At 37.5% G+C, this 144,179-nt stretch overlaps 2 long non-coding RNA genes across 2 annotated transcripts; one reads left to right on the forward strand and one right to left on the reverse strand.

The window, feature by feature from the left end:
• The first annotated feature begins 26,251 nt into the window (after window positions 1-26,251).
• Window positions 26,252-92,799, forward strand: LOC119873011. The gene is made up of 4 exons (XR_005362913.1): window positions 26,252-26,379; window positions 32,676-32,725; window positions 65,954-66,057; window positions 92,514-92,799. It is a non-coding gene; the product is annotated as an uncharacterized LOC119873011 (long non-coding RNA).
• On the reverse strand, window positions 35,898-52,844 carry LOC119873010. Its single transcript, XR_005362912.1, has 3 exons — window positions 52,426-52,844; window positions 39,851-39,885; window positions 35,898-35,920 (listed from the first exon to the last, which is right to left on the reverse strand). It is a non-coding gene; the product is annotated as an uncharacterized LOC119873010 (long non-coding RNA).
• Window positions 92,800-144,179: the final 51,380 nt, after the last annotated feature.

Consider the following 144,179-nt stretch of genomic DNA (forward strand, 5'->3'; position numbering starts at 1 on the left):
GCTCTAAGAATAAGTGGAAAATAAGAAGAGGACTAAAGGATAATTTTACTTTTGTGGGTTAAGATTTAGCACAAGCCTGTCCAATAGTGCTTACTGCAATGATGGAAAGGCTGTACATATGCATAGTTCAATATGGGAGCCGCTGACCGCATGTGGCTATTGAGCCCTTGAAACATGTTAGTGTGCCTGCAGAAGTAAATTTTACATTCTGTTTAATTTTTCTTAATTTAAATTTAAGTTTAATAGTCCTTGTAGCTGGTGGTTACTATATTAGACAGAAGGATTTATTTAATGCTTATTTAAAGCAGAATCTATAATACAAGATGGTACTCATTAACCTCAGGTATATACCATTGGTACATTGAAATTTTTTCACATTCTAGCAAAATTCAAGTTTTTTATTGAGTTACATTAAGGAGGTAGGAGAAAAAGGTTATGTTTATGGCTAATAGGGACTGAATGTAGAGGCCTAAATTTAAGCTCAAAACACCACAACTGATTATAATACTGGCTTTCCTATTCAATCTTTGATGTCAATCTTCAAAACACCACAACTGAAGTAATTTAGGGACCAGCCAGTTGCTCTGGAAAAGCAAGACTTTGGAGTATGTCAAGAACTATTTATCAGAATATCATAGTTTGGTTTAGCAAAGAAGTTCAGAGTGCTTTCCAGACAGCAAATTGAGTGAAATAAGTATTATTTATATTCACCTGGCATAATTTGTTATTAGACTTTTTTCCAATGGCAGTAAAAGAACTGGAGCAGTTAAACCATGTTCTCCAGGGTACTCGTACTACTGCCAAGAGCAGAAAACTTTCATCTTCCAAAGTCTCAATCAGCCAGTTTCTCATCTGCATCCCATAAATCATCAAGAAGGAGCAAGCTCATTATCTCAGCACTAGGGACAAAAGTCTTTTACATGACACTGAACTTCTGACTACTGCAAAACATGGCAGCTTGCCATCATATCTTTAACAGGTGTGTTGGCCCCTTTTACAGACTGGGCCCAAAGTTGGTGACTTTGGCCTGAAATTTCAATTGTGTTATGTATTGTGACTTGCATGGGCCAATGTCCAAAGCTAATTGGGTCTAGTGGTCTGTGGAGTTCTCAGATGTTTGTAGTTTTAATAGTTTTGGGGAAAGAGAAATGAATCTATCTCCCTCTGAAAACATCCTCCGTTTAGAGACTAGGAACTAGGGAAACTTCTCTACTTTACTCTGGGAAGATGTTTCAATACGTCTACTCCAAAGAGCTGGGTAGGAGCTCCCAAGTACAGGCTGTTGTGCTTTCTTATACCTCCACCCTGTAGTTCTCTTTATCTAATGGAACTAATTAGGTTCTGGAACCTTCCAAATTACAAAATATTTTATTCCTGTGTCATATAGACTTTCCTATGATTATTAGTAAGATAATTATTTTCTTAGGAAGGTCTCAACTTTTATCTCCCTTTCTAGGGACGGAAATACTAGGAGTATTACATGGAGGGTGCTCTAGAAATGGACATTCTTTTATTTCCTGATCAAGAAAAGATAATTTGGTAGGAATGAAAAAGGGTATACTCTATAACAGGTATGGCAAACCTTTCCAGTAACAGGTCAGATAATACATATGTGTGGCTTTTGAGCCATGTGATCTCTCATTACTATTCAAGTCAGTAGCAAAGGCAAAGACAATATGTAAAAGAATGAGTGTGGCTGCATTCCAATAAACTTTATTTATGGACACTGAAATTTGCATTTCATGTGATTTTCACTTGGGATGAAATTCTTCTTATTTTGATCCTTTCCAAATATTTAAAAATGTAAAAATCATGTTTCATTCACAGACTGTTAAGAAAACAACAAAACACAAGGTGGCAGACCAGATTTGGCCTGCTCTAGTCTGCTGACTCTTACTCTTTAAGATGCACACATAAGTAACTAGAGTGTAAATATTTCATAAAAATTACTATAGATATTGATGGATCCAGCCTTTTAGAGTTGTAAGACAATTTACATTTGCATTTTTATATGTAGAATTCAAAACCACAATTTATTTATAATGAACGTCTTTGTAAGAGTATTTTAAAAACAGTGAAAGACAAACAAAGCCTATTTTTGTGGCACAGTGGAAAGATAACTGATCAAAGTTTTGGGAGTCTAGGATTTTCCACTCACTTCTGACATTAAATAAGGACTTATTGCATTGGATTTGCTCTTCTCTAAAATGATTATAATACTGGCTTTCCTATTCTCCTAGGCTGTTGTGAAATCCAAATGAATTTGTGCTCCTAAAAATTCTTGGAAAAAAGATCAAGTGCTACATGTGTGTAGAGTAACTTGCCAGAAGTATCCCAAAGTTCTTGGGCTGGTACAGTATATAATTTCTCTCAGTAATTGTATGAGAAAAATATTTTCATATAAATGGATAGATATAGACGGATATTTTTGTGTTCATGCTGTGATGATCTAAAGAGAAAATTGATCTACCATGAATATTTTATCTTTTAGTAACACTAGCAATCTTGCCATATGTGAATCTTTTAAAACCATGCTACAAACTGCTGTTTCATTTAGAATATTAGATTTTCTCTGATTTATCCCAAACAAAAATGGACAAAGGAATGAAATATGCCTGCGTGCACTTTATGCATGGGAGGATATAGAAGACAGTGGGTTGAGGATTGGGTTGAATAAAGGCAAAGGCCTCCATATAAATGGTTCTTCCTAATATCAAAAGGTTACTAGTTGACAAATAGGAAAGACATCTTTTTAAAAAAATTTTGTATTTAAATTCAATTTAGTTAACATATAATGTATTATTAGTTTCAGAGGTAGAATTTAGTGATTCATCAGTTGCCTATAACACTCAGTGCTCATTCTATCAAGTGCCCTTCTTAATGCCCATCACTTAGTTACCCCATCCTTCCACCCTCCCTTCCCCTCCAGCAATCCTATTTGTTCCCTAGAGTTCAACTTCTCTTATAGTTTGTCTGCCTCTCTGACTTTGGAAAGACATCTTCTTTAGCCTTCTGCTGTTCAGAGAGATATTAGCAATTAATGATAGTGTGTGTGTATGTGTGTGTGTAAATGAAAGGACATATACAATATAGTACAATGGGGGAATAATTTCAAGGGTGAAAAATGTTCATCTTAAAATCATTCAGTTTGTTTAATTTTAGTTTAATCGATTTTGTGAAAGACTTTTTTTTTTGGCTGCCAAGAAATAATTCAATGAAAGACTAGAAAACATTATGAGAAGGGTAAATTTTTGTTTGTGTTTCTTAGAATATGAAATCACTTGTCGCCTAAATAGAGAGTCTTAATTAAAATAGATGAGAAACCAGGGAAGCGGAGGAGAAAGACATTTAAACATATTTTTCTTGTGTAAGATTTTTCATGTTTTCTTCATAAAAATTGAATTTCCCTTCTGGGCTTTGCAGTATAGTTTGTATAATTATTTTGGAGAAATGAGAAATATGAGAAGGAAAATGGAGTATTTTAGAACCAACCCCAAATAGATGCTACATCTGGCTGATTTCAGTTAACTCTCCAAGCACTACTATAATGGTGTAGATGTCACAAATTATGATGATGCAATGCTTTATATTTCCCATTTCTGACACTCGTTTTCACAGTGCTGGCATCTCTGGCCACTTGTTCTTACTCTTTCTGCTGTATGTATACTCACATTATCCTTATACTTTTTAAATTCTTTCATTTTTTTATATTATTATACTTGTGTTAATAACACACCTACCATTTTCTAATTTGGATGTATGTGTGTGATATCAGTAGTCATGCTCAAGAAATTTGACTTTGGATAAGACCAACCTAATGTTTCTCTGTAGTCTGTAGTCTAATAAAAAAGCCCTTAATAGTGGGTCAACACTAATGAAAGCTTTTCTCAGTAGGTATATATCACAGAGTGTTGGTACCGTTGTTGCTAGGTTCAAATTTACTTAGAGGAGACCATAACACACACACTGATATCAGATTCAAGATTTTCGAGTATAGAACTTGTAGGGACTATAAAACCTAATGATGCCAAATAAGAGTTCAGAAACCTCATCCACTCTACCATCTTGTTATGTCAGAAACCCCTGAAGGAACAATTAAATAGTACAAAAAGAGCATAATATCTTAAATCCCAAGTCCTTAGGCATTTTGAAAATTAGAACCAAAGTTAAGCTCAAGGAATTGGTGGTCAGTCTTGGATATTTTTGTAGATACTGGATTCAGTCTATTAAGATCAATGTAAATTGCCTGTGTCATGGAAAGGTGGTACTACCCAGGGGGTGTGAACTAAGCTCTGCAGTTAAACTTACCTGGTTTTAATCTTACTGTTTTCTGTACTAGCTGAGCAACATTGGGAAAATTACGATAGTCTCTGAACCTAAGCTTCTGCCTCTTTAAAATGGGGATAAAAATTGTATCTTTCTGAGAAAATCCAATGAAGTCAATCATATATTTATCTGATTGTACTTTATATTAGTACTTAATACAGATAAGGATTTATACAGTCCTGTACCAAAATAATCTCAATAAGTATCATTTTTTAGAAAGATTTTATTTATTTATTTGAGAGAGAGTGAGAGCCAGAGAGATCACAGAGGCAGAGGGAGAGGGAGAAGCAGATCATCCCTGAGCAGACAGCCTGATGTGGAGCTCAATCCCAGGACCCCAAGATCATGAACTGAGTGAGCCAAAGGCAGATACTTAACTGACTGAACCATCCAGGCACCCCTCAATAAATATCATTAAATATTTTAAAGATAGCATACAGTCTTTCTAGGAGAGTACAATATAAATAAATGAATTAATAGACAGATAAGAGTTATGTTTTCAAGAAGGTGATGGTCTTTCTGCAGACTGAAGCCCCAACCTCAGGAACAGTTTCAGGATCAGCAGACAAATGCATATCATTAAGGGTCCCAAGAATAGATGTGCTCAATTGGAAGTGTATTAAGGAGGAGTGAAAGATCACTGAGGAATAGAGCGTTCTAGGAAGGTTTCTTGAAGGTGGTATTTGCTCTGGGTCTTACAGAATTTAATAGACAGGTCAGAGACAGAGAGGACATTGAGGTAGGGCATTTTAGATGGAGAAAGTAGAAACCTTGCCTAATGTCTAACTGATGTGAAAAAGTCCCTGCTTTTAGACCATGATCCAGTAGCAGTCATGACAGGGCTTTTGAACAAGATGGTTAATCCAAAGATGGAAAAATTGGTTCCCTTTTAAGTATTATGTATCTAGAATCCAAATTCATGAGCCCTGAGTTTGAGAATAAGTTTGGCTATTGACTAGTTGTGTGACATTGAGCAAGATTCTTAACCCTTGTTGTTTCAACTTACCCACCTGTTAAGTGGGGGTAACAGTATCTCTTTCAGAGGAAAGTTTTAAAAGTTAAATTTGGTGTTATAAACGGAGATGCCTTGCTTAGCACTTTGTAAATAATTAAGTCCTCATTTAATGATACTCTTTCAAGTCTTTACTCATACCCCCAACCCCCTGCCCAGTCTCCTTGCTTAGGCACTGATTGCTTGAGGCAACCTATTTAGAAAGATTTAGGATTTACTTCATTTAGTCTTCAAAGATAATAGCCTTGGGGCACCTGGGTGGCTTAGTCAGTTAAGCTTCTGACTCTTGATTTTGGCTCAGGTCATGATCATCAGGCTCCATGCTCAGTGCGGAGTCTGCTTGAGATTCTCTCTCTCCTTTTCCCTATGCCCCTCCATGCTCACATATTCCCTTTCTCTTACCCTAAAAAAAAAAATAAAAATAATAATAAATAAATAAATTATTTTTTAAAAAAGATAATAGCCTATGTTTTTGGAAGGTTTTGGCATTTAGATACAGCCTCCAATTCATATCATCTTATACTTACAACACTTTTATAAAGTGGGCAGAAAATTCCAGAAAGGAGATCCTAGCGGAGTATATAGGGATTAGCTCCTTGAGGGAGGAGTCTAGACACCTTCACTTCTAGTGAAGGTATCTAGAAAGACATAGGCCTTTCTCACTTTAGCCCTGAGGGAATTTGACTAATAGCCTTCTTTCTTTCTTTCTTTCTTTCTTTCTTTCTTTCTTTCTTTCTTTCTTTCTTTCTTTCTTTCTTTTCTTTCTTCTTTCTTTCTTTTTCTTTTCTCTTTCTTTCTTTCTTTCTTTCTTTCTTTCTTTCTTTCTTTCTTTCTTTCTTTCTTTCTTTCTTTCTCTCTTCTTTTCTTTCTTTTTTTTCTTAGAGGCGAGAAGGGGCAGAAAGAGAGGGACAGAGGCTCCATGTCCAGCACAGAGCCCAACATGGGGCTCAATCTCATGACCCTGAGATCATGACCTGAGCCAAAATCAAGAGTCAGAAGCTTACCTAACTGAGCCTCCCAGGAGCTCCTTTTTTAGCTTTTTGTATGCTGAAGGGTTCAAAGATGGGGTGTAAAGGATAACTGCTTTGGGAGGTACTTATTTTATTCCTTAATCAGACTTTTTAAACTTTAGTCCCTTTTGGCTGCAGCTACGTGAAGGTTTACTTAGAAGAATTCGTAAAACTTTAAAATATATATCTTATAAACCTAAAGAATCTGTACTAGAAAAGTGCATGCAGAGATACACCTCATATATAACCAGGGCTCATCTCATTCTCTTTGGGCTGGCGTTTCAGTGAATGGGCCAAGGGGAATACACATTTGGTAGGTGTTGCACCCTTGGGAAGACCAGAAGGCATCTGATATAACCAAAGAGAGCAGCATACCTATGCTGGGTTGAGCCTTCAGGGCTGGCAGTGTCCTTGGAGATTGCCTTGTGCCTCCATGCTGATCAGTTCATTTTCTTCCCAGGGTGGGCCTTGACAAGTCATTTGTTCACAGAAGACACCTCCAGAGCTAACCTTCAGCATTTGCAACAGAGGATCCATTCTCTGAAGGAAATACATGCAGAATCTATCTATGCTTATTATAGAGGAAATGTTCTGTGCTGAGAGGACAAGGAACAGTTCTTTCTCCTTTTTGCTCTCATGCACGCAAACTCAGAGCCAGCCCCACCCCACGCTCCCTGTTGTTTCTCGGGGGGCATGCAGAGTTGTTTACTTTATTACATTATTTATATTTTCAGATTGTTCTTGGGATTAATTGCTATTGAAGCCCAGATTTAATTAGCATAAACTTTAGTAACAGCTTAATATAAATTAAATTACAAGCCATTTCTCTTTGAGAAATATTAGGATTTATTAGTGGTCCCCCCAAAACCAATTAGTTTGAACGGATACATTTCAGCATTAAGGGATAGAGGCAGCTTTGTGTGCTATTGTTTGTAATTATATCGAACAAATTTCCTCCCTCCCCTCTCCTTTTTTTGTGTCTATTCTGGTGATTAGCCTGGGTAGGAGAGCCCTGTCTTTTTGCCCAAGGCCTTAGGAAAGCAATAATGGTCATCAAGAGAGAAATTGGCTCCACTGAGAGACAGAGGAGGGGAGGGAAGGGAAACCTGTGAATAAGGAAACCATTAGGTCACAATTCAGGACTCAAAAAAAAAAAAATGTTGATGTAAAGAGAAATGAGCATTTTAAATCCGAGAAGTATGAAACGACTTTCTCATAAATCTCTAAATGGCTAAAGGAAACCGTAGTTAAGTTATTCCTGTTTGTGCTGTGGGCTAGGAAAAAGACAGTGCATGCTCTGTGCTGTTGCCAAATTAATCTTCTAGAAGGAGAGCGTGATCATGTCATTCCCTTGCTCAAGAAGGGACAGTTATGGGAATGGGCCTTGGAGTCAGACAAGTGTGAGTCCCAGTTTTGCCAGTTGTCCATTTGACCTTGGGTAACCCAAGGACAACTGTTGTTTCAGTTCTTCCATATGTAAAAGGAATAATGATAAAGCCTTCCTCACAAGGTTTTTGTAAGGACCTTATGAACTAATGTTGGTGAGACTTCAGCACTGTGGCACATAATGAAATCAATCAGTGTTTGTTGTTATTAATAGAGAAGGTGCATTTTTCTCGGCATGGGACATAGGGTCTTTCATCATCCTGTGTCTACCTGTCTTTAAGCAGGTCTTACCCAACTTCAGAACTGCCAGTGGCTAGGAGAGTCCCTAGAAAATGCAGATACAGTCCTCCTTATGATAAGATGAGGTTTGTAATTTTAAGTCCAGGTGTTTGTAAATCCACAGTGTTTTAAGAAGCTTGCAGAGAGGCCACCAGTTTGGCCTTGAGTTTTCCCGTATGTAAAATGGAGGAGTTGGATGAGATGATTCACCAGTAGGGCTCTCTCCAACCTAAAAATGTTATGATTTTATTTACTCTATTTTAACTTCATTGTTGTCATGTTTCCATGATGCCAAACATCACCCACATCAAGATTGGAATATGAGCCAAAACAGTGATATTTTCAAATACCAGATGTATTGTATTGTATCGAAAGAGTATTTTTTCTGTTTTCCACAGGGTGCCTGACACTGGACTATTCTTTCCTGTGAATTTGACAAGGGGATGATGACCAAAATGAAGCAGATGGTTGGGGGATTTAAAAGAGGTAGTTAATCCTTACATATTTTTACATTATATACCTTTTTGAATACTCCTTCCAAGAAAGTAGGAAAGGCAGATTTCCAGCTTTTATCAATCGTCATCAGTGGAGCTACCCTTTCCTCATGGAAGACCTTGGAGAGAGTGTTGACACCAGGATCACACTCCCTCTTAAATGAGAGGTGGGTCATTAGTCATGTAGGTGATAGCTTCACAAAATTGCGGGAAGTATTCATTTCCAAATCTGTAGCTGATCTCATCTCTAGAGGTGTGCTGATGAATCAGATGAGGCGAGCGTTTTCTGGAACCTAGAGTAAATAACTAATGTTGAGTAAATTGCCTAAATTACTAAATGGGACACTGAATTCCTTGAAGAATTGAATTCACCTCATGTGAATGAGTGAGCAATTTCTTTCAGCAGGTAATTTATTTAACAGTAAGCTCAGCCAGCATATGGTAATACAGGTCAAATCCTATTGTAGGAAAAGAATTTGCATTTTAAACGTCTTTCCCATTTCTAAGCCAGTGGCATGATTCGCACATCTGAGTGCCTAAAACCAGTAAACAAGTGCTTTGGTCACTGCTCCTACGTGGATGAAACAGCCTTAGTTCCCACGTAATTCTTTCATTCTTTTGGTAGAAGTATTGAATGAATTATTTTAGAAAGTCTTTTTTGTGTGATTCAATGTGATCTTTAATTCAAACTAAAGAGTGAGAAAGCCAACAGATACAAAATATGGATTATAGAATGAATTTAAAGAAATTGAAGTAAGGCGGCTTTATTTTTTTACATTTTGTGAGCTGGTATATTTGAAACCTTAACTGATGCCTCTCACCCTGATATTCTTTGTTGCTCCAGCCCTTCACGCAATTTGAGCTTTACTCAGAAGATATAATACAAGTAACACCTATTTTTATAGTACTTACTATATGCCAGACTGTGCTCTGAGTACTTTAAATTTATTAGTCCATGTAATCATTACAAAAGCCTCAATGTTAGCCTCATCCCTATTTTGCAGTTGTAGTACCTATAGAAGGCACAGAGACATTAAGCCATTTGCCCAAGGTCACACAGCTCGTGAGACCCAAGCAGCCTAACTCTAGCAGTTAACCTTGTACCATGTTTGTCAAGCTTGAGCATTCATCAGAATCACCCAGAGGACTCCTTGAGTTACAGATTGCTGGGAGCCACTCCCAGAAGTTCTGAGTCAGTAAATCAGGGGGAGAGTCTGAACATGCATATTCTAACAAATTCCTGGGTGGTGATGATGCTACTGGTCTGAAGGGCACATTTCAAGACCACTGCACCATCCCTCTCTCTAATGCCCATAGGCCAGAGAAAGGTTGTTAGGGCAGAAACACAGTCAAGGCTTTTCCATTTTGAAAGTTCAGATGGTTAGGCCACTGAGGGTGTAGGAAACATGTGATCATATTTATCTGGCTCTTTTGGGTTATGAGACTAGAAAACCTTCCCAGGATAGACAGGATGGAGGAAAGCATAGGTGTTGGTGGGTTCTTGAACCTGTTATTTCTGGGCTCTTCTCTTAGCAGGGATGGGAGGAAGGTGGGGAATAGAAACCCCAGAAAGGTTGGTAGATCAGAAGGCAGAGAAAGCCTATGTCTGTTGCCAGCTGAATCCTGTGGAAGCTGCAATCTTGGTGCCCCATTGCTCAGCATGTTGGGGAAGCTGAAGTGACTACATCCAATGTCTTGGTATACAGGTTTGAGAGCTAGAGACAGGAACAAGAGTCAGAAACATAAATCATACTCAAGAGGCAGGGAAATCATAGCTTTGAGCATTTAGGAAGACTCAGCTATGGCTTGCAGAAAGCCTCTGACATGATGAGACCGTGGGGTTGAAACGAGGTTGACCAGCAGTGATCTGTACTGATGGACAACCAAACACCACAGAGGGACAAGGATGTCTCCTGGGTGCTGAGTGGGCAGATAGCTGCAGAGAGGACCAGACGTCCACCCTCTGCCACCTCTACTACTTTATAGAAATCAGATATATCTCCCAAACCTCAGAGGCATCCTTGGAAAAAAGAGGTAGGGGGGGCTCTGGTGTTTTAGAGCTCAGCCTTTCTTTCCTTGGGAAGCAAGGATTACATTGGAGTAGTATCAACCCAGACCAACAAGGTAGTGAGAGGCTATACGCACTCCAGATAGTGTCCATCTTGACTTTGGTAAAGCAGTGGCTTGAGACCTCTGTGGAAAGCCTATATTTTGAAAGAATATAGGAACCCCCAATCTTTCAAGCCCCAGAGGGCTAGGCATTAGCTAGGCATTAGCATCTACGAGCTACAGTTTTCTTACCTATAAAATGGAAATACCTACCTCTCTGACGGAGTAGTTTGATTTTTATATAACACCAAACATATCACACTTGACATGTAGCTGTTACTATGTTGCTTCTATATTCCGAAGATATCAAGAATAATATGTTTGGCATAAAGTGAAAGGTAATCATGCTTAGAAGCAAGCATATAAATTATAAGGCAAAAAGTGAAGGTTGACATGAAAACTACTTTCAGTTAAATAGAAAATTCTTGATTGTTTCAAAAACATGAGCATTCCAATTTTACTTGTTATCTAGGATGTAGACATGAAGTTTTTTGACTATAGATATTTTACAGTCTGTTTTTATGGAAGGTGTGTATCACAATGTGTGGCCCATTATCCTTCTCTTTCTAAGTCATGGAACTCCTGATTTATTAATGTAGAAATATACTCAACCAAAAATCTGTATTTCTCAGACTCCTTTACAGGTAGGTGTGTCCATATGTTTAAGTTTTGGCCAATGAGATGTGAATTGAAGAGTTTTATAGTATTTCTGGACTGTTCCTCAAAAAAGCAGGTTATGGGAGTTTCAGCTAAGTACACAGGTTAGAGGGAACACAGTGCACACAAGACTTGCCTCACATCTGACACCAACTACAAGTTCAGGGGCTTCCCAAAACACCTTCCTGGTCTGGTAGTTCACTATAAGGATTCACAAAACTGACACAGTAAAGCTGCTGTATTTACATTTACTGTTCACTACAGGGGAAGGAGACAGATTGAAATTAGCCAAGGAGGGAGATGCAAGAAGACAGAATCTAGCAATGAGCCAACTGCAGAACTTTCTGTTGTTGGCCCCCCATGGAGTTATGGATGGCATAAACTCCTCCTGGTCATGATGTGTGACAAGATGACAAACACACGGAGTCTTTTCAGCCAGGAAAGCTCACCCAAGCCTTGGTGTCCAGAGTTTTTAGTGGGGTTCCATCACATACTGATCATTGGCTGGCCTGAAGTCTCCAGTCCCTCCAAGAGATTGGGCTCCTACCTATAGTCTCCACTTCCTCTGGTGGTTGGAATGTATACTGTGTAGGGCCCATCACAAGTCACACTATTAGGCTGTCCAATGGTCAAATCCCATGGCGCAAACAGTTCTATCATGTGGAGAATTTCAGGGACCAAGAAATCACCTCTCAGTAGCTGAGGGCAAAGACCGAGTCTCTTTTTTTTTGGTAAGGTTAATTCTCCACTACACAGAAGGTCAGGGCTTTCTGTCCCTCTTCCTTCCTCCTGCTGGCCAGAACACCCATTTAATGGATGGAGCTCTCTATCATTGGGAGGAACACACCACATTTTAGAGTTGCTGGCCTGGTGTCTGAGGAGGAATCTAGACCTCAGACAACTTCATGTGCCAAAGTCACCCATAGCGGGGCCTGCTTAGCTCTAAATTCTTTTATACAATTGAGAAATAAAAATTTTTTTTTTTTTTTTTTTGAGAAATAAAAATTGATCTGATTGAAGCCATTTATTTTTACTTTTCTCCCCACTCACAATCATTAAATATAATCCTAACCAAAACTGCATATTCTTGACTCTCCAATTTAGAAAAATAATGCCTACTCTTTTGCTTTAAAAATGTCCGTATTTGAGAAAAAAAAATCTCACTAATTGTCAGGGAAATATGATTCCAATTTCCAGTCCTCAAAATATAGATTCTTGAAGTATTTAAATTGCATTTAGAAAGACATTTCCTTATGAAGGCAGAAGTTCTCTCCATGTTCAGTGTTTGAGTGGTTTCAAACTTTCATCAAAGTAGTCAATGTTCATTTTTACTGAGAATACATTTGAATGCTTCAGGCAGTCTTAGTTCTGGCAATTTTTACTTTCATATCAAGAATAACACTTCCTGAAGTCTTATTCATTATCTACTTATATCATGGTGGCTCCTCTTTCCTTCTCACTTTTTTGTAAGGGGAACATTTCAGTGGCAGGTGGCAATCATTTTCTCTATAGTCACCTTTTGGTGTGCTTGTACATGCTGTCCCCATCTAACCATGCCTCCCCCCCACCCCTCCGCCATCAGTCATAAAAGAGTTATAATAGCTGTAATTCTCTTGCAATCAGTCAATTGCTGCAGTTAACAAATGGTTTATTAGAGTGTTAACCTCCATTAGCTGAGAGGCTAGGTCATTAACTGCCTCTGATAACCATTTCTCAAGGTTTATGACTTAAATAATCACTGAAATAATGACTTTCATTCTTTTATCTGGATTAAAACAAAGTTTCATAAGAACTTAGAATTTAGGGATAAAATGAGCAATATTTGTTAAGAAATATCTGCAGACTTTTATCTCCCATTTTGTTTTAGGACCTGGTGTTTGTATTAGAACCTCTAAGCAAAGATGAGATACAGACTCTGTAGCTGTCAGGCACCAAAGAACCCTTCTCAATGACAATGTGTATTTGTCTTCTGGGAACTGGAGTGTGTAGGTAAATTACATGTTCTCCTTTTACCTTCTAATTTCTTGTCCTGGAAATTCCAACAGTTTTGACATCAACTATGTAGTCTCAGTAATTTTAACATAAACCGTGTAGCCTTTTGTGACTATTCACTGTGAAGCAGTGGTGCACTACCTACACTTAGCTTTCTGTAGGAAGAAGGAAACTCAGAGTGAAGGGAGCTGTTAGTGCTAATCTCTATTTGGCATTTCTAGTGATTCAGGATGACAGGTCATGACATGAAAAGGACAATGAGATTCACAGGCTTGATCGTGCCACACCAGTGCTCACAAACCTCACCAGTTATCAATCGCTGAGGAATGAAGGTAGAGAAGGTGGAAGGTTTGGGGTGCAAACTCATAGAGTGTCAGTTTTCCTATTTCTAAGGCAAAAATGGCAGTGTGAATATTTTCATTTCTAGATATTCTGAAGATGAAATGAAATAATGCTTGTGAAGCATTTATGAATGGGATGAGAGATTAAAGTGCCTCCTTCTATTTTCATATTGCTCATATGCCTAGAAATGAATGTTTTAGACCACCGAAATGAGTATTTTCTCATTACATCCTCTCATTCAATGATTTAGGTACTTTCAACTCTGCAAAACTAATAAAACATTTCTTACTTATAACATGGGCCATAACCAGTCTTATATTGATTAACTTGGCTCTTGTGCAAAAGAAATTATTTATCAAAGGAGGAACATGAACCATTTCTTATTCATCCCTGTAGCTACTCTGCCTGGCACCATGACTATCTCACAATAAGTTTTAAACAAATATTTGTTACATTTCTTAAATTTACCTAGCCAAAATTAATCTCTCTTTTTGTGATCCTTCAATGATGGTATCTTCATGGAGGACATTTTTTTTTCTTTTATAGTCTGTCTTCTATCTGTTTTTTACACTTTGCGTACTCTGCTCACTTGTAGGCTTAGTTGGAGCACCGTCTGTCTGTTTCTCTTTATATCCATTATAATGCCTAATACTATAACTTGCCTATCGTGTGTCATTTCCCAGAGGGTTTTCCATTGAAAACATAATAGAGTGTTGTATTAGTATCCCATTGTTATTGGAACAAGTTACCACAAACTTAGTGGCTTAAAACACTCCGAACTCATTATCTCACAGTTCTGGAAGTTTGAGGTGAAAAATTAGTCTTACTGTGCTAAATAAGGTCAAGATATCAGGAGGACTGGTTCCTTCAGAGGCTCTAAGAGAGGATCTATTGCTTATCTTTTTCAGCTTCTAGAGTCTCTCTTATGCCTTGGCTTGTGATTTCTTCCCACACCTTCAAAGCCAGCAGCATAGCATTTTCAAATCTCTCTTTGCTTCCATGGTAACATTACCTCTCTCTGTTTCTGACTCTCCTGCCTCCCTCAGGGACACTTGTGATTAATTTGGCGGTGCTCCCGCCCCCAATAATCCTGGATTATCTCTTCATCTCAAAATCTGTAATTTAACCACATCTGCAAAGTCCCTTTTGCCAATTAGGTAACATATTCCCCAATTCTGGGAATTAGGATCTGGACTCCTTTGGAGTGCCATTATTCTGTCCATCATGGATATTAATAGGTAATAAGAAGGAATCAAGGAGTTTCATAGTCAGATAAATCTGGGAAACATTTGGTATCAATAGCACTGGACATGTGACTCTTAAAGAAGGATTTTTCTGAGCCTTTATTTCCAAAGGAATTACTTTTTTGGTAATGGATATCTTTTTTTCCTCAGAGTGTTTAATAGACTAGTATATATGGTGAAGTCATGGTGGAAGTAGAAAAGAAATCTGGAAGCTTTGGCTACTATCTATTACTTATAGATGCACATAAAATGAATATTAAAATTTCTAGAAGGACCAGTGTTTTAGACATTGGCTGTGTCTGATTCATCAAACTTTAATTTATTCTTTATTAGTTTCCTCACCAAATTGTCCTTATCCAAAAAAGGATGATTTCTTCCAGTTTCAGCTTTGACATGTACAGAACTTAGAAGTTGTTACCACCATCTTTTCAACAAGAAAGGCCTGGACAAAGTGAAAAATCATCCACTTTGCTTGGACACATCAGAGAACTGAGGTTACAGGGCAAAACATCACCCTGAAATCTGTAGAGACAGGTGCATACAGAAAGATACAGCCACGGAGATCTGCTTACCCTGGAGCAGGAGCTACTGGAACTATAAACCGGTAGGAACATTTAGTGGTAATTTCAACAAATTGCTGCAGGCTGAGTGTGGACTAGCTTGAAAGTGAGAAATCCTAAAACCTGGCTTTGTGAAAGATTCTCTTGTGACTTTGGCAGAGAGAGGAGAAAGGTAACCATTGTTAAATATTCCCTAAGACTCTTCCATGACATAGGTATTTTCTCCAGGGGAAAGGACTTTGCCAGGGTGCAATTTTTATCCTAACAGGAGGAAAAGAAATTCTCTCTATTCCCTTGAACTCTCTTCATCCTTCCTGTCTCACCTAAAGTGGGTAACAATAAATATAATTGCTAGGGGGTAGGGTTTCAATGAAATAAATTCGGAATGCTTCAGCTAGGGAAGGGAACAGAAGCAAAAAGCTATACACACCTCTGGAGGAGGGACAGAGGCATTTGTGAAGGCCCCAGCCTGAGCCACAGGCCTGCTAAAAGATGTAGACATAATTTAAACATTATAGAGTGATTCCCTCCCACGTACCCTACCTAACACCACACCAAAAGTCTCCATGTCTCAACAGTGGATTGTAGCTGAACTATATATGATGATACCTCAAAGCCAAGAGGGAGACAAAAACAAGGACATTGGAGGGATTTGAAGTCTCCGGTTCTTTCAGTTAGGGCAAGCATTTAACACAGGCCATCTCCTAGCCAGCTTAGCACAAATCCTCACACTAATAGCCTGGTTAAACCCTCAGTTCCTGTTACCGATACTCCATGACCAGTATGCAACAAAAACTACAGGTTTTGTGAAAAGTCAAGAAAAATTCAAAGTCTGAAGAGAAAACAATCATTACAACCAGATTCTGATGTGCCACAGATGCTGGAATTATCAGACAAGGAATTTAAAATAATGATGATTAAAATGTTAAGGGCTTTAATGGAAAAAGTAAACAGTATGCAAAAACACATGGACAATGTGAAAACCATAAGAGCCAAAAGAAAATTCTGCAAATAAAAAATACAGTAACAGAAGTGAAGAATGTCTTCGGTGGCCTCATCAGTAGACTTGACACAGCTGAGGGTAAAAGTCAGTAAAGCTGAAGATAGGTCAATAGGAAGATCCCAACTTGAAATACAAAGAGAAAAACAAAAGAATGAACCTTGTTATGTCTTGTGTTTTTGATTTTAGCTATTCTGACAGGTGTAAAGTGACATTTTTTTGGTGTGTGTCTCCCTGATGATTAGTAATGTTGAGCATCTTTTCATGTGTCTGTTTGCCATCTGTCTGTCTTCTTTGGAAAAATGTCTATTCGAGTTCTCTGTTTTTAAATCATATTATTTATGGGGTTTTTGTGTGTGTTTAAGTTGTATAAGTTCTTTATATGTTTTGGATATTAACCCTTTATCAGGTATATCATTTGCAAGTGATATACATTTGCAATGTATAGAATTTCCCATTCAGAAATGTATAGAGTTGTTGAATTACTTTATTATACATCTGAAACTGATATAACATTGTATATTAATTTTACCTCAATTGAAAAAATGAAAAAAACCTGTAAGATAATGTCAAAAGGTGTAACATATACATAGTTGGAATACTGGAAGAAGAGACAAGAGAAAACAGAACAGAAATATTTGAAATGATAATAGTAGAGAATTCTCCAAAGTTAATGCCAGGCACCATCCACAAATCCAAGAAGCTCAGAGAATACCAAGCAAAATAAACACCCCAAGCCTCACAACTCAGTGTATCATATTCAAACCACACAATAAATAAATAAATAAATAAATAAATAAATAAATAAATAAATAAAAAGATGAAGAGAAAAACTTCAAGGAAGCCAGAGAGATAAAATTGCCTTGCCTATAGAGAAAAAAGGATAAAAATTATAGCAGACTTCTTATCAGAAACCATGCAGGGAAGAAACAGTGCAGTGAAATCTTTAAAGGGTTGAAAGAAAAACTCTTACCAAGCTAGAATATTATATTCAACAATGTTACTCTTCATGAGTGAAAGAGAAATACTTTCACAAACAAACAAACAAACAAATTAGAGACTTCCTTACCAGCTGACCTGCTCTGCAAGAAATGTTTTAAAAAGTTCTGCAAGCAGGAGAAAAAAATGATACAGGTTAAATACTTGAATCTGCATAAAGAAAGGAAGAGAGAGCAAGAATAAATAAAAGTAAAATATATATTTTTTACTTTTCTTATTCTTAATCTAAAAGTAATAGCTTGTTTATTTTATTTTTTAAAAATGATTTTATTCATTTATTTGAGAGAGAGGGAGCAATCAGGGTGAGGGAAGAGGGAGGAGCAGACTCCATGCTAAGCAGGGAGCCCTATGTGGGACTCCATTTTAGGAGCCTGGGATCATGACCTGAGCTGAAGGCAGACGCTTAACTAAATGAGCCACCGAGGCACCTGATAATGGTTTGTTTATAACAATAACAGAGCAACATATTGGTTGATTATAGCATAGGGATCATCAAAATTAATGACAGCAATGTCAGAAAGGGCGGGAGAGAGAAATTAGAGGATACTCTCCTATGAGATATCCATGCTGCATGTGAAACAGTATGGTGTTATGTGAAAGCTGTCTTAGATTATTTTAAAATGTGTATCATAAGCTCTAGGGTAGCCACCAAAACATTTTAAAAAGAAGTATAAATGATATGTTAAGAAAGAAGCTATAATGGAATTCTAGAAAATGCTAAGTTAAAAATTAATAACCAGAAAAAGGGGGAAAAAGGAATCAAGGAACAGATGCAACAAATAGAAGACAGTTACAAAAATGGCAGATATTAATCCAACTATATACATCAAAGCTATTTATTTATTTATTTATTTACTTACTTATTTATTTATTTATTTATTGGATGAGCACAAGCAGGGGCAGGGAGACAATCCCAAGCTGGCTCAATCTCACAATGCTGAGATCATGATCTGAGCAGAAACTGAGTCAGACACTTAACTGACTGAGTCACCCTGGGGCACCTCCATCATTCCTTTAAATGTGGATGGCTTAATGTACCAGTTAAAGGACTGAGATTCCCAGAGTGAATAAAAAGACAAGACCAAAGTACATGCTGTCTCTGAAAAACATACTTTAATTATTAAAATTCAGGTAAGTAAAAAACAAAGAGATGAAGGAAGATGCTATGCATATGCAAATGAAAAAAATGATTATTTTAATCTTTGGAATCAAGAAATCTGGTTATGAATTACAAGTTCTATCTCTGAATGATCACAGACAAGTTATTTAACCTCTCTGTGTCTCAATTATAAAATGCAGACAAAAACATCTGTTAAGATTATTCTTAGGTGCATGATTAATGCATACAGCATTCCTAGTACGATATTGGATTTATAAGAGTTGCATAGAGTAACACTTATTTTTCCTCTGTCGTCTCATATGTTCCTTTCTTGGTCTTCATCTTTCTATTTTGTAGAATTTCTGTGTTCCTCTCCTATTATTGTTTTTAAGATTATTATTTCCACATAATACATTATATCCTTCTATCCTGGGCATGACACTATTATATATAGTGGTGATTTGATGAAATCTAACATTTAGACATAGAATTGGCAATAATTAGGAAATGATTGTGGCCATCAATAACAAATTGGGCAGATGAGTTCAAACAATTCTGCAGAGTTAACTTTTTCCTTCCCTGGATGAAAAAAAAGAGAAAGAAGTATTTGGGGAGAGTGCGTAGCTAGAAGAGGCTCTGCACTGAGATCAGTGATTGGCATAGTGTAGGAATTGTGCCTGTCAATGTGATCTGAGAATAGACGGGAAAACTATCCCTTAAAAATTAATGATAAGGATAAAGAGGAATGATACAGTCCTCCAATGAAGTCTGAAGAAAATGGGTGGAAATTATCTCCTAGTGGCCAACGGTAAAGTAAATAAATTGCTTTTTTTCACACTTATGGCTTGGAAAATAAAATTCAAATCCTCAAACTCCCAGTTGCCAAAATGAATAACAATAATTATAGGAAGCTTGCTACATAATGGTCATTTTAATTACCATGTTTTCGCTTCTGTGATATAATTAGTTGTTTCTTATTTTTTATTTTTTTTTGAAAAATTTGAAGGAGAGATTTTCCAGCTGGCTTTAGGTCTTGTGTATTCTAATGAGTATGATTATACATTCCCAGCAACAATGTTCAGAATCCAAGGAAGTAAGGAGGATTAGACCCTGAACATCTTGTATCTCAAGAGTATCCGATGACAAGTTTGCTAAAGCCAGTTCCACAGGACTTTTTCAGTGATTGAGCCAGTGGAGGACAAAATAAACTCCGATCTCCTTTTGTCATTGGCAGAGATGACTGGCCGTGCTGAAAGTTGTGCTCTCCCGGGTGAGTGTTCCACTTTCTCCCCTCTGGTCCAGGTTAAACTCTAATATTGAATTCAATGACACTCTAAGCAGTTATTGAACAGAAGGCTATAGAATCCTCCACCAAGATTACCCATCCTTCATTGGCAGCTAGAGTTTTTAGTTGGTCTCGATATTGTTCTAAACTGTATACATAAAGAGCCACCACTGTCTCAGTCAGATCATTGACAAGACCATGGAGAGGCAATGAAGGGGCTTGCCGTAGCATCGCTCTAGCCATAAAGAAACAGCTATAGACCACTTTAATAAGTAAGAGGCCAATTGCACAGTATGCCACTCTGGAACGTCCTTTCTGATCACAGTCCATGAGCAATTAGAATGGGTTGCAAACTCTGGGAGGGGCCATCCATACCTTTTGTACTATGTACTATGACTGCAGTTGCTCTCCTGGAGATACATCTAGGGCCCTGATGTAATGCCCCATGATAGCAGTTTCTAGAGGCTAATTAAGTATTGCATAGAAAATGATATCCCTATATCTGCGTTAAATTTGCTGCCTGTTAATTTGGAGCAGTCCCTGGTTCTAATGTGATGGGATAGTGCAATTAGAAGTAATTTATGGCTCATTTCTGTACCGTTTATGGCTTTATGACTATGGCAGGATACAGCTTCCAGTTGTTAATGAGGACCCCTCCTGAAATGAGAGATAACAAGATGATAATGCTTTCCATTTGTACCATGCCTTTAGTCATGGCACAGCGAAGGACCTCGCTCAGACCCTCTCAATTTCCTCATTGCGTACTGGCCACACAAGGGGCACAGGTTAAAGGGCAAGGTGTACCAATCATACTCCTACAGCACAGAGGCCAAATTGCCTGGCCATGGTGACCACCAGGACTCATGGTATTCAGCACCATGTAGATTGCTTCTTTGCTTTTCCACTCTTGTTCCCCCCTCCCCCTTTTTCTTCTATTAGAAAATGTGCAAAAGCAGAAAGGGGGAGGCAGGGAGCATCTCCTTGTATGTTCCTCCCTTACTTGAAAAGGAAAAAAAAATTCTCGTACTAAATTTTCCTTGGGCTGGAACTAGGTCTCACACCTACCCCTACAACAATCACTTCCAAAGAGCTGTGATGTTACTAGGATTGGCTTAACCCAATTGTGGTTCTTCCATTGGGATAGAGTACATTGCCACTGAACAAAACTGGTGTTCTGATGGCCAGGACAAATGGGAGGAACGAGTGACGTCTGGGTACCGAGAAATTGGCAGCCAGAGCTGCTTACTAACTGTGGTTTCTTCAAAAAGTCTCTAGGCTTCTGTTGTCCTTTAGGTTTTCATGGCTTTGTGCACAGATGTTGAGGCATCAAGGCTTTCAGGATACCAGGCTTTCTCTTAGGTTTCTTTGTGCTAGAACAAAGTTGTGGCCCCCACAAAAAACAGAGAGAGTGTAGTCGCTTTTCCAAAGCAACTTTGTGGTATTCATGCTTCAAATTTCCTCACATGAAGAGCCCCTTCCACAAGGCCTGAAGCTCCTCTCTCACATAGATCAGAGCCAGGCCTTTGACTTGGAGCTGGGAGCAAATAACTGTGCTTCCCCGACCCTGTCTTTTCCAGCAGAAGATTGTCCACCTACCTAAATATTTTAGATGCAATTCTATATCATGCTACTTCTACAATGAGTATTAGCAAGCCAAAACTCCAGATGAAGCCGTGAATTTTAAGAGATCAAACTTTAAGGTTAATAAGATAGAGGAATACTCCCAGAATATTTCACTAGAAGAAACAAATTATAAGTTGTTATACATATATTTTAAAAAATTAAAAATCTTGTTTAAGGAGCTTGGGATATAATTAGGACAAGCTACCCCAGAAACATCTGGATCTGGAAACTGGTCAGGCTTACTAGGGTGGGGTACTCCTATGACTTAGGCCAATTTTCATGAGAGGAAATTCATGTTGGGCAAATATAATAGTGATCCTAGCAATAGTATTACCATATAGAAATAATTAGCATCAGAGATGCCAACCAGTAGGTTGTGGAGATGCCAAGAGGCAGGTGGAAATCAGGGAAACCAAGCATATAGTAAGCAACAAATGGTTAACTGACATTAAATTTGCCACTAATATGTTTGTTGGTAACATGAATGCATGGATTTAGCATTTAGTATCAGATGGTCCTGATGGTGGTGAACAGAGCTTAGGACTACTCTCTCTCACTATAGATTCTCCCAGTGACATGTGCCACTCTGTCATAGCCCTGTCACCATGGAGATTTAAGTTTATTTGGGAGAAAGTTTGGCTACTGTATACTTTTGTCTGTAGGCTAAGCTCCATGGCTGCTTTTGCTCATTATAATACCCCCATTATAATTATCATAGGGGCTGGCTTAATAAAATATTTTAAGTAAATGAATACATAATAAATAGATGACTGGATAGATTTTAAGGTAATCCTTAGTTCCTTGGGGAGAATAGTGAGAGTGGAAGAACAAGGGAAAGCTGAAGCTTTCATTATGAATTGGATACAAAGTCAGATTGAACCACGTCCAAAAGAGATCGGAAACTGAGAACACCAGCACTAAGGGGGTCAGTTGAAAGGGGGAGATTGAAAGTCAAGGAACCCCGACCTTCTGGGTGGAGATATGGACTCGAGAAGTTTTTAGGTCAACATAATTATTTGACAGCTTGTCTCACTTTTCCTACTTAGAGGTTCTTTAAAAGTGGATGCTTTGTTTGGTTGATATTTCCATTACTTTATGGGTCTTGCACACACAGGTAGATGCACCATGATTGTTGAATGTATAAATCAATCAATAAGTGAATGAAAACATTTCCAGTCAAAACTATTGGAATATAGTACCTGAATGCAAGGTGTGGAATTTACATATGTACAGCCACACAGTACAGAATATATATATCAGATGAATATATATTTTTTCGCTTGACATCTGCAAGTGACAGGAATTTCTCATAAAGTTAATAAATCGTAGGCTCAGGTGGTTTCAATATTTAACACAAATGGTAGTTAGATTTTTGCCAAATACATCAGTGAAGATCTCTAGCTATGTGGCATCTACATATCCTCATGAGTGGGAAATAGTGGTTGTTACCATGCTGGAGGAGTTTTGGATACTTGATAGGAAATCAGAAGGAAAAAAAGAACATAAATATTAGATGCTATTGGTTTCCTACCTAATATCCACTCTCTACGTCTACTTTACTAAATTGATGTATTTTTTTGGTTTGCAGTGTACTCGAATAAAAACAAATTCTTAGCCTCTTTTGTAGCTGGCTATGTGATAGTTCTGAGTTAATGAAATATATGAGGACATTGCTCTCTACCAGTATAAAAATTGGCAATGTGCTTGACTTTGTTCTTCTTTTTATTTTGTTACAGTGAAATATATATAAAATTTGCCATTTTAATATATTTTAAATGTATAATTCAGTGACATTGATTATATTCACAATGTGCAATCATCACCACTATTTGTTTTTGATACTTTTCCATTACCCCAACAGAATCTGTGTACACATTCAACAATAATCTCCCATCCCTCCATAATCTCTAACATACTTTATATCTCTATAAATTTGTCTATTGTGAATATCTCATGTAAGTATATTCATACAGTGTTTCCTTTTGTGTCTGACTTATTATTTCAAGGTTCAACCATGTTGCAGCCTGTATAGAACTCTAATCTTTTTTTATGGCGGAATAACATTCCATTGTATGTATGATATCACATTTTGTTTATCACTTCACCTATTGATGGACATTTCAGTTGTTTTTCACCTTTCATCTGTTGTGAATAATGCTGCAATAAACATTGGTGTTCAAATATCTGATTGAGCCTCTGTTTTCAATCCATTGAGTATATGGCTAGGAGTAGAATTACTGGGTCATGCGGTCATTTTATGTTTAATTTTTTAGAAACCTCCCCTACTTTCTATATGCCTGCACCATTTTACATTTCTACTACCAATGAAAGAGGGTTCCAATATTTGCATTCTCACCAACATTTGTTTTCTGTTTTTTTTTTTAATTTTTTTTTTATCTTTTCATTAAAGCTGTCATAGTAATTGTGAAGTGTTATCTCATGGTTTTGATTTGTGTTTCCCCAATGACTAATGATGTTGAACATGTTTTCAAGTGCTTAATGACCATTTGCAAATCTTTGGAGAAATATTATTCAGTTCCTTTGTCCATTTTAAAATTGGGTGGTCTTTGTTGTTGAGTTGTAGGTGTTCTTTATGTTCTAGGTAGTAAACCCCTATATTTTCTCCCATTATGTGGGTTGCCTTCCACTTTGTAATAGTATCCTTCAATGCACAAAAGCTTTTAGTTTGGATAAAGCCCAATTTTTATCTATTTTTTCTTTTGTTGTTCATGCTCATGTCATATCTAACGATATATGGCTAAATCCAAGGTCATAAAGATGAAAATGTACTTGACTTTAACAGTATAATGTTAACTTACATGAGTGGTTTTGTTCCTTGGATTATCACCAAAGATTGATTTTCATTTAAATCTTAGGATTCACCATGTAATTAACCTCCCCATCAGTTATCAATACCACAGCCACACACAGAATGGAAAAAAAAATGGGTTGAGGTAGGAAGGAACTGGTAACGTGAAAATTTGGTTCCTGGTGCAGTCTCTGCCAGCATGATAAATACTTGTTGACCTTCCTTTATCCATTTTCCTTCCTTCTGTTAGCAGCATCTGCTCTTTGAGACTCTCTACATGCCTCTAGTGTTCTCAGTCTATGCGCTACTCCTGGAGTACCACTCCTACCTTGGAGCTAGACACATGATTGAGTCACATTCTAGGACTGGCTATAAGCAGGACATTTTGCTTCAAGTAGGACATTTTATTTTCACAAAGACATCAGACACAATTTTTTTCTGATAATTATGATACAGAAGCAGTTGCTCCTTCCTACTGGATTTTGACTCAAGAATAAGAGAATAAGGTCTGGAACTACTGGCAGACACCTTGTAGTATAAGGAGAGAATCTACCTAAGAATAAAGCCAACTTAGAAGGTGGAGAATGAGGAGCCCGGGAGAGAATTAGGTCTGATGAGAATTTTTGGGACATTGCATCAACTTAAGCCTGGAGCTAGCCTTACTCTTAAACTTGAACTAGTAATTATTTTTGCTTAAACCAGTTTGGGATGGGTATGTAGTCACTGGGAGCTGAGAATCCTCCTAGACACAGCTAGTAACCAGCTATGGGACCTTGAATATGTCACTTCACATCTCTGGGCCTCTGCTTGGAATCTGACATACAAGTTCTGTTTTGGGAACCAGGAAATAAAGACACTGCAAGGTGATGTAACTATCTTCAAGGTCACACAATACAATCCCAGGAGCATTGAAATCTATAAGCTCATTTTAAATGTTTAGTTCTAGTGCAGGAAAAGCAGTTTTTTATTAAGCACAAAGCTGACTGATGATGTCTTCTGCAGACTTGCTTAGACTTGAAAATTCCAGTATTACAGAAAGGAATCTGAATCTTTACCTAAATTACTTCATATGTTCACCCTGCTGAGCTGTGGATGGACAGTACAGAACAAAATGTACTAGGAAGAACGCATGTACCCACACTTATGTCCTTTGAGATCTGCAAATTGTACTTGACAAAGGAAATTAAACTTGGCTCAAAGAAAGCTTTAGGCAGTCCTGAGATATTGAATGAACTCTCTCTCTCTCTCTCTCTTTTTTTAACATCTCAAGTTCATGAACTCATTTTCTTTGCCTCACATTTCATCATCTCCCTAACAGATGGGATTATTACCCACATCTTGGCTGAGATAAGAATATGACTGCCACTTTCTCTGGGACAGTTCCCTTTTCCTGCAGGTTACATTCAACAGGCATACACCTGCTTGGTTGGAAAGGCCCTTTCTTACACCACAGATGCTAAGGTTTCTCTTTTCCTTTCTCCTTCCATCCTTCCATCTTTCCTTCCATCTTTTTTTCTTTTCATCCTTCCTTATAGCCTTCCTTCCCTCCAACCTTCCTTCCATCCTTCCTTCCATCACTTCTTCCTTCACTCATTTCTTCCATCTTTCTTCCCATCATTCCTTTCTTCCTTCCTTCCTTCCTTCCTTCCTTCCTTCCTTCCTTCCTTCCTTCCTTCCTTCCTTCCTTCCTTCCTTCCTTCTTCTTCTTCCTTCCTTCCTTTCTTCTTTCTTTCTTTCTTTCTTTCTTTCTTTCTTTCTTTCTTTCTCTCTGTCTCATTCTTTCTCTTTCCTCATTTTTTAGAGAAAAGGCTTCAGGATCCCTCTCTACTCCTGCCTCTTCCTGGCAGGAAAGAATTTTATCTTGTCACTGTCTTCCATATGGTTTATGGTGTCAGTAGTGGTTCTCTCTTTAGGGGTAACTAAGGGAAATTAGTTAAAAAAAATTTTTTTTTTTTACAAAGTGATTTTTCTTTTTGCCTGAAACTTGACAAAAAAAGAAAAAATAAATAAATTTGGATTTCTACAGAGCCAGAATTTGTGGAGAACAGGATCAAATTATGAAGAAAATCTTAAAAATCTGTATCTATATTTTCATTCTACAAATGATTTAATGAAAACCGGAGTGACAACAGGGACTGCTCAGAATTATGCAGGTAATTTCTGCTAGAGTTAATCTGATCCAAACAAAACTTTTGCTGATCCTCTGCCCTGAATAGAGCCAAAGTTTCTTCTTTATAGAGAAGTCCTGAGGTTTCTAGGTTTTAAATTAGAAAGTATCTAATTAGAATAGAACCATAGTATTCTGAAGGATGGTGCAGATGGCCAGTTTTACGTAATATATTTAAAACATGTACGATTGTTGAGTTATTTGCATAACCTCTGGCTTTAGTTTTTCAATATTCAAATTTATTCTACTTTATCTTAAAATATATTTATATATACACATAGACTTATAATTTTATATAAATGCATAATTAGTGTATCTAATCTACTCTCTGTTTTCTTGTTTCTTTCTTCCTTTTTCTTCCCACTCAAGTCACTCCTTACTAACATTTCGGAGAAAGTAATTGCTTCCTTTTATTCTCATGCTTATATATTATATGAAAATCATCACTGCACCTACATAAACATTGCACATGTACACATTTCCCTAAAGAGCATTTTCAATGCTATATTACAAAAATAGGATGATATTAGACATACTTTAATACATCTTGCTTTTAGCGACTGGCTTAACTCTAATAGTTTAACATAGGTATGATTCTTTTGATTATAAATGGAAGGAAGCCTTGGGATGTATTAATCGTAAGTCATTTCTAGTCCTTTGCTAGTTGTCTACACCCTCTTTCACATGCTTCCCCTAAGGTTTTTCACATGCCTCATTTCAGTTAGCGTAGAGATAAAGAAGACATTGCATATTGTAAGCACACAATTAGTAATTGTCACCTTGATGGCAGAACTCAAATTCTAAGTGGAGACAGTACAGTACTTCAGACAGTACTGTACTGAAGTACAGTGTCATAGGGAAATGGTGAAATGGATTGGGTGTGAGATTTGTCGAGTGTTGTAATTCAGGTTGACTCTGTATTCCAAAGCAAAGAATATTGAAACCTGAAGGCTTGGCTCTACTACTCCAGTGTTTCTCATATTTTGAGAGCATAAGAAAACACTTGCCAAGAAAAATGATACTCTTGGAGTCTGATTTGATAGCAATAGGTGTGACCCAGGAAATGTACTTTAAAATGCTCTTCAGGTGATGCTGTAGATAGGTGATCCTCAACTAGATTTTGAAAAACTCTTCCTTGAGAGACAGGGAAAGAAAGATCTAAAGATTCACAGACTTGCCCAAGGACAAACATTCATATTAAGTGACAGAAATGGGATTAGAAACTAATTTTCTTCTTTAAATGGAGTGCGAGTGACTCTTAATGTGCCTCAAGGTGTCTTATTTTCATAATCTCTGGGAAAGTCTTTAAAAATGTTCCCAGTAGCTTCATTTCCCCATGTCTTCATTTGGAAGAAAATATTCTATTGAATGAGATGAGAACTTTAAAGCTTGAATAGTTCTTGGGTGATGGGGACTGATCTTATTATATAAGTTATCCCAAAATAATGCTACTTTTCAAATAATCAAAGAAAAGAGATTTTGGTAAATGACTTGCTTGTCCATCCAGAATATGCTGTCAAAAGAATAATCTTATCTCCTACCCCACTTGCTGCTTGGTTATTCTCACTTAGAATTTCAGGAAAATAACTCTGTTGATATCTTTGAAACTGACTTTGAATCTTCTCATTTGAACATGGTTTCATGCAGGTGGAAGTAGGAATCATTTGGTGAAATGAAATATGGGTTAGTATTATTAAACTTGTGGGGTTATGTTATGTATTCATGGCTCATTATGAAATATTTTTATATCCCTCTGTGCTTCAGGGGATGAATAATATCATCGATACAAATTTACAAAGCTTTATGTTTAACATAAAATAGTTTAAGACCTCATGAGGCAATCTAGTTTACAATTAAAATGTCGCGGGCAGTGAGGCCCTCATTAAAAACGCAAAGTAAAACTTAACTCACACTATTAAAATACCTCCATTTGTTACTACAAACATGCACCATCTGGGGTTGTTTCATGCCTCCCAATTTCTTATTAGCAAGGGAGAGATCTGGGTTGACTTCCTCCAGAAATCAGTATGTCTTACATAATGCAAACGCACACTGCTGATTGCGAGTGGTCCTTAATTACTGATGGGAGCCTCTGACCAAGTGGTAGTGCTGGAACATGTCCTTCACCAGTGCTTTAAAAACGACTCAACTTGCAAATTCCTACTGAGGTTTACTTTTCTTCTTAATGATATTGCCTCTTATGACTAAAAAAGATAAAGTTTAATTATTAAAATTTAAAAAGAAATACCTATTTTTTCCTCAGCTCATAATAATGGTAAAAAGAGCTTCTTGTTTCTGGGTGCCAACTTCTATGTACTGGATACTATAGCAGCATGATCTGTCTTGTTCTCTCCACAACTCTTTTGGCTAGGTATTATTGCCTTCCATCTTTCAGATGGATAAACAGGCTTACAGAGGTAAATAGCTTGCAAAACGAAATAGCTGGTGAGTCGCAGATGTGGGCATGCTGCTTCTCTGGGGGACATTATGTTGTAAAGGTATTATGAGGCTGCTCTTTTGGGGTAATGGCTATTGGTGTATAAAAGATTAATGTATAGTGATTCCAGCTGCTTCTAAATACCAGGTATCTCATATGTTCCAGAAGCTTCTGCATTACCTGGGCACTTGTTAAAAATACAAAATCATAGGCACCATCTGAGACCTACATCAGAAGCTGCATTCTAAATAGGTCCTCAAATGCTTTGTATGTATCTTAATGTGTGTGAAGCGCTGGGCTAGATGATCTTGAATTTATGTTTTACCAGTAGGATGGTGGTTTATGCAAAGAGGAAGACTCTACATCTCTGTTATGTATCATACATCTCTTGAGAATAGCAGCCCTGTCTTATACAGTGATGTAGCTCCCACATTTAGCATAGGACTTTCCCTAAGTTGCTTAATGCATTCTTGATGAATAAATGACTTGAATAAACAAATGGCCATCTTCCATATGCAAATGTAATGATGAGAAACATTTAAATATTAAAGCAGTCAACCTGGATGCCAAAGCCTTTTCAAAATTGGAGTATAATTAATGTAGTAGAGTACTATATTATAATGTTATTATTAGATTATAAAGTTAGAGTGTATACTATATAATATGAAGTATTATAATGTAGTATAGTACAGTGTTATATTTGGTTCAGGTATATAACATTGATTCACTAATTCTGCATATCACACAGTGCTCACCACTATCTGTGTGGTCACCATCTGTCACCACACAACCAAATTACAATATTATTGACTATATTTCCTATGCTGTGCTTTTTATCTATGTGACTTATTTATTTTATAATTGGAAGGTTGTACCTCTTAATCCTCTTTAACTATTTTATCCTCCCCTTTGGCAATCAGCAGTTTGTTCTCCGTATTTAAGAGTCTGCTTGTTTTACTTGTTTTGGTTTTTAGATCCCACCAGTGAAATCATATGTCTGTCTAAACATTTAATTAAAGCCTCTAGATACAGTAGCTTTCCATTTCATCTTTTACAATTTTCCAGATGTTTCAAGGCAGGAAAATTTTATTTAGTATGTAAGCCTAAACATAAAACATTTAAGACCGAGGCTCCCAGAAAAGGCAAGTCTTTTCCACTGTGCCTGTATGCCTGTAACTGACTCTCCCCTAACTCAGAGACAAATTGCAATTCCACCTTCCTCATTATCTTGTCCACATTATTGATTAAAATCAGCCTCTAATTTGTATCAGTCTTATCACTCTGTCTTTTGACTAATTTCTAAGAACTATGAGTAAGTAATTTGGGTTTCCTGGCCAATCCCTTATCCCCGTATTTACTGTGGAAGGGATCCATTAACAAAGTGGGTGCAGATAGAATTGATAAGAGTTCCCCCACCTGAACACCTGCTGCATCCAGAACAGAAGACTGAGACTGAGACTTTCAATGAAGGCACAGACAAAATAATCTTTTAAATCTATTAAAAAATGCAGGACGTGGCATCTGGATGAAGGAATAGGTCTGGGAAGTTACCTTGTGTGAACATTACTGAGATATGTATCCTGAGAACATCCAGAGAGTGCACGGCAGAGAAAGAACAAGCAAGACTGAAAGAGAGTAGGGTCCTTGCATAGGCTTCTGTGAACCTGAAGTGGGCTGTTCAACTGTAGAGGTCAGCCTCAGGATAAATACCACTTGATGCCTGAGGTTTGAAACTCCTACAGCTTGTAGTTGGCAGCTGGGAGCAGGTTTAGAGGAGGCAAAAGATAAATTAAAAGTGTGGAAGAGGGAAGGAATAGGATGACTAAAGCTGGTCTGATTTTTCTTTTTAACTTTACTTCATTGCCATAGGGTAAGGATTGTTGAAATTGGCATGCTAATTTATGTACAGTAGATATAAATTCTTGTTTGGTGTTAATGAGTGCTGTTTTTAATAAACCTGAAAAGCAGAATGCATAAAGGTGGAAGATTTAATATATATATGTATATGTGTGTGTGTGTGTGTGAGAGAGAGAGAGAGAGAGAGAGTGTGTGTGTGTGTGCATATAATTATTTTTTACTGCTCATTATTGCAAGAGACTTGAGAAATGAGGTTGGGGTGGGAAACAGGTGTGTAGTATTTCATCCTCAGCTTTAGGAACGCCTCAGCTACTGTATTTTGGAGCACCATGCTTTGGAAAACCACCTTCCCCCAGCTCAACGCTTTACTCTTCATTTCTTTCTACTTCTATTCTTATGCTCAGAAAGCAGACAAAGGAAATTTAGGAAAGAACTCTTTATTAAATCACATGAAGAAAATCATTCTGATTCTTCTCTGACTTTTCCTTTCCCCTTTATTTTAAAGGTAGTCAAAAAAGATCATACCAGCTCATACTTCAGAAGTTGGGTTGGAAAATCCCTTGAATTTATTTGCCTCTAAAGCCGGCCCCAGGAGTTCTGTAAATGATGTCCTGGTTAGCAGAACAGCATTGGTTAAGAGTGTGGACTTGGGGGCTGACAGTCTAGGTTCATTCATCACCTCTACGGGTCCTAGCTGTGAAGCTTAAACAAGTGATGTCCAGATTTCTTCATTAATAAAATATTATTAGTGGTGCCTAGCTCCTTTGTTATTAAAGAAAATTAAATGAAAGTACTTAGCATAATACCTGGTACATGGCAAAGAAACATTAGCCGTTGTTATCATAATACTCATGTCACCTACTATTCAGATATTCACAGGATATTAGTGAATATTAATAAGCAAGGATATGGGATCCCTGGGTGGCGCAGCGGTTTCACGCCTGCCTTTGGCCCAGGGCGCGATCCTGGAGACCCGGGATCGAATCCCACGTCGGGCTCCCGGTGCATGGAGCCTGCTTCTCCCTCTGCCTGTGTCTCTGCCTCTCTCTCTCTCTGTGTGAATATCATAAATAAATAAAAATTAAAAAAAAACAAGGATATTAGAGCAAGGAGGCCTTAGAAATCACATCATCTATCACCTCTAAGTAACTGCACACCTTCACATATGTACAGGATGCTGAAAATAGAAGTAGAAAGATCTAGATCCACGTGAAAGGAGACTGAAGACATCTCATCTAAGTCTTTTCTGATTCCCAATCTATAATGAGAGACTCAAGGTGATTCAGTGATTATTTTTCTTTGGCTCCAATCATCCAGATTCAGTGTTGGCCACATTGACAGCATTTCTTTGTGGGCTATATTTTATCGGAGCTCAGAATAAGCCAGCTCTGAGATATTGTTTTCCAGAGTGATTATATTTGAGCTTCAGTGGAGGATATGGAGTTATGTTTTTATTGTGTTGTTATCCATACCATAGGTGACTATTGATTATGTACCAAACAGTTGCACGTTTTGAGAATCTTTACCTCTAATCTTTGGATAACTGGAAGGTTCTGTTTGTCCCAAACTATCAAAGGCTACAGGATTTAGGAACTCTGAAGGGAGTTAGAATTATAAAGGCATAAATTGTCTGTGGAAATAGCCCTATGTCTGGTTTTTGGCTGCTAGAATTTAATAGAATTATCTCAGGTTAGCTGATAAATCTGTTCATAAGCATCATAGAGAAGGGGTGAATTTTCAGGATCTGACTTAAATATTCTGCAAATATTATGTACATACTCTGTGTCAGATATGTGTAATATATTTCTCTTTACCAATCTTTTTTCCGCATTCATCATAAGTATCTTAAGAGATGAAGTTTTTATTTCTCAGATAAAACCCCCCCTGAAGATCAGGATTATTCAGTGAGCAAATGACACAAGTGGGATTGGAACTTAGGTCTACCATCAGATCCTCTAATTTTTTCTCTCTGTTTCATCCTCCCACAGGACACGGATATGGGAACCTGGCTTTGGTTAATTGAGGGCAGCTTCTTCCAGTAAGTGATGAAACTGTATCTGTCAGAGTTGCTAATAAGTTTTCTACCCTGTTGGTTGATTGGACAAAAAGGATGAGATTCAAGGAGTCAGAAGTTAGTTTTTGACTCAGTAAAATTGTCCTGAGACAACATCAAGTGATATTACATGGATTTCTAAGAGAGTTTTGTTGTTAATAACAGAAATAATTTCCTAGAATTCATTTAACAAATATCTAATGAGTTCCTATTATGTGTTGTACATTATTCTAAGAAAAAATACAGTAATAAACAAAATTTAAAACCATCTCTACCTTTAGAATGCTTTTCATGTATTTTTTTCACATCATCAAATGCTGTTGCTTATAGATGACTATTTGAAAACCATTTTCACAATTACAGCTTCTTAGTACTTCTATTGCCTGCTATAAGGAAACTTTTATTAGGGAACTTTAAATCTCACCTGTTTACCACTTACTAATTATTGAATCAGGAACTAACAGACAGTAAGAGCTTTAGGCATTAAAGCAAGAGTAAACAGAATTTTATCTTGTGAGATTGTTAGGAGAAATAGGTCTTCTTCTTCTTCTTTTTAAATATATGCCATTATAAGATGAACATCTCAAATCTTATCTGTGGAGGTTTCTAGACATTGCCTTTCTTTTTCTTTGTTTTTGCATTTAAGTCTTTTGGAGCTGTCACTTTGCTAACTTTTCTTCCTGTCGTTGTTCTCCAGTTTAATCTTCAGATGATTTGTGTTTGCATGAGCTAAAATACTTACTGATCTCATTAAAAGTTCCTTACATGGTCTAGTACTCAGTAAAGCCAACTAGGTTTTAGTCCTAGAATCATTGTTTACTAGTGAAATAACATGGGACAAGCCACTTAAATTTTGGGGGGTCTGTTTTTTCTCATGTTTTTGTGTTTTCTTGGAAAATTTAAGAGAGAAAAGTTGACAAGGGATTTTTTTCAGATGCTCCCCCCACTAATATGGTATATTAATATATAGTTCAAAGACTTTTATTTAGATTTTTTTTGAGGTGTGAATTCTTTGAAACTAGATGATCATGCCTTTGATCTCATAAATATTGTCATATACATTTTTGAATCCACTATTGCTTTGAATAAGATATGTTTGGCAGTATTTTGGTTGGCTTAGGACAGAAGTAAGATAATGTAAGGAAAGATATCACTTACTTTAGCTATTTGCACTTGTAGATACACATGGGTACTTTTCTGTTTAGGAGAGCAAGAGGAAGTTGGTGTTAGGAGCAAGAGTAGGAGCTAGGTGTGTGAGAAGTAAAATGGGAAATGGCTCTCATTTGGTAGCTTGACTGGTTTCCAGCTTCTGTGGAGAGAGGGATTGGAGGCTGGTGTTTAGGAATAAAAGGAATTTTGTTGGGATCCAAATGCCAAAGCAAGGCATTATTAGAGGAGAAGCTGTTCTTAACTTTGTCAGGAGTTCAACAGTACTCGGAGATGCTAATACCTGGGAGCTTTGAGACATACTGAGGTCACACTTTAATGATAGATAGTGGCTGTCTAGTGATAATTTTAGAAAAGGTAAAGATTCTGTGAGCAACTCCTAGGGGCAATGCACAGGGACAAGTGTGAAGGTGAGGAGTTTGTTTGATAACTAGAGGCTGTATCTAACAGACTAGTTTGAGGGCAAAATGACATAGATTTTCAGGATTCTAAGGCATAATATGAAAGGCTAATTTTTTATTCAAATATTGGGAGATGGGATCCCTGGCTGGCGCAGCGGTTTGGCGCCTGCCTTTGGCCCAGGGCGCGATCCTGGAGACCTGGGATCGAATCCCACGTCGGGCTCCCGGTGCATGGAGCCTGCTTCTCTCTCTGCCTGTGTCTCTGCCTCTCTCTCTCTCTGTGACTATCATAAATAAATAAAAAAATTAAAAAAAAAAAACAAAAAAACCAGCCTAACCTATCTTCCAAAATGGCTTTATCATTTAAAAAAAAATATTGGGAGATTATGCTTTCATAAAAAGAGGCCACAAAAACAAGGATGAAACGGAACTTCTGCTCAGGGAAGATGGAATAGATATATATTTTTCCATTTCTCCCATTAGGTACAACTAAAATATTAGAACAAATGCCAAAGAACTCTTAAAGGTGGAGAGAAGAAGGCTAGGGACCTCAAGACTTAAGGAACAACATGGTGATGAATTCCTTGGGTTTTGACTTGTAGCTAAAGAAGCCAGCAATGTAGAAGTGCCAATGGTGCAGACTTCCCCCTTCCCTTATCCCTATGGACAATATTCTAGTCTCTCTAGCAACAAAACCAGGAAAGTGAAGCCTAAGAGGGCAGAATACTTGTAGATTCTATTCCTGCTAAACACCACAGAAAAATATATGTTCCACTCTTACCCCTATATGTACCAGCAAAGGTCAAGGGGAGAGTCTATACTTCAAGAACTCACCAGGCTGAAATGAGGAGCCCCCCTACCCCCTCCAACTCCTGCCAATGCACACCACTGGGGTAGTGTCAGGGACTTTTATCACTACCCAACAATCATGGGGCCACACCTTCCCACCATGGTGTCAGTAGAGAACATGTGAGGTACAATAATGCAGTACTCCTACTCCTCCTAGCCAGTATCAGTGGACACTTGGTGGGAGCTAGAACCTCCACCTCCATTCAGCTAGAGTGGCTTCAGAAAAAGTCATCTAGACCAGAGGTTTAAATGAGATTCAGAGTTTCATGATGTAATACCAAAATGTCCAGGTTTCTGCTGAAAGTTACTCTTCATAGCAAGATCAAGGATGGTTTCAAACTGAGTGACAAAAGCCAATCAGTAGATTCTAATATTGAGATATCAGAGATCTTAGAATACCGACAAGGAATTTAAAGCAGTCATCATATGGGTTTCTCGTGGGGAACCTATTTCTCCCTTTGCCTATGTCTTTGCCTCTCCCTCTGTGTCTCTCATGAATAAATAAATAAAATCTTTAAAAATAAATAAATAAGTCATCATTTTTTTGCAATGAGCAATTATAAACATGCTTGAAACAAATAAATATAAATATCATTAGCAAAGAGATAAAAGATTAAAAGAAGGGGATCCCTGGGTGGCTCAGTGGTTTAGCGCCTGCCTTTGGCCCAGGGCGCGATCCTGGAGTCCCGGGATTGGGTCCCACATCGGGACTCCCGGCGTGGAGCCTGCTTCTCCCTCCTCCTGTGTCTCTGCCTCTCTCTCTCTATCATAAATAAATAAATAAATAAATAAATAAATAAATAAATAAATCTTTTAAAAAAATTAAAAGAAGAATCAAAGGAAATTTCAAATATAAAATAAAAATACAGTAACGATAATAAAAAACTCAGTTGATAAACTTGATGGTAGAATGGAAGGGATAGAGGAAACAATTAGTAAGTTAAAAGATACAACAATAGAAATTATTGAATCTGAACCACAGAGAAAAAATAGACTAAAGTAAATTAAAAAAAAAAAAAAGGAACCTTGAGACCTGCATTACTATAACGAAAGATTTAACATTCATGTCATTGGAGTCCCATAAAGAAAGAAGAAAGAGGGTGGGGCTGAGGAAATAAATGATGATGGAAAACTCCCCAATTTAGAAAAAGACATAAACCTATACATTCAGGAGAACTAAGTGAATCCCAAACAGAATAAGCCCAAAGAAATTCATATAAGATATATAGTCAAATTTCTGAGAAGGCAAAGAAAAAAATTCTTAAGGGGACCTGAGTGGTTCAGTTGGTTTAGTGCCTACCTTCAGCTTAAGTCATGATCCAGGGTCCTGGGATTGAGCTCCGTGTTGAGCTCCCTGATCAGAGAGGAACCTGCTTATGCGACTCCCTCTGTGTATTCTCTCAATAAATAAATAAATAAATAAATAAATAAATAAATAAATACCATCTTTAAAAAAAAAAGAAAAAGAAAAAATCATGAAAGAAGTAATAGAGCCATGACATCTTGTTTATCAAGGAGGAACAATATGAATGATAGTGGGTTTCTCATCAGAAATCAGGGAGGCCAGAAGAGAGTGGTACAAAATTTTTCAAGTGTTAAAAAAAAAGTACCATATTTGATATCCAGAGAAAAACTGAAAGGGGAATCAGCACATTCTCAGATTCTAGAAAAGTAATAATTTGTCAAAAGAAAGAAGGAGAAGACGTAGTAGAAGAAGAACAATAACAAAGAAGAAGGAGAAGGAGGAGGAGAAAAGAAAAAACGAAGTTCTCCAAATAGAAAGGAAATGATGAAAAATAAAGAGATATTTTCCAATGTTTTAAAATGTAGAATTAAAACTGGAGATGTTCATTTTGCTGGCCTCGATGTCCTTATTTTTAAAGGTAGTGTTGGACTCTAAGGTCTCCTTTAAATTTATAAGTCAAAAATTTAAAGGTCTTCAAGATGATTTGGTAACTGTAACTAACAATTATTATTAAGCATTGATGGTATTTATATTTAAATTATAGCCACTTTATAAACCCTCTGGTTCAGATTGCCTCTATACTTCTTCATTTACCCAATGCCTACTCAAATTAGCTTTTCACAAAATAGATGTTCACTTAAGTTTTTATTGATGACTTCATCAATGGGTTAGTAATTTAGGGCAAGTGCTTCCCAAAACAAGTATCCATTCTTACATGCACATAAGATTTAAATGCCAGCTTTTAAAAATCTCTTCCTATGTGATAGCCCACCAGCTGTTTGAATGTAATTATGTGCTGTTTAAATGTTCCATATTAGAAGCTCATGTAATTCAACTAAATGTATTTTTAAATCACACCATTTTTAATTAATCTTAACAACTAAATAGCAAATATTATAAGCATCCATATTACAGAAGATAGGACTCTGGAGAAACCATCAAGCTGAAAACCAAATCTATAACGTTTTAGGAGGCTTAGAAATGCTTCCAGAGCTGGCAGTCCCCCAGTTGATTTTTCTCTGATTTTCAAAGTAAACTTTTTATTGTCCTAGGTATTTTTTAGTAAAATATATGCTGTGCAATTAATAAAGATGATGCAATGGGTGTCTGTCATGATTCTCAGACACGTGGTGGAATTGTAGAACTAGTGTCTATTTAGGAGACAAAGTTGACTTAGTTTGGCTTCACCTCTATCTGCCCTTTTGTTATGACAATGACTTTGTCTAGTTACCAAGAGATGCCATATGGTCTAAGGGTTAAGATTCAAGGCTATACTTAAAAAAGTATCCCCTAGCTCTCATGTGGTATCAACAGATTCTTTCTAGATAATGTTATAAAGCTTATTTATTTTTAGAGTTTAGAGAAGACATTAGAAGAAATTGTTCTGACAGCAGCAAGAATGGTCTACAAACTTTCTAGCAGTGTGGAAAAAAAATTACAAGAAAGTTGCCTGCACTACTTAAGTCTCCTTCAAGTCTTACTTGGTGGATCTTAGGGCAAGATGTTTTTTAACAGTTTTCTCTAAGTCAGCTCCTTAGCCCCTTGTGTCAAATGGCAGAACCTCAGCCACTCCCTTTTCTCTACTTCTTTCTAAAATGTCCTGGGGGATGGGGTGTGTGTGGGCCTAGCCACCTTTGTCAACTATCTTGACTTCCAGGTTTCTCTGCTCCAAGTACTTCTCTTGACTCTAATTTTAGCCAGTATTGGCTGCTGCTCTATTAGCCCACATTGACACTGCCTGCTGTCACCTTCTGAGCTACCAACTACCATTAGATAATCAGTCTCCCTGTCCATGGGCTGCTGATCATGGTGCAAACCTCAGTATTCTATAGTCATGACATACTATAAGTTAAATGATGTGACTAAATCCACTGTAAAGAGGAGAATTCCTAGGGCTGAGGAAAAAGAGCTACAGAACTTGATATTTGTTGTTGTTGATGTTGATTAGAGGCAGGTCTCATTTCAAATATCATAGTCCAAAAACTTCTCCAAACAAAATATTGATTGATCTCATGAAAATAAGAAAACCACAAAGAATCAGATACCATGGAGGTGTGTTATCTAATTCCATTTGCTACCATATGTGGCCTAAAGGTCTGACCTAGTCAGGACCATTGAACATATATTTTTTTTGAAGGGTAAAATCTCAAATTTTACAAAAGCCTGAGACTCTTTGTAAGCAGGGAAATAGTCTTTTCCTCCCTAAATTTTCTTACAGGTATCACAATATTACTACATAATACTGTTAATACTATTATATAAATATGATAAAATATCAACAAATATTAAAATTGTCATTTCTTTTTATAATCAGAAGGGTAAATAATATTTTCTAGGATAAATTCTAATCAAAGTGGGTTGGCCCTAATACATGCACTTTAATATTTATAGTGGCATTATCAACAATAGCCAATTATGGAAAGAATCTAAATGCCCATCAACTGATGAATGGAATTTAAATATATAAATCAGGTAAACATGATACTTCTTAGGTTGGATTGGGGCTGAAGTACCATTAAGGAATCTTAGGGTTCCATGGAACTTTGCTTGAAAGGCATTGAATATTAAGCTTTGGATGAGGACTAGGTAACTCCAAGATCCTTTCCTTTCTGAGAATTTACGAACAAAATAAAACTTTACACATAATTATTGAGTCACTCTCTAAACTTCACATCTGAATTTGAACAAGACGAATGATCTTATTCAGTCTGTTTCTTTCTTTCTCCTTTTCTTATGTCTTAATGGAGCTGAAGGTGACTAATGAGGCAATAATCAATCATGAAGTTTTTATTGAACTCCACCCCCTCGCCATTTACCACCGTCTTACTCCCTTATTACTAAGAAAAGGAACAAATGTGGCAAAGAGGTGAGGAATGAATGGGGACCCGTTTGACCACTAAAGCACTAGAGCTTGGCTTCCATACATTTTCAGAATTTTATTCCATGATCTGAAGTGTGTTTGCTATTGCCACAAATTTTATCCTGGAAAAGTATTTTGCATTACCTTTACTGCGGAATTTTGAAAGGTTTTTCTACTATGTCTTAAAGATTGAGGCTGAGTAAGGACTTTGTGCTCAAAGTGGAGGAAACCAACTCTTTTAAAACTTATTTTACCTAATGGCAGTCCTACAACTACTGTATTTCATTAAGTTGGCCTCCCAAAGGTCTTTATTTACTTCCAAATGTCATCTCTAAATTATATATCTTCAAAGAATCTCATCAGCTTACCTTCCCCAAAGCTCCATGGTGCCCGTTAAGTTGAACTATAATAAAAAAAAATGACAGACTGGAATTGGAATTTTATTTTCAGTTTGGATTAATTCAAAGTTCTCCTGAGAACATAAGAGTAGGTGAAATTGAAACCTCAGTACCTGCCAGTTGCTTTGTCAAGTTAAGGTTTAATTCTCCAGAGTGTGAATTGTTTCCTGCTTTTCCCCAAAGTAAAGCCAGTCTATAAGTTAAGTTTTTGAAATCCTGGGTGACCAATTTGTATCTTTATGAATCCTCAAGCATTTATGGATACATACAGCCATATTTTGTTATTTTACTAAAAGAAACCCTACTCTATGTCTTGGGAAACAAAAATTTTCCAAGTAGGAAATAATAAGAAACTGCTCTGTATTTATTGAATATGTTGATATTGTACTAGACATTGGGATATATCTCCTCCCAAATGATGATTAATTTCTTAAATTATTATTTTATTATAATTGGGGAATAAATATATAAATACATAGATTTTTAAAACTATATACCTTAGGTTTCTCTTGACATTGGCTTTAGTCAACTAGAAAAGGAACAGATTTATTTACAAACTGATAGAAGCTGATAAATGGGATTTCCATTCTAATGGAAAGAATTACTTAATAATTCTAAGAATTACTATTCTAAGAATTACTTTTTCTTCTCCCTATAAATCAGGTGTGTTGACTTGCATTCATTCACACACTTAGGATGACCCAGTGGCTTATCGTCCAATGGAGATTATTCGCATAACCTGGGCACTAATATTATAACTATTACCATTTAGGGAATGTCTATATGTGATTATTTGAGTGCATTATCTAATTAACTCTCACAATTATTATAGCAAATCCTATCATTTAACTTTATTTTACAGATGAGTAAGTAGAGGTTCAAGGGTCATAGTCTTACCCAAAGTGAGAAAACCAACAGTGTCAGAGCTAGCTCTGCTTGGTTCCAAAGCCCACATTCTTTCCACTGTGCTGGTCTGCCCACACTGCCATTCCCATGCCTTGTTGATTGTCAGGACCTCATGACTGAGCAAGTATGAGTGTTCCTCAATTAGTGTCTGCTACTGGAAGGCAAAATTCAGAAGGGATTCTATAACTTCTCAGTTGGGTCAGAAATGAGCCCAGGTTTGGGGTATTCCAGAGAGCAATCCTATGTTGCCTTGTGACCTGCAGAATAATCTGCTCTGAATGTTTTCTAGTGGTGGTAAGAACGCCAGGAACTACTCTATACCTAGAGTGTTTTTGGAAGAATTGGCTGGACATGCTTTGCTTGAGTTGGTTTAATCTCAGAGAACTCCGAGCCTAGGATGATGCATTGTCTTCCAGTCAAGGGATGGCATGATCTCCAGATTGCTCATAGAAGGCTGTTGGACACAATCGCTTCTCGGCCTTTTGGTTAAGTTCAAGTGTGGAAGGCTATTGGACACAACTACTTGTAAGGGCTAATGTTTAATGTGTGGGAAGGAATGTTGCAAAGTGGACTCATCAGCACCTGCTAGTGAAATTCTGTGTTTCAAAACAAGAAAATATTTCCACATTGACACAACAGGGATTTTGTTTCTGAATTTTGTAGAATTTATCGGTTTAAATTAGTACAATTAGTGCAAGTTATTCTTTATGGATGGGCCTTAGTTCATGAGTTATTTGGTTCCTAATGAGCTTTCTTTAAGTGATCAGAGAGATAGATGTTGCTTTGTGTGAATTTGCATCCTTGCCAGTCAATATAGCAAATTGCCCCCATCATTCACTATGGTGGCAAGTAGGCAGGAAATAGAAGAATGGATAGGAAAAAGACTGGATAGGAAAAAATATATCGAGGAGTAGGGTTTTCCAAGTTCTGATGTTGAAAGTTGCCTTTCCACTAGGACTGAAGCCTAGTGGAAATCAATTAAAACTATGCATGACTGAATCCTGTCCCCACCCTCAAATTAGAAGGAATTTATATCTTAGCTATAATTAAAATTCCATCTAAAAAAAAGGAAAAAAAAGAGAAAATACTAAGAACTTCATCTGAGATTTCAGGATATTGTTATTACTGTTCTCTCCTAACTTTTACTGGATTTCCCCATTGGGTTGTATTTATCTTTTGATATTCCTCTTATCATGCTGGAAAACCATAGAGGTGCTATCATGGGGATATATTAAAGAAAGGGACAATTTAAATGTAGTTCATGTAACATCACTAGCTTTACTAGTTATTAGTAGTTATTAGATTTGTCCAAAATCAGTTAACTCTTTCAGGAAAAAAGATGTGTGAGTGCCTCTTTATAACTTCTTAAGTTCTTAAGTATTTGACCTCCAAAGATCCTTCCAGAATTAACTTTTTGAAAAATATAAATCCCCCTCTCTTCTATTCATTCCCACTTTAGCTCAATTGCAATGGAATACTTACTATTATTGAATCTGCCATTTAATTCATGCCTTGTGTCTATGCTCATGGTAACACTTACATAAATTCTTCTAACCCTTAAGTGCTAAAGTGCTACTTTCTCTGAGAGGGCTTCTTTGATATTCAGTCAAAAGTAAATACTCTCTCATTTGGATTCTTCCATCAAATTAAGTGTACATGATGTCACCCTCCTGCATTTGGGATAGTTATGTTATATGTTGGTCTTCCTCACAGATTGTAAACTCCTTGAAGCCAGTCATTTCTGTGTGACTATAGGCTCCCAACACATTTCTGCTAGTTTTAAGTGAGACAAAAAGACAAAGGCAAAATGTAGAATAATTGATTAGAAAGTGAAACCCAGAGTTTTTGGCTTAGGTGTGAAAGAACTTTGTAGAAGAAACACAGACAGCATTGCTTTTTTTCTATTTCCTTGAAAATCCAGATTTCCTCTTCTCCATTTGCTTTCCAAAAATAAATGTTGAGAAGCTTTTTCTTTGTGAATAAAATTTAATTATGTCCTGGTAATTTGTTGGAAGAGGCAAGAGTTTACTGGGTCTCCTGATACTGCATAGTATTTGGGTCCCTTGTGCAATCACACTCAGGGCCCCAGTATGACACCATTGTGCTCCTAGATAATTGGATCCATGTTCAGAGTTTGATATACTTGCCCAGGGAGGATTGGCTTAAAGGGAGAGGCAAAGTTTAAAACAGTAAAAGTGGAAGGAGTAAATTAGAAGGACAGTTTTTTTTTTTTTTTTTAAAGTTGTTAATTGAATCATTAAAAATGCCATTTTGGAACAGGGCAGGTAGTGTGTATTAATTGCAAGCATTAAAAGAGCAATAAATGTTACAGCACCTCTTTTAGTCATGACTGTTGAGAGCTGTTAACAGAATTTCACAAGTGGGAGAGTCCACCCACATGTATTTGGTGATCATTTGCATGCTTGCTATGTGCCTGGTATTGTCTCAGGCTTGAAGAAACCTTATCCTAAAAAAGCTGAGATCTGTTGTGGGACACAAATCAAACAGTTAAGGGGTGTACCTAGAACTCTGGAGGCCCAGAAGAAGCAAAATAATTCTCCCCAAAGAAATCTGGGAAGTCTTCCCTTGGAGTTGATATCTAATGTTTATATTGAAGGATGGATTTACTTGGCAAAAAAACAAAACAAAACTTGAGCAGGGCATTTCATGCAGTGGCTGCAGATGATGCACATGTGCATTCAATAGTGAATGATCCAGTGCAGTTAGATGCAGGGTTAGGTGGTGGTATTTCCTGAAAAGTGAAGCTGGGAATGTACAGTAGGGAGTAGTGGTAAAGGGTTTTCTGTGCCATGATAAGAAATCTGAACATGATTACAGGAGTAATCTGACCATATGCCTTCATATCTTATAAGGACTTTTTGTCATATTAGTTATTTTCATTATTTTAGTCACCTGGGACTGAATTCACAAGCATGAAAGCAGCTGCCTAAATCAAAAGGAAATGTCAATGCTTGAAGGCTAGAGCTACCATCAACTAAATAACTAGCAGAATTGGTGAGGGTGAAATCATTCAAATCCTGTCCCTGAGTGGGTTTGCCATTCTCTTCTACTTTTCCCCAGGAGTACAAATTGTAAACTTTCAGGGAAATTATCTCTGCAATTAAAACGAGAGAGTCAGCTAGTGCTAAATTATTTAAACCTGAATAATTGCTTGATCACTCGTAATTGTGGACTTTGGGAACTTTTACTGAGTTAAACTTAAGGACTCTGAAAGGTCATGAAGATTCCCTGAAGTTTTTCCCACTTTCGAGCCTTTTGGGTCTTTATAGCTGCAAGTCCTAAGTGGGTGAAGAGCAATGACTGCTATTTGGGGGCTGACGAGAATACATCTAAGATGTAATAATGGAAGCTGTGTGAGGCTCTTAATTTCCTCTCTTCCTCTGGAAACAGGCCACATCTCTTACCACATTGAATTGACGGGCTGGGAATGAACAGCTCAATTAACAACTCCAACCTCCAGTGGGAGATCAGTAACTTTTCAAAGAATCTTTGTTCAATGTCTCCTCCCCTCCCCCCAGCCCTTTGGCTAAACAGACAAAAACTAAAATTCATTTTCCCCTTCCTTTGTATCTGTCTTCACGGGTCTTTTTGTATGTCATCTATTGCTCGTAATGTGGTCTGTATCTTGAGATTCTATTAGGAAGAACAGGAGGATTTGGGCAGGGTTAGAAGTTGTCTCTCTTGACTTCTCCATTTCAGCTTTACTTGAGAAATCATAGATGCAGGTGCGGAGCCGAGAAACAATATTAAGAGTTTAACTTTAGCCTGCCTTTCCCTTTAGACCTCCTGTCCGTCCCTAAGGAGATGAGAAAGTGTGAATTTTGAGACTCTTTCTAGCCCAATCCCTTACCTAATTGGTGCCGAGATGAAATTATGGTAAACAAACAAAACACAACTCTGATGATAAAACTATATTTTTTGAATGTAAGACATTTAAATAAAAAAAAATTAAACCCACCAGGTGCAAAATTGATGGGGAAAGCATCCTAAAAAAGACACCATAATGACTGTAGGGTGTGTACAAGAGAAGTAACTAATCCCAAAACATTCCCTCTCTCTCTTTTTTATCTTGTTAAAGGCTCAAAAGAGGTGGGGAATTAAGCTTTCTCCACAGGCTGAGTTAGATAGAGTAGGGAAGCTGAGGAGGAGGCAATGGGTTGGCTTTGGAGAGTGTGCTCCTTATTTTTCTATAACCTGTGTGTGTGTGTGTGTGTGTGTGTGTGTGTGTGTGTGTGTGGTTGTGGTTGTACTATTTGAGTTATGTCTGTTTCCTACAGTTCCTAGGTCAGAGGGCTTAAGTTGTACTTATATGATATTGTTTTGACCAAGTTGTACTTAAATGATATTACTTTTGTGGTGATTACACCTTTTAGTGGATTGTAAAGTATCTAAAAATTATTATTATAAGTCTCATCTTACTGCCAAGATTAAATTTACAACCAACACCCTAATCAATTCAATTCAGCAAGCATTTATTGAGGACCTCCTTTTTTACTGGTGCTGCTTTTAGACCAGTGAATAAGAAAAAGGCCTCACCTGTAAGGAGATCAAGTCTCCTCAAGGGTGAATTATCCAAAAGAGCTTAACTAAATGTTACTAACTCTATAGGTGTTTGGGGAACATGGATCCTAGAAGGTATTTTTGGTTTTCTTTTGAGGATGGTAATATTTTTTATGGAGGGCGGAGCAAACCTAACTACTGGATGACATGTGCTGAGTGACAACTACAAGTTAATTTTAACACTAAGTTAATATTAGTTTTAAAAGAACACCATGGCTTCCTAATATAGAAATTGGGGTCATCCTTGTACAATAAAACTTTCCCTCTAATTATCTTAAGTTTAGTGACTGGGACATGCAAATTAAACTGATTAACAACAGGAGAAAAGTTTATTTGTGCGCATATGGAAGCTTACAAAAGAAGTAGCTCTTTAAATAGTTAAAGTTAAGGGCTTAGCAGGGGAAATTTAATAGGGGAAAGTGGGAGGGGGAGAAAAGACTTCTATGGGAAGAATGAATAGATTTCTTTAGGAACGACAAATGAGTTTTAAGGAGAACAACTAGGAGATAAGAAACTTTGTGATGATGTTTGTCCATGCAGATGTGAATGGTCTTTCCATCTTCTTCAGGGCTATAAAACTCTCTAGAGTGAGGGATTTATGGCAGGTTTACTGTCCTTCTTCCTCCCAGAAGTAGACTCAACACGAAAAGATAATTTATGGCAGCCTCATTTCCCAGAAGTTGCTGCTTTTAGTCAGATAAGGGAAGTTCTGAGAAAGCTTCTTTCTGTATCTATTGAGTCTCAAATATCTTCAGTTTAAAATAATCTTCATATTAATTATGAGCTTCCAGGTGAGTCCCCACAATAGGAAGAAAAGATTTTCCTTTGTTGTTGTATTTTGTTTGTTGGCAATTGAGGGTGGGATTCTTTCCAAGGAGAGGCTTGATTTTATTTTGGGATGTAAAGTAGTGAGCATGTTAGATTTTGAAGATTAATCCCTTCAAATGTAGTCTGAACTTGCTATGGGTTGGGTAAATGGCTCTTCACTAGACTTAATGGTAATTATGAGTGTTTGGAATGAATAGGCTCCAGGAGGAGAATGAGGAGTTCAACAGAGAGGAGCTAGAGGCTCAATAATGTGGCAGAAATGAAGCTTAAGGGAAGGAGGAGATGGCCAGGAAAATCATTCTGGAATAGCTGAGGGACCCTGAGAACGCTGATACCTGGTATCAATGTCGATTATTTAGATTTAAATTCTTGGCTGGGATATTCTTGTGGGGAAGGGACATAAATTTTCCATCCACCTTCCCAACTGTCTGACTACCTTCTATGTATAAGATTGATTTCATGGATTATCAATATGTACGTTCTGAGATATTGAGAGAGAAATAAGGCTAATTTTCATTAATATATTTTTCACTTGCCAATATGAAAATTTGTAGACATATAGGGAAACTGGGGAACCCCTATCGGCAAAATGAGGTTATTGTAGAAGTCCCAGGTGAAGTGGAAAGTGGAAATACGAGTAATACAAGTGGAAAGATGTGGGCAGATTCTGACAGTGTTTCAGTGCTTAAATTGGTGCAATTTGCTGGTGGAATAGGTTAGGGCATGAGGGAAAGTGGGGATCTGACAATTGTGCAGCTGGACTGGTGATTGGAGGTGCATCTACTAAGAAAGGTAAGATTCCTTTCATCCTTGGGACTTGGCACCCTCCCTGAAAATATGGGAAGGAGGAAAAGGCAGCTGGTCTTTCACACTGTTGTTCCTTCAGCCCAGCCAGCCTACTTCTGCCCAGAAAGCTCCCATGCCTGCAGTTCACAATGAAAGATGGTGAAAAGGGCAGGAAGACAGTTGTGTGTGGAGTCATGGGGTTAAAAGGAGGAAAAGTGGGTTTTGTTTTTTTTCTTTCTTTCAGAAAGCTCAGTCAATGTGACTTGGAGAGAGCCTGAAGCCAATGCCTTGAGTGAAAAGGTGACATTTCTGCTCAGGCTCTTTTCTGAGATAGCAGGCAATTTTAGTCAGATTCCCACCTGGCTTTTGCCTGTCACTTTATCCTCAGGCACAATCTTAATCTCACATTGTTCAAGCCAGTCAGTCACTGTCACTTCTCTTTGTTTCAGCAAGGTATTTTTGCAGGGCTTTCTGGTTTTCTTCAAAATCTTTTCAAGGACGATGTGCTGTTATAAGCGTGGCTGAAGGAAGTATAAATGCTTGATTCTGAGGCCAGTCTTGTCTTAGGCTTTCTAAATGGGAAATACAGTTATTTGGACATATGGATTATCTTTTATATGATACCTTGAATAAAAAAAGAGCCAATCATTTTGCAAAAACCTACTAATAATGTGGCCAGTTTCTAGCGCTATGCCTTCCCATATTCCTCCTCACCCCTCCTTCCCATAAATCCTTGGTCCCCTTCAGAGGGCCTGGGAATTGCTCTCCATAACCTCTCCAGACTCATTTCCTATTTTCCCTCTGAAATTACTTTGCTCACCTCCAAATTCAGCCCACTGGCCTTGGAAGTGGATTCTTAAAATCAATTTTTAAATTTTAGAATAGTGTGAGATTGGCAGGAAAGTTGCAAAGGCTTTGTACAGAGTTTCCACATACCCTTCATGCAGGTCCCCTATTCTTTACATTTTACATTACTGTCATTCCTTTGTCATTCTGAGAAATGAACTAATGTTAGTTCATTACTATGAACTAAACTCTACATATTCTTTGGATTTCACTAGTTTTTAGAACAATATTCTTTATCCATCAAACATACCACATGACAGTTAGTCATGTCTTAGACAACTCTTGGCTCTGACAGTTTCTTAGCTCTCCTTGTTTTTGATGACCTTGACCATCTGGAGGAACATTGGTCAGATATTTTGTAGAATGTACCTCAATTTGGATTTTTCTAATGTATTTCTCATTATTAGGTTGGGGTTATAGGTCTTTGGAAGGAAGGTCACAGAGGTAAAGTGCCATTTTTTGCCACATAATATCAAGGGCATGTACCATCACGTGACTTATCCTTGTTTTTTTAATTATTATTTTTATTTTAGTTCAGTTTGCCAACATATAGCATATCACCCAGTGCTCATCCCATCAAGTGCCCCCCTCACTGCCCGTCACCCAGTCATCCCATCCTCCCGCCCTACTCCCTTTCCACTACGCTTTGTTTGTTTCCCAGAGTTAGGGGTCTCTCATGTTCTGTCTCCCTCTCTGATATTTCCCATTCATTTTCTCTCCTTTCCCCTTTATTCCCTGTCACTATTTTTTATATTCCCCAAATGAATGAGACCATATAATGTTTGCCCTTCTCCGATTGACTTAATTCACTCAGAATAATACCCTCCAGTTCCATCCACGTCGAAGCAAATGGTGGGGATTTGTTGTTTCTAATGGCTGAGGAATATTCCATTGTATACATAGACCACAGCTTCTTTATCCATTCATCTTTCGATGGACACCGAGGCTCCTTCCACAGTTTGGCTATTGTGGACATTGCTGCTAGAAACATCAGGGTGCAGGTGTCCTGCTGTTTCACTGCATGTGTATCTTTGGGGTAAATCCCCTGCAGTGCAATTGCTGGGTCGTAGGGCAGGTCTATTTTTAACTCTTTGAGGAACCTCCACACAGTTTTCCAGAGTGGCTGCACCAGTTCACATTCCCACCAACAGTGCAAGAGGGTTCCCCTCTCTCCACATCCTCTCCAACACTTGGTGTTTCTGTCTTGTTCATTTTCCCCATTCTCACTGGTGTGAGGTGGTATCTCATTGTGGTTTTGATTTGTATTTCCCTGATGGCAAGTGATGCTGAGCATTTTCTCATGTGTTTGTTGGCCATGTCTATGTCTTTCTCTGTGAAATTTCTGTTCATATGACTTATCCTTGTTGAAGTTAACCTTTGCACCTGACCAAGGTGGCTGTTGGTTCACTTTATCCACTGTAATGTTCCTTTTTTGTTTTACCCTTTCTATATTCTGTTCTTTTGAAGTAAGTCACTAGTTGCATCCACACTCAAAGAAAGTGGTAAGGGAATTAGGCTCCACTTCTTGGAGGGGAGAGTATTCTAGGGGGTCAAAATATGTCACCCCAAAATATGGCACTTTGGCAGATGGGTTATCTTGCGGTAGGGGCATTTGGGATTCAACAGATGCAGAAAGAAGCTACCTAGTTCTTACTTTATATCTGAACTAAAAGAAGAAACTTCTAGGGAGTGAGGACTGCCATAAATTTCCTCTCTTGGGGAAGTTTTACAGCCATGAAGAAGACAGGAATTTGGTAACAAGACGAACCTGCAAAAGCAGCCCTTATCTTCCATTGGTTCCCCCACTGGTTTACTTTACCAGAGTTTGTCACTCTTGGAAACCTAAAACCCTTTTCCTTTGTCTTGCCACTTCTCTCTACAAGTATTTTTCTTTGCTAGTAAGCTACATAAGCCCAAATTCTAACCATCCCTGGAGTTACTCATCCCTGAGCTTCTCTCCTGTGCATGCTCACTCCATGTGTTAATAAACTTTTGTTCCTGGGCCGCGTGGGTGGCTAAGTGGTTGTGCATTTGCCTTCAGCTCAGGTCATGAACCTGGGGTCCTGGGATCAAGTCCCACATCGGGCTCCTCACAGGGACCTTGCCTTTCCCTCTGCCTATGTCTCTCCCTCTCTCTGTGTCTCTCATGAATAAATAAATAAAATCTTTAAAAATAAACCAAAACCAAAACCAAAACCAACTTCTGTTCCTTTTTCTCATGTTCACCTTTTTTTTTTTTTTCATTCTAATTTATGTGGACTCAGGAAAGAACTTGGGAGAGCAGAGGACTTTTTCCACCCCTACAGTTTCTACTGTATTTTATTATTTAGAATTCTTCTGTTAGAAAGGTTTGTCTCTTCTACATTTATTTATTTAATTATTTATTTAAATCACTGGACCTGATCTTTATCCCCCTGCCTAGTCTCTCCTGTTAGGCTGGATTTTTTCAGCCTACATCCGGATTCCCAAGTCTGCTTTCCTTTGGATACTGTCTCTGTCATCAATTCTCTGTTGTCTCCAGACCCTTCCATACTTATTTTTTGGGAGGAAGATAGAGGACAGAGGGGGTCCATAAGCAAGAAAGGGAAGTGTCACATTGTGGGGTTAAAAGGTATGGAGAGAAGAGACTATGGCTGGACTTAAGATGAGTTAGCTGATGGAAGATGCAGTGGATGCAGGAAATTAGAGCAAGAGGTGACTATAAGAATATATTTCTCCAGGGCAGTCCGGTGGCTCAGCGGTTTAGCCTGCCTTCGGCCTGGGGCGTGACCTTGCGGGCCTGGGATCGAATCCCACATCGGGCTTCCTGCATGGAGCCTGCTTCTCCCTCTGCCTGTGTCTCTGCCTCTCTTTCTCTCTGTGTCTCTCATGAATAAATAAGTAAAATCTTAAAAAAAAAAGAATATATGTTTCTGGAGAACTGGCAGAAAACGTGGAAAGAACGCTGGAATTTCCACACTTTAAGGTAAAAGGTGATTCTGGGAGAATTCTGTGGGCATTTGGGTGGCGAACATCTAGGTCACATTTAAGGATAAGGAAATAGAATCATCGGGGCCTTAGAGATCAACCTATGGAGTTCCTAGAGATAAAGAATCCCTGGACCTTGAGTTTTAATGGATTGCCTAAGGTCAAAGTTATCCCCAGAAGAGCTCGAATTAGAAGTGAGCCTTCCTGATTCCCCACCTAATTCTTATTCCAGGATGCTGCAGCTGTTGCCTCGGAAGCTGATTCAGATACTAATAGAGTGAGGCTTTCCACTCCCTTGGGAAGTTTGAGGCTATAACGAGAAATAGCCTCAACGGGATATGAACAACTTAGAGAGGCCAAATTCCCTTTTTGGTGATTTAAATGTTAATACCTTGGCACTTCTCCAGGCAAGTGGGAGATTTGGAGGCAGCTCAGGAGCTATGCCTATTCTAGGAACCCCAAGTCCCTGTTGTCGGTTAAGGGACTCTTTACAGTCCTTGAAGACAAGATTAGAGGCTTATAAGAGATTCCTAATGGAATCCGGGCATCCTTTCATCTTGTGTCAATGGCAATATTTCTTTCCTTCTTCCTAGGCCAGTTGAGGCATCCAGTAAGCTACTGTACCTGACATGCTTCTATTAAAAATCTAGACCTTTCTTTTGGAAGCAGCTAGTTACTCTAGCATGGATGCACTTTGGACAGTTGCAAGGTTGACTTTTGTGTGTGTGTGTTTCTCTGCCAGAGCCTCCCCTGCTCCACTTCTTCAGCAAACTTAGCTGCTGCTGTTTTGACACCCAGCTACTTAACAGCCAAAACTCCAAGGGGGAAACAAAGCTGAGCAGTTAGATGTTTGGTGACTTAGTTTACTTTCCAGCAAGCATCTAGGAGGTTGGAACGTCTGGATTGTTTGGTTAAAACCTTCAGTTTTCATCTGGTTAGGTGATATGTATACTTGTTATGCCTTATCTATTTGGGGGTGTTTGCCAAGCCTTGATCCTGGCTGAGAGCAAGCCACCAATCAACCAAAGGTGGCAATAAACTTTTGCAAAAGAACACTTGGAAAGTACTAAGAAATAGAAGGAAGGAAGTAAAAAGTTCTAATTTTTCTATTATCAAATATAGTAACTATTTTTACACTTCAGTGATATTTTCATCTTGTTATCTTTTCTCCCTATAGGGTCTTATTAGAACATTGTTCTTACAAACACATTATACATCTCAGATTTGTATTTTGTTTCCTTACACAACAAATCAGCATTTCACATGCTAATAAAATACTAAAATACTCTTTTAATTATTGTATTAGTTATATGGCTACATCATAACCTACTTAATCTATTCTCTACCACTATTTGTTATTTAGATGGTTTCTGATATTTAACTGTATAAATAGCTTTTTTCTTAAGCTTTTTTCAGATTTTGGAACTTTTATGTGAATAATCACCCAGAATTAAAATTGGCTATTGACTTTTAAAAGGTTTCAGTAGACCACATCTTAAAGAGATTCTTGTCTTCTGGATTTTTCCCACAAGGTCAAAATCAATACCCAAGTTTTTTTTTTTTTTTTTAATACCCAAGTTTTGATAGTGATTTGCAAACACTTAGTACCACAACTTTAAAAAGATACTTACATATTTTATCTTTTAAACTGCTTTTGTCTGCTTCAAAGAAAATTATCATGTAAGAAGTGATTTCCATATATATTTGCCATCCAAGGCATATATAATGAAGTACATCTTCATCCTCTGTGTTTTCACAAATTAGCAAGATGGGTCAAATAACTCAAAGTCAGGATTTGGGTACATCCACTTGAGCTGTATGTTTTTCTGGTTCTATTAGATTGGAAAGAAATCCAGACAGAGTGGGAAGTAGGGGTTCAAGATTGAGCTAAATTCTTTAGGGACAACCAAAATTTAAGGTTGGGGAACCAGGTTTGTTGTCAGGTCAAAAGGGCAAGAGGACAGTGATGGCTCCAAGATATCTCTATCAAAGATAATTAAACCAGGAGGATATTTTGTATTTCAATTTTAAAGTGCAGAGACAGGACAGTTTCAGGGTTGTACAATGGGTTGGTGATGTCACATAGGATCTAAATTCTTTCTAACTTATTACTCTATGATAACCAGCATGGTAGCTTTGTTTTTGTGCTTGTCTACGCATGGTCACAAGATCACATCACATTCTTTCCAAAAGGAGTCCAAAGGGGTCCCAAAGCTTTCAAAGACATCTACAGGCAGGAAGAAAGAAAAATTTCTTATCAGATGTCTCTCTTTCTTAAATCACAGAGTAAAATATTTTCTAGAAGCTCTTAGCTGACTTGCCCTCAGATGCCACTGGACAGAAATGGATTGTGTATATACATCTGAGCCAACACTGGCAATATAAAATTGACAATCAGATTTCAGTCCCTGGGGAAGGGAAAATAATCTTTTCTGAGCACTTTACTACCTATTTCTTGAACAAAAGCACAGTTCTTTTAGCAAGGAAGTAGGGTGGATTTGCTACGGATATAGAGAAAAACACATACTACAGCCAGTATTTCGGTTTGAGGAGGAGACCAGGTAGTTTCTTTCTACTGTTTTTGAATATACATATATATAGAATTCATTCTTAAATTTTGAACTTCTTCTCTTTTGGAATAATTTTGTGTGTGGGGGAGGGAAAAAGGTGATGAAAATTATGAAGGCTAAAGTTATTCTAAAACCACTCCTAGTTCCTCTACAGAAAGATGGGGAAATAAGCACAATATTCAAGGTAGGTTAAGTGAAGTGGGAAAGGAATAGACTTTGAAGCAAAATAAGGAAGTTAGAGGTATTTTCTATGAACTATGTTGGGGATACATAACTTAAAAGGTCTATCTTCTGAAGTATGCCGGCTCAGACTGGTAAAGAAAATTCAGAGTCAGAGCAGCTAGTAAACTACCAACAAGACTGAAGAAGATTCATTTGATTTTTTCTAGGTTGTTCGAAATATTGGAATTAGTTAATGGAGCCATAGGAGTGTGGGCTGCTGGGATGGAAATCATCAAATCCATAGGCTTCCAATTCTCTTTCCTGTTTCATGTCCCACTAAATTCCATAGGAAGGCTTTAATGTTACACAACAGCTGAAGAAATCGGGTTTACTGTAAGGGATGCTCCTGTTTGCTCCTCCAAGATTAGACAGTGTCTCCTCTGGCAAGCTTGTCTTGATTTTCAAGGTGGTGATTGGTTCTCTTTCTGTGGGACCTCTTGGCAACCTGTGTAATCTCACCCCTCTGGGTACACTTGTTACCCATATTTCTATAGCTTGTGGTTTAGTGCAAGAAAGACATGGTAGTTACTATATGAGTAATGGAGATTGAATTAACACTTGCATGAAATTAAATAAATGAAAGAATGAATTAAATAATGATAGTATGAAAAAAAGAAATTCCTTTTGATCTTTTGGAAGAGTCAGGGTAATCAGCATAGAAGATTGAAAAAATATACATATACAATAGCTTTTCTTGAACATTCTTCTTTTATCTCTTGTAATCCTATTTAAACAAATCCTTTATTTCTAGTGCAGTAGAACTTCACTGAGCCTTGAAATTAACAGCTAAGTATTCAAAAAAATAAAAATAAAAGGGACAGATTGTGTTATCAGATTTGTGCCCTGAAACCAACCATCCCCTGCCTCTTCTGTACAGTTATAAAGACCTAAATATGTTTGGAAAGAGCCTGTTTACTCAATCTGCTTGCTATTAAAGATGGAAGTCTGGAATTTGACCTTTCTTGTTTAAACACATTTTATTGGAATATGTTTGCCTTTTTAATCTCAATAATGAATAAGATAAGTTTTGAATGTGAATTGCTAAAAAAAAGCCTCAGAAACCTCAAATGAGATTGTATTTCATATATTAGATATTCCCAGAATCCTAGCACATGCTAATATTTATTAATAGCATTATCGTACAACTAATGTCTTTATAGTTCATATAGTAGCATCCTTATGCCAAGTATGGAATCAGATGGTTAAAAAAGATATGAAAATGACCAGTGTTGCAGGTTTTATTCTTGGTAAATTTTGCACAAAATAAATGTTATTATAGTTATGTAGAGAACCTTTCTTTTTTTTTTTTTTTTTGAGAACCTTTCAATACAGGACAATCATCTGGGAAAGAGCACTGGCCAAGGAGTCATGATAGTCAAGATTAGGTCCTGGCTGTACATTAGATCATTCACTAATTCCCTCTAAGCCTCAGTTTCCTTCTCAAGAAACTAAGGATAATGCTATAGGTCTTACCTATTTTATTAGTAGTTTTTGAAATAAAATGAAGTGTGATTTTTATCAAAGGACTCTTAAATCTGTAAAAGTTATAAAATTGACAAATACTGTAATTATTAGTCATGACAGCCATAAGCACAGTGGTGGAAGGGATATATCTATTATCAAGAGAAAAAAACACAGTAGGTCAGTGGAATCATATCCATGTACAAGAATAGTGCTTACATTTTTATAAGGAAAAAATCATTGATTAAGTGTTATATATTTGCTATCTTGTCTTGTCTTAGATGTTATTTCCATTGTGACTTGATCAGAGAAGATGTGAAGTTAAGCAGAATCTAGGAAGAAAGGATCCAAAGTTTGCTACGCTTAAGAGCTAGTGAGGAAACATAAAACCTAGAAATATAAAGAGAAAGTGGAAAGATGGGAAGGCAAGAAATCTATTTTCTATTAAATAGTGCACATAATCTCCTCGAAGTGTGTATGTCTGGCGGGAGGGATGAGGAAGCCAAAGAAAGTAGAATAAGAGCACACTGGCTTTTGATCGCTAAGGATGAAGTAGAGCTATTTAATCTCCAGATTGCCCTCACACTGTGTGCATCTATTGTGCTGTGGTTGAACTCTAAGAGGCAGTACTGTTGTGCCCATTAATTTCAGCACAGTGTGAATCCCCCCCTTACTTAAAGGGAATGGTTAGTTCAATTGATGCACATTTCTCTGAATCCACAAATCAATAAACCACTTGGAAAAAAAGTAAAGTGTGAATCTTCCTGTATGGTCTCCTGATAGGAGAGACAAAGAATGGCAATAAGATCTGAAATCCCCAACTGGGAGTTAAGCCTGCTTTCACTTGCCTGGCTTAGCAGATGACGTCAATTGGCGATGACTTATGAATGTTATCTCTATAACGCTCTTTCTATGGGCCTCTCACTCTTGCAGCTGAGTGTCTAAGGGCTGGCGTACAATTTCATATCATATCTTGAGAATCAGTGGAGCATGGTTTTTAACTTACAGTGAAACTGGGCAGTGGGACAGGAGCTGGTGGAACCGATCCAACTGTAGGGTCTGAAATATGAAGTAGTCTGCTGGGTAAGGCACAAGATCATGGAGTATGGCAATCTTTGGGCATAGTCCAAACCACGGACAAAAACCAGTCTGCATGTGGTCACAGGGCACATAACTGGGCTGGGGTTAAAAGGCAGGATTCCAGGAATGGAAGCCAAGGCAGTAGTCCATTTTATCAGCCAGACCTCTTGATTGAAAGCAGCAGAAACTTATGCTGGCTATCTAAAGCAAAAAGAAAATTTATTATAGGGTTATCAGAGACTTCCAAAATTGATTGGAGGTTGGAGACCTGGTTCTGGAAAAAAAAGTGGGAGTATTCACAAATAATCAATTCCCAGTGGCTTATAGACTTAAAAGTGAAAGGTAGAATTATAAAGCATTTTAGAAGATAGTGCAGGAAAATACCTTCATGAAGTCAGAGTTGGGAAGAATTTTCTTACAAGACACACAAAAATACTATCCATACAGGAAAATACTATCCATATTTTTTCTACTCCATTAAAATTAAAGACTCTATCCATCAAAAAGAACCCCCAAAACCAAAAACTAATACACCCAAACTCTTTAAAAAGAGGGAAAAACCAAACTACAGAGATGGTATTTGTAATATTTAACTACCAAACGCCTAGATCCAAAATATACAGAGAGATCCTACAAATAGGAGATAGGAAAAAGACATATGGATCAATAGAAATTTGTACAGAGAACTTGAAAAGGCATTTAACAAAAGAAGAAATTAAGATGGCTAGTAAGTACCTGAAAAGGCTCTCAGCCTCATTAGAAATAAGGGGAATGCAAAATAAAACCACAGCGAGGCATCATTACACACTCATCAGATTGGCAAACATTAAAAAAATCAGATAATACCAAGTGGAGGTAAGGATGTAGAACAGGACTTTCATCTCTGCAGGCACATAAATCTGTACAAGCACTATGGAAAACTTGTTCCCATTATCTCCTCAAAACTGAGCACATGTATACCTAATCACACAGCAATTCCAGTTGGAGATGTTAATCTGTAATTGAATGAATCTATAAATAACTTTACAGAATAAAATGCATTCTATGCACAGCAACATAGACAAATCTCACATACTACATAAAGTTTCAAAATAGGCAAAGAGAGTAAACTGAGTTATTTGGTAATGAATCTTTAGGTGGTATAATTAAAAGAAAACCTGGAAAATGATGGGCACAAAAGACAGGACTATGGTTATTTCCAGGACAGAGGAAGGGTATTATAAGTCATGGGAGTGGGGAGCAGGCACTGGTAATGTTTGCATTGTGCCAGTGAGGACTAGTCACCAGGCAGAGCACATGCCATACCTGCTGGGGTCAAGAGGATTGACTCACTGATGCATGAGTATCAGTGCCCCATGTGCAGGCTCCTGGGCAACACACAGATATCTAGCAGAGCCAGATGTAAGACTCTTGGTTAGGGATTGCAACCCTTGGGCTTTAGAAATTAATTGCAATGATAAAACTGTGGCCTCGTTCCTTTCCCATCAGCTTAGCCCTTCCATTGGAGGTAGCACCATACTTTCACAACCCGGGGCTGGTCTAAGCCTGGTAGTTATGGCTCTACAGCATGGCAAGTGAGTGACAGGACTTGTCAAACCAAAATTCATCATCTCCTGGGAGATTCAAAAAGTCTGCGAGCCAATTCTTACTATTGACCAAGATCAATCGCCTTTAACACCAGGCTGCTGCCCATTTCCATGGAACATTGCAGAAAACCATTTTTTTCTTTCTAAGAGGCCAACTTATAGGAGAAGTAGTCATGGGCAAATTCAGCTTCTACATTTGGCTTTAATTTTCCTACCTGTTGATGAAGTTTCATTGTTGTTTGTATTATAATTATTTGCCAAATTTTACACACCCTTTATATACTTTTCTTATGTATGCCTTAGTTTACAATTAAATAAAATGCTCCAAAATATTGAAATCAGGAGGACTCTAAGAGCTGCGGGGCAGCACTACACCACAGCCATGATTCCAATGTCAGCTGACACACCCTTGCATCACTCACTATTGACTCAGAGGCTCAGGACAAAGGAGAATTACCTGGTAGTAAGAGCTTCCATATGTACTACCAGGCGTGCTCTCCCAGAGGTCATAGGACAGAAAACCTCACCAAATTAAGATGCTCAAATGAGATGACCAAATTAAAATGCTCAAATGAGATGATTTCTTAAATTGATTTAAAACACACAGTGAAAAGCAAGGGGAAAAACCGAGGTAAGTTAACCCACTTAGGATAGGTATATGTGGGAGGGCCACAGAATCTGAATCTCAGGGTATGCAATATTCATACATCCCATCTGTCTATACCACATGAGTCTTCTCCACCAAAAGTGTGCGTGCAGAACCAAAACTGAGGTTTGAGCAAATGCGCCCATAGATGTGTGATGCCTTGATCCAATGACACACACTCGCTCTCTTGGATATACACAGGGATAAGTGCAACCAGCCACAACTTTTTTTTTTTTTTTTTTTAAGGTAGAGCTGTCTTAAAGGATGTTTATTTCCTGCCCCCTTTATACATAACTAAGACTTGAGCATCCTTTTGACAAAGACAGTTTTCTTTCCCCCCACTGGTCTCCAGCCCCCAGGATGCAGGGGTGTTGAAGACAAGTGCTCTGGGAGCCAGGACACGCTGGTCTTCTGTCCCGGATGGCAGTTCTTATGGGGAGGTCTCTGGGGTCTCCGGGGCTTCCTTAATCTGCTTTCTCTTGGGCTTTGTATTGTGAGGAAGTTTCCTTAGAGAACCTTTTTCTGGCCCGGGTCAGGGATGTGAGCTCCCCCAACAGAGAGGCCTGGAGGTATCTGGAGAATACCAGATAGTCTAAACAGCAGTCATGGGTTCTAGTTGTGCTTCGTGGACAGAAAATACAAGAGGCCAGAATGGGTGTCACCACTAGGTGATAAGTTAAGGCATCGTATATATTAAATGCTCATATATAATGTATCCTGAATATTTAGTTCTTTTTGTGTATTTAGTTGCATGTGTACTTAGCAACCAGGTGCTATAGGATATTAGGTATCTATTGGTTCTTTAATTCTCCTCTTTGTGGGAGACATTTGCTCTATTTGCTAGCTTCTTATCTCATGCTTATCATACCCTGTAAGATCTGCTTATATCCCACAAACTTTTTGCTTACTAGCTCCTCACCTATACTGAAACACCTTAAAAGGGCTTTGCCTATTTTTATAAATTACACATTCATTTATTTGATAGAATTGAATATTCCCAAAAGCAAATGCGGGCAGCCCCAGTGGCCCAGCGGTTTAGCGCCACCTTCAGTCCAAGGTGTGATCCTGGAGACCTGGGATTGAATCCCACGTCGGGCTCCCTGCACAGAGCCTGCTTCTCCCTCTGCCTGTGTCTCTGCCTCTCTCTTTCTCCCTCTGTGTCTTTCATGAATAAACAAATAAAATCTTAAAAAAAAAAAGCAAATGCATGTGACACATCTGATTGGCTGAGACTAAGTAATGCACCCATCTCACTGGTTATGCCAGGACAAAGACTAAGTAATGTCACTCTCTGGTTGTGAGGTAGGAAGTCAGCTCTTTTTCTTACCAAAAATCTTCATAAAGAAGAATTTCCTCATAAAAAAGATCAGAGTGCAAACAGAAAGGAGAAATTGTATACTAGATGCCCCGAGTGAATAAAATCCCACCACATGTAAAAGGGCTATTAGCAAGGGAACAAGCTTTGAGAATCAAGCTTAAACCTAGTTTTTGGAAATGCAACATTGCATTCATGTTGTCTAAGTAGCAGGAATGGTTTGAGTCTGAATGCCAACATAATGAACTGGGATGTTTAAGAATCTCTTTCTTTAGGTCAGAAAAGCTGCATGACTGTTACTGTGAATGTTGGGCTGAGCTTGGAGACAGTGATCAGATGTTTTCAACTATTGAGAGTAGAAGAAATAAAGTAGCTATAATTAGCCTGCCTGAGAATATCTCTCAGATTCCTGGAGTCCTGGCCAGCCATGAATTTCTGCATTTCTGGTAATTGTTATAGAAACTTGATGAGAAGTAGAACAGTTTCCACCCATCATGCCTCTGGAATGTTGCTTAGATAATGGAGGATCTATCTTCTCTCTTTCTGTCACTCTCTCTCTCTCTCTCTCTCTCTCTCTCACACACACACACACACACACACTCATATGCTTTCAAAAGGAAGCTATCTATACTAGAATTATCTCTTAGCAGAAGATTAAGTGGTGGCCAATAACTACCTTCAGATGATACCTGAGGCTCTGGACAATTTAGTCTAGAGGAGCCTTGGGTTCCTCAGCAACCTGATTTTGTAGTTATTCTCTAAAAGCTGTCTTGGAAAATTGCTTAAAATTCTATCCCAAGTTTGAGTGCCACCTAAAATTTGAAAAATCTTTCAAACAAACAAACAAACAAACAAACAAACAAACCTCTCTATAGTCCTTTGCTACTCTGATTGATTAAGATACATCCCTTGATTAACCCCATCCACAAACACTCTCCAGAGTGGCCGTTCCCTTACCCTCCTGCATACAAATTATAGAATTGTGCTCTATTGTAGAACTGTTGCCATATCTACTCTTTAGTGTCTGAACAATGATGCATAAGACTTAGCAAACATTGAACTTTCATCTTCCCACATTTCTCTCACAGGACAAGTAGAATTAAAGGCCTGTGAATAGCTCTTTAAAAAAAGGTAAAATAGGGACGCCTGGGTGGCTCAGTGGTTAAGCATCTACCTTCAGCTCCGGGCATGATCCCGGGACCCAGGATAGTCCTGCATCGGGCTCCCTGCATGGAGCCTACTTCTCCCTCTGCCTCTGTCTCTGCCTCTCTCTCTGTGTCTCTCATGAATAAATCTTAAAAAAAATAAAATAAAATTTTAAATTTAAATTTAAATTTTTAAAAAAATTAAAAAGGTAAAATAATGACAATTATACAGATTTAAAAATGAACATGCAAGAATGATTTTATTATACTCATATATGTGGTGAAGGAGATGAGAGTATGCCACCCCTAAATATACCAAGGATTATTTGGTATATTGAAGGCAACTGAGAACCAACAGATGCAGGAAGAGTTCTCTGCCTTCCCCTTACCTGCCTAAAGCAAGATATAAGACTCCCTTTGTGAAGGTGACCATCCCCTTCTACCTGTAGGTTTTCTATTTTCCCCACCCCAGAAGACAAGAACACTCTTATCACTGGAGACAGAATTTGTACTGCAATGAGTTTGTAAATAGATCTTACCAAAATAAGACTTTTTTTAAAAAAAGTTATTTATTTATTTATTTATTTATTTATTTATTTATTTATTTGAGAGAGAGAGAGGCGCAGAGACATAGACAGAGGGAGAAGCAGGCTCCATGCAGGGAGCCTGATGTGGGACTCATCCAGGGATTCCAGGATCACATCCTGAGCCTAAGGCAGATGCTTAACTGCTGAGCCACCCAGGCATCTCAAAATAAGACTTTATCATCCATTAGTTCCTCCATTTCCCCCCCAAACTTCCCTGTGATTTATTAGCTCTTGAAGCACAACCTTCTTTGTTAAAATGGCATATAACTCCCCTTAGTTTAACCTCTTATTTGCATTTCACTTCTTCTTTGTGAACTCCAGTGCCCATAAACATTAATAAAAATTGTATGCTTTTTCTCCTACTGATATATTTTATTAGGTTAATTCTTAGGCTTCCTGGTACTGCAACTATGAGAATAGAAAGAAAGACAGAGGGAACCACACAGATGTTATAAGTGGTTCAAAGGAGAAGTCAAAATACTGCAAACTTACCTGGCAAGCAAAGGAATGCTGAAGTGAATATCCACTGAAGGCAAAGAACAAAAACAAAAACAAAAAAACCTTTTTACCTTGGGGATAAGGAGAATCAATTAAATCTCTATCAGATTGGACAGAATTTACATGTTTATCAGTTATTTATAACGCAGAAGGATTGCAACATATCAAAAATAATAAAAGGTTAGTATCTGATAAACTGGTAGGATGTGCTGTATGTAGACAATGCATAGTTTTCTCTGAAACACATTCTTTTAATAAATGCAAAATAGCTAATACTGATTTTTTGTTGACTTCTCAACTATCAGTATTTTCTTGACTCAACCTTTTCTTTAACAGGCTAATCGTATGTCAGGGTTTCATCCTAGAGACTTTTAATATTCTCAAGGTTAATATGCGGGAGGTTTGAGAATTTTTGGAAGAACACTTTGAGAAGCCCTTAGGGTTGCTTGAGATTGGATTTTTAGGTGCTTAGTTTTAGAGAACTGGGAAATCAATTACTATGCCAGCTTCCTCGATGTCAAAAATTGGCCACTGTTTCACACAATCCCTGCCAGGTAATAAAGCAATCAACATTTCCCCCATTCACAAATCGTTCATACCAACTATTCAACTTGACCTTCTCCTTAAAGAATACACAGTATTTGTGAATTCTCTAGCTCCTTGTGCCTCAGATCCTTAGAATTAAAAATGTTTGTATTATATATCCTGGCAATGCTGATCTGTTTGTGTTATCCCCACAGTGTTATTTGTTGCTTATGCAGCTTCTGGGGAAAAAGAGATACAGTCAATCCTCATTTTTCCCAGATTCTGTATTTGCAAATGCTTACCTTGCTAAAAGTGATGTGTAACCCCCAAATCAATACTTAAGGTGCTTTTCTAGTCATTCTTAGACATAAGCATGGCAGGATGGTGAAAATTTGAGTCCCCTGGTACATGTTCCCAGCTGAGGAGGACCAAGGTGATAGTCTGTCCTTTTATTTCAGCTCTCACACTGTAAACAAGTATCCTTTTCACGGTTTATTTAGTGTCACCTTTTTCACATTTTGTGCTCTATGTGGGTGATTTCTCTGTTTAAAATGACCCTCAGGTGTACAGCTGAAGCGCTGTCTAGGTTTTCTAGGTATAAGGGGGCTGTATGGTGCCTTATGGTGAAAACATGTGTGTTAGACAAGTTTCATTCAGGCATGAGTTATAGTGCTGTGAGCCAGAAGTTCAATGTTAAAATCAACTGTATATATTTTAAAAGGTATCTTTAAACAGAAACACACATGAAACAGGTTATGTATCCATCAGTTGACAAAAATGCTTTCAGGATTCTACCTTTGGATTTCCCCCAGAAGCAATGATTTAGTATTCACTAATTCAGTGTCTGCAGTGACTTTATAGAACATGAATATCAAGAACAAGAATCAATTATATCTATATATCTATATAATTGGTATGGGCAGTGATGAGTTTTCTTCCTGGGTGCCATGGAGTCCTCTCCTTGGCTTTCGTTTTGTGACTGGAATTTACATCATTTGGTTTGTTTGAAGAGATTTGCTTGTGTCCAAACTTTGTCAAGAGTTGGTTAAGGTAAGAGAGCGGCGTTCTTCTGGAAAAGTGTTTTCTCCTCTTTTTGAAGGGATGGAAATAAAATTCAAATGCTATGTTCCTCTTGTTCCAAGTTGTGCTGAGTTACTAGTGAATTAATTGCCTGAATACTTCATCTTTAGGAGTTTGTAGAGTTTCGAGTGGAATCCCATTTATATGATTTTCATTGCCCTTCTAAATTCTGATTAGCCTTTCCATTGACACCCTGGCTCTTTCACTTCTTTGTGGGTCTTGAAAAATTGTAATGAATACACGAGTGCTGGGAAGACCTCATTTATTTTATAGCCCTGTGCACTCATTTCTTTGAAAGGAAACCAAGTGCCCCACCCCCTGCACACACACACACACTAATTGGGGTCATATGGGAGCAGAGAGCTGGAGACGGGGAAGGAGGGAGAGATGACAATATTCCAAAAGGAAACTTGTTAAATACCACTTCATAGAACAGCTTTAGATAGAACAATTGCTCCTGCCATTTTCAACGAGGCCCTGAGGGGTTAATACCAGCTAATAAGAGGTGACTGTTGTAATAACACCCCCCTCCAACTTTTGACAATAAAATGCAAACCAGATTGGAGTAGTGAGGGAGAGAAAACCATGTAGATAAATTGAGTTAGGGACCTGACTGCTCTCAGGCAACCCCAGTTTTGTTTTGTGCCAGCCTCCCGTTGAACCACTCCAGTTTCTCTTTAGGTGAAAATAAATGGCTTGACCTCTTTTTCTACTCAGTGAACAGGGTCTTTTCTCTGTCATTATCACCTTCACACAAACCAAACTTTTTAGTTTTCTTCTCTCGGATATTTTTCATTTTTACGTTATCATTGCAATGTGAAAGAATAGTCCTTTCCTAAAGAAATTCCAAGCATGAGTGTATAGATGGAGACAGGAAGAGCTCTACTTTAAAAACATCAAAAGTATGCCAGAGAGGAGATGATCTGGTTTGGGACAAATAAAAGCCAGCAACACTGACTTCTGAGGAAAAATACAAGGTAGGAGGTTTAAGGGTCTGGGCTATGTCACTCACTGACTGAATTTGGGTAATTTTCATAACCTTTCAAAGCCTATTTTCTCATCTATTACAGAGTTCAACAAACCTTATCTGTAAAGAGATAGATAATAAATATTATAGGCTTGGTAGGCCCTCAATCCGGGGATCCTGGGATCACAGCCTGAGCTGAAGCTGGATGCTCAACCACTGAGCCACCCAGGCGTTTCTCAAAAGTCATTTTCATTGCATTTTAATTTTCTACAATTTTACACAGTTGAAAATAGCTCAAAGGTAATGAAAAGACAGAATCAGGTGACCCTTAGTGATGTGCTCTAAACAATGCATAATTTGCCACTGGAGAAACCCAGTAATCTTACTTGCTGATTCTAATTTTCTTTATACACTCAAATCTTGCCACTATCATTGCTGCTCACATGTCTACTAGGGTTACCCTGTTCTTTGAGACTGAAATGGAATTGGCTTAAATCTCATTTGTGCATGCTCTGGAGTGTTCTTCAAGTCAAGCCTGATTTGAAGTTCCTGATTCTGTTGTGAAAGTTCGGTGGGTGATTGCTTCAGTGGAATGCATGGTGTTGTTCAGTTTTGGTGTGATGTCCCCCTGTGAGATGAGTTCCCAGTGACTCCATGCCCTTGAGATGTCACCAGCCTGAGAGTCTATGAATAAGAGGGGCAGTCAAACATATATATCCTAACAACGCAGTTTAAAATGACCACAGCTTCCATTGGCTTCCCTGTCATTAGGGATTTCCTACTGGCTGACATTTGTTAGACTCCAAGTCAACTGATTTCTTAGCTCTTTTTCTTCTACATCCTCCGACCCACCTTCCTTTCTCTAACAGTCTTACATTCTTGTTCATTTCTTTTTTTTTTTTTTAATTTATTCATGAGAGACACAGAGAGAGACAGAGAGGCAGAGACACAGGCAGAGGGAGAAGCAGGCTCCATGCAGGGAGCCTGACGTGGGACTCCATCCCGGGTCTCCAGGATCAGGCCCTGGGCTAAAAACAGAGCTAAACCACTGAGCCACCCGGGCTGCCCCATTCTTGTTCATTTCTTATGTTAAACAGTTTAACTCTCTCTCTGTTTTATAGTCTCCTTAGAAAGTATGATTCCATAGTCTACCTTTAACACCCAAAGTAGCTTATCAAGTTATTGAATTAAACAAAAGGTCAAGTACACAGCAGAACATACTGGGATCTAGTGTGGTTTTAGATAGAAGTTTTTTTCTTTCTTGATTATTACTGTTATTATCATGATCATTAGGAGGAGATAAATCTGGGGTACATATGGTATTGTTTGGCTAAGCAGTTATTTCTTCAGGGTGCTATTTGGCTTTCCATGTTTCTTAGTTACCTTTTCCCTGCTCTCTCTCTCTCTCTTTTAGCGTTCTTCCTACACAAATTAGATATATTTTTAAACTGTGATTAAAATCTTTTTGCCTCCACAGGGAGAAACCACAGACATACAGAGGCAACATCAAATCTCAGCAAGTCTCTCCAAGTGTTGGGATACCTTCAAGGGCTCCTTAGGCATTCTCACTGCCAGAACCAGGTAGGCCTCCTCAGATGGTACTCAAATATGCAGAGAAAGTAAATGAGATTAACAACTCATTTTTCTTTTAGGAAATCAGTGGTAGGCTTTTGTCAGTCTGTGGAAGTTTAGACTTGGCTCTAAAGGTTGGATGATGGAACAGTCTTCTTAGGTTAAATGGTCCAAACTAGCAACTTGGATTTAAGTATTAGTTATGGTTGGTGTAAGGAAAAATTGTGACTTGTTAAAATGGTAAAGAAGACTTCATTCAAGACTTTTGCAATAGAGGTATTGTAGCAGGAGAGAAAGATTGGACTCAACTTCAAACATAGCAAAGACAGTTGGGAATTTATAGCCAAGAAGCAGAGTGACAGAATAGGTGGGTGGAAAATTCACTAAGAGGGTAGCTACATCAAGGATAGGGTTGTTCTTGCTATCTTGGCCTAACAGGATTCTTGTTAGAGGCAGACCAAGAACTTATTCATCAACATTGGGGTATGAGAAACTTGACTAAAAATCAAGGGTGATCAGATACCAAGGATCAAATAAACCTTAGCAGGATTCCTGCTAGTACTGTGTTGGGCCGGCCAAAGATGGGTTTCTTGACTGAAGCCAAGGTGAGAAAAAGACTGAGAGAGCCTGATTAAGTCTGACTAAAGACAGAGCTTTTGTCACTGATTAGGGTAAATCTCTTTGAAGAAGGTAAGTTTTGAGCAAAGGCTTGAAGGACAGAAGATAGTTGGCCTGGCAGATATCTGGGTAAAATGCATTCCAGAAGGAGGAAACCACAAAGGCCCTAAGGTAGAAGTTGACCTGCAACATGAAGGAATACCAAGAAGGCTAGTGTGACTGGCCACACAGTATATCCATCTCACATATGCTTCTTACAATGTGATATTAATATTCTTTCCATTTTTCTGGCCAGACTTTGTCAGCATATTACATAAATGTTGTTTTATACCACAAAGATTTGGGGTGGTTTGTTATGCAATAGTAACTAGAATAACTACAGTGACTGAGATTGAGTGAAAAAGGGAGAGAGTAGTTTGAGGTGAATTCAGAATGGTATTAGGGGGCAGAAAATGCAGGACATTTTTGGGCCAAAGTAAAAACTGTCTTTTATTATAAGTGAAAAGAATGAATGAATGAATGAATGAATGAATGAATATTTTTTAATTATTGGGAAAGATGAACTCTTAAAAGAGAATAATTATTATGTCTCTATTAATCAACAGGCTCTACAGTGACATGAGAAAAATCACGTAGTTGATTTTCAATACTTCCACTTATGGTTTTAGTCATGGAAGAATTATTTAAATATTTGAGCCTTATTTTCTTCTGTGTAAGTTATGCTATGAGAATTAAATGTTACAATACTTATAATAAGCATCCAGTGTTTGTTAGTTTTCGCATCTGCTCCCTTTAATATTTTGAATATGTTTAGATTCCCATTAAAGTGAAAGGGATTGAATTTAACCTGCCTCGCCATTCATAAGAATTAGGTGTAGTAGAATGGAAAAGACAAAGAGGCATATTTTAGCTCTGGACAAGGTTAATAACTTATTATTGCATACAGTTACCTGACTCTGAATCTGACTCTGTATTTACTAGCTTTGTGACCTTAGACAAGTTACTTAAATATTCCAATGCTCATTTTCTTTATTGGTAAAATTCTGCTAATTATAGGACCTGCCTCATGAGTTTGTATTAGATTTAAGTGTGGTAATCTATCTAAAGTGCTTACCATGGTGTTTGACACTCAATATTTATTAATAATTTACCTCCACTTGTAACAGGGAATGCCTAATGAAGATTAACTTCTCTTACTTGCAATGTTAAGGGAAATATTGCATGCTATCTAATGAAGTTTCTTCATTGACCAATTCTAGTTTTAAATTCCATCTTTCTCAGTTCTTCTAATGACATCTTAGGTTTCTTTGATCCATAAGTATATCAACTAGATTTTATATTTTCTTTTTGTGCACATGGTCCTAAATTATGAGACTGTATTGGTTGGGATGGGCTAAATTTTGCTATAATAACAATTCCCAAATCTTACTGGCTTAACCCAACAGAAGTTTATTTCCTATTCAAGTTAACATTTCCACTGTGGGTTCACTAAGAGCTGAAGGTAGAGATGGGATGGGGATTCCACTCATTAGTTGCTCTTGGATTCAAATTAGTAGAATGATCATCACCTTGATTGTCATTCATAGTGCCAGACCAAAATGAAAGTTCTAAACTGTACTTTTTTAAACTATCTGAGGTAGGAGGCCAATTTTCATTGATTTATTTTATTCTAATCTGTTAGGGACCAATACTTTTATAAAATATGGTAAAGATAAATCATTGACCACATGTTTGGATGTTGTAGCAATACTAAATTACTATTACAGTTTATAAATATTTATTTCCATCTTTGTACTTATCTTTTCATGGACTGGGAAAAAATAGTTTATGGAATACTACTGATCTGGAAGGATCTTACTCTGGTAAACAACATGTTATTTCCTTTCAAAATTCATTGGCTGATGCTAGTCATGTATTCCCTCTCCCAACAGTGAGAGTCAAGGAGTTCAATCCTGTTGAGTGCCCTCAAGATGGAGGAAGGGGTGAAAGGAACTATTATAGTACTTATGATTACCACACTGATCACAAGAGCCTTTTTATAAAATATAGAATTCCAGGAATAAGCTTGGGAGACTTTGATTCAGTAGGTAGAGGAGGAGTAATTGGAATCAGTTCCTAAAAAAAATCTCCCGGGTGATTTAGTTTATTCATAGACCTATTGTTACAGGTGAAATGCATTTTAATTATATCACAGATCATGAAGATGATTAAATAGTGAACTTGGTATCATCTTATATTAGTCCACGTCCTCTGAAAAGCAGGTACAAAGACAGGACTAAACATGTGTGGATTTTATTTGGGAAAATGTTTGTCTGAAAGGAAATGGAAAGGGAATAAAAAAACTGGAAGACCTCCCAGACCACATAATGGAAGTCTGATCCCAAGTGAGGGAGAGAAGTTTAGGTCAATATGACATAGATAGCCATGCAGTCTCAGGATGAAGCAGCAAAGTTGTTGGGGACTCTGAACTAAAGTTGGATGACAGCAGAGTACTCTGTCTCCCAGGAATCTGAGTCTGTCTCTTGTAACACTCCCTTCCTGCCCCCACTCTTCCCATACTCAGTCATTGTCTGAGAGCAGCCTTGGCATAAGCCAGTCAATGAATTTCAAAGCATAGCAGCTGAGGCCCCTGGTTGAATACACTTTCCATGTTGGAGGTTTGCAAGGCGTATGCTCATGGCTGCCACATGCCCTCTCTAGTCTCCCGCCTTTAGGAATTTTAAATATTTATTCCCATTTTATGAATTAATTACTGAGGCCAAGGGCGCTTAGTGGATTAAGGTATTGGCGTGAGGTCCAGAGCTATTAAATTTGGAAACCGAGACCAGAACTACTTATACCCTACTGTCCCTAGTGATATACTTATGGCTTCCATAATTGAAAATATTTTTAGTGGATATTAAATTATTTTTAATTTTTAATCTGTCAAGCACTTCTCCTTTCTGCTGGAAGCAGCACTACCTTCTTTCAGTCATGAAATTTTTGCCTGGTGTGGTCCTGCCTGCCTGAATTTAGCAAGTCCTCCAGGAAGGAATTGGGCCAATTATGTTCTTCCCTGGGACTTTTAAAGCTTGAACATCCTGAATGCTGGAGGTAGAAAGCAGAGGAGTTGTTGGCAGTCATGTTCCTCATTCTGTGGTTTAGGTTAGTCTCTGAGAATGGAATTAAAATGTACAAGGAAACAAGAATGAGAAAATGGCAATACCAGTTGTCCTTGGGGTTCAGCTGCACTTCTTTTCGTCTGGCCTTCATATAAGACATCTCAGTATCCTTTCAATAATTTCCCTATTTTGCCTAAACTGCAGTGAGCTTCTATCACTTGCAACTAAGAGACCTTGACTGATACATTTCCTTAGAAATGCAGACTTGGAGATCTCTTATTGTAGTGCTAACACAATGGGGTAATTACTTTTTTTCTATTTCCTACTCTTTTCTGTGTATTTTTTAAAATGCTTTTGGAAATAAAATGCCTTTGATCAGCTGTCAGAGACAGTGATTAACACCTAGATAGGCAGCAGAGGGTTCCACCTAGCACTGGGAGGGCAAAGAGGTTTGGCAGACCAATGAACCATTAGAAACTCATTGCTCTTGCAATGAAGAGATCGATCCTTTGTTAAAACTCCACCTAGCTTCACAATTAAGTCTTGTGCAATTAAATGCTGATAGCATTGAGTGTTCACTGAAAAATCAGCATTTTATTTCTGCAGGAAAAAAAGAGAGAGGGATTGTTAATACAAGCCAAGCATATGGAATGAATTTGTTAAAAAAAATCATAAAACAAGTAGACTGTTGTGACTAAACATAAGACTGGTATTTCCAGTTTGTGTGTCATTTTTGTGTGCCCATGGAATCTGTATCCTGAACAACTAAAACCTAAAGATAAATCTTTTTAGCATCCTAAATTTAAGTAAGTAGATTGCATTCTAGAGATTAGAATGGCCTGAATCAAGAGAACTGCATTGGTGCCCAGGTTGGCTTTGAATATGGATATGATCCTCCATGCCAGTTAGGTTCTTTGGGTCTTTATTCTCATTTTTAAAATGGGGCTACTAGAATAAATGATCTCTAAGGTTCCTTATAATTCTATAATTCTTTTACTTAAAAGAAAGTTCTATGTGTGAAGAGGGTATTTCTTTCTTCCATCTCTTGGCCCCATTTTGTATATAGAAATTAGAGACCTAGAGAAGCCAATTGAATGTGAGGTGGGACTTTTTGTCTTCGCTAGAAGAATGGATGTTGCCCTTCCTGGGATGGTAAAACAGCTCAGTTTTCTTAACAATGACCCACTTTATGGGTCTGAATAGCTGTATCCATCTTCTTTTTCTGTGATTTCTTTGTTGTTGTTGTTAGCATCTATTTTGCATGTTTCTGTAACTTGAGTCAACGGCAAGAAAAAGGGAAATTTAAAATAACTCTGGGAAAAAAATAACTCTGGAGGTGATAATAATAACATTTATAGTAGAATTAATGTAATAAATTGTAGTTCTATATATGCATACTTTACAATATCTTACTTAGTATTAGAGTTCAGTCAATAGAACATGTAACTCTTGATCTCAGGGTCATGAGTTCAAGCCCCATCCACACTGAGCATGGAGCCTACTTAAACAATGGGTGGGGAGATGGGTAAAATAGGTGATGGGGATTAAGGGGTGCATTTTCTGTGATGAGCACTGAATGTTGTATGGAACTGTTGGATCACTATATTGTACACCTGAAACTAATATCACACTGTATGTTAACTAACTGAAACTTAAATACAATTTTAAAGTTTAAATTTCAATTATTTAAAAGTTTTCCATTTAGTTTTCAAAAGTTTTCTAATATTTGAACATTGGAAGAATTTTTCTACTTTAAAAAGCTGCATGTATTTTAAGTTGGTTGGCCGGGTAAGATAGCAGAGAATTAACCTCCATTTTTTTTTTTTTTGGAAAAAAATTATTCATTTGAGAGAAAGTGAGCACAAGCAGAGTGAGAGGCAGAGGGGGCAGGGGAGAGAGAGAGAGAGAGAGAAAAGCAGACTCCCTGCTGAGCACAGAGCTTGATTCAGGCTCAATCCCACAACCCTGAGATCATGACCCTGGCCGAAATCCAGAGTCAAACCCTCAACCAATTTAGTCACCCAGATGCCCCACCTTTTTTTTTTTTTTTTTAAATGCCTGAATAGACCTACTTCTTTATGAAATATAGCCAAACCTCATGCCAGGACTTTTTCTATTTGGGGTTCATTCAGACAAAAATGATTAAAGTTGGTTTAAACAATAAAGTAAAAAAGAATATTGCAATTGTCAATTTATTTAAGAAAGGAGGTAAGAAACTTGAAGAGAAAAATGAGAAAAAAGCTCTAGACTGAAGGAAGAGCTTGACCATGAGGTCAAGGGCTTTCTGGGAAGTCTTAATGGGTGAGGCGAAGGTGAGGTGACCTTGAGCCATTTTGTATAGATAGTAAAGAAAAAGTAGCCCAGAGGCAACCTATTTTCAGCATGAAGAAGCTGAAAAGGCCCAGAGAAGTCATCTGACTTCTTTGTGGCTAGAAGATACTATAGACTAAGAGAACAAAGGGACAGTTTTTCTGAAGTCCAACTTCATAGCTCCTTTCTGGATAACAGAATACACCTGATGACCTTCTCAAAGCAATTGATTAAGTTACATTTCTGAGTAGATGAAGTCATCATATTACCCACAATAAGTATTCTTTCCAATATTGAGACAATTCCCTTATGTCCCATTCTATGTAGCACTTGCTCTGTGTTTATGGAGTTAGACAGCACTTGAGCCTGGAAGGTACATCACTGTGTTTGAGGCCAACTGGCAGAGAAATCCAGCTTTCATAGGCCTTGAAGCCTCTACGATTTGGGCAGGGGCTTCTTTAGGGAAAAAAGAATAAAAATTCACAAATATAAAATTAGAGATAAAAGTGAATATTTATCTGGAAAAAGAAATCACAACCAAGTACACAGTTTTTAAAAAGGTGGCAAATATCACAGACATAAAAAATACAGAAAAATAATGATTTTTACATTATTTAACAGCCTGCCACTTGTCTTTTATACGTTTTTTCCCTATATGTTATTTTGACAGCTTCTTCACATAACAATATTTTGTGATATCATTTTCTATGGAGAGAATGGAAAGATAATTCAGTCTTTCCTCTAGAGATGTTGATTGACACTTTTTTATATTTTTGATAATAATAAAAATATAGATGTACTTCTCTGTTTGTAGGATGACTATAGATTTGCCCTCTTTTACCACAGGATTTCTGTTTGATCGTTTCTTTGTTCGATTCTCATCAAAAAAGAAAAGACATGTATGCTGTTGGAAACTGCATCTTGTGTATTATTGAGTATATTCCTGATAGGAGAGAACTTCTGTTTTAATTATGCATTTTTGAGTACTGAATCTATGGATAATGTCACCTGTCTAATATGTAAAATTATTCACATTATTGCACATACCAGCTTCTGGATCCAGAACTTTCAAGTTTGTTTCTCCTCTAATTCCCTCATGCTACTGGTTCACATCATGGTAATACTTAGGCCCGGGCACCATATTCACATCATGGTAACACTTTGGCCGGCACCTTTGTGTCTAGTGTAGGATGCGTTGGCACAGTGGGCAGAGGGAACGTTCCTGTAGGCCATGCCTACAAAAGGAAAGCTTGCAGTAACTTAACTATATGCAGAAGTGACTGAGAACCACATACATATATCACATCAATCCAAACTAAATGTACCCCTAACTGAACTGCTATTTAGCCAGGTTGTAAAAATGCCTATAGCCACTCGAACATTATCCAACACAGTTGGAAGTCCAATGATGAGAAAAGCAGAGTGGAAACAGATAAGTCTTAACCAATTGTGATTAAAATTCTCATTTTGGCAAATCTTCAAACACATACTGACCATGTGAACATATTGTTGGAGTTCCTCCCAGAGCCTTGGAAGGGGTTTGGGCAAGTAAAGTAAAGCTAAAGCTTAAACTTCATTAGCTTCATGGTAAAACTGGTTCAAGTAACTGGTCAAGTGATTACTTATCAGTTGCATTCCATTCTGGACCAAATTCTTTGGGTAAAGGTATATATTCCAAAAGCATGCTATTGTTCACTTCGGCTTTGTTTTTGTTTCCTAAGAGAATTTTGGCTTTGGCAGGTAGTGGTGCATAATGAAGACTTGCTTACTTTTCTCCCTGGTGAGACTGTTATGATTAGATGTGATAAACCTAATCATAGCTTTAATAAGAAACTGCTTTCACCTTATTATTTGCCCAAGCTGTGTGTGGGATTTTTATTGGCCATAAACTGTGTTTACTAATTCTTTGGGTTCATGAACAAAGAAACTTGGCCTTTTTGGAAAGCTTTCTGGCCAAGTAGTTTCTGGGCAGATCAACTAGTATGTTCATATGCTCCAAAGAATAAAAAGGGGGCATTGACAGCAGAGGCACAAAATTGAGAGGGGTTTCCTGGCAAAATGAACAAATTTTTGCTGCTCATCAGATTCAGCCTTATTAATTGTGCCCTAATAACTTTTCCTCCTATTCCACCCTCTGCCTGCAGTATATTATAGTGGATTTCTTTATTGCCTTTGAAAAGTATTTGTAGAGAGACTTCTAAGTAGACTGAATTAGCCAAGGTCTTAATAGGAAGAGAGAGGATAATTGAAAACAGCTTAGTAAAGGGACTTTTTTTTTTTTGCATAGGTGTAGGCAATGATGATGTATATTGGATAATGATATACCCACCCCTACTGCAGCAATAACTAGCCCTCACATTTGTAATCATGGAGGGTCTAGTGGAAGGAGCCATTATTGACATGTGGAGAGAGCAGAGTAGCTGTAGAGGAGGGATGTGTAGCAGAAGCAGTGACTTGTGTGGGAATACCACTAATCCAAAGCCTGGCAGTGTTGCAGCAAGGGAATAAACACCCTGACCTTCCTCTCCTATTGCCCTTTGATGTTTTGCAGGTGATTCTCATTGGCTGAACTGAACAGCAAACCAAAGGTCAAGAAAGCTTATTGATATAATCAATAAAGGTCAGGTGAAGGGTCACAGGTGAGGAAAGAGAGTGGATTTAGAGGGGCAAAGAGAAAAATATGCAGCACAGAGGGTTATTAACATTGGGGAAGTCTTACCATTACAAGACTGGCCCAAGAGGAAAAGATCTCTGCATTCCTGTCTTAAGAGTTAGGCTTGTGTTTTTGCCCAGCTCCCCAAATTTCTCTTTCTCTCTCTTTTTTTTTCTCAAAGAGGGCCCAGATGCCCAGCTTGAAGGAGTGCAGTCATCAGATAACCTCAAGGTGTCAGCTCCATTAGGGTTTGTCTCCGCTGCCAAGAGCGGTCCTATCCAAGGTCAAGTTGTATTTTCTGGGGGTAGGCTTAAGTTGGATAAAATTAAATAGTTCAAAACTCTTCTTTTTACATATCTATTACAAAGTGTGCCCTATTAAATATTGTCTTAACCTTCACCACTTTCATTACAGAAAACCTGTTCCAGGAATGATATTAAGGCTTTCTTTTAAATATTTTTACTGGAGCAAGTCCTTCCTCATTTCAATGACTATAATAAAATGAATTTTTCATATGTTAGAATTATCTTTTTCCCTATTTCAGGCAGTGATATTTTTCAAATTCCATGTATTTTAGACATTATTTCTTCAGTTTTCTTGAATTGGAAGACATATGTCAACATTTATCTTTGGTGTATTTTTTTTTTTTTGGCTCTTTAAGTTTTTATTTTAATTCCAGTGCTATATTAGTTTTAGGTGTACAATATAGGGATTCAACAATTTCGTATGACACCCAGTGGTCATTGCAATAAATGCACTCCTTAATCCCCATCACCTGTTTAACCCATCTCGCAACCCCCTTCCCTCTGGTAACTGTGTCAGTATTTATCTTGGTGAGAAATTCTAATGAACAAATTTATGCATTTCCGAATGCATAAATGCATTATGCATTTCCATTGAAATGGACTGAAATTCTCCCCCGCTCATTCTGTAGTGCTTCATGCAACTTATTGAGAGAAAATACCATTTGATCATGGTTCAGTCTGGTCATTGAATATTTCGTAGTGTCACTTTATGATCTGCAGTGGACACTATTACCTTATGACAGGAGAGCTCTGAGATACTGAGGACCATTTTGTGTTATCTATTTTGTGTTATCTATTCCTCCATTAATTTTCAATCATGCTGATCCCTTTTTCATCTTCCTTAGGGAACTTATAAATTTTGTAACTGATAAATTTTATAAAGAGCTTTCTGAATGCCTTAATTTCACATCTTTCTCCAGGTCTTGTCATGTACTGATATTGACTCTAAATTTCTTTCAGAGTGTTTTACTTTCTTTAAATGCATTCTTTAGTTTTCAACTTTTATTTTCTAGCCTAGGTTTTTGTTTATGACTGAAGTTGGGAAATAAATATGGATCTGCCTGGAAAGCTGTAGAATCACTTTATAAAGCAGTATAAAATTTGGTGAAAAGACACGTTAATCAATGTTAAAATTTTTCTGTGTTATATAAAATAAGAGGAGTCAATGAAAATGGTTTATTAAGAACAATTTTATATAGAATTCAAGTAAAAAAAGCGAGCATATTGTAATACCACTGAGATAAAGTTTCTAGTAGTACGAAAGTGCTCTATGTTGTTTAGTATATGTACAAACATACAGTACATATATACATACTTGAAGTAAATTTATAGAGACATACTTGAGTATGATACATATTGAATTCAAAAAGTTTTAGGATGTGGAGGTAATAGAATTATGAATGGATTCACACAGACCTGAAGTTCTTTTTGTATTTTTCATCTCTTTCTGTAAAGCTTCAATCTGGCTATTTTCTTTTTATGTATCTTCTAGTTTACTAATCCTTTCTGTAACTGTGTCTAATTTGCTGTTTATTGTGTTCTCAGTTTCAGTTACTGTATTTCCAGTCCTACGATTTCCATTTTATAATAGTTTCCAGCTTTCTGCTGAAATTCTTCATCTAATTGTTTAATATCTGTCAAGAACTGAGAAGAGTCTGAGATTTTATTTTGTTTTCAAGGTAACAAATTAGCATGCCACAGTTTCATGGATCTTGACAGAAGATACAGGGCTCATTGGATCAGAGAAATATCACACTGTTACTTGTAGCATGGCAAGATGCTGTGCCTCATGGTGACATTGATTTTCTTTGCTCCTCAAATACCATTTGAGGTGCAATTTAGTTGGGTACTGCAGTGGGTTTATGTCAATAGCCAAATATCTCCAAATTGGGAAATATAACTCTTTTATAATGAACTATAAGCAAATCCTCCATTTTTCCTGAAGGGAGACATCTTTATTATTCTATATAGAAAGCAAATCTTCCTGCTGCTTCAGAGGGAGAAATTACCATTCTCTTCCAAGGCTGCTTGCTACATTAGTATATTTTAAAAGAAAGTCAAGAACAAAAGCTGTCATTATTTTCCTTGTAAGATGGACAGAAACTCAGGAGACCCATAAAGAATTATATTCCAACAATTTCTTGAACTAAATCACATACTTAAAACTATTTTGAATATTTGCATCTTCCACACCTATCTTATTATCTGCTATTTGCCCTCAGTTTTTAGTACTGAGGTACTAATCTGCAGTAGTCATAGAAAGTGATTAAGAAGTAATTTTTTTATGTTTTATATCATTGAGGTTTTAGGGTTGTTTGTTACTGTGATGTACCTTAGCCTATCTTATCAGAATGTTATTTTTATTGTAATTACTCCTACTACTATTGGCAGATCTTAATGAGTTCTTCCAGACACAAAATGGAAATGTGGAAGACATAAATTCAGATAGCAAAGTGTCCACCTGCTTCCATGAGTAATACATCTAGCCCTACTTTCTACCTTTTACTTACTCCTTCTCCAAGAAGGAGGGCATATTTGATTGGTGACATAGGGTGAAGCTTTCATAAACTTTCATTTGGAGGCCCCTCCTCCCTTTTTGGAACATCCTGAGTGAACCTTCTGCCATAAGGTGAAGAAACACTGCTTGACGAGCAATCTTCCACACAAACTGAAGAGGAAAGAATGCTCTGAAAGCTAACAAGAAGGGTTCTGCTACGTATATCCCATGGATTGTTTCCAATCTCATTAATCCAAATTGTCTTCTTTTTCTTGGATAGGACTGAGTAAGGGAATAAGGAGGAAAGCACAAACTAGAAAAGAAATTCCTAATATTTCAAAGAGAATAGGAAGTTCTATTCATAAGAACAGCAAAACCTCCCTATGAGGCAGAAACACACATGTTTCTCTTCTCTTACTGCTATAAGTTACTGGGAGCAAAGACTTATTTCTGTCTAGTGCTCTGCTATGACAGGATAGGTGTATTTCATTCTAGGAGGAAAATGGTGGGAAGCCTAAATGTGGCAATAGACCAAAGTGCATTCATTAAACCAGTTTACTGGGAACCAAATATGTCTTGATACTTCATCTGCTTATGCCTTCTGTTCTTCAGTTGGTTACACTTGGTAGCAGAAATGGTGCAATTGTCCATCCTAGGTCCAACATATAGGACACAAATCTATCATTTGCTTCTTGTTCTTTCCCATTTAGGGAGCCATCTAGTATATTACTTCATGGAAATTAAAGCAAACCAACAGAGGAGTAGAGAATAGTGCAGTCACATTGAGAAGTAGTTACTGGGTTCAATCATTAACTGACTCATTTCAGCAACCTTGCTACCCAGCTCTATTTATGCTGGGGTTTCAGCAAAATGACAACCACAAGTCAAAGACCTTCAGAAGTTGCTTGTAAGTGATCAACAACACAACTGCTGAATTCACAAATGCCAAGGGTCAACTGTGTGCATGCACTAGTGTGTGAGTGAAACCAGTCTAGAAATAGCACAGGTATTGTAATCCCCTTAGCCCACTAATGGAAAGTTAGAGAAATTCAGACCAGCACATGGGGTTTACTCTTTTTGCCAGAGGGCCTTTCTCTTCAGAGTTTTTCTTTTCTAAGAACCATAGACATTTATTTTATTGCCACTCTATTCCACTGCACGGTTTTTCCCTGGGCTAAGAATGGAATTACTAACATTGCTTGTTCCATACTCTGAAAATTGCTGTCAGGTGTGAATTAAATGTTTTATTTGAAGATTTGAACTCCTTCTCATCAGTCACAAAGGGAATTTTTATGGAATAATACTCGTTGGCACTAATATAATTCTTTTCATCTTAGACTCTCTAAGTGCTTTGTAAACCTTCTCTCTCCGCGATCTACATTTCAATGAGTCTTATCACCCCTCCATCTAGCATCTCTGACAGAAGCTTTATACTAACTCCCTCAACTCTTCGGAGCCGCTTTCAGTTCCATGTAAGTGGCAAACATTTGAATAATTGTTTCTGGGTACTTAGAGAAAGGAGCAAGACAATTTTGATGACCTTCTGGCATATTGTGAATTCAGAATTTAGGAGAGGTGCTAAGAGTAAAACGTGTCCCTTGAGCTGACAGGGTAGAGAGAAAAAAGAATGTTAATAGCAGGTTAAGAAGAAGCAAGCAGCCAATTACCACCCCCCCCTCCCTCGCCTCCTCCTGCCAAGCCTACCAAAACTTTTTTTGATCTTAAAAAGATCACAACTAGGGACGTTACGGTTTTTCACCATTTGGGCTTTCAAATCATAACTGTTTTCTAGTCACTTATGTCATAACATGTTTCAGTTGGAAGGAATGGTAAACGCAACTCATAATCATGAATAATCCAGCCAAATCAATTCTATAGTTGAGGCAATGAGGTTCAGAGACATCTACTCTTTTATTAAAGATCAAGCACAAAGTTAATTAGTGCAAAGCTGGGTTCCTGGATATTTTTTACTGCTCTTCACTCTCACAACCTCATACCAACTATATTCTATGCCCTTTCCTTTCCTTTCCTTTCTTTTTCCTTCCTCCTCCTCCTTCTTCTTAGGCTTTGTTTTCATTTTCTTCTGCATACCATAGCTAGATCTTTGTCACATGGACAAGAGTGGTTTACAAGAATGAGAGAAAAATAAATATGAATTAAAATGCAACCAATATCTAGAAGGAAGAAAGGACTAGACTCTCTTCCTTGTCATTGAGGATGGCTTTCACTTGCACATTCTGTGTCATTTAAACCTTATATTATGTCATAGGGCTTCATCCCACTAAGGATTCTGCAAAACACAGGTTGTCATGTGAGGATAAAGCCTGAAATGTATCATATACCTTGAAATAAGAACATTAGGAAAAATGTTTTCAGAATATGATATAAAAAAATACAGAGACCAGGTTCTTCAATGAATGGTCATTCTTACCTTTTATACATAGTAGTTTTATCTTCTTAGCTTCAAGTCATCCTTTAGAGTTTGGGTCATTTAAAAATGATTTTATTTTTTAAAATCCTGTGGAGAAAGTGATATTAGATGTTGAAAGTTAAGGAGGCAATACGCCAAAGAAATTAACCCGTTGGCTAACGTTTTGAAGGAGATGCTTCTAACTGCTTTTCCTGAGTCATTCCTTCTTACTTCTGTGTGATTTATATAACTTTCAATTACTGGGTAGCACCTGTAAAACAGAATCATACAATGTTAGTGTTGGCAAGGGACTAAGAGATCCAAAAACCTTCGTTTCATTTGATGAGATTCGGAAGGATGAAATGACATATCCAAGGTCACCTTGTAACTCCTCCCTTAAATTTGATTTACTTTGGATATGAAGGTAGATTGTTCTTTACATTCTGGAAACATGGAATTTCAATATAAGACAAATCTTTGTGGCAATTTGGCCCCAGAGAATTTACATAGAGCAGGAAATTTCGAGTTATGATTCCCACAACAGTTTCAACTTGGCAATAGTCAGCATGCTCATTAAGACAGAGTCTCTGGGATTACTACATTAGCAGGTTTTCTTTTCTTTTTCAGTTTTAAAAAATTTTTTAATTGAATTTTTGGTTTTGTGTATCCTTGGTAGCTGCATTCATTTGGGGAAGACATTTCTTGTCAACCAAACACACTGCCTTAGGAAAAGGGAAAAAGTAACTCCAGGGAGTTAGGCTTGTTTAAACAAAGAGCCATCTCCGGATGTGGGATGCACAGAGCTGAGTCCAGGCAGAGCGCCACTGAGCTACTTTGCCAAGCTCATTAAATTCTTTCTTGCCTGCCACAATCACCAATAAGTTAAGAGGGTGTTTTGTTGTTCTCATCTCTCTTAGGCATCAGAGTTTTAGGAATTCTTCGCTCCTAACGTGACAGTATTTGTGGTGCTGCAGTTTGGCCTTCTTTTGATGGCTGTGTAGCACTTCTCAGAGATTATTGCAAATCATTCTAGAAGCTTGGCAGCAGTTAGAGTTTAAAAAATCTTTATAAAATCAATTTGAATGTGGTTAAATGAAAATATACTGCATCCCATAATAAAATAAAAGTTCAGATAGATGTTTTTTAACTTCTTTTCCTAAAATCATGTAAGAGTTCCCTTATGAGTCATTTATTCCCACCCCCACAATTTATACAAGTGGAACCAGGGCTGTGGAGGTGGTAGAAATCTTGGCCTAAATCAAGAGGGGCAAAGAAAACACCAGAAGCCTAAAACCTAGCATAGAGCTCAGGCCTTGAAAATATATTGTAGAATGAATCAGTTCCCAGTATTACTTTTCTTACTGCATCGTGGTTACTTGGTTACTTGCCCATCAGGTAACTCATCCCTGTCCCTCAAGTCCTCACTTGCAGATGACCCCACTGAGATGGACTCTGGCTGACCTGCATTCAAGTTGAGACATTTGAGTTCTGATGCACCAGGGCAGTCCCAAGTTCTACATCTTTCCACATGGCTTGAACAGGCGCTTCAATCAGTGACTTAATTTGGGATGGCTGAGAGCACAGCTCCCTATCTACTTGTTTCTCTTAACATGGACATTTTTAATCAGGCGCCTAATTTGGTCCTGGGGGATCTCACTCTGCTTTAATAATACATGTGACAAAATTTACCTCTTTGCTTTCAAAGTTGTTAATTATGGAGTGCATTTCAAATGAGCTATTGCAGCCAAGAAATCATCCCTTTTGGATGCTTACATACTTTAATGCTGAGAAGGAGCAATAAACATGGAAGGGTTATGAAACACCTCTCCATATGGACAGTGGTGCTTTGCAGGGGACCAAGCAGGGTAGTCATGAAGATTTTTTGGTGATGGGCTCATATTAAGTTGTATTTCAGGTTATGCTACAGACTCTGCATAACCCAGAAGGCTTAACCTGCTTTCAAAGCAGAGGAAAGAGGAGCAGACAAAGACAAACTTTAAGTGGCTAGGTCACTGAGCTTTTTAAGGAAGTAGACTTCACTTCAGGAAAAGACAGGTTTGTTTGTTTGTTTGTTATGCTTTCTATGGTGAGGATAGCCAATTGCAGATTGCTCCAGGCTTCCAGTGATCTTTGGGGTGTGTTCTCAGACTCACATGTGTTGTGAATCCTTATGGTTATTAAAGCTGTTCCTTCTTAATAAATTGAGTTGGTTTCTGTGAAATTTGTTATAGGTCTTCTGGTCTTCAGACATACAAATGCTGTTTAAATACTGATGTAGTTAAAAGGACTTAAACAATCACCTAAATCACTGTGCCTTAAAAGCAACAGAACCGAGCCAACCCATTTGCACGTTAGCCTCAGAAGATGGCTTTTAGTGGCTGCGTTCCAGAGCTTCCTCTATTATTTTCTCATTACCTGAAATGATTACTAGGCTTTGCAAATGACTTTGGGTGCCATACAAAATATTTACTTTAACCCTCTAGGGTACATTGTCTTAGAAAATATGATTGCTCAGGAGTTGGAGTAGGAATAGGTCTTCATGAGGTGGCCATTTTATGTCATCTACTCAGAGGCACGCTTAGTCTTAAATTGGGAGCAAGATAGAAGACAGAGCTAAGAAAAGCTTTCTACTTTGTTTTATGAGAAAAGCCAGGGATTTTGTTTTTTATAAATTTCGAGTTGAGCTCAGATTTACTAGGCATTACAAAGGCCTTTGGAATATAGTCTGGTGGACCAGTGTGATGTGATCATGTCTTTGTACTCATCAGCAACCAAAGTAGAAAATAGATTAATTTTTGAACATGTGGGTGGCAATAATTCTCCTTCTGAGAATTGACCTAATAGAAATTTTGCCAGTAGAAACTAGGTATTTTGCAGAGTAATAAAACTATGATAAAAAAAAGAGTAAAAGCTGATTACTATTTGGCTAGATGAGAAGTTGGAGAACCATCCCTCCTGTGCTATGTAAGGAGAAACTACTGGTGACTATAAATGGCTGCTCATGTGGGGGGACTCCCTTAATATCTTGGCCTTCACTTTCCTATTTCTCAAGTGAGAACTTTGGAGAAGATGGTGACAAAGGACCTGTCTACTTTGACTATTTTTATGGTCCAGATGGTTAAGATGCTAATGTAGATAAAATAACAGATAATGCTGCTCAAGGTTTTAGAAAATCTGGTAATTGCTAAATATTAAATTATTGGTACTCCTTTTGGTCATGTAGAACATTTGCAGTTTTTCACAAGCCATATGGGATATTTTTGTACATGAATCTTTTTCATCCCAGTAAACTCCCAAAGCTAGATCAAAAGTGGTCATTTATAAGATGTTTACTATATTACCAGAACAAAGCCAGCAAATTAAACTTTCACCAGGTATGTAATTTTGCCCATGTTATTATAAATTTCCCTCAATGGATATTATAACAAAAAAGAACCAAGATCAATATGAGAATTTTGAAAATGAATTAGCAATAACAAAAGATATGAATATATATTTTTCTATATGTAATATTCCTCTCTTTATCTGACACTCAATTTCCTGCCTTAATTTAAATTATCTCACTTTATTTATATGAGCTTTCAGCTTTTGGTAGCCCCTTTGTGATACATCAGTGCAGAACTCAATCAAGGTTGAGTGCAAGTATTCTGTTTCCAAGACTCTGATGTTATAATGTAAACCTCCTATTATAGGAAAAAACAAACCTCTCCAGCAATATATATACCTCAAATCCTATTTTATAACACATATTCCCAAATCCCAATCTAATCTCTCTATTATGCATGAGATATGTAGAAAGGATCTGGAGTATCATATAAACAAAGTTCCTTATTTGAATTGAAACCAGAGAGGCCTAATGGCTTGCCCATCATTGCACAGCTCTTCATAAATAGAAGTAGAGGATTCTGGATTGAAGAATATTCATGAAGAGTTGTCAGGGTGACAGATAAAAACGAGTAATATGTGTGGCACTGAAGGAAGTAAGATACTGTGTCATTTTTCTTTTTAATCTTATTCTTCTTAAAAAAATACATATTAGACTTTTAAAGTCCTGGCGTATCATTTAGGAGACTTTGTACAAGTTAATTTATGTCTCAGGATCTCAATTTTCTCAAATTATAAAATAAAATAAAAAAAATCTTAGATTGACTCAAACCTCAACTTTCTTCTAAAGTTAACATTGAATTATTTTCTTTAGGTCATACCAGTGACTTATTAAAAAGGCTTTTTTTTTTTTTTTTTTTTTTTTTTTTTTTAAGGAGAGAGTTGTCATGAGTTCAGGAAACACCAAGATTTTCATCTTTGTGCATTTTTTCTTAATTGCCAACAAGCAAAAGATGGCAGATTAAAGGCCTAAATTTTATTTTCAAAGTCATATAAGCAGGCCAGAATTTAAATGCGATGTTGAAGAATAAAATATCAACTTAATCTATTGAATTTGGATTTGGTTCCTATAATAGAAATTATTATACTGCATGGGGCAGAGAGTTCTTAACCACATGTTCTCAGGCAAATGTTGGGATTTCCTCAGCCATAGTGAACTTAACAGATTTTCACACAGTTTCTGAGGGGGCCTATGGTAGAGTGTGAGTGCTTTAGACAAATCACCAAGAAGTCTTATTTTTTTTTCTTAGATTAATTCTACAGAAAAGTGTAAGATGTGGCACCTTGGTGGTTTAGTTGGTTGGGTGGCTGACTCTTGGTTTTAGCTTGGGTCATGATCTCAGGGTCATGATCCTTGGGTCCTAGGATTAAGTCTTGTGATGGACTCTGTGCTCAGTGGGGATCTGCTTCAGAATACTCTCTCTTTCTCTCTGCACTGTCTCCATCCCTAAAATAAGTAAATAAATCTTTAAAAAAGTTCTTAAGACACTGACTCTGATCTCAAGGAGCAGGGTAGTACAAGAGGCAAATATAATCCATAGTAATTATAAAACAATTTAATAGACAAAGTAATGGAGATAATATTAAGATATAAAGGAATAAGGATGTCCCATCTATCCCAGATTTGGGAGAAGAGTAATCAGAGAAGGTTTCTAGGGAAGACAATCTCTAGAAACACTAGGTGCTTTGCCAAAGACCACACTGCTAATTAGTAGCAGAGCAAACATTGGAATCTATATTCAGTCACTTTCCTGAGTATCTAAGTTATTTTATTTATTTTTAAAGATTTATTCATTTTAGAGAGAGAGTGTGTTCAGGTATGTGTACAAGTGGGGAGAGAGAAAGAGAGACTAGAATCTTCAATCAAACTCCCTGTTGAGTATAGAACATGGGGCTCCACCATGTGCTCTACATGGGGCTCGACATGGGGCTCAGTCTCACAACCCTGAGATTATGACCTGAGCTGAAACCAAGAGTTGGATGCTTAACTGAGCCATGCAGTCACCCCACTGAGTGTCTAAGTTCTAATCTACTTTAAAGAGATGGAAAGGGAAGAATCTTAGATGGTGCAGTGTTCTTTCCTCTATGCTATACAACTCCCTTAAGTACATTTAACATTTTTCTGCTTACAGTAAAAGAAATTTAAGTAACTGCCCTGTTCTATTATTGTCAAACTTTTCTTTCTTTCATCAGTTGGTTGCCTGTTTATTGACTGGGTGTTATCCAAGTGTCTTCTATTGAAGAGCACCACAGTGTCCTAGTTTTAAGGAATGAATTATATTTCCTTGTTTTCTTATACTTAACCTATCAGGTCTGATGGTCTGAGGGGATGCACGTAAAATGCAATGGGTAATTACTTGCTGCTAACAATAATCAGTGTATATTAGCTAATTTTATTGTTAGTTCTTACAGAACCATACTTAGGAAGGTAAATCCATTGTTTTATAAAGGCATTAAAAGTCAAAGAACCATTTTTTTTTTCCTTTTCACTGTCTAATCTGAACTATTCTTTATATCTCAACATAGATAATTCATCATCTCCTCAAGGGCAAAGATAATTCTTTACTCATTTTTTTTTTTCCATCTCTCTAAAGTGTTTTACATGAAATAAATGTTCCAGGTAGCTACTCCCTTTTAATTTGGGATACAGAGTGAAATACACAGAACATGCCTTATCCTGACCTGGAGCCCATTTCAGCTGAACCCCAAAGGACCCAGAAACTTGTGACCGAGAAATGTAAATGTTTGATGTTGTATGACATTAGGTTGTGTGTTTATTTGTTATTAAATATTATTATAGCAACAGCTAACAGATATGAACATGTAATTGATGCCCCAGTATACTGAATGTTTCTGCAAGTTAGACGTATCAGTTTCTGCCACCTTTGTGTTATACACTAAGAGTCAATTGTCTTTGTTTCTATATTTTAATTTCAATTTCACCCATTATTTGAATTACATAAATTACTTTATGTTATAGTAGTCAACAAATCATGTTAGAGAAAAAACTTGTTTCTATAAAACTAAGTTGAATAATTCTTAAAGACTTAATGAAAATGCATTGTTAAAACATTTTAAGTCAAATGAAGTGTTGGTAAGAGCTTTTAAAATGACTGGAGAGGGGTGCCTGGCTGGCTCGGTCAAGGGAGCATACAACTCTTGATTTCAGGATTGTGTGAGCCCCACACTGGGTGTAGAGATTACTTAAGAATAGAGTCTAAAAATAAATGTTAAAAAAAAAGGACTGGAGCAAAATAATTAGAAAGATCTTAATTCAGATTGTTCTTTCTTCCTTAAATTCTCCTTTTCTCTTTAAAGAAATTAAAACTGGGCATTTTAGATGATGCTACATATGGTTTTATGAAAGAAAGATGAGTTAAATTTAAATTATTGGAGTTAGCCTCATAGAAAAGGTTTTGACCCTTAATGAAAGATTGCCGGAAAAAAACAAAAACAAAAACAAAAACAAAAACAAAAACAAAAAAAACAAAGAAAGAAAGATTGCTGAGCACATGCTTATTTGTGTATTTAAGGTAAAATAAAATGTCTATCTGTATTTGTATACATTTTTATGATTTTATTTTATAACTACTTTTTCTGCTTAACTGAACAAAAATCATCTTAATTCCTTTTTATTAAGAATGTCACAGTTTTGCAGTTTTGACTTTTTTAATAGTAGTTGACTGAGTTTCAGGAACGCTGACTGTTTCTGGTTATTTGAACATTTTGTTGTTGTCCGTACAAAATCATACCTCAGAATCATCTGGATTTGAATAAATCCATGAATAGAAAAGAAAAGATGGACAGAGTTACCATGTTTTCACCTGATTTTTTGGTTGCCACCAAATGAAACCGCCATATACATTATTTACCTAAAAACCTAAATCTTTGCAAAGTATGCATGAAACAGAGCCAATTATAAGAAAAAAAAAATTGCTAACATTTTCCATGCATCTGTACTTGGCTTGAGGTTTGGGAAAACTTGGATTCATTTCAGAGTTTTAAAGAAAATATTGCAGATATTGATTGATGAACCATGCTGCTGGTAGTGGTTTCTGGGATGCTGATGGTCACCTCCTGGGAACCATTCTGAGATGAATGCTCTGTGACATTTTAGGATCAAAAATCAATCTATAGGTGATGACATTCAATCACCACTGACTAAGGTTGGAATTGAAAAGAGAGTTCCAATTGGAAAAGCAAGCTTCACACCACATTACCCATAAGTCAATGGCTTGGAGTGTAGGGACTAACTACACAAAGAAATCCAAGAGCCATTCAACACCAGCTCACCAACAGTTTGGGACACATGTGAGTAATTTGCAAAGAAAGAGAGTTCTGGCTCAGACATTTGGGTTATTCTAGTTTCAAGAGTGTCAGTTCTCACCTGGACAGAAAAGGTAGACAGGGGGCTTGGCTTTAATAAAGTATACAGACTCTAGACAATTTCTAATACAATAAGATTATCATAGGCCCATAAAACAGCAGATTCAAAGACACTGAGCTATGGTTAAAGAAAGTCAGGTGGTAGTTTTCAAGGATGTTGAATATGTTCTTCCACTTCAAGATATTGTTTTGCATTAGGGTTTTTTTTTTTTTTTTTTTTTTTTTTAATTCTTCAGATTTTGAGAGAATGGGAGAATTGAACTATTTGTTCCAGGCAGATATGAAGAAATTCTTGGGTCAGAGATATAAAAATTATGTGAAAAAAAAGTGACTATGGGTATGATGTGTTGGCATTTATAAGCCTGCACAAACCAATTCCAAAATAGTAGGCTGGTAAAACTGAAGATCTTAGGTTGTCGTTGTTCTCATTTAATTAATAAACTAACACCAGAAAATATGTCAGGGAGATTATTTCAATATTCCCGATATAAACTGTGCCAATGTAGGAAAGGAAACATTTTCTTTTCCCTCCACCTATTTTGTGTTCACTAGCTGGAGCCGTGCAAAGTAGACTGACAGAAAGAGGGGAGATTAATAAGAGAAAAACACACAGTTTATTAACATGTGCAGCATCCATCACATGGGAGAAAACTCCATGATGAATAACTCAAAGAAATGGTTAGAACTTGGGCTTATACAGCATCTTAACAAGAACAATAAATTTATAGAGAATTGGCAAGACAAAAGAAAAGGATTTTAGGCTTCCAAAGGCAGCAAACTGTGGGAAGGGAATTATATGGAGGGTAACTAATGGAAGTTAAGGGCTAATTAATAAAGGTTGTTATGCAGACCCTTCCAGTACCCTCTTTGGGCTGATGAGGATCTAGACTTGTCTCCGGTGATTAACTTCTGTCCTTCCTAGTAGAGAGGAGAGGGGGGCACCTTTACAGACTTATGTCCTGTTTTAGGCAAATAGGTAGAGGACAAGAGTTTTTCTGGTATCTGCTTCTTCTAAATTGTGGTCAGCTCAAAGTAGCAGATTTTGAGGTGGCATATTCTGTCTCCCTCCTTCAAGGAAAATTGTTCTTGAAGATATCCATGTAACAATAAAAAATAACCAAAATGAGAGATCTATGATACAGTGAAGAAATTGCTGAAATGGGAATAAAAAGAGCCACATTTGTACGTAGTCTATAATACTTCCTACTCTTAGGACTTTTGAGAAAATTTTTGAGAGACCGTATTGTTATTCGAAAACTATCAATGCAATACAAAGTATCAACACAACTGTCATCCAGTTGTTGAGAACATGTCACAATGTAATACATAAGAGCAACCTGTATCCTACCTAATACTACCTTACATTTTTTTTAAAAGATTTTATTTATTTATTTGAGAGAGAGAGAGAGAGAGAGAGAGGCAGAGACACAGGCAGGTGGAGAAGCAGGCTCCATGCAGGGAGCCCAATGTGGGACTCGGTCCTGGGACTCCAGGATCACACCCTGGGCTGAAGGGGGCACTAAACCACTGAGCCACCCGGGCTGCCCACCACCTTACATTTGATTAGTATTTTACAATCAATTGAATGACACAAATATTGACTTATTTGTATATTCACTTAGTGCTTAGACACTTCAAAGTCTCCAGCTATTTGATGGAATTATTTCCTTTTAATAACAGGTGTTTAGCGTCTTGTGGATAACACTGGAAACTGTGACACTGATATTTGCCTAGAGGGAGGGGTGTAAAGGAACTCCATCGCTGACTCTGCACAGGGTTCAGTGGCCTGTAGCCCCTATAGTTGATAAGTATTCTTGAAAGAAATGGCTTTATTAAGCACTCTGTTGACAGGCTGCCCTTATGATCTGAGCAGATGGCAGTCACTGGTCTCTTTGCTTCTTTCCTCCCATAAGCCCAACTGTCTTTATACCTAGAGAAATCAAAGTGAATAATATATAGCTATTGGTAACGGAAAAACACAAACTCCAGACTTTTTCTATTTTAATTGGACCCTCAAGCAGGGAAACAGGAAGACAGTGGCAGCTACAACACTCAGCTTCAGATGCTTTGTCTTCTGCATATGGAAACAAAGAGTCCTTTATTCTGTTCTCAGCATGGTTATTTTTCACACAGGAAGGGATGGGGCAGTTGATACAGAGACTTCATCATTGTCTGATTTCATTCCATCACATCTCCATCATTCCTTTTCTTCACATTAATTGTCCTCTTGCTGTTTTCACCTTAGAAATATTTGTGGATACTTTTTATTGCTATACTCTTTTAACTGATAATGAGTCAATCTCTACACGTTCAATTATTTTTATTTTTATGAATTTTGCTCAGTAATGAAGGGAAACAAATGGGCTTTGGAATCAGATCTGATTACAGTTTTCCTCATTTATTTTGAAAAATACTTAACATTGAAATATAACTCCCAAGACTCATATGTCTCACTTGAGCAAATGGGGCAGTCTCAGGACCTTTCTCAGAGGATTCTGAAATCATTACATGAGATAATTTCTCTGACATGATTATTCAGTCCCAGATTGTATGCTAAAATTTCAGTAAAAGTTTTATGAAAAATATTTCTAGCTCTTATAACTTAAAGACTTAAAATTTCCCAACTTCAAGCGGGTTCATGGGTTTAGTAATTCATTTGTAGTATATAGAAGGATAAAAGGGGACTTTGACATTCATGCTGGTTGGTTTCATTAAAGTGGATGGTCACTCTCAGTCCAAGAGATTGAGACAGCAGCTTTTCTTAATCCCCCATAGGGAAAATAGCAGCTGCTAAATGATAAGGCCTAACTACCACACAAGAGAGAAGAGCTGTGTGTGGAGTCTTCTTTTAAGGGTCATCTTAAAAAATACATGGAGTCAGGGAACTTTGAGGCTCTTCATTAATTTCACAGCTTGAAAAAGTTATGTTAATGTGCACTAGACATGGTACTGTTGTAGGATAATCTATCTGCTGAAACATTCTTGTGTCATCCATTAAACTTGTTACTCAGTGGGATATCTATACAACTGATGAAAGAATGAGTGATCTCACTGATTTTCTTTTGAAGCAAAATACATTTTCTTTCTAAATTTCAGTGCTAAGATTTTATTTTCTTAAAATTAAGTTGGATTGAAGCAGAGAAAGGAAAGGATGATGCAAAAAACAAAGTGAAACCACATAGTACTGTTTTGTGCTTGCCATGTCTGCTCTTTGGGACTAATTATGAATGTAAATTTCTGTTATGAAGAAAGTTTCCCTTTGCCTTGCAATTTTCCCCTTTCTTTTATGCCCCACCTGCCAGTACAAACCTGGCAGGAACCCCATAGGGTTATGGAAGAATGAGCTAAATTCATTTCTGAGTTTTTGGCATCTCATATTCTATAATCCAAATTGGTCTCTAAATCTCACAGAGTACCTAGTGGGCCTCAGTGTTCATGGTTGGAGAATGAGTAGCTTGGAGGCATATCTGTTTCACCTTTGTTTAATTCAAAGGTCAGCATGAATTTTAAAATTAGTACATACCATTAGTCACAAAGCTCTGATTGAGAAAAATTGAGGAAGTAGCTGGGAGTGAGAGAGGGAAGTGGGATCATTTCACTGTTGGGGCAAAACCCACGTCAAACTGGTTCTTTACCCCTTTTGTCCAGGATGGACCTTTATATAGATTTGAGGAACAGAGTGCTGCTCCTCAAGGTTTTTTTTCTTCTTTTTTTAATGTACTGTGATAGAAAAAGGAAAAAAAAAAAGTGATGGCCATTTGAGCAGTTTTATAAGCTAAGGCTATGAAAGCTATAATTTGAAAAACTACGTGGGTGGCAATGTTGTTTAAGAGGGAAAAGAAAAGATAATTATGGGAAAAAAAAACACTCAGACACACAAATCAGGAGATGCTAATTACATAAGATGGTTAATTTAGGAAATACAGCTGAATTAGAGTCAAATTTCATATGACTCAGATCTTAAAGCAGCAGCAAAATAACCATAGAGAGCCTGGGGCAGTCTGGCATAGGTTTTGGAGGTATAAAAACAACAATATTTGTAATAGCTAATGTTTGTTGAATGCTTACTATGTGCTATATATTGTGTTTTTAAATTTTTACCCCATTTATTTCTCCCATCCACATACTAACCAGGCCCAACCCTACTTAGCTTCTGAGATCAGACGAGATCAGTACATCCAGGGTGGTATGGTCATAGACTACCCTACTTATTTCTTAAAACAAACTACTAAAAGAGTATCATTTCCCTCCATTTGTCAGATTAGAAAACTGAAGCACAAAATAGTCACATTATCCAAGAGGTAGGACCAGAACCTAGATCTTTCTGACCACAAAGCTTCTTATTTATGAAGAGCTCCTTCTCAGAGAATCTTCTATAATTCTGCAAATCAGAGGTCTTCTCCTGGGAGCTAAATCCAAAATCCTGGATTCAAAAGAACAAGAAACCTGGAAGAAACCTGTCTGTAATTTGCTTCTGTATGTTATCTTTAATTTTGTTCTTACCAACCTAGGGCTTACTATTAACATGAACCAACTTACTAATATCAAAACGTATTCTTTAAAACATTATTTAAAAAGCAATAAGGTATTATTTCTTAACAAATACTTAATGTAATACCTTTAATAGCTACATGAAATCAAAATAAAGTCTATCTTTGAGATGTTTAATATAAAGAGGAGTCTAACTGAGCGACATGGAAGAAGTTTGCTCCAGGGAGAGGTGAAAGACATCAGTATGTGATGTCTCTTTTGGACTCTGACTGTGATCTCATTATTATCTATTCTTCTCCCTCTCCCACAGAAGTTTGGAACCATGATGACAGATGTGGAAAGCCTCATCTCTATGTGATAGTGTCTATCCTCACATTAAGACCAAACTCATTTCAACTCTTCGGAAATGGATTCACTGGTTTCAGCACAATGACTCCACATTTTTTTTAGCACCTCAAATATTTATACCAATTTGTCAGCAGCAAGTATCAGTGACAAGTGGAGATAAAGTATTATTTATGCTGATATATCCAATTTTTACTTGTTTGACTGCTTTCTTGAAAGATGATGCTTTGGAAAATAAAATGTAACATTTATCATTGTTTGGTTGACTGTGGGAGGTGGGGCTTGCTCTCTTCACTGTGATCCAGTTAGTTCACAGAACTGAATGAACCTTCACAGACCATACCCCATTCAGCCTATGGCTCCACAGCCCCAGCACAAGAGAGACATTTGCAAGCCACTTTTGAAAGGCAGAGTAAACTGGTTTTATTTTATTTTATTTTATTTTATTTTTTTTTATAAACTGGTTTTAATACAGATAAAGATAAGTTGCTTTCTACAAGTTGCAACCTGTTTCAAAGCCAATGGATAAAAACCATTGCAGTTTTCAGATTTGCAATATCACATTGTTGCTATATGGGGAGGAGGAGAGAGAGTGAATGGCAGACAGAAAGGAAAAAAATGGTTGACAGTTTCAAAAGGTAATAGAGAAGACTGTCTATATTCCCCCCTCACCACAACATTATTATTTATGGAGTATTTAAAAGAATAATTTAATTAATTCACTTATTCAACCAATATTTGTTAAACACTTACCACATCCTAGAGACTATTCTGCAGTATAGGGATATAATAAGGAACAAAAGAGTCACAGTCCATTCCCTCTTGAAGCTGCTATTTGGGTGGGAGAAACAGATAAGAAATGAATAAGCTAGAATTTAGTATGTTACATAGTAACAGTATTATAAAGAAAAATAGAGCAGGAGTAAGAGGAGAATGAGCAACACCATTGCACACTGTTGTGTGGTTTGTTCACTGCACAAATGCACTCAGTTGAGGGGCTGAATGGCAATTGAAATTAACAAACATGTTGAGTCCCATATGTGCAGAATGATTGTCATGGTCTGAGGGTGAAGGATGGAGAGATTAGCAAAGGTTAAATTAGAACAATTTAAAAAACAGTGTTGGGGAATCTACCCTCTACAGGTTGCAACCTGTTTCAAAGCCAGTGGATAATAACCGTTGCAGTTTTTGGATTTGCAGAGGGTCTGCAAAATCACACACTACTAAATATTTGGGGATGGGAAGAGGAGAGAAAGACTGTGAATGTAAAGGAATAAGACGGCTGGTGAAGTTTCACAGGAAGGGTACAGAAGTTTATTTATCTGCATTTGGCCCTCACCTTAGTACTATTATTTATGGAATATTTTGAAAATTAATGTAATTTATTCATTTATTGAACAAATACTTGTTGAATACCTCCAACTAGACCCTTTGACACTCCCCAATTCTTGATTCAATATTTGATGGATTTTATTTGAAGATAACATTAAAATCATACTTTTGCTAAGTTTAATTTTATTAAACTTTGTAGTCTGGGGCTTCTCCTCTTTCTGTTTTGCAAGATGCTCCTTATTTGGGGGATTTCTTTCCAGTGACTTTTAGGTGACCTAACGTGAGTGTTTTCATTTTCATATTTGGAGCCTCAGAAAACATAATGGTGGTGAAAATCAAAGACATCTAGACTTTTTGTGTGAACAACAGATTTTTACGAATGCACTGTGCTATACATAAATTGCTATGTTAGTTTCTTTTTGAATATTTAACTTTTAGTCTGAAAACTCTGAGGAAGACTGATAATCATAGCCAGTTGTGGGCTTAGTTGACCTTATTTTAAAGCAGTTACTTACCTTCTATTTTTGCCAAATGGTTGAAAATGACCTTAAAACATCTCCATGAATGACATGGTAAAGAGAGAACAGGGAATTTATATTATTAATATTATTATTATTATTACTATTATTATTATTATTTTCCTCCTTTTTGTCTTTACCAATTATTCAATCAGTTGACCAATTTCGATTTGGTACACATCATAGGTAGATGGCATTGTGCTATTTGTGTATGCGGTATTTTAAAAAGGAAGACTGAGCTCTAATATGTAAGGAGCTAAATGGTGTTGGTTAAGTAAAACTAAGTTCAAAACATTGGGGTGGATATGTAAGTAAATGCTTAACTTCTGTAGTTTGAAGGTCTTGAGTTATTAATTCATAGTTCTTGGTTGTAAGCAAGGGAAGCTGAGTCTAGTAGACTAGGGAAATGGAGTTTAAACTTATCATGTGCCTCATAGATCTACTGGGAGAGCAGAAGAATAAACCCTCGAATAAACTTTGAAAAAGGCATGGCTTAGAACACATCTGATGAGTAAACTGCTGCTTCTGCTGCTGGCCATCAGATTCTAGAATTGGCATGATTGCTAATTATGGGTCAGATGTTCAATCCTGCATCCACTGCAACCCTGCTGCCACAAGCAAAAAGGGAACTCTTCATCCCTGCTCTCTGGTATCACTAGCCATGGGGGCCAAGTCGAGGATGGGTAACTCTGAAAGAGCTCGTCACCTTCTGAGTCTGAGGAGGAAGGGATGCTATGAAAACAATCAGCTCTCATTTCTATTTTCTAATGGTGGTCTTTGCTGTCCACCCAAAATGATAAACTGTGGAATTCTCCAAACATAAAAAGGGTTCTGATGCTTTGTAGCCAAAATAAGTGATGAATTGTCACTACAAGAATCAAAGTCAGTCAGAGAAAGACAAATACCATATGATGTCCCTCATACGTGGAGTTTAAGACACAAAACAAATGAGCAAAAAGAGAGAGAGAGGCAAACCAAGGAACACACTCTTAACTATAGAGAACAAACTGATGGTTACCACTGGGAAGGTGGGTAGGAGGATGAGTTTATAGGGGATGAAGGAGTGCACTTGTTGTGATGAGCACCGTGTGATGTATGGAAGTCTTGAAGACCTATATTGAAACTAATATTACACTGTATGTTAACTAACTGGAGTTTAAATAAAAACTTCAAATGAACAAACAAACAAAAAGAATCAAAGTCAATATTTTTCTCCCAGGCCTATTGATTCATATCCACATATGCTGAATAGGGTGGAGGGAATCTTAGATTTCATATTACTGGTCTACTCTTTGTAAGGCTACATTCAGCCAGCCAACCATCCCATTTTTATCCTTCTACCTCATCGTCTTATGTGAGAGGTTCAGAGATTATTTCATATACCATTTACCTTTTTAGAGAGCAAATAGAAAACCACTGGACTGACATAGTAGCACTGATAAGTTTTGAGGATTTGAGTATGTGTTATAGAAACATTCTGGCAGATGACAGAGTAGTCTTTTCTAAAAAACTCAACTATTCTAGCTACAAAAGCATGTTTTTAAAGAAGATTCAACCTTTGGGATGTATTAAAAAGGAAGAATAATTAGAAAGCTTTTAGAAAAGCATCACCAATGTCAAGTGATATAATAGAACATGTACAATTAGAAAAACTTTTTGAGGCCCCAATAAAACAGAAATATAGGATGGAATATACTCTAAAACTTCCAGATAGTCTCTATATTGAACAAACTAGGAAAATGAACATCTGAAGTTGAGACTCATCTTTAATAGATATTATAAAAAATGATGTATGGTTGACAAATGGTCACTATACTTACCGTGATGAGCACTGAGTAATATATAGATTTGTTGACTCACTATGTCATACACCTGAAGCTAATATAACATGGTAGGCCAACAAATATTTCAATAATAAAAAAGGCAAAAAAAAAAGATTTTTGATCCTTAAAAACTTAAGAAATAAAACATACACGAGAAACCACTTAATATAGTGATATTCAAAAGTAGAGCTGAAACTAAATATTCACTTAAGTACTGAAACTAAAGTAATTCTTCACCAAATGCTTTCATTTAGAAGAAATGTCTCTTTGGACAGACATATTCAAGAAGCAACATCGGTGCTGCTGGCTGAAGTTCAAAGCCACCCATTTTAGAGGGCATCACCAGCACCACTAGCTTTAGAGTGAGCAGAAGCATTGTCTTCTTAAGACTGTAATCCACATAAGGAAGAACAATTGATTGGGGACTGAGTTTGTCATCCCAAGACATGTATTGTTGGTTGGATATCAGACCCAACTTCCCTGCACATAGCTGAGGCTTTATTAGCGGAATGACACTCAATCCCAAGACCTATGGAATGTAATCTAATTCCCTGAATTGGATTGTTTTACTTTATCGTGAAATGTTCAATAACCTTCCATTTGTCTCATTACTCTCTGAGGCCATGGAGATCCATGAGATGAAGAGCTGATACCTAACCACTGTTCTCGAGTAGGGGAACTTGACATTGCAACTTTCTTGGAGCTCACAGTGCTGTCTACATGTAGTTTTTTCAGTACGCATAATCTAAGAAGCAGTTCCTGCAGTGGGATGCCTGCTTGGGCACAAGGAGAGGTTCTACAGCTTTCTCCGTTGGTGTTTCTGGTTTTGTTTGCTCAGGTGAAGCTTATTCCCAAAAAGGTTTGTGCTGGGAAACACAAATGGCAAATATCAATGGTTTTTCTCACTGTTTTTAGTTTTCTGGGGCTTCCCTTGGTTCTTCCGTGGAATCTCAAGAGTCTTTCAAGGGATGTCTGGATGGCCTGGCTGCCACCTGCTCCAGGCAGTTCAGTTCTGCTTTCATCTTTTATATATTTGGACTTGGTATGGTTTTATTTTTGAAACATAATTCTACTGCTAAAAAAAGGAAAAAAAGAAGCTTTGGAAATCACCGGCATAAAGAAAAATTCTAAAGTCTCTTTCTCTTTCTCCTCCTCCTCCTCTTTCTCTCTTCCCCTTTTCCTTCTCCCTTCCTTTCCCTTCCCTTCCCTTCCCTTCCCTTCCCTTCCCTTCCCTTCCCTTCCCTTCCCTTCCCTTCCCTTCCCTTCCCTTTTCTCTTCTTCTCTTATAGAATTTTTTATTCCAAATATTCTTTGCTTCTGCAATAATAACCAACCTATGGTGCTTACTACACATGAGGCACTATTCTAAGGGATTTGCATGTATTAAATTCACTTAATCCTCAAAACAGCTTCATAAACGAGGCATCGTTTTTACCCTTACTTTATAGGTGAGGAAAAATGGGAACAGAGACATTTTAGCTTGCCCATGATTCATACATCCAGTACATGGCAGGGCTGGGATCCGAAACCCAGTAGCACAGTTTCAGAATCTGTCCTTAAATCTACTTCGTTATATGCTTCTCCACTGTATGCCACTATTTTCCTCTCCACTCCTTAAGTTTTTGAGCAATGACGTGGTCTCTGATCTAAATGAAGTGCTTAAGAGGTAGGGACTGGCTATAGATTTGGGATTAATTTTGTGACTAAAACAGCATCCTGCACAATTATTAACCTTTTCAAGAAATTCCTGAAGCTTATTAAAATATATTCATAGGGGACATGTCAGAAGACTTATGTATATGGCATGATTATTTTCCGAAATCTTCTTAATGGTTATGATTATAAGGCTAAGAAAGTAATTGCTTAAGACTATCACATGCTTGCAGGTATCATCTATTGACATAAATAGGAAGTGGTCCTTTCCCTATTTCTATTTACCTTCTCCCTCCTAAGAACATAACTTTAAGTTCTCCAGGATCTGCATATCTACCCAAATCATAAGTGTCGCTCATAAAACAAATATAAGGGACTAAAGAAATGATCTGAGTCTAATCATTTAAAATCTCCATATACATCCATTCTTCCAAATTCTCGGCCTTAGAAAATAATTTCCCCATCTTTCAGGTTGTTATGAAAACTGAACTGGAATTAGCATATATTCTGCTATTCATCTGGACTGAATCAGTGCAGAAATGCTCTGATGTGTGCAGCTGTCTTTCGCTTTTAGGGTTGCCACGTTTCGTTCTTGTCATGGTCTTCCCCGGGGCACAAAAAAAGTGGATCTCTAATTTCTCAGAGAAGCTTATGACCCAGGAAGGTTGTTCTGAGAAGTTTCCCCCTTCGATACCACAAACTGGAGTTGTTGATCATTCTCACATGAAGGAAAGTAAGCAATGATAATGTTAAACAGGGGTAAGAGCTAGCCTTTATTGAGAGCTTGTACCTCAGGCATTTTGCGAGCAACTCTGTGCATATGATCACATTTAATCCTCATGCCAGCATCTCGGTGAATGACCCTTGAATAAGAGACGAGCAATGACACTATGAAGTGAACGCAATTGTCTCCCATTTTCTATAAATGGAACCCTAAGGTTCAGAGGGGTTAGGTAACTTTCCTGAAGTTTCCGCCAGGTAGGAATGATTAATTTGCTGTGACAACCAAAGCCTCCATCGGAGGAGCCAAACTATTATGGATCTCATCCAGCTTCCATGGGATGAAAGTGAATTGAGGCTCATTCAGACATACCAGGGCTGAAGAAACAAGGGGAGAGTGGCATCTCTTTTTATTGGTAAAACCCCTAGATTATGGGCGAGGGCTGCTATTAATTGGTTTTTAGCACAAGTTACATTTGGCTCCCTGACTGGTGGTAGAAATCCCTCTCCGCTGGGAATTTCTTACCTAATAAAAAGACTATTTCCCCTCCACCCCCCACTTTTGGTCTTGAGAGAATCCAGAAGCGCCCGTTGCTCTTCCACCGTGGACCAGTAGATGGCAGCAAACGTCCACCCTAAACTCCCGGAGTTTTGCTTCTAGGCTCCTACACGGTGCAAAGCTGGAGGCAGTTTTTAAAAATACAATCATCCACGCTCCTTACCTGACGCGTTGGAGGGGCTGATTTTCCAGGTCACACATGTCTTATTACTTTCGAAAATAATCATGTGGAAAGGCTTTTCATTGTGTTTGCTGCTACATTTCTGCACAGTGGAGACTGTCAAGCCAAAATCAAACTAATAGCAGGGGGAGAGAGAAAAAAAAAAAAAAAAAAAGACGCCTACGACCCAAGAGAAGTGCAAATAATTTCCGTTAAGAATGCTTCTCATGGGTTTTCAAAGAAGTTTTCATCACCCAATCTGATCAGTGAAGCAGTCTTGTTCATAAATTATTTATCAGTCTCTGTTCTCTGTTCTCATCTTTCGCACCATCGAAACAAGAACATCCAACTTTGGGTGAATTCTTTTTAAAGAAAATCTGGAGAGAAACATTTCTTACCAGCCTTCACTGTCAGAAATGAAGCACAACCATTATATAAACCGTTCACGGCACAAGGATTGTTTGGATGTTGTTTTCTTTACATTAGAATTTTCCTTTTGAAGAATGTTAACCCTCGGCATTTAGTCTTAGTGTTAATTTAATTTTCAGCCTGTTGTTGGTTCATTGTTCTGGGCAACGTGCTATGGATTTTATGGACAGTGCACCATTGTTGGTCTGCATTTGAACAATTGGTTCCCTGACCTAGGAGAGAAAGCTCTTCAGGGTAGGTGCCCTGTTGCTACTGCTCGGCTATTTGGCAAGCACCTAGCATCTCCACGTTTTGTTTCATTTTCTCTAAAATGGAGATCTTACAGAATTTTTGTAAGGATTATGTGAAATTAAATGAGTTAATGTCATGAAACCTTAGCTTAGTGCATGTTAAAAATTCCCTGTCCGCTGAATGTGAATTGAGACGGTAAGGCTGGTGAGAGCTAAGAATTCTTCCAGTTTTAAGGTCTAGGACTCTGATTAATTTCTTTCCATTCAACCTCATCCCAAGAGCTACTACGGATGTCCATCCTAAGAAGGGTAGGGGCACTTGACAGATGCTGAGAGGAAAATGTTCTAGAGGATGAGAGGTTGATCCACTGTAGAGAAGGGCAATCCTGTTTTTACTACTAAGAGGTGGTTGTAGGTCATCGTTGACAAAAGCTCATCATCCAACAATTGAGAACGAATGGAGAAAAGAAAAATGATTTCACGACGAAGAGAGAAAATGAAAAACAAAGGCTCTGAGTAATAGAAAGGGGATTGGCATCATTACCTGCACTTTGTCACCTTGAAGAATATTTCCCAGTATCTGAACCAAAGGAAATGATGTTTTAAGAGCACTTCAAGAACTAGGTCAATTATGTGTTTAATATAGAGACTCTTAGTCAAGAGCCTCTTATTTTAATCTTGCATCAGGAGATAACGTCCTGCATCAGGAAGATAATATCATCCCTCCCTGATGTCTGTTTGGCGATCCATCTTAATGGGTTTGGTACTTTGCCTGGCATTTGGGACAATCCATCCTTTCCATGCCATGACATTTTCACAAACATTCCATACTGAGTCTTTGTAAGGTCAAGGTCTTCAGGGGTTTTAAGTCTCATTTTGCCGATGAGCAAACAAAGATTTCAGAGAAATTGATTTGCCAAAGAGTCCCAAGTTAGGATGAGTTCTGTGAATTTCTCTTATTGCTGCTGCTGCCACAGCTACAAATACAACTAAGAAACAGTGGTCAAGCCTGAGGCCTTTGATGATAGAGTGACAGCTTGGGTCTCTGGCTCCATTGCTATGCCCAGGCTGTGCGACTGTGGCCACATTACTTATCAGGGGGTTGGACTTCATGGACAGCATGGACAAGGGTGACCATGTTTTTACCATGTAGAGGTGGTTATAGTTCATCTTTGTTCATCCAGCAATAAGCATTAATAAAAGATAGAATAGATGATACCTCAAAAGAAAAAACAGAATGCACTTTTAATAAGATTTATTTATTTTAGAGAGAGCATGTGCACTGCATGCACAAGTGGGGAGAGGGGCCGAGGGAGAGGGAGAGAGAATCTTACTGGGCATGAAGCCTGATGTGGGGCTGGATCTCACAACCCTGAAATCGTGACCTGAGACAAAACCAAGAGTGAGGTGCTCAACTGACCAAGCCCCCCACAGTGCCAAATCACAAAGGTTTTGAAGGAGATGGCAAGGGCACTGTCACTATTTTCTGCATTTAGGAAGTACAGATACAATTGCCTGGAAGCTGAAAGAAAAGGAAATCAAGACTGGCCCTGAGTGAGTTCCTGGTGGAAAGCCTGGCTTCTCGTCAGCTGTGTAAGTTGGCTACCTCTCAGAGCTTCTCATCTGAAAATGGACATGGTAACGGGACAGGGATAGAGTTGTTTTAAGTACAAAATGAGCTTATGTGTGGTGAACTGCTTCCCACAGTTCTGTCACATAGAAGATGCTTGGTAATACGTGTTCGCTATCACTACTTGCGCCATCTACCACTGCATGCTGCCACCACTAGTGTTTAACGTGCAGTTTTTGCCAAGGACTGAAAACTAATTTGACCTTGAATGTTCAGCTCATTCATACTTAGTGTAATCAATAGCAAAACTTCCAGATTCTCAACAAAAGTACTTTTTTGTTTGTTCATTTTTGAAAGAAATCCTTCTATATCAGATACAGTGTTAAAGGTTTATCTTGGCCTTAAACTTGGAGCACATCCATGGGATCTGTATGCTCTCATTGTCTCTCTTTGCCAGTTAGTGGTTAGGAATTGAATTTCCTGCCCAAAGGAAGGGTCCTGACAGTAAAAATAAAACAATTATGACATAGGGCTCTGACCTACTTTCTGAAAACACATACTCTGTTAAATCTGAATAATATAATTAATGATTTAATATTAGATTTTTTTTTTTTTTTTTTTTTTTTTTTTTTTTGGTGAACCACTGAACCTGTTGGCTCTGTATTTCCTTATCTGAAAATGTGGGGGCTGGCCTGGCCCTAGTGATCCTCTTTTGAGCGTTTATTCTGTGGCCAAGTCCTGCAGTAAGTGTGTTACATACACATCCTTACTCAACTGACAGCAACCTTGTGAAGTACAGGTTGTTTGTGTTCTGTAAGGGAAGAAGCCAAGGGCACAACATCTACGTGAGCAGCTCAAGGCCCCGTGGCTGGCATATGGCCACGGCTGTGATCTGAAGCTCGTGTTTATTACAACTGCACAAGTCTCACACTTCCGTGAAAAATGCTTTCATATCTAACATCGTGAGATCGTACTCAGGATACTCTTTCCTGTAGTTGGTGAATGTATTTTGCCACATTGCCTTCAGCTTGAGGGGGAACAAGACAGTTTAACAAAATAAACATAGTGGATCAGGTATAAATTCATGCATCACCACTCAGGGGCACAGAACTATAACTTTTTCATTTTCTGTAACTCAGCTCCATTTTGTCTTTAGGTTCCCTGAAGCTGCCTAGAGCATAATTACTTTATGGCATTCTAGAATATTCTATTCAATTTAGTTGAATTTGCAGTCAAATGCCCAGTTTGAAGCTTCCTGACTCTGGATGGCAGTGGGAGGGGGGGACTCGCTATTGCAGGCTTTGCTACCTCACTTCCATCCTTCTCTCTTCTTTCTCTGTATGCCACCGGGTGCTGGGAAAAGCTATGGTCCATTCTCCTGCAGGGGAGTGGTATCTCTGGTTAGGGCAGGAGTGTCTGGATCCTTGCTGGTCACTGTTGGTAAGGAAACTACTCCTTGTTGGCCCATGATAGGGCCTGATAGCCGCTACTGAAGATCCGGTTTCATAGACTCTACAGCTTCTTTGTTGGCATTCAGTAGATTTGTAGCTCATATTTATCCCTCCCTGGGGTGTGTGGAAACTAGTGAATCTGCTGAAAGCCACAAACAGATGGCCAATGGAGTCATGGGAGGACCTCCTCAGTCCCTCTCTCTGTCCCACCCTTCACACCTTCCTTCAGTTCCACCCCTGCTGCCTCAGGTTGGCATGCCTCCCAGCTCTAGGCCAAATGCCAGAGCTCAGTCGAAAACAGAAGCAGCATTTAACCCTTGTTTTGTTTCTGCTAAACCCCTCTTGGGTTTTTCAACCCACTTCCCATCTTTAATCTGGAAGAGGATTTCCCTTCACTTATGGGGAAGAAACATTCTTTATATCATATCCTAGCTCCTTCCTGCTCTACATTTACTCTGTGGTCACATCTTCATGTTTTGTTGTGTATCATGTAAAAATCCAGCTTTCTGAGTTTTCAGGAAAGCCTTGCTTTTGGGAATACTATTGAACTATGGATCTATGGAAGTCTGCTTGGATCAAACAGATAGTGAACAATGGCTTCCTTATTCTTGGCCTTTGTGCCTATTCCTGGAAGCATTTGCAAATATTTTGGCTATAATATGTTGAAGGGCAGTGATTCTTGGGGCAATTGGAAGCAGTTGGGAGTCCCAAGTGGGGCAGAAAATTCTAGCTCCGCTAAGATTTTTGCTCACATTCTGTAGTGTAGGGTTTTTGCTGGAAAACCATCCATGTGTATCACTTATCCTTGCATTTAAGTGTGGCCATGTGACTGGTTCTAACCAATAAAATATGAAAGGAAATTGGTGTGTCAATTCTAGGTTGATACAGTTTATAGAAGAGTGTAGTTACTCTGTGCTCCTTCTTGCTCCCTGTCACTCGCTGGATGATGTTAGCATAGTTAATGCTGACCTTGGGAGCCTTGTATTAATACTGGTTGATCCTCTGTCAGCTTGGGATTCCTGCATGACTATATGTAGGACATAATCCCTGCTCATCTTCCTATGGGGTAAAAAAATAAACTTGTCTTTTCTAGTTAAGATTTGGAGGCTTATTCTTTATACCAGTGAATGCTACTTCAACTAGAAAAGCTACTTCAATTAGAAAAGATATGAGTGTGCTGTATTTTTAAAAATTATCCCTTTATCCCTGCTATAATAACCAAGTAAAATTTCCTATAAGGATAATCTTGAAAACAAAAGGAAAAGTCATTTATTTCACTCTTTATTTGGACTATACATACCTAATACCTGTTGATGTTGGGTAAAAGGCACAGGTTAGTAAACTCTGGCCTGTGGCCTGTTTTTATATGGCTAATGGGCAAGGTTTAGTTTTTTGCACTTTTAGACGGCTGTAAAAACTAACAACAGCAGCAACCCCCTTCCCCCCAACCCACACACAATCAAAAAAAAGAAAAATATGTGACAGATCATATGTGGCCCTCAAAATCTAAATTTTTATTATCTGGTCCTTGGCAGAGTATTTGCCATCCCCTGGTATAAATGGTGGAGAGACCAATGAGCTTAAAATACATTGTATTGACTATTCTGAGCATAAAGAATTGAGTATGCTATCCTAGGTTGATCTGTGATGTTATGATTTAGGCCTTTGAAATTCAAAAAGCTCTATGGAAAGCATACACATGACCTAACACTGGTGGAAAAGATTTGCTCAATCTTCAGTTCCTGTGTCTGTAGAGCTAAGAGCAGCTTGACTTTTTTCATAAAATTGACTGATTATTTTTGAAGCTGATAGTCAATTTGGTATTATACAGACAGAGCCAGAGAGACGAAACTGTTCTTTTTTGTTTATTTTGGATTCGTGGCTCCCTAAACCAAGGCCAATGACTCCTGGATTTATAGGGTGGATGAAACATTTTTTAACATTCAATTAGAAAATGAAATTCTCTTGAGACTTGAATAACTGCAGCAGTAATATACTTCTCTTTTCCATTTATAGCCTCAGAAAAGTCAAGCACATTTGTCCAGAATAATCTAGATTAACCATCAGTTTCTAAATTTATTATAAATATACAATTTTTGGTAGGTGCTGCAGCCAAACTTACCCATTCTATCCCCTGAGTCATTGATAATAATTAAGAGGCCATACTTAGTTTCCAAGGGGGACTGAAATCAAGACTGTATTATGATTAAGATTCTGCTTATGATATGTGCCAATGAGCAAGATTTGTTTAAGTTGGCAGATTTTAAGGCTTGCGTGAAATACTTAAAAAAAATTTTTTTCCTGCCACTAATTGTGTTATGATTAAGTTACAACCACTAGAGTGTAATTATCTATTGCATAATACTTTTTACACGTGGGTCCCTAGAAATTTGCCACTTCAATAGTGCTGACTGAGGGTTTGCTACACCTTCTTAATGATAAAACTTTCTTTTACACAGTTCGGTTTATCTTCTTTTCCCTAGGAACTCCTTAATAATCATTTTCAGAAGAATAAAATTCTAGTCTAGGTTGTTTGTCTTGTAGATAGGATTTTTCATTTGGCCCTTGCGAATTCTGGGGGAATCATGATTGTGTTGAGCTCCTGAGTGGTAAGGGTCCTACTCAGCTGTGGTGGTGAGAAGTTTCTCCGAGAGATGGCACTGAGAATTCATTTTTATTTTAGTTTCTATTTTGATAGCTTTGTGTTTTTCCAAGTCACAGAACAATGGAACTGATAGGTAGTTCAGAATTGACACTACCTATTTCCTTCACTTTCATATTTTATATTCTGTGCTTCAGATAGCTGTATAATTTCCTTTATCTCTGAGACTCTAGCGGTGTTTGTTAGTGCACTGGGTGTGGGGAGTAATGTTTCCCCCAACACATTGCAGGGTTTGTTCCTTCTTTCCCTTTTTCCTCCATATCAGTCTAAGAGTCGTCATGGCAAAGACCATGTCTGTCTTTCCCACCATTTGTAATTTTTATTATCTGGTCCTTGGCAGAGTATTTTGCCATCTCTTGGTATAAATGGTGGGGAGACCAATGAGCTTAACATACATTGTATTGAGAAAACTATTCTCAATAGTGTTTCTCACCCGACAACTGTTGGCTGAGAGAATTAATTAATCAATTATCTCTCTGTTGCAGAGGCTTCTGAGATCCTTCCCCAAAATGGTGTTTTAAATTCTGGAGTTCACCATATATTTCTGGTACTTAAGTGGCTAGATGATGTCAACATTTAGTTCTTTTGCCTGCTCTAAGATTCTATGATCTTAAACATGTACCTTATGATTGATTTATTTTGCTTGTTCATTCAATCATTCAGCAAAATGTATTATGCACCTACTGTGTGCCAAGGTATGTTGCCAGTGCAGCGATGATCACAGTTTAAAAGGTCCCTGATTGGGATCCCTGGGTGGCGCAGCGGTTTAGCGCCTGCCTTTGGCCCAGGGCGCGATCCTGGAGACCCGGGATCGAATCCCACATCGGGCTCCCAGTGCATGGAGCCTACTTCTCCCTCTGCCTATGTCTCTGCCTCTCTCTCTCTCTCTGTGTGACTATTATAAATAAATAAAAATTAAAAAAAATAAAAAAATAAAAAATAAAAGGTCCCTGATCTCATGGAGCTTCTATTTTTATTGGAACGAACAGCAAACTAAACCAATCACAGAAGTTTTAGGTAGTGAGTGATGAATGCTCTGAAGAGAATAAAAGCAGAACACTGTGAATGAGAGTTGCTGGGGTGCCCTCACATTGAGGGTTTGGAGAAGGCCCCTCTAGGGAGCCAGACATGCAACAATGAGTTGCAAGAACATCCTTTGCAGAAGCAGCAGTGAAGGCAAATGCCTCCTAGCAGGAACAAGCCTGACACACTCAGAGAAGGCCAGCAAGGTTGGAGCATACACAACAAAGGAAAAGTGAAGCTGTGACCAGAACTTGAGTGGGTGGGTGGGGGTCAAAGTGGGTGGGTAGAGCCTAAAGATAACTTTAATGATTCAACATCAAAACACTAGCAGGAATGGCATTTGAAAAGCTTTCTTGGGATGAGGGGTACAGGCTGGAAATTAATCTTTGGTCTTAGTTCATCTTCTGCATTAACATTCTTGGAAGCTGGACAAAACTTGCACCTCAGTCTGGGGCACTGTACAAAATATCCTTAAAGAAGGGCCGGGAAAAAAAAGGAAAGGAAAAAAAAAACAATTCTACAATGCTTAATCCAAAATGGATCCACAGGGGAAGGTCTTTCTTCTTGAAAGCAATTATACTTTACAACGTGTTCTTTTCCCTGGTGTTTCAGCTTCCCATGATGCCTGACTTCATTAAAGCAGGCAGGAAACAGGATTTTCTGTGATGTGCTGCTCAAATTATATCTTCTGAGCTGCAACTAATTGTTTTGATGAAAACAAAAAAACACAATATAACACTGGATGAGAAGAAGATCAATGCTCACACATGGGCAAACTCAGAAAGAAAGGAAACAGAAAAATAATAACAACAGAACACATTGTTTTATCTATCACATTTTGTTTATATAAAATATGAAGCTAGGAGAAAGCTTGGCTTAATGACAGATCAGGGTGCCATTTGAGAAAAACCTCATTGTAGCTTTACCCATGTATTTCAGTTTGTGTGTGCATATTGTGTGTGTGTGTGTGTGTTCTCAAGCAAATTTTTTGCTTATTTTGCTACTGTTTTGATTTCTTTGGTTGTTAAATTGGGAATAGGTGTGTTCACCTATTCTCATGGAATATCTCATGGAATGCTGACAAGATACTGTTGTAGGGAAAAGAGATGGAATAACTAAATTGTTATTGTGCCCTCTCTGCTTTTCAATACTACTACTACTACTACTACTACTACTACTACTACTACAAACTCAAAGTAAACCAAGCACTTCCTTGTAGGTGTGAGAATAGTTGGGCTCCGGTCTTTGTTCTGCTATCAGTAAAAGTGAGACCTCATCCACTCTCCCCCACTCTGGGAGACCGCTGGAGATACTTATGATTTGATCCAACCAACATTGAATGCCTTCTCTGCTCTAAGATTTGTGATTATAAATACATATTAATCCTTAATATTTTCACCTCGTATTTTGGCTATACAACCACAGGGACCCATGATTTATCTACCAATAATATTCTGATAATTGTAACCAAATGAGGATAGGAAATGATTACAGAAGAGACTCTTTATTTGGAGTCTATCTTCAGACAACAAAAAGCCTTATATCTACCAAATCCTTCTTATTTCTTGTCACTATAAAAGGTAAACAAAATTATCACTGGAACTAGAGGGGTGATTGATCTGATTGAGATATTTGCTACTCAAGTATGGCCCAAGGAACAGTGGCATCAACATCGCCTGGGGGCTTGTTAGAAGTAAAGAATTTCAGGCTTTGCCACAGACCTACAGAATCAGAATCTTCATTATATCCAGAATCCTAGGTGAATCATTTGCACATTAAAATTAAAAAAGCTATATTTCAGATAAGTGGCCAATAAAGGAGATTATTTGGCAAGTTATCTATTCTAACCCCAAACAGAGTAAAGATATCATTACTGTGAGAAACCCAACTGTAGCACACTGGTTGCCCTTGGCCATATCTCAAAATTTGTCTTCCAACTCACTTACAAAATGCTGTACTATCCAAGAAGTGGTATTCTTCAACTTCTGAACTGAACCAGTGACCCATTTTGCTGTTAGGAGTTACCCTTCAATCTTTCAAAGTGTAACTTATACCCACTTGCTGAGATGAGCATATTTCTAGGAAATACTTATGCTGGAAAAAAATTCACCTTCAGGCCTCATCTAAGGGCTGTAGAATTAATAACCAACTTATTTCTCTACTTGTTTTTAAAGTATAGTCAAAATCATTCCCCTTCTCTTGTGCATGACTGGATACAGAATGTGTGTGTGTGTGTGTGTGTGTGTGTGTGTGCATGTGTGTATATGAAAAGAAGTAGGTAGGTGGCTATCAGCCCCTGTTAACTGAAAATATTCTTAGATCTTATGCACAATGATTATCTTGAATGGATACCCCTTTTCCAATTATTAGGGCCTATAATCAAATAGGTGATTTGATTACTTAAAAGTAAGCCATCTAGAATGTTGTTTGTTACTCATTTCAGTTGAGGTCCACCGTGACTCTGGGAGATTATTTGTACTTTCAACGTATCTCTTGAACGGTTTGTTTTTGTTTTGTTCTTTTTGTTCAGAGAAAAAGGAGTAAAGAATCTCAAAAAAATGTATGCAAGCTGTGCCCTTGATTTAAATAGACCAATGACCACACAGTGCAGAAGAGAAGAGAATCTTATTGGCAAGAAATGGGAACTCTTCTGAAGTCATTAGGGCAATATTTGAATTGGATAACAGTAGAAGTCAATAAACCTCAGGTTTTAGCTTTAAAAGCTGAGTATGTCTTAATTGACATCATACACATTATGAGTCTGGAGACCTCATTTATTAATACCACACAGTGTTCTGATCAGTCCATATAGGAAGAGGGGGGCTCTTCAAGATATAGGAAAGCACATTGTTAAGTCTTTTGAGTTCAAGGCTCCAACAATAACCTGAAACATGTAGTTCTTTGCTTCTGAATGGCTGATGCTATGGAAAATGAAGTAAGAAGGACAATTGTGTAATTATAATCACATGGTTATGGGCTCAACCTATGTTAGAGCTTTCATAACACGTTACATTTCTTGGAAGAAAACTTGAATAGTCAGTCGTTAGTTAATCCATTTATTTTATAGTTTAATGAACAGATGAGGCTGAATGATGTGCCAAGTTCACAGAGTTTGGTGGCAGAGCTGGGACTAGAGTTCAGGATTTTTGAATTTCAGGGCATTGAAATATCTGCTACATTGGGTAGGTATAGAATAAGTTTATAGGAGGACATAGGATATGCCACAACATGTAGGATCTGAGCTTTCCCAGCCTAATATGTGGATATAAAGGCTTCTGTACAATTGAGCATCAATGGACATACTCATAATGAATCACATTAAAGAAATCTGCTCAATCCTGAAGATGGGAGGTAGCATAGTAGGAAGAGTGCTTCCATCCCTTTAGTGTGCATTCACTTGCTCAACAAGCCTATCTTGACTATGAGCCAGCATTTAAGTTAGGTAATAGTAATATTAAAATGAATGGGACACATACTCTGTCTTGGAAAGCTTATAATCCAGTGGGATAAACAGATAGGTAAATATGCAATTTACTTGCTTAATATAGTTTCTGAATTCTGTGTCAGGCACTGTGTTTGTCATGAGGGATACAAAAAAGGACAGGTTAGACACAGTCCCTGCACTCAAGGAGCTCACTATACAGTCAGAATAACAGACATGAAAGAGACTTATGAATAATTAGTACAGTGATAATGGGTTACATCTGGATTTGGGGAGCACCGAGTAAGGGTATGTGGTACAAATTAGGATGGAGTCAGAGAAATGTTTTACTTGATTTTGGTTTTAGAGAGAAGTGATGAATTAAACAAGAGATACCTCTTAGAGCTAATGGTGCCCCTAGATTTTTTTGGGCCTTTTTCATAAGGCATGGAATGTCCTTGAGAACACACATAGATGAAGATAGACTTATTTACCTAGCTTGAAACAATTCCTTCTCACTAGGGCCCTGGGAGTTGAATGAAGCAATCACTTCTTTTGATTTCTTTGGCTAGGAAGAGAGGATTTTTGGCTCTTTCCCCAGAAGGCTGTTTTTTTGCATGTATCACTTTGTGTGACAGCTTAGCCATATGATTAGCAGGTACTGACTTAAGCAGGAAACATTCTGCTGGATGTAATTGGACTATAGGGCTTATTGTTTTGGGTTATTTCCTTTGGGATAATGGAGACCTCAGATGGTTTGTTTTTATTCTCTTTCCCCAAATGCTCCTGTCTGAGGCTTTGAGAATCTGAGTCAGGCTCTCAAGGACTGTTAAGGTTTCTGGAGAGTCTATAGATGCTAAATAGAGAAATTTAACTCAGAAGATTGTTTACAGATGAGGGAACCGAAGTGCAGATTGCTGAAGAGAAACTATCCAAGGTGAGATGGGAAGTTAGTGACCAAGCTGCCTGGCCCACAACTGTTTCCTGTACCCAAGAAACTCTGCTTTGCAGAGACTGGACTCAACTTTGCAGTCATTTCATAAGCAATCCACCTGGCAGCATTTCTTCTGGAAGTTTAGATGAGACACCAGTCTGGGTATGGATGTTTAATGTTATTGTCTTAAAGCACAGTGGTAGCAGGACTTGGGTATATTTCATCTTTGGGTCTTTAACTCTCAACACAGTTTTGATGTGTAGTAAGGTTTTAATATGTGTATTTTTAAAAGATTTTATTTATTTATTCACGAGAGACAGAGAGAGACAGAGACACAGGCAGAGAGAGAAGCAGGTTCCATGCAGGGAGCCCGATGCGGGACTTGATCCTGGGACCCCAGGACCATGCCCGGGGCTGAAGGCAGACAATCAACCGCTGAGTCATCCAGGCGTCCCTTAATACGTGTATTTTGAATTGAAAAAAAAAAGGATATAATTTTGTTCAATGGAATTTGAAATCTTGTCCCATTGATGCCACCATATATTAGCTTTTCTTTTCTTTTTTTTTTTTTTTTTAAGGATTTTATTTATTTATTCATGAGAGACACACACACACACACAGAGGCAGAGACACAGACAGAGGGAGAAACAGGCTCCATGATGCAAGGAGCCCAACGTGCGACTAGATCTGCAGACTCCAGGATCATGCCCTCGGCCGAAGGCAGGCGCTAAACTGCTGAGCCACCCATGGATCCCTTAGCTTTTCTAAACTACACGAACATTGGGAACACATGACGTCTAGTTACTAATCTCTATTGAACTAGAGTTGAGGAAGTATTTCCAAAGAAGGTATTCAGATTCATCTTGAGGGATGGGCCGAAATTAACCAGAGAAAACTAGGGAAGATATTTTAGTTTAAAGAAATAACATGTACAATGGTGTAAGCAAAAACTTCTGGGCCATTTAAATATTTTCTCATGATAGAGTAAAAGTTCCATCCATTAATTTAAAAAAGGCTTATTATGAGTCAGTCACTGGGGGATACAAGCTAAACGAAATAGACATGGTTGTAACTCACATGAAGTTTAACATCCAGAGGGGGAAGACAGACATTTTTCAAACACACAAATAACTATAACACTATGACACCTGCTGGATGATTATTAAGCCACCTCTCCATCTCTAAACTCATATGTCATTCCCAAATGTTGTTTATGTCACTTCAATCAGCATGTTCCTTCCTGTCTTCCTCCATCATGTAATTTTCTTTCAGGTTTTTGGGAGCCAATGGATGCACCTCAATTGTATGGTAACTCCTATGTTCTATGTTTGTCTGGTGACTTAAAGAAATAAACTATTTTTGTTGTTGTTAAGACTTGTCTCTATAGTTTCATCTTGCTTAGCATCAAGTGTGAGATGATATTCAATAATATTCAATATAGTTTCCAGAGTTCAGATTAGATAATTTCTGCTGTCTGCTAAGAACTGCTGAATTCTAATTAGTTGGATTACTTCAAATGCAAAACACTTATTACCTAAAGCAAATGAAGTCAGCCTTTTCCCTTCAATTCCCCTCATGTGTCACTTGTGTATTGCACTGGATTAAGTGATGGCAACTGAGATGGTCTAACATCAGACCATTGGTCTAGTTTCTTTGGTAGAAGAGTTATGCTTCACTTACAAAAACTTATCTCGCTTAACGTATTCTTTGTGTCCAATACTTCCTCCTTGTTTTAAAAACAAAGAGCTAATGGAAGCATTCCAATGCCCACCTAAAATAGTCAAATCTTATGTTGGACTTTGATCCTTTTTAAAGGCAAAGTAAATATAGATTCTAAATATTTTCATGTTTACCTTGTGTATTCTTCTAGGGGCCAAAAGGGTGGGCATGAATGTCTTCATAAATCATCAATATTAATATTGTTTGACAGTGTAATTATAGAAATACTGCATAGTGATAATGAAAACAGAGAAAATAACATTTGGTTTGCTCCCAAGGTCAAATTATTTTCCTTAATTTTATACGTGAAATGTTATTTTAAAAAACTCCGATCCTTTCTAAGATTTTGCTGCTTGATTTATGGATTTAATTGTGAAATGGTACTTCCTTGTGTATCACTGCACTAAATTATCTTGGTCATGTTTGAATCTTCCAGTTGCATTTCAGAATTTCATATGTGTTTGGTGTAAAGCAAGGGAATGCTAATGTTTGACTAATATATTGTTTTGCATTTCTTAGCCCTATGAAACTACTTCCAGTTCCTGGAATATGACAGACGCTTTTATGCCTCTGGTTTGAGTATGCACTCCTGTCTCTCTGTACTGTAATTCCATCCCTCCTCTTGCCTGTTAAACAACTACTCATCCTTTAAGGTAGCTCAGGAGTCATCTTCACTGGGAAAACTCTACATTTCCCTAGTCATATGTGCAACTTCTTTCCCATTCTTATAGGATTACATATATACTTGTCATTACACTTATCAAAATTATTTATTCAATTGTTATACTATATATATATATATATATATATATATATATATATATTTATTGTATGGGGCATGGCAATACTACAGAATTGCCTCAAAAATATTCTCCCCAGGGGCATCTGGGTGGCTCAGTCAATTAATTGTCTGATTCTTGATTTTGACTGAGATCATGATCTCAGGGTCATGAGATCCAGCCTCCTTGGGCTCTACACTCAGTGGGGAATCTGCTTCAGATTCTCTCTCTCCTTCTCCCTCTCCTCCTCCCCCACTTATTCGCTTTATCTCATAAATAAATAAATAAATAAATAAATAAATAAATAAATAAATAAAATCTTAAAAAAAAATTCTCACAGGTCTGTGAGCTCCTCCAGGTAAGAGCTTCTTCCCTGGCATGGAGTACAAACTCAGCAAATGTTTATTGAATGTATAGAGCAGCAATTAGGTGTGGCTAATCTGTATTGATTTATTATTTTCATCTAGGCCAAGCTCCTTATTTTCATCAATTTATTTAATGTTCACAGCAAAACTTTGATGTTGGTATTATACCCATTTTACCTTTAAAATATCTAAGACATGCCAAGGTTAATTAGTCTGTCCAATATCATCCAACTACCAAGAGGGGAAGCTAAGATTTGATCCCTAGTTCTATATTATTCCAAAGACTATATAATCTGCCTCCCACTGATATGATTTATGTTGAAATAACAGAAGCAGCTGGGCAGAAAAAGTTCGAGTGGTGATTAATAATAACTCACATCTGAGTGACATTTTACCATTTACATAGTATTTTATTATGCATTATATCATCCGATTAAAAATTATAACTTCATTATATACATAGTACTTTTCCAGTTTAGAGGATTTACAAATAAATCACAAATAAATCAAAGGAAACCACCTCCAAGTTTCACCACCTAGAAATAAGTCTTGTTAATGTTTTTCATCAATATTTTGTTGTCTATTTTCTCTTTCTCCTCCCTTGTATTTGTGTGTGTATGTGTGTGTTTGCATGAGTATTTGTGTGCATGATGCTATATACAATGTTCCTTTAATGACATATCAATAAATATCAATAGCTCTTTTTCATGTCTACAGTAGTATTTTATGGTATTCCATTTTGGGGTTGTGCCATAAGCTGTTTTACTGGCATTTATGTTGACTCACTCACTCTGATCCCTCGGGTTTTTGCTTCTTTGTAATACTGCATTCAAATTCTATCCCCAGGAGGTGGTAGCTGGACCACATATTGGTCATTTGTACATGATTTTTCTCATTGTACTATTTTAAAAAAGATTTTATTTATTTATTCAAGAGAGACACACAGAGAGAAGCAGAGACATAGTCAGAGGGAGAAGCAGGCTCCTTGTGGGGAGCCTGATGTAGCCTCGGACACCAGGATCAGGACCTGAACCAAAGGCAGATGCTCAACCACTGAGCCACCCAGACGCCCCCTTTTCATTATATTTGTTAACATAGTAGTCTATGCTCAGACTACAGTTCAGTCTTTGGCAGATGCTCTGCTTACCTAGGTCAAACTCCAATTGGGTTTCTTACTCTCTGTTGTCCTGTGTGAGCCAGAGTGCAAATACTTCATGGATTCCTCTTTATTTGTTACTTTACAAAGCGCTTGTTGACTTGTACAAATTTCTTGGACTTCAATGGCTTAACCCACTTTTTTTTTTGTCAGTTAAACTCAATTTATTTTAACCCATAAAAAATTCTTCTTTTGATGAATAGAGCCCCTCAAAAATTAGGTTGTTTACAAATATGATTTAATTTTTACTAAAATTATGATGTCTGTAGGCAGATACTACCATCATCATGTATTGACACCTAACATTATGAAAGTCTCAAGACGATTAATGACTTAACCAGTGACATTAGGTAGCAAATGGCAGTTTCAAAGCCCCACCCAGGTCTCCTATTTCTAAATGTGAATATTCCCCCTTTCACCACATTAGTTCTAACGGTGAGCAATACTATTACAAATTTACAGACTGGAAGAAGAATATATAGCTATCATTTTTGCTCACTGAATTACATCATGTTCTCAATTTCAGATTTTAACTGACTTGAGAAGTGGTTAACTGGTTGTAACTAAGTACAGAAACTAATATGGGTTTTATACTCTAAATCTTCTATTAATCAGGTTTAAATGACATTTTATTGCTATTGCCTGTCTTCAGGATAAAGTTCAAAGTTCTTAGGCTGGCATTTAAGATACTCCACTCTCTGGGTCCAATTTACCCTTTCTCATTTTATCATTTATTATATTTTTTGAGAAATACTATGTCTTATTTAAACTTATCTCTGCACTGTGGTCCAAATGTTTTTTTCTCTATTTCACATAGATCTGTAATGCTCTCTCCCCCATTCATCTACTAGTATATGCCTAACATAACAAGACTCAGTCCAAGGCTACTGTCATCTATGTTATGAAATCTTCCTTTACCAGCTCAGGTAAAATAAATCACTTATTTCTTTAGAATCAGAGAGGAATTGGCATCCCTTAGGTCAGGTACCCTTGAATGGGCTTATGTATTTAGAAAAGTTCATTTGTACCTCAATGATATCTCGCCAAGATTATCTACTTGAGTGCATTGCATTCTCAAAAAATATTTCTGACTGGTTGACTGCTAAGATATTATAGGCATCAGGGGCAACTTTAAGTAGAGAGGCAAACAATTGCTTAATGTGATTTTGAGGGCTCCAGATTCCACTTTCTATCTTAAAGTATCTTCTTTATTTCCAAATTCTCTAAAAATTCAGTGGAAGTCATGGTAGCCATTTGGAAATAAAATTATTTTGGATTCTCATTTTATATCTTATACCAAAATACATTGTGGATACTGTGTTTGTTTTCTATGCTGAATAAAAACTAACATGAATTCAGTGAATTAAAACTACATACATTTACTACACCATAGTTTCTGTGGTTCAGGAGTCTGAACCCAGCAGGGGATGGGTCTTTTGTAAGGCTGATAAAAAGATGTCTGCTGGAATTCAATTCTCAGCTGGAGAATCAACTGGGAAAACATCTACTTTTCAACATCCAGAGGCTGGTGGCAGAATTTATATTCTTGGAGCTGTAGGGTTCATGGCAGTTTGCTTCTTCAAAGCCAGAAATGAGAAGACAGTGAGGTGAGTCTCCCAGTAAGAATATTATATAATGTAACATAGTCATGGGAGGGACATTCCATCACTTCAGTCATATTTTATTGACTAGAAGTAGGTTATAGGTCCTGCCCACATTCAAGGGTAGGTGATTATACTGGGTTATGAGCACCAAAAGGTGGAGGCCATGGGGACCACTTTAAAATCTGTCTACCAGTCTGTCTTCTGGCCTCCAGTGATTCATTTTCCTCCCATAGGCAAAATACATTCATCCTCTCCTATGCTTCCAAGAGTCTTGTTACATTAAAGCATTTGTTTAGAGTAAAAACAAAAAATCTTATCATGTAAATCAAGCGTGGATGATATTTCCATGTATGATCTGTCCATTGTAGCTCCTAAGGCATAATTCTTCTCTCTGGACTTGCAACACTACAGAGACAAATTACCTGCTCCCTTCAAGAGACGGTATCTATCTATCTATCTATCTATCTATCTATCTATCTATCTATCATCTATCTATCTATCTATCTCACATTTCCTTTAGTCATCCATCAACAGACATTTAGGGTGTTTTTTATCTTTATTATTGTGACTAGTGTGGCAATGAACATGGGAGTGTAGATATCTCTTCTAGATCTTGATTTCATTTCCTTTGGATACATACCCAGAGGTGGAATTACTGATATTATGCTAAGTGAAATAAGCCAGACACAGAAAGGCAAATACTGCATGATCTCACTTATACTGGAATCTAAAATAGTCAAACTCATAGAAGAAGAGAGTAAAATAGTGGTTGCCAGGGGTTGGGGGAAGGGGATATGGGGAAATGTTGTCAACAGATATAGTTTCAGTTATGCAAGATGAGTAAGTTCTGGAGATCTAATGTACAGCAATATGACTATAGTTAACAACACTGGATTGTATACTTAAAATTTGCTGAGGGTAAATCTTAAGTGCTCTCACCACACACAAACACACAAACAAAATGGCAACTATGGGAAGTGATGGATATGTTATAGCTTGATTGTGGTGATTATTTCACTATATACACATACATACACACATACACACTCTGGAATGTTATTTGGCCTTTAAAAAAGAAGGAAATCCAAATCCAGGTTTTTACTAAGAGCCTATGCAAAGCCGGTTAGGCTTTCTCTATCATGTTTCTCAGGATTTTCCCAGCCTCTGCCTTAAGCTAGCTTCTATAGATAGTTCCATACTTTTATATATTTGTTACATGAGCAACCCAGTGCTGATACAGAAATATGTATTAATTTTTTTCTGTGTAACACATAAACACAAACTTGGAGGCTTAAAACAACAAACTTTTGCTATCTTATAGCTTCCGTATGGGGGAATGCTGAGCATGGCTTACCTGGGTCCCATGCAAAGCTGCAAGGAAATTGTAAGGCAGAGCAGGGTTCTTGTCTAGAGATAGATGCTATGAGGCCACCTTAAGTTTTATCCATCATGGATGGTTTAAAGAATTATATGTGAAATAAATAAAATAGGTTTTACTATGTAAAGAAATCTAAAAATTTCTGATTGCAAAAATGATAAAAATTATAAAAACTGATAGAGGTGTGACTTCAACAATTCTGATTTTAAAATATTAATATCATAAACATATATAAAGCTCATAAACATTGTTAAGGAAAGCAGTAGATACTTAGTAAACGAAAGAGAGAACATGGAAAAAAATTACAAAAAAGAAAATATAAATGACTATAAATGTGTTATTTTTGTTAATAATTAAAAAACAAAGCAATATTAATACTTCCAATTACCAAATTAACAAAATCAGATGCAAAGTTATCCATACTGGTAAAGATATAGCAATTGGGCTCTCTCTTGCTACTACTGGTAAGAATGGAAAATTAGTATAGTTGTTATGAAAGGAATGTATTCAGAAGCCTCTGTTTCAAAAGCTTCAAAGTTTTACATATTGTTTTACCTAGTAATTCCTCTTCCAGGAATCTACTATAATAAAATAATCAGCAATGCCGACAGAGATTTATGCACAATGATTTTCTTTGAAGCACTGTTCGTAATAATAAGGCATTGAAAATAATCTAAACATCCATCAAGAAGGGAAATGTTGAGTAAATTATGGTATATCTACAGTGTGGAATGTTGTGCAGCCATTAAAATGATATTTAAGATGAATATTTAATGATATGGAGGAATGCTTAGGTAGGTAAGAAAAAGGCAGGATACAAAATTGCTTATAGTGTGGAACTAATATGTAAAATAATTTATTATTAAAAAGAAGTGTATAAAGACATTAACAGTGGTTTCCTTGGGGTTGAACTTATCCCTGTCATGATTGTTTTCAGTAATGAGTTAGTTGCCTTCTTTTGGAGCCTTTATACATATATACATGGAGCCTCTCTCATCCATGTTTTTTCACTTTTCTTTTTTTTAACAAGAAATTAATGTTGAGTAAGCAAGTTTGCTTGAAATGACATCAATCAAAGCTAGTTTTGGATACTGGTAGAGGTCACTGGACAAAACTAGTGGAAATGAAGGCAAAGAAATTAACCTCAGATTTAGTAATTATTCTTAGTCATCCTTACAACTGTCAAAGTACAGTGACACAGTAAACAGTACAAAAGTGTAGAGAACACTTTAAAAATAATAGAGTAAGTAAGTAAGTAAGTTTTAGTATTTTATTTGCAGTGTGAATATATTGCCCATGAGTGGATTTAAAAATATACTGATTTTTATGAATGGGTACTTTTAGCTTAGGATAAAATAAGTAGTGAGAATCAAAAACATTTCAAAATATTTTACCTCAAACAACTTAGTTGAAGGGAAGACAATGCCAGGACACTGTGTTAGAGGAGGATGTGAGGAATTCCATTAAAATTATTTTAAGGAATGTGAGTAGAAAAAAATATTTTTTCCATGTTCTGTATAATGTGATTTAAATGATACATACATAATTAAGACTTTAAAAATTGTAAGTATGCATTTGATTTATATTACTAGTAAGTGAATATTTAGCTTGGTTACAAATAACAAAAACAGCATCAAAATTTTGATTGATTTCATTGTGAAATGGAGAATTACACTTTCTATCTGATATATACATTTTATTTCCTACTTTTTTTTCTGCAAAGGGTACCATGACAAAAGAATGAATAAGAGTTTTCAGTTTATAATTTAAAAGAAAATTCGAAATTGTAAGTACCCAAAAGAGAGTAAAAATATCTTTAGTTCCATTCTAAAATAAACAGGTCCCAAATCTTTCTTACATAAATGGTTTGGAAGTATGTGTAAGACTCTAAAATCCCAGGAAACCTACAGTGGTGGAACAAGAAAAGGAGAGAAAAATATACAAAATAGACTGCTATGAACCCTGGGAAATTAACTCTCCATTTTAGTCCTTTTTATGACTTGTCTTCTTGAAAACTGGTATGACTTTATTTTCCCTATAAATAGCAACCTATTGCTCAGAACCTTTTTATTTCTTCTTTGTTTCTTAAACTTCAAAAAGAACTGGAGAGAACTATTTTTCTCCAAAAGGGGTAATGGAGCCTCTTTTGGCACATGCAGCCCCCTTGATCTTGAAATGAAAGTCAGCCCTTTAATTAAGATGGTGTTGGTAGCCTTTTTCTGTTGTGGTGTACTACTTTCTGGGTAAAGGAGGATGAGAAAACAGAGAATTATATGCATCTTCCCTATTTTAGCCCCAAATGCCTACACCTGGTCTTATTTAAAAGAAAATTGCTACAGTTGGAAGCAGAAGAGATGTTTTTGAGTCATTCAGCCCTAACTTAGGAGTTCAAAATTCATATGATAAAAGTTGGAGAAGCAGAAAGTTGTATAATTTGTTCTTTAGCCCAATTCTCATTTTTGTTTCCTCTAGGTTTTCCCTTCTGATTTAAACTATACAAGGAAAGAATATATATATATATAATATGTATATTATATATATATATGCACATGTATGTGTGTATATATATATACATATAAAACTTCTATATATAAAGAGAAATTCTTACCTGTAGAAATTGTGCTAAAATTGAGTATTTCAGACAAACTTTGCCATTTTTACACAACTAAACAATTTTATGCCTTTCTTCAGCCCTCTTCTTCATTTCTTACCCCCCAGAAAGAAAGGAGTTAGGCTCAGGATGAAAACTTCTGATAGACTGATAATCTCTCATCCTTGGGTTATTTATGTCTCAAACAAGCTCTATGTAATGGTTATCCACCATTCTTTCACTAGGGGCTTGAATTTCATTATTCTTATTAAGATCATTTATTTTTATTTTATTTATTATTTATTTATTTATTCATAAGAGACCCAGAGAGAGAGAGAGAGAGAGAAAGAGGCAGAGAGAGAAGCAGGCTTCATGCAGGGAGCCCAACATGGGACTCCATCCTGGGTCTCCAAGATCAGGCCCTGGGCTGAAGGTGGCATTAAACCACTGAGCCACCCGGGCTGCCTCTTATTAGGATCATTTCCAGAGCTACTCTATTCATTTACATGCTTCAAAAGATTGCGTAAGAAAGTCTCAGCTTTGCTAACCAGTTATGGAAATTTCTTCCAAAATTTTATTGAAAATAATGGAACTAATGGCTAATGTTTGCCAAAACATATGTCTTTTGTGAAAGAAGAGGTAATTAAGAGCAGATACTTTCAAAGATGGGTAGTCTCTTCAAAGTGAATCAGTAAGTCTATTAACCTTTTGATGTTCATTCCATATTATCTTAACATGTTAATTGAATTGTTAGGAAGGAAAGATCTACCAATAGGTCTAGAGTATATTTTCTCCCTTTACCGGGTGATGCCTCAAGAAAGAAAGAATGATTATCTGGTCAAATCTTTTCATCAATATGCTAATAATAGACATTTTGGCAAACATACTTGGTGTTTATTTGCAGGAGAATCTGCAAAATCCTTCATCTGTGAAATCCTTTTAGAAGAAAGTACCTGGTCTACCTAGGACTGACTATGATAGACAAACCTAGAATCTATTGATTCATAAAGAATGAGTTACTGGAAAATGTCATGAAAGCTATATAATAAGTAGAATAAAAAATGCAAATTTATCATGACCAAACAAGCTCCTTTTCTGTAAGTGATGATCCTGTTGGCATCACTTAGAAGCCTTATGTTAAATATGAGTGACAGTGTATCTTTACATGCATTTATCGTCCCAGATTTTTCCCTCCATGCCTGTATTTTGTAATAATTTGTATTCTTGGATTATTAATTATAGCTCAACATTGGGAAATATCTCTGATTCATGTGAGTCTGATTTGACAGATACTCCAATCCTTTGTACTACCTTGAATGAAGACTTAATTTAATACAGGTTTAGGGGACATTTGCCTTTTTAAAAATTTTAATTCTGGTGTAGTTAATATATAGTGCTATATTAGCTTCAGTTGCACAGCATAGTGATCCAACATTTCCATACATTACTCAGTGCTCATCAGGACGAGTGCACTCCTTATCCCCTTCACCTTTTTCATACCCCTCCACCTCCGCTCTGGTAACCAACTATTTATTTTCTCTAGTTAAGAGTCTGGTTTTGGGTTGTCTCTTTTTTTTCTTCCTTTGTTTGTTTTCTTTCTTAAATCCCACATGGGAATGAAATCATATGGCATCCGTCTTTCTCTGACTGGCTTATTTCACTTAGCATTATAACCTTTAGATCCATTCATGTTGTTGCAAATGACAAGATTTTATTTTTTTTATGGCTGAATAATATTCATGATAGATAGATAGATGATAGATAGATAGGTAGGTAGATAAATAGATAGATAGATATCTTCCATCTTCTTTATCCATTCATGTACTAATGGATACTTGGCTGTTTCCATTGTTTGACTATTGCAAATAATGCTGCAATAAACATAGCATATATATCCCTTCAAATTAGTGCATATATCCCTTCAAATTAGTGTTTTCATATTTTTTTTGGTAAATACAGGATAATATGACTACTGGATTGTAGGGTAGTTTAATTTTTAACCTTTTGAAGACTCTCCATACTGTCTTCCCCAGTGGCCGCACAAGTTTGCATTCTTATCAATAGTAGGAAATACTTGACTTGATCAAATAAGTGACAGAGTGTAATCAGAACTAGAATTACTCCAAATAGACAAGTTGTTTATTTTACTCAGAGTCCTTAAAGGTGGGGTCCATTGCTGAAAATTCTTTATTAAATAATCAGGCACTGACTAGCCGTTTCATTATTGGCACAATGCAACTCTTTTTTTTTTTTTTTTTTTTACCCTTCTATATCTTTGGATTCACTTAAGAGGGGGCCTTGAGACACAGGGTAGAGTGCTGGTAGTTTATGTGGGCGTTGAAAGGAGCACCTGCAGGAAGTGGGGAAGTGATACACTGAAGGAAAAACATCAGTCAGTTGTGTGCTATTAGGCTAAATACAACAGTGGGTGACTAAGGTTAAGTTCCATGGGGAAGCTCTAAAAAATGATGTCTTGATCACACACTCAGAGCTACCTCATCTCAGGACCAAGGGAACTAGGGTATTTATATATTGAAACCTGGGGGTAACATTCTCAAGATATGCTATTTCAATGGAGCTGTTGGTCTACTATGCTTGGAGAGCCTGGTCTTCTGTGGTTCTGGAGAAGAGATCTCCAGGTACAGAGACATGCATACTAGCAGTTTGGAGTTTCTGCAGCATATAAAAGCTCTGATGGACAAGGGCACCAACACTCTCTGCTCCATCCTTCAATCATCTCTTTGACCTTATCTGCTTCCTCTGGTTGGCCATGAGGGAATCTGAATTCATTCATTCAACAAATACCTATTTACTTATGTTGGAGATATGAAGATATGACAGGGATATCAAATCAATAAAAATATGACAAATGAATAACATGTGAGGTAATGAAATGTATTGTCACAAAAAATAAGATGGGATATGCTAGGTAAAAAAAATGTCCCAAAGCTTTCATTCCTAATCCATGGCACTGGTAAGTATTATCTTATTTCAAAAAATGGTCTTTGCTGGTGTGATTAAGTTAAAGATTTTAAGATGGGGAGTCTATCCTGGGTTATCTGATTAGACCCTGCAGGCCATCACAGGTGTCCTGAGAGAGACAGAAGGGATTTCAGAAGCAGGGTGGGAGAAGACCATGAGAAGACAGAGTTTGTAATGATACAGCCACAAGCTAAGGGATACCAGCAGCCACCAGAAGCTGGATAAGGCAAGCAATGTATTTTCCCCTAGGGTCTCTGGAAGGGAGCATGGCCCGGCTGGCATCTTGATATCAGCCCAGTGAAACTGATTTCAGATTTCTGGCCTCCAGAACTGTGAGAGGAAATGTCTATTATTTTCAAGCACACAGCTTGTGGTGGTCATTACAGCGCATCAGGAAACCAATACACAGGTCATAAAGGGGAGAAGATGATGCAGCAATCTCCGTTTTAGAGGGTTGAAGCGTCATCCTTCTCTAAGGGTACATTTGAGCAAAACTTGAATGAAAAGAGAATGAAGGGGTTAAGGGAGAGAATCCCCAGGAGAAGGGCAGTAAATGCAGAGACCCCTGGGTGAGATTAAGCTTGATCTGTATGATGAACAGCAGGAAGGTCAGTGCCTGGAGCTGAGAGAGCTGGAAGAAGAGCGTCAAGGAGATGAAATTGAATAAAGAGTGGGGCCCAGGTCATGTTAGGTTCTTGCAGGATTTGGGAGTTTCACTCTGGGTAATGTGGAAGACATTTGCAAAATTCTAGAAAAGTAATTGGAATTGACTTTTAAAGCTCCCTGATCTAGAATAAGACCCTCTGATTCAATCTATCAGTTATTAAGTTTCACTTAAATTTTCCCTGGTGAAAATTGGAGGAAGCCCTTCTAGTCCCTTCAAGTCCTTAAAGTGAAAGAGGTGGGGTATGTCCCCTCCATCCCTGGTCTGGTCCTAGCATGACATGACTATGTGTCATGGCTGGAGTCTTAAACTACTTCCTAAGTCAAGAGCCATCTCTCCCGCTCTGTGTTGTATTCCTCACAGAACTTAACGTGTTGCCTTATGTAGATTACATATTCAATACACATTTATCGAACAATTTGTTGTTGGTCAGCACTTGAGATCTAGAGAGAGAAAAAGGACTGAGCCATGAAATGGAATAAATCAAGCCCATGCTTCCTGCTTCTTATCTGACACTCTTCACAAGCTCAGGTTGTAGGAGTTGACTGTACTAGACCTTGGAGTTGTTGAAACTGAACACCCACCTTCCCCTCCTGCACATATATTCTCAGGAGAGAGCTCTGTGGGTGCATATTAGAGGCAGCTGCAGGGGTGGCATTTTCAGTTTGAGTATCAGAGCTGACTCATTAGTCCCTAGAAAACCTTGGTATTATGCCACCTCCTTCCCAACACCCACTTCTTCCCACCAAACACCTTTACAGAGAAGAACATTTAGATCTAGACTATTTTATGTATATACTTTTTATGTTACGAACACTAAAGTCATTATCCCGTTGGCTGGATAATTTTAACCCAGTTATCCATTATCTGCTCCAATTCCATAAAGGTTTTGAAGCATTTATAGCTTCTATATAGCATATCAAAAAAAAACTAGAGGAAAATACAAATGCTAGTTTGCTTGTTTGGTACAGATTCGAATGTAGTAAGTTGACAAAAAACTGAAAAATCACAATGGGATGGACTAATCAGGAAAACCTCAGAAGCAATTAATCTATTATGACACTCCCTTGTATTTTCAGGTCTCTGGAGTTATTTTTTCTTTGGGTTTCTGTAGACTTGCTCTTAGACTGATGGCATAATGAGAAGGCTCACCCTTAACTAATATTAAAAAATTTCATCATTTTTAATTCCCCAGCAAAGAGAGAGAGAAAGAGAGAGAGAGAGAGAGAGAGAGAGAGAGATCGAGAATCCTCTAAAGAATGAGTCTTTAGGGATCCCTGGGTGGCGCAGCGGTTTAGCGCCTGCCTTTGGCCCAGGGCGCGATCCTGGAGACCCGGGATCGAATCCCACGTCGGGCTCCCGGTGCGTGGAGCCTGCTTCTCCCTCTGCCTGTGTCTCTGCCTCTCTCTCTCTCTCACTGTGTGTCTATCATAAATAAATAAAAATTTAAAAAAAATAAAGTTTAAAAAAAAAAAGAATGAGTCTTTATAGCTTGTTTTGGTAAGAAGCCTAGATATTTCATAGAGCACAGTGTTTTAGGGCATTATCATAGAAATAGAGAATCAGAGTTATCCAGAAGGAAAAGAAAATCAAAAAAATGGAAGAAACTTCAAGCAAAAGGCAAACTTTTTAAAGACTCCCACTGTGAAAATAAATGACTGTGGTCAAACCAGTTTAAAGCTTTGCTTTTCATTTTGAAGTTTTAGATCATGGAGAGATCTTAGAGTTCATTTAGTTCAACCCCTTCATTTTACAGATGACAAAGCCAGGACCCAGAGAGGTTAAGTGATTTGCTCATGGTCACACAGACAGTATGGGGCAGAGCTATAACTACATTTCAGATTGAATGACTCCTGTTCCTGGGCTATTTGTACTATAGCTCATTGCTGCCTCCAGCTGATCTCATTTTGGGAAGGAGATGTCCAGGGGCATCAGCAACATGGATCAGCAGGGAGAAGTGGAGATGCAGGATACATGGGAGAGCTGGAGACACTAACATAGTGGCGTGGCCAGGCCAGAACCAGCAAGGACCAATGGACAAGGCTTTATAAACGGTGTGGCAAATTTTGATATAGTTCTGTCAGAAAGTAATATTGGGAATTTACTCCAGGAAACAGGACAAGAGGAGAACTGCAGGAACAAGTATATTAAAAATGATGGAGTCTAAGGTCTGAAATAATTTTATTTAATTAGTTAATTTACTTAAAGATTTTATTTATTTGAAAGATTGAGACAGAAAGCGAGTGTGCAAGAGAGAGCACGAGCAGGGAGCAGAGGAGGGTGGGGCAGAAGGAGAGGGTGAAGCAGACTTCCTGATGACCAGCGGGCCCAACCTGGGACTCAATTCCAGAACCCTGGGATCATGACCTGAGCTGAAGGTGGATGCTTAACTGACTGAGCCACCCAGGCGGCCCTGATATCATCATTTTAGTAATAGTGGGTATCCAGCTGTGGGTTAAGGCACCAAGAGCCATGCCCAGAATGAGCTGTGGGCAGGACTATATAGCATATTAGAACCTCAGTAGTCTAGGATTGAGGCAGAGCCAACTTCAAATCCAGAATAAAGCTTACATAGCCAGTAGAGAAAACCAAGTCCACACCTTATTTAATTGAGGAAGAATCAGACCTAGAAATAAGATGAATAATAATCATAAATCACCTGTTATATGGGTAACCATGAATTCAACCATCTTTTGCTAGTCTATAGGATGCTGAACTAGATATTATTTCTATCTCTCAGCAGGACAGACTATTTAAGAAGAGGAGCTGAACATGCAGATAAGAGGCCTCTTGAATTTAGCTGCTAAGGACCCTGGAAGATAGGTGGGTCCTTAGGCATATATGCATGGTATCAATTAAGATGTGTTTGACTACAAGTAACAGATCACCTGAATAAAATCAGTTCATTCCGCACCGATGCTTATTTTTTTACTTAACAATTATTCAGTAGGCAGGCAGTCACAGAATTATTCTGTGATTGAAAATGAAATTGTTCAATTTTGCCATTTTACCATTCCTAATGTATTAATGATGACTCCTCTCTTGGTTGCAAGATGGCGGCTATGGCTCCAAGCACAAGTCTTTCTTTATGTGGCAGCATTCTGAACAAGTAGTAGGAATGGAAAAGGAAAAAAGACCTTTCCCTGCATACTTCTCTCATTATCAAAAAATATATATTTTCCAGAGATTTCTCTTGGGAAGTTTATTTTACATTATATTTTCTAGAACAGGGTCATGTGACTTACCTAAGCCTAATCCAAACAGGTTTGCCATGATTAATTAAATGTGGTTGACTATTGAATTTCTTCCCAATATTTGTTATTTATCTCCCAGGGCTAGACATATTAATACTCCATCAAAATTTATTTCTCTGAGTATGGAACATTGGGAAGAAAACTAACAGTCAACCACACTCAGGAAATTGATGCAGAACTTCTATAACATTTTGAGCCACATGTACACCAACTTTTCATAATGTTTTACCTAACCACATCTCGATATGAAAAATAGAATCCTCAAAGCAAGTTTCTTAAAGGTCCATCAATAAATTCAGAAGACTCCCCTTTGATTTAAAGTAGTAATAAAAGGCTGAGTCAAACACATTCAAAAGCAAGCAAATGAATAAAACCTACCATTAGTCTATTTTCTCCAAACTGAGTGGTGAAAGAAGTATATGGGATAGGAAATAATGCCACATTCCCTTTTCTGTCTCATATTCTTCCTTAACCTTCTTTTCTAACTTTCTACCCTGATCCTATTTTAATTAAGAAAATAGGGCATTTCCATTTTCATGGATGAAAATGGGTCAGTTATCTTTGCATGTATGTGTTTGATATAACTTAAAAGTAACTAACAACCATATTTTCAGTATTTCTCACCAGTAGAAGGTGGAAAATTGAATTACTTGTGTTACATACTTACCATTTATGGCACAGTCAGTGTTATGTATTCACCAGACCCTGTGGTTATACTATACTTCTCAAACTCAATTTCAGAACTGTGGGCCCAAATGGGTGAGGGGAAATATAGTATATCCAGGGTTGGCTCATAGAGAATTCTCCATCACTATGGGTTAAATTGTGCCTACCTGCATCCCTGTGCTTCTCCCACCCCTCCAAAATATGCTGTGTTGAAGTCCTAACTCCAAGCATCTCAGAATGTGATCTTATTTGGAAATATAGACACTACAAATATAATTAGTTGAATTAAGATGCTGTCATAGGGAGCAAGGTAGCTCCCTAATCCAATATGACTGATGTCCTGATAAGAAGAGGAGAATTCCATGTGCTGTGGGCTGAATGTTTATGGTTTCCTCACCTGGCCCAAATTTATATGTTGAAATCTTAACACCCAAAGTGATGATATTAGGATGTAAGGCCTTTGGGAGGTGATTTCCGTGATGAGGGTGGAGCCCTCATGAATTGGATTATTCCCCTTATAAAAGCACCCCACAAAATATCCCTTGCCCCTGATGTCATGTGAGGATACCGTGAGGACTTGGTAGTCTGCAATCTGGAAGAGGACCCTCACCAAGACCTGACCATGCAGACACCTGATCATGGACTTTCAGGTTCCAGAACTGTGAGCAATATATTTCTGTTGTTTTTAAGCCACCCAGTCTGTGGAATTTTGTTACAGCAGATAGAGCAGAGTAACACACCATGTGAAAGCACAGAGACAGAGGAAGAGTGCCATTTAACTGGGGAGGCAGATATTAAAGTGTTGCAGCTGCAAGCTGATGAGTGCCTGGGGCTATCAGAAGCTGGAAGAGGAAAGGAAGAATTCTACTCTACAAGATTCAAGGGGAAATATGGCTCTGCCAACACTTTGATTTTGGACTTCTAGCCTCCAGAACTGTGAGAGAATAATAGCGTATTGGTTTTAGCCACCAAGTCTTTTGTTCTTTGTTAAGGCAACTCTAGAAAACTACTATACTATCCTCCATGCTCAATTTCTCTCTTCTCTTACCAGCTAGCCAAATCCAAAGATCAAATTGAAAATGGAATGTCAGAACCACTAGTTTGAAGGTGCTTGGGCCACTAAATAACTACATGGACCAGACACCACCCCATTTTCCTCCTGTATGGACAGTGATCTGAGAGAGAAACTGTCTTGTGTTAAGTTTTGACATATTGGACATTGTAACCACATTGGCATCCTCAACTGAATATATTATAAAGCCTGGACTGAAAAGGTTGTAAAATTAGTGGTAAGCACAATGTGGATAATTTTAGAGTTCCTACTTCTGTTGGTACCGCAGATGTAATAAATCAAACAAACCAACATGGTGTCTGTCTCTTTAGGCTGTGAGTCAACATGGGGGCACTTGTGTGTCATGGGTCCTATGACCAGAATTGGAGAGGTACCAGTGGTCTGCCTCATAAACTTAAAACATGATCAATAACAAGAGCAATGACATGCAGAAGGATTTTAGGCTCTAGTTTGTGAGTGTGAAATACCCTTTCTTCTCCTTTTAGATTATTATACATATTTCAGTTGGTACATTTTCTGCAATTAAAAAAGAAAAGAAGGAAATTGCTATTTATATCTGAATAACTAAGTTCTTATAAACACAATGCACAAATGCGGGTGATTGCACAAGCCCTCTTCATCATATTCTCTCATCTACACCCTAAAGCATACACAGGAAAGGTTTTAGAATATTTATTTTAACATCTTTAGATACTTTTGTTTGGGAAGGTGAGAAAGTAAAATATTAAATAAAAAACATGTCCATTTTAGTCAGATGCAACCAGCAGGGAATATAACCTAGCTTATATTCAGCAATCTAGGTTTGATACCCACTGTGAGCATTCTTTAGTGGTGTGACCTGGAAGAAATTATTTTGTTCTCAGGTCTTTCTTGAAAGAAGGAGTAGAGGCTTTTAAAACTTGTTTGCAGAAGCCAAACCTTCCAGGTGTTTCCTCAGAGGCTAACTCAAGAAGTTTCCACCAGAATCACTCTGCCTTCCTGTGCTTTACACATTAAGCTTCCATGGGAAATAAACAAACAACAGATGGACAAACAGAATGAAAAAGGATGCAGCTGTTGTGGAAAATGGTTTGGTAGTTGTACAAGAAGTTCAACATAGAATTAATAGAATTACCATATGACTTATCAATATGACTCCTAGGTATATACCCAAAAGAATTATAAACAAATACATGTGTGCCAATATTCCTTGGAGCATTATTCATAATAAACAAAAGGTAGAAACAACCCAAGCGTCCATCAATAGATAAATGGATGAAAAAAAATTTGGCATATGCATACAAAGGAATACTATTCAGACATAAAAAGAACACATGCTATGACATGGATGAACCTTGAAAACATTATGCTATGTGAAAATGGATAAATGTTGTATGATTCCATTTATATAAAATATCTAGGGTAGGTAAATTTCTAGAGACAGCAAGTAGATTAGAGTCTACCAGGAACTGGAAGGGAGAGGTATTGAGCACTTCTTGTTCGTTGGGTACAGAGTGTCTATTTGTGGTGGTGAAAAAGTTTTGCCAATAGTGGTGATGATTGCACCACCAGTTGTGAATGTTAATGACATTGTGAGTGTTATTAATGCCACTGAATTGTACCTTTTAAAATGATGAACATGGCAAGTGTTATGTGGTATGTGTTTTATTCCAACAAAAATAATTAACTATAAAACATTTTTGCAATTAGAAAACAAATTCCTTTGACCAAGGGGTTCTATGCCAATGAAACTTCGGAAACTGCTGTCTGTATCGTGCTACACAACTGATAAGACTTTTTTCCTTGAAGAACTGAATCTCTCTATAAGATCGTCTAATTCTTCCATAATTAGACACAGAGATAATGCCACCAAATCAAGCAAACTCCTAATTCTCACCAGCCCTGGGTCTCAGAAGCAAGCTGTGTAATGATGAGTTTGTGGCAAACAATGCTTCCATGGGAAGCTCCAGCAATGTGCCCAAAGTACGTTAACTATCCCTCTGATCAGTGGCAGTTTCACTGCTAAATGCTTTGGAGAGAACACATCTCTGCACTTAGGAAGTTAGGGTATTGTGGTTCCCTGAATAGTGGAAGGTCAGTGCAGGAAATGGTGGTGGGGTGGGATGGGGCCAGGAGACACTTCAAGCCTTTCTTTCTTCCATCTTATGTAAGTGAAACCACTTTTTTCTGTGAGGAGGAGGGTGTTTTGAGTGTTTTATGCGATGATTAATGCTGACAAATATTTTTTTAAAGAGTGATTCTTACCCCTGATACTGTCCAACAATAGTGATTATGATTTATAATCTTCAAAGAGGTACATACTCTTTCATCTTTTTTTTTTAGCGTATGGGCAACATGTGTGATGGTTGCTAGAGACTCTGAGTGGACAATCTGGAAGAGGTTTTCCCCTTCCACACCCTTTCTCCGTGCCTTGTGTTGAGAATCTGTTCAATTGACAGGCTGATGAGAAGTGTTTCTTATGTGAGACTGATTGGAAGAGTGAACAGTTTGAAAAATCTTTTATTGTTTTCTTTTGAACTTTCCTATGATACAGCCCTGCCATCAACCAGTCTCCATTGTTTTGTGTCTTAGAGAAGAGAAACTTGTAGAGGCACATTTGAAGAACTGCCAAATGGGTTTCAGAGAGCTTTACATATATTAATAGGGAGCGACAGTTGCATATTAACATTTTATCATTTACTAGTTATAGAACAGCACAGAGCAAATGGAATGACTGTTATTTTTTCCTTATATCTTGTGGAACAATATTAACACACCTTTATATTAGAACATGTTTTAATTATTTTAAGTAATTGGCAATGGAAAAAAAGAGACTGGCAGTGGAACTCCGTCTTTAAGGCAATGTAAATATTCTAGGAAAGAATTGACTAAGTCTGAAAGTTTATTGTTAGTATTGTACTTTTGTTAAGTGATGCTCCTATCAGAGTGAGTGTACTCTTTTCTTCCTCACTTTGCTAAGTTCAGCATGTATCATTAATTATTAGACTCGTAAGTTCCCAAGAAGTGCTGGGCCCCATTTCCAAAAGACAGGACTTATGTCTCCAAGTTGCCATTACCAAAGAATTCTGTAGAAACACCCTACTGAATTAGATTGACCAATTTTGGGTACATTTGATTCTTTGTATGAATAAAAATAGCCTTTCAATGCCCAAATTCTTTCAGCATTGCATCTCTCTTATCCCAGTTGTTGACCCTCAAAACATTCTAGAGATAGAGCAGATTCAGGAATTAAAGGGGGTGGCATCTTGAGTTACATGTGCATGCCAGCTGGATTGTTTTTCCTTGGGAGAGACGAAGCCAACAGCAAGTCAGATCAATTTTGACTATGATAATGTTAATAATAGCAGTTAGAAAATTTGGAGTGTCTATAGTGTAGTTGGAACCTTCTAGAGTTATCTCCTTTAAACCTCAAAAAATGATCCTACAAGGTAAGTACTATGGAGGTAACTTCATAGTTACCTTCAGTAATATATATTGTTCTGAATGAGTATATTGGGGAGAAATTACTCTAAAAGTTTTCTTAAGGGAGAAAGATTTAACCTTTCTTGGAGGATCAATATCCACCAAGAGAATACAGAAAGGGGTGTTCTCAGTAGATGATGAGGAGATAAAAAATCTCCGAGGTTGGAGATTGTTCAAGGAGTTTAAAAAGCAGATACCAGGCTAGTGTAGCTGGAGGCTTGTGAAGGACAAGGAGCATGACTTCAGATAGGTAGGGTCCAGATCTCCAAGGACCTCTTTCTCTGACCTATGCCTAAGAATTAGTTATTTATATTGACCACTGTATAGATTTTATGTCCTCTACTATGTCAAGTCAAAGAGGACACTCAATCACTTCTTTGATTACCACGAAACCAAAAATCATCCAAACTTTTATGTGTGTGGTGGGTGTGGTTAGTATTGGGGATGCTGCCTAAGTTATGGTGTAGCATGTAAACAAATTACCAATTGCATAATAGGCATCAATCTTTTAGTATCTTGTAGCCATGTCTACCAATGTGGAATCTAGCCTCTCAAAAGGTTGCTTCTCCCTCATTTATCTCCCTTCCCTTCATTTTCTCCTCCTTTCTCTTAACCTTCCCTCTGTCTTCTGCTTTCCTATTAGCATACATCCAATTCCCACTCATGTTGGATATAGATCAATTTAGCTATCTTTTCTTTCTGTTAACTAATATCCTCAGGGTCTCACTTCCCATCACAAATGACTCGATCAGTTAGTAAAACAATGACAGCTCCCATCCTATAGGGGATTCAAATGGAATGTGTAAGGGAATTATTTTTTTTCCCATATACTAAAATTGTACAATTTTATCCTTACTAGGTCATACACACAAAGCAGCACACAAAATACTACACATTCCATGTAATTTTTTTTTTTTTTTGGTGATAAACTTATCAAAGGGCAGTTTGAATAAGAAAATGAGTTAAACGTGGTTGCATTAAAATTCTGTCAAGATGTTTCACTTTTCTGGGTCTATTACATACAATCCAGGAAAGTTCTCTTTGTTTATGGACATAACCTTTTGTGACAACTCATTATCTAACAGTTGCTTTCCACCAAACCGGAACTTTTTCCAGCTTTTGCTTTTCATTTAAAAGTCAGAATTCTTGATTGTAAACAACAGAATCTTCTCTGATTGGCTTAATAAGAGGATATCAGTTAAATTGTACTTAGCTCACAGACTCTTAAGGTGTAGGAGAACCAGTCTCAGAAGTGATGTGACCAGAAATAATAACCAATTACATTGAAATAGGGGGTTGCAGGAGACAAAAATATGATCTGCTTGGAGATATTACACTTGTAAAATCAACATAATTTGAAGATTAATTGGATATGGGGATAAGAAAAGGGATAAATTAAGTATAAATCTCAAATTTCTGATTTAAGAGCTATGGTTTGATAATTTCATTTGCTGAGCACTGCAGGCATTATCATGCTTGGCTATTCAACACCTTTTGAATTCTCTTCTTGGGCCTGAAAAATTCTTACATTACTATGCTGTCATACCAAAGTCAAAGCTAGAATTTACTGTCACTACTTTCTTTATTGCTGAGTTGCTTTACAGGAAGTATCCTCGTGCCCTCAGAAGGGAACATAAGGAAATACCAGTGCAGACTCCACCTTTGGGTTAGCATGGTGGCAAGTCCTAGAGCTTCTGCTTTCAAGTTTGGAGCATCAGTTGAGCCACAGTATTGCTGCCCAAGCAGTGGAAGTCATGGTGTTTTTGCTAGAACAACTCTAATAGGATATAATTGGGTGTGATTCCTGGCAGCCTAGCTTCCAGTTTTACTGCTATTGTCTCTAGTTTCTCTCCAACTAGTCTTGCTCTCCTGCCACTCTGTATTTTCCAGTGTAGTCAGAGTCATCCCTTTAAACTGAAAATCGATGAGATTGCTTCCCTAATCAAATCTTGCCAGTGGCATTCCTCTAGCCAGAGAAAGAGTCAAAACTCCTCAGTTATCAGTTTCCTAGGGGTTGCCAAAACAAATTACTACAAACTGGGGTGGTTTAAAATGAAATAAATGTATTCTTTCACAGTTTGGAGGCTTAAAGTCTGAAGTCAAGGTCCTCTGAAGGCCTCTTGGGGCCTTGCTTTTTCTAGCTTCTGATGGCCCCAGAATTTCCTTGGTTTGTGGCTACACACATGCAGTCTCCATACCTCTGTCATCACATGGCAGGCTTCCCTCCCTGGATCTTCGTGTCTTCACATAGCATCCTCTTCTTATATGAAAACCAATTGCGGAAATATCAGAAAGGGAGACAGAACGTAAATACTCTTAACTCCGGGAAATGAACTAGGGGTGGTGGAAGGGGAGGAGGGGGGGTTGGAGTGAATGGGTGATGGGCACTGAGGGGGGCACTTGACGGGATGAGCACTGAGTGTTATTCTGTATGTTGGCAAATTGGACACCAATAAAAAATAAATTTATAAAAAAAAAAAAGAAAACCAATTGCAGGGCACCCAGCTGGCTCAGTTGGTGAAGCATGTGACTCTTGATTTTAGAGTTGTGAGTTGGAGCCCCATATTGGGTGTAGAGATTGCTTAAAAATAAGATCTTTTTAAAAGGACCTTCTCTAAATTAGTATGACCTCATTTTAGATGAATTATACCTGCAAGATCCTATTTCCAAATAAGGTCACATTCACAGGTACTGGGCATTGAGACTCCTTAATGTCTTTTGGGAGGTACACAATTCACTTCCACAGTGACCTACAAGGTAGGTATGGTGTGGTTCCTGTGTACTTTCTTAGGCTCCCTTGTTCCTTTTCCTCTCCTCTCATTCTACTTTCCAGACACTCCTGACTTTCAGTTCCTTGAAAATACCATGATCCCTATAATCCCACAAGTCCTCAGAAGTAGAGTCCCTCTCTCTGGAATGCTCTGTGTAACACCCTCCTCCCTTCCATCTTACCAGTTCTTCCATATGCTTTCCAGCTCCTGAACACCATCCACTAGATTCAGGGTCTTTTCTTTGTGTTGCCACAGCTAACTGGAGTTTTCCCATCACAACATGTATCTCACTTTACAATGATTACTTACCTGATGTTTGGACTCCAAGAAGTCTGGGATGGTGTCTATTCTGTTCATTACTGTAGTCCCAGCACTTAGCATAGCATGGTATACTTGTCTCATAAACTTTCAATAGGAAAGTAAATTTGGAAACTTTTTATGGGTTTCAATATCTGTGAAGCATGTAGTTATTTAGCTTTGGATCTTGTTGGAAGGCCTTGTATACTCCTTAATATAGGGTCTATTACAGGAAATAAATTGCAGTTAGTAGTAGGTTTTCTATTCTTTTCTTTTTTTTTAAAGGTTTTATGTATTTATTCATGACACATACACACAGAGGCAGAGACACAGAAAGAGGGAGAAGCAGGCGCCATGCAGGGAGCCTGATGTGGGACTGGATCTGGGTCTCCGGGATCACGCTCTGAGCCAAAGGTAGACACCCAGCCACTTAGCCACCCAGGTGTCCCTAGAAGGTTTTCTGTCACAGAAAGTTTCTATAACCTACTCTATATAGGAATAACCTTGAATAATAGTCCTCTGATAATCTCTTACTGGTAGGCCGGATCCTCTGGCAAATTAATGAAAACACAATTCCACAATACTCTTTTAGACTGTGGTCATTTCTATTGGATTTATGAAAGCCATTTTATAACTTAATTTTACACTAGTCATTACAATGATAATCTATTACTTTCTAGTTATTGCAATCATTATTAATTTCTAGCAATGTCAAGGCTTCAAGCACCAAATAGAAGTCAGTGTTTTGTGCAACCTCCATAGATTTACTGGTTGTTTAGATGAACTGCTTAGCATTCAGGACTAAGATTTCTGATTCCCACTCTATATCCTACATCAACTCTTCTCAATTACTCCCACAAAAAAGTAAGGCTTAGTATGCCTTGAATGGAAGCCAATACCAAAGTATTTCATATTCATCTTTAGATCTTTTCTGTATTTACAGGTGAATACAGAACAACACTACATCTCTATCTGTATTTCTAGGTGAATGTGAGCATGTCTATTTCATCAGTTCAAAATGTATATGAAATACACTAATTTAACATTGGCATCTCATTTTCTGAACCCTCCTGATTTTTCTGCTACCTTTATGGTTCTTGAAAAAATAAATTTTAATGTTTTTAATTTTTAAACTCTTCCTTTATTGATGTAGTTCATGTGAAGAATTAAAAGGGAAAAAGAAATTGAAAATTTGTTTGGAAAATCCTTTCTTAACTTTCCTGCTAAATTAATTTAGGCAGTACTTGAATACCAGCATTATTTATGCAATAGTATGTATCATAACAAGTAGACACTCTTTAGTCCATCATAATTTAGTTTAGGCATAATTTGTCATAAGAAATTGCTAATGTATATAGTCTCTACCCAAGACGCATATGCATGCACACACGCATGCATGCACTTACCTGGAATTACATGAGTGCAGAAAGCACTGTTTGTTCACCATTGTTTAACCAGCTGTGAATCCAGTAGGCTAGTGAAACAACAAAGGACGTGGAAATGTGTTTTAAGAAGTGAAATTACTGCCCATTATTCTTCCACTGGATGTTTCTATATACCTATCCCTCTCTAGGGGTTTCATGAAGCTGCAAAGTGTGTATCACAGAATCTAAGGGGTTGATTAATTTGGGAAAAATTACATCTTTATTTTCACTAACTTCTAGGTCACATTTAGCATTTTCTTCTGAGCATAAGCCACAAACTTTAGTGATTTTAGCAGAATCAGTGACTTGGTCACCAAGAGAAACCACAAATATTTCTTATCACAATTGTTGTTTATATGTCAAAGATATTTTTGAAGTTGAGCTATTCACTCCAGCAAGATCTTAAGTTTTTAGTGTATAACATAGAAGATATATGTATTATATCACAGATTTATTTCTTTTCAAAAATGTTAACTAATTCGCTTTCCTTTATAATAATCAGTTGCATTTTCTGTGTTTAAAAATATTCTGTCACCCGAAGGACAAAGGAATCCATGGCACAAAAAGCTCTACAGTTTTCTTATGTTACTTGGGAGGCAGTTACCTAGTGCTTTAACAGCTCTCAACACAGTAATTCAAGAGCTACAGTACCATGGGCCATGTGCTATAATCCCTTCCAGGTAATTAATCCCAGGAAGCATGGGACAGACATCTTTCATGTCCCTCTTTACCCCTAGGATTGCCCCGTGTCCAAACTAGTTCTGGTCTCTGGAAGCCTACATGTTTATCCCTTCTCTTATTTTAAAGTTACTGCAGACTGTTCCTTTTGCTCTGCAAAAGGTTTTTGTCTTGATGAAGTCCCAGTAGTTCATTTTTGCCTTTGGTCTCCTTCCCTTTGGAGACATCTAGGAAGAAGTTGCTGCGGCTGAGGTCATAGAAGTTGCTGCTTGAGTTCTCCTTTAGGATTTTGATGGATTCCTGCCTCACTTTCAGATCTTTCATCCATTTTGGGTTTATTTTTGTGTATGATGTAAGAGAATGGTCTAGTTTCATTCTTCTGCATGTCATTGTCCAATTTTCCTCACACCATTTGTTGAAGAGACTGTCTTTTTTCCATTGGATATTCTTTTCTACTTTGTCAAAGATTAGTTGACCATAATGTTGAGGGTCCATTTCTGGGTTCTCTATTCTGTTCCACTGGTCTATGTGTTTGTTTTTGTGCCAGTACCGTACTGTCTTGATGATTACAGCTTTGTAATATAGCTTGAAGTCTGAAATTGTGATGCCACTAGCTTTTTCAATAGTCTTCTGGCTACTTGGGGACTTTTCTGTTTCCCTACAAATTTTAGGATTATTTTTTCCAACTCTGTAGAAAATGTTGGTAGTGTTTTGATAGGAGTGCATTGAATTGATAGGGATACACATTGAATGTGCAGATTGCTCTGATTAGCATAGACATTTAACAATATTTATTCTTCCAACCCATGAGCATGGAATGTTTTTCCATTTCTTTGTGTCTTCCTCAATTTTTTTCATAAACATTCTGTAGTTTTCAGAGTATAGACCCTTTACCTCTTTGGTTAGGTTTATTCCTAGGTATGTTATGGGTTTTGGTGAAATTGTAAATGGGATCGATTCCTTAATTTCCCTTTATTATGTAAGTATAAAGAAAAACAACTGATTGATTAGCACCAATTTTATATCCTACCACATTACTGAATTCCTGTATGAGATCTAGCAATTCTGAGGTGGGGTCTTTTGGGTTTTCCATATACAGTACCATGTCAACTATGAATAGTGAGTTTGACTTCTTTGTCAATTGGGATGCCTTTTATTTCATTTTGTTTTCTGACTGCTGAGGCTAGGACTTCTAGTACTACGTCGAACAACAGTGCTGAGAGTGGGCATCCCTTTTGTGTTCCTGACCTTAAGGGAAAGCTCTCCATTTTACCTCATTGAGAATGATATTCACTGTGGGCTTTTCATAGATGGCTTTTATGATATTGTGGTATATTCCCTGTATCCCTATGCTGTTGGTGGGAATGTAAGCTAGTATAACCACTCTGGAAAAAGGGAGTTTCCTCAAAAAGTTAAAATTAGAGCCACCCTATAACCCAGCAATTGTACTATTGAGTATTTAACCAAAGGATACAAATGTGATTCCAAGGGGCACCTGCATCCAATATTTAGAGCAGCAATGTCCACAATAGCCAAACTATGGAAAGATCCCAGATGTCCATTGACAGATGGATGTAGAAGATGTGTATATATACAACGGAATATTACTCAGCTGTCAAAGAGGATCAAATCTTACTATTTCTGCATTGTGGATGGAACTGGAGAGTATTATGCTAAGTGAAATAAGTCAATCAGAAAAAGACAAGTATCCATATGTTTTCACTCATATGTGGAATTTAAGAAACAAAACAGAAGATCATAGGGGAAGGGCATGAAAAATAAAATAAGATGAAATCAGAGTGGGAGACAACCATAAGAGACTCTTAACTTAGGAAACAAACTGAGGGTTGGTGGAGGGGAGGTATGTGGATGGATGGGGCAACTGGGTGATGAGCATTAAGGAGGGCACATGATGTAAAGAGCACTGGGTATTATATGCAACTGATGAATAGCTGAACTACATTTAAAACTAATGATAGGGGGATCCCTGGGTGGCTCAGTGGTTAAGTGCCTGCCTTCCGCCCAGGGTGTGATTCTGGAGTCCCAGGATCGAGTCCCATGTCGGGCTCCCTGCATGGAGCCTGTTTCTCCCTCTGCCTGTGTCTCTGCCTCTCTCTTTCTCTCTCTCTGTGTCTCTCATGAATAAATAACTAAAATCTTAAAAAAAAAAAACCCTAATGATACACTGCATGTTAATTAATTTAAATAAAATAAGATATAAAAGAATAAAGCTACTGCAGAACAATTTACCTTTTAGGTAGTATAAAAATTTGGGTTCAAGTCCTGGCCCTTTTACTTACTAGAATTGTCTCCTTAGCTAATTTACACAACTACTCCTTGTCTCAGTTTCCTTATTTGCATGATTATCATCTCTTATAGATTGATCATGAGTGTAAATGACTTAGCGCATGTAAAAAAATTAGGATGTTTGGCGAATAAAATGTTGTGCAAATACTTGCTATTACTCTTAGATGCCTATGTTCACGAGTCCTATAACTGTGTGATAGATAACTATACTTTTAAAAGTTTAAGCATTGTTTAAAAAGGAAACCTTATATTATGTGCCACCTGAGATTATTTTGGCCTCACCCCTGTCTTATTCCAGCTGATGCTAAGAATCAGCAATCTGTGGGCTCTCACTGACACATGCAGATCCAATTTGACATTGCTCCATGCAGTTCATGCTGCAAATGTCTTGTCTCCTGCTGATGCAGAGGTTTGGAGACCCTGTGTATCTACATGTGTGGCTCAGTGCCCAAGGCAGAAGCAGGGAGGAGTTAATGCCTTAGAGAGAAGGGTCAATGGATACATTTTACATGTTTCCATGTTTCTATGCTTCTTAAGTATGGCCTAAGTTCTTCCTTTCCAAAGGTGTACATCTTCTGGATTTGTGTTTGCCTTTACTACACCCTGTTGCTCTATACTGGTGTCTTTTCAGAAGGCACACAGAACGCCTGATTTAATAACCACATTGCCTAAGACTGAAGAACCCATTTGATGGCAAAGAAAGAGAAGGGTAGGCTAGCTCTCATGTACCCCATCACTCAGAACTGGCCCAATAAAATGATGGATTGCCTGTTAAGTCTTGACTACCATACCAGGTCAAAAATAACATCTGGTGGTTTTGGGATTCTGACCTCCACAGTGCAGTACTTGAGCTGAATCAATGAACAATATACAGTATTGTATCTTCAAAAGCTAGCATATATGGATCCAGGAACCAAGGGATAGAAGTAGAACTGGTCCATTATACCATAACTCACAGGGACCTATTTGGTATAAGAAATTTGTGCTTATCACTTTACAACTTTAGCCTCTGTTCTAATAGAGATTCCAGGTCTCAGGAAGGAACATTTCCAGCAGGAGACGGAAAAGTAGCCACTAAACTTGCAGCTGTGATTAACACTTGATTTCCTCAGCTTTGTCATGCAAATGGACCAGTGAAGAAAGAAAGAAGCAATGGATTTATGGTGGCAATCAATCTTCATTACCATGAGGAGCTAGGATTTCTGCTACGTAATAGAGGTGAGGAACTGGCCTCCCTGGAACCAGGGATTAACTTGGGCACCTTTGGTTTTCCCATGCCAGTCAGTGGTAGTGGTGACAAGGGCCAGCGAACTAAAGGCTCAAATCTACATGCAAACTCTTATTTTCATGAAGTGTGGTTCGTGAATAGTTTGACACTAAACAAAGAGGAGGAATTGAGTAAAGACAAAAATAAAACAAAGTAAAACAAATTAGAAAGAGTTAGAGCATCTTTAAAGAAACTTGAAGTGGTAAGAACCTTTACCACTTGATTATGATCTTGAGCTTAGTGGCACACTCTATTTTGTAATTGTATGATCATATCATGTATTTACAGAATGAATGTGGATTTTGAGTTAGAGGTAGGTTGATACTAGATCAATACTGATGTCTTTGGTCTATTTGCAATCAGTGCTGGTACTCTGCTGTGATTTGTATGGGGGTGGGCACAGAACAATTGCTTCATTGATACCTGTTTATTCCTTGACTATCTTATTTCCATTCACCAAGTTAAGAGAATTTTTTTTTTGAGAGAAAAAACATTGGGCAGTTGCTCATAATATAAGTTCATGTTAAGAACCACCAATAAACAGCTGAATTATTTAGTTACTCCATGGACCCTGATTTTAAATGACTTCTTTGGGGGTATATTAAAGGGTTTTGTATTAGTCAGCCTGTTTTCTAATAGTCATTTTCTGAAAGGTTTTCCTTTTATTTTAAAAATTTTGTTTCATACAAATCATATCTATATTAACCTTCCAATAAATGATAGTGCAAAAATATGGAGTTCTTATATACCATGTAATACAATGACATGAATCTATGATTTCTTTTGTTCATCACATGAATAGGACAAAGAAGATGGATATAAATTCCAGCTCTATCATTTTCTAATAAAATAATGCGGGCAGTTTATTTTTATAAGCTTGGCTTCTTTGTGAATAAGGGAATAGTTCTAATAAGAAGAAAAAAGAATGAAAGATGTAATACTCTGAAAGAAAATATGCCGTTGGGCAAGTTATAAATCTTGCTGCTGTACCTTGGTTTTCTGATCTGTAAAACACGAATAATAGTATCTACTTCATTGTGAGAACCTAAGTAATTGATATATGTAGAGAACTTAGAATTGTGCCTGTCATGGAGTAGGTGTTTATTATTTGCCAGGTGCTTCATATGCATTATCACATCTATTGATGGCCCAAACAATAGAGATAGGAGCTATTTTTTGTCATCCCATTTTATAGATAAAGAAACTGGCTCCCAAGGAGATTATGTAACAAATCTTCCTTGATTTACAATGGTGTTATATCCTGATATCCCACTGTAAATTGAAAATGTTTTAAGTTGAAAAGCATTTAATGCACCTAACCTACCAAACATCGTAGCTTAGTCTAGTCTACCTTAAACATACCTTAAACAGATGTACATTAGTATACAGGTGGACAAAACCAGCTAACACAAAGCTTATTTTATAATAAAGTGTTGACTATCCCATGTAATTTATTGAATACTGCACTGAAATTGAAGCACAGAAGAGTTATATAGGTATAGAATGGTTGTAAGTGTACTGATTGTTTACTCTGGCGATTGCATGGCTGATTGGGAACTGTGGCTCACTGCCACTGCCCAGCATCATGAGAGAAGATCATACTGCATATTTTTAGCCTGGGAAAAGATCAAAATTTAAAATTCAAAGTACAGTTTCTACTGAATGTATATTGCTTTTGCACCATCATAAAGTTGAAAGATCAGAAGTTGAACCATTATAATTTGAGGACCATCAGCACTCAGCCACAGAGTGGTAAAATCAGATTTTCAACCAGATATTCTGATCTTATTCTATTTTACTGCCTCTCTAACCAGCACCTGCCTTAAACTGCAAATATTCTAAGAATCACATGGGATAATTGATGCAAAAACACATGATGCACTGTAAACTGATACATACATGTTAATAAAAATCATATATAATCTGAAAGATAGGTATAGTCATTTTATACTAAATATTTATAAATTTTCCAGTAGGCTTTTCTTTTTTTTAGTGTTAATCCAATGTCCCGACATGACATTTTTTTAAAACTTAGCTGTTTCCTTACTTTGAGCATTTGGATTATTTTTATTCTTTATATGATGTTATTCTTTTCATGATTTTAAAAGAAAGATCCAGACCTCGGCCAAATAGAGTGCTGAATTCAGTAGAATTTTAGCACCAATAAGGGTAGTGTGACAGGCAAGGAAACTGAGGCATTTGAGTACAATAACCTGGGAGTGGGCAGGACATGGGAGACATCTGGTATGAAAGGGTTCAGACTCTTCCCAGACATAATAGATACCACAGAAACAAGAACCCATCTCTAGTGCTAGACAGTTGAGTTTATCTATTTTTGCAAATGGTTATGTACTAGGAAAATGCCAATTTAACATACTTATGAAATATTCCAGTATGTTAAAGATGCAGATTTTGAAATACTTTAATTAAAAGTTGATCACATTTCTGTTTCCTCAGGTCATAAAAAGGCTGAAGGTAGAAGTGGGGTTACTGTTGCTGAGTCTATTTCCATGTGCCATAGTGGTACTCATAGGACTTATTTTATGGGGTTGGTGTAGGGATTGAGTAAATGCAAGAAAAGCAATATACACAGTTTCTGATGCGTAGTCATTGCTCAATAAAGAATACTTATCATCAGTATCTATTTCAGTGAGGCTTCACGGCTCTGAGAAATCTCTCCATTATTTCTGGAAGTCACCAAGGCATGTCAC

This window comes from Canis lupus, chromosome 8 (genome assembly GCF_011100685.1).
Source record: "Canis lupus familiaris isolate Mischka breed German Shepherd chromosome 8, alternate assembly UU_Cfam_GSD_1.0, whole genome shotgun sequence".
NCBI lineage: Eukaryota > Metazoa > Chordata > Mammalia > Carnivora > Canidae > Canis > Canis lupus.